At 39.5% G+C, this 108,555-nt stretch overlaps 2 protein-coding genes and 1 pseudogene across 5 annotated transcripts; 2 read left to right on the top strand and 1 right to left on the bottom strand.

Annotated features, from left to right (window-relative positions):
* Positions 1-27,333: 27,333 nt before the first annotated feature.
* LYC (lycopene cyclase) lies at positions 27,334-29,504 on the bottom strand. The gene has a single exon (XM_010274926.3). It carries the CDS (start codon positions 29,016-29,018, stop codon positions 27,504-27,506), a length of 1,515 nt encoding a protein of 504 aa, XP_010273228.1. The 5' UTR covers positions 29,019-29,504; the 3' UTR covers positions 27,334-27,503.
* An 8,948-nt stretch (positions 29,505-38,452) lies between these two features.
* On the top strand, positions 38,453-39,562 carry LOC148790169 (F-box/LRR-repeat protein At4g29420-like; annotated as a pseudogene).
* A 7,060-nt stretch (positions 39,563-46,622) lies between these two features.
* Positions 46,623-100,859, top strand: LOC104608836 (uncharacterized). 4 transcript variants are annotated; one of them, XM_010274932.3, is made up of 22 exons: positions 46,623-46,760; positions 46,855-46,953; positions 47,305-47,658; positions 50,613-50,797; positions 50,893-50,972; positions 51,782-52,187; positions 68,151-68,556; positions 68,668-68,739; positions 68,831-68,893; positions 70,165-70,377; positions 73,871-74,476; positions 74,599-75,354; positions 81,923-82,204; positions 85,471-85,626; positions 86,850-86,992; positions 87,754-88,234; positions 88,863-89,195; positions 91,238-92,024; positions 92,613-92,671; positions 97,680-98,168; positions 99,128-99,166; positions 100,579-100,859. In XM_010274932.3, exons 6-22 carry the CDS (start codon positions 51,805-51,807, stop codon positions 100,759-100,761), a joined length of 5,451 nt encoding a protein of 1,816 aa, XP_010273234.1. In that variant the 5' UTR covers positions 46,623-46,760; positions 46,855-46,953; positions 47,305-47,658; positions 50,613-50,797; positions 50,893-50,972; positions 51,782-51,804; the 3' UTR covers positions 100,762-100,859. The 4 variants fall into 4 exon arrangements, with proteins under 4 accessions (XP_010273234.1, XP_010273229.1, XP_088747957.1 ...); XM_010274927.3 differs by having other exon boundaries at positions 86,850-87,283; XM_088891831.1 differs by lacking the exon at positions 81,923-82,204 and having other exon boundaries at positions 86,850-87,283.
* The last annotated feature ends 7,696 nt before the right edge of the window (positions 100,860-108,555 follow it).

The raw sequence follows: 108,555 nt of genomic DNA, 5'->3' as shown, positions 1-108,555 counted from the left end.
TCCCTTCAATCTAACAGATGGAATGAAGGCTATCGTCCCTATCGAGATCGAAGTGTCGACCTTACGGTCTGAGGCATACGACAAAGAGACCAACGAGAACGAGTTGCGAACCAACCTCGACCTAGTAGAAGAAGTCTAGGACTTTACATATATTCGGACCGCGACCTACTAGCAGCGAGTAGCTCGGTACTATAATGCCCGAGTCAAGAGACGCCAATTCCAAGTCGGCAACCTAGTACTCCAGAAAGTTCTGCTACCTAAGCTCGGTGTTGGAAAGTTAGGACCGAACTAGGAAGATCCCTACCTACTTAGGGTAATCAGTGAATGAATGTACAAGCTCAAGACATTGGAGGGGAGGCAGGTACTGCGTGCATGGAACGTGGATAACTTAAGAAGATACTATGTCTGAGTTGAGGAGTTTGGTGTCCACAACTTCAAAAATTTCATTGTGTAAAAAAAAGAGACCACCCGCTTCAATGACTTGGTTGAGCCAATCTACATTATGGAATACGTCAACTAAACTATATCTAAAGGGGATGCCAAGTTGCTCTCAGTCTAAAGGCCCCCTATGCCGACCTTGCGATGATGTAGGCAATTCAATAACTTCGGCACCTAGGCACTTTCGGTCATTATCCCTTACTATGCTTAGTTGCTTTGACACCTAGGCACTTCGAGTTATAATCCCATACTTAGTCTACTTTTTGAAGTATATCTTTCAAAGAAGGTAGATGCAAGGTGTACAAAAATAAGTTTCATTAAAGATGAAAAAGAGTTACATCATCAAAAAAAAATTCAGGTCGAGCTTGGAGGCTTGGCACATTATATATATACTAGGGGGGTCCAAGAAAAGAGACAAGATACTTCAAACATCATAGGGCTCCTCGACCGCATCACCAACAACCTCAGTGGCATCAACATCGACCTCAATAGCTCTCTCACTAGTTGCAACTCCCTCGTCGACCCCATCTTTCTCATCCTCAGAGTCAAGCTCTAGATCGACTCGATCCATCATCTCATTCATGCAAACTGAGGACTTTATCTTGAAAAGGTCGACCTTGGGGTACATCGACCCCACCAGCATCCGACACCTCTTGAAGCCTTAGCGAAAAGTGCTGGTGTCAAACTCCTCCATTTCCTTCAGGAAGTCTGGTGAAGTCTTGAACTCCTCGACAACTAGAACCCTAGAAGCCTAGACCTCATCAAGAAGCTATGCCTTATGCTCGACGAAGAGAGCTTCCTTCTACTACAGTTCTTGGTTGAGCTTCTTGACATGAAGCTCCAACTCACCAATCTGGTTCCGCTTTGCGACCAACTTGTTTTTCATCTCGTTAATGAATGGAATGGTCCGTTCAACCCGAAACTGGTACTCATTCGTTGCCGCCTCGATAAATTTAACTCTCACTGGATGCCTTTCAGATTACCTGAATAAGGAGTGAGTCAAAGTGTTCGCCTACAAAAGAAAATAGAAGCTAAGTATGGAATACAAATCAAGAATAACACGACAAAGAGATTGGAAACTTACCATCATGAGGTAGCACATGGTTTTGTCGCCAAGCATGCTAGGATGTGCTTCACGAAGTTCAGCGACCTCCTCGAGGAATACAACCTCCTTGATTTTAATTAGGGGGGTCCAAAAATCCATGACAGTACGCCTCCCCTTGGAAACATCCTCCGCACCCAAACTTTTGATCACCACAGCCCTGGGTGGTAGATGACGTGCCTTGGATGTTTGGGCTGCCTCAGTCTCTAGTGAGGTCCTCTTTGGCTGATCTTCTCCAACCAGGTTGACCACCGGGACCACCTTGGTAGCACTCGATGTTGTAGACTCGGGATCTAGTACCCAAGGTGCTTCCTCAACGATTACCTTTCTCTTCTTCTTCCTCCTCATGTTTTGAAGCAACCCGAAAATTGGTAAGCTCGACATGTCTCCTACACGAGAAGCCTAAGAGCTAGTCAAACTAACTTAAAGTAAAGAAAGGGAACTCCCAAGCCTGAGACGATGACCTACCCGGAGGACTCAACCCGGCCTGGATCAACTTCTCCTCAAACAAGAAATCACTCAGCATCAATTGGTAGTCCACAAGGTTCCTCACTCTGGCCTACACCTGCTCGCATAAGGTCTCATCCCCGGAGTCTCTTGCCCCCTCTCTCTAGGACATCAAGAACGGCCATCCACCAAGTAGCTCAAGGAAGAAGTACTTCCTCTTCCTGGCTGGCACTTTGGAAGGGAAGCTGTGCAAAAGTTTGTACCTGGGTCGGTAAGACAAGTAGTAACTAACCTTACCCAAGGTGATGACAGGGTTCTGTTTAATTTGGAAGAGGCTGGCAAATGTCCTAACATCTAGGGGAAGGCCGATATGATGACAAAAGGAAATTGCACTGATTAGAGTACAAATTGAGTTCGGGTGCAACTAACATAGGCTAATATTGTAATAATTTAGGATCTCAGGGATAAATAGGTGAAGAGGAAACCAGAGACTTGCCTTTAGAGCCTCCTCGAAGATGGCGACTTCGTCCTCGTCATGCTCCCAAGGGAATGCCCCAAGAAGAAGGGAGTAGTTGAATTGTTCGGGGATCCTATACCGAGCCGCAAGTTCATAAATCTCATCGGCAGAAAGTCTAGTGGGACCAAAGTGGTCCGATACCTTGGCCCTAGATGGCCGATGGGAAGACGAAGCCCCATTATGGGAACCTCATCAGTCTTGGACCGAGGACCCCTCCTTAGCCTGATCGGGAAGCCCTCTCTCCTCTCCAGACTCACTACTAGACATAATGGAAAAAGCAAGGAAAGACGACTCACCTAAGGAACGAAATAACCGATCTCGCTGACTTGATCAAAGACTCCTACAACATCATGCTCTACGACCTCAATATGCACCGAAACTCAGTTGGGACAAAAGAAATGGGCCCCTAAGGTCCCTATTTATAACCATCTAAGCCAAGCGTGGATGGTCCAGATCGAACAAATCCAACGGTTCCTAGGGGTGGGACTGTTCGAATTCCGAGTCCGAGGCAAAAATAGTTGAGAACGTTTTCGACGTCCACGGACCTTAATGACTAGCATGACGTCCATGCGTACCTAAGATGCAACCTCGCCCCAAGGTCGAGCCAGTTAAGTCGGGCTCGGGAGTGAGGGGCAATTGATGAGGGATAATTTGGCCCATCAAATGATGTGACAACACGTGGAGTGAGAAAACTATATGGTGGCACCTCAGTGATCCTAGTCACCTCGCGCACCCCGGGTCACCCAGCTAAACCGAGGCTCGAATAGCTCAACTATGTGCACCGATCTGCTGAGGTGCCATGTAACCTCCATCCAGAAGCAAGCCAACTATCTCCAATCTCCTCGGGATGATGACACCACATCAATGGAATTCATCTTATCCCTGCCCGATTCAAATGGACCTAGATAAGCCTTATCAGCTTATGTGGAGTCAATCTTTAGGTGCGAAACCAACTCCGGACCAGACGAGCCGAGGATCTTCGACACGCATCGTGAGGCCTACGATAACTCGCCTATATAAAGACCTTGCCTTTAGCCATACAAGGCGTGTACGATTCATCTCTCTCAATACTCTAGCAACATAGATTTTAACTCTCAAAAACCTCCAATTCGCTAACTTAAGCATCGAAGTGCCCACACCGAATAAAGCATTCTGGACACTCTAACATCCTTTTCTTGCAGCTTGACTAGACGACCTCTCTAGCCCGACATCCAAGCTATCCTCCAGTAGGGAGCACAAAATGGCACCGCCTTGACCCCGAGTTATAGTAAGACACCACTCAAAGGTGTTGTCACCCGAGAAGGTGACAAGCAAGATATTCGAATGGTAGGAAAATGTGACAAGTCTTTATTCACTCAAATTCAAATGGAATTTATAGAGGTCTTGTCAGACCATTACAATTCAATCATTGATAATCATTACAAAATATTCGCTCAAGGGTAGTTGTAAGGCTAACATGCGTCGACAACTAACCCTGTCCTTCAGGAGACACATCAACGAAACCGCCCCTCCTGGTCTCTGTGCATGTTTGTACTCCATTAATGGTAGTGGTTCATATCATTCCCCCTCCATTAGGATCGTCCTTGTCCTCAAGGACAACATCTAGAAACTTACGATAGAGATCGTACCAGTACTCCCACATGGCAGTTGCTTTCGAAGTGCCTTCCCATAAGATTAAACATTCTGGGTCAGGCTTGTTCCCGTGTTCTACAATGCGCTGTTGCAGTATGGGCTTCAGGTGAGGAACAAGTGACCCATCGGATTGCACAGGTGGTAAAGTGGATTAAGCAGTTGGATCCCACATTCTTCTTTAGTTGGGACACACGGATCATCGGATGCAGTTTGCATCCCTCCGGAAGAGCGAGTCGGTAAGAAAAAGGATCTAACACTCGTATGGTCCGTAGTAACGAGCTAAGAGTTTCTAGGAACGACGAACAATCACTATGCCTTGCCTGTATGGTTGAAGGCGAAGTCCCCAACCTCAAATGTCCTTTCAAATCTGTGGGCCTCCGCATACTTCTTCATCCTATCCTGTGCTTCTTGGAGGTTCCTTTTTAACTATATCAAGGCCTTATCCTTGTCCCAGAGTTTTTCTTCCACCGCCTGCACTCGGGTGGTTCCAAGAATATATGAAAGCAGGTTAGGGGAGGTCTTCCATACACAGCCTTGTAGGGGTGGTCTTAATAGTTACACTCAGTTTAAAACCTTCGTCTGTTCATTAGTCTGGGGATAGTATGAGGAGCTTAGCCTTAGTGTAGTTACTTACAAACGAAAGAACTCCCTCCAAAAACTACTAGTATAAACAAGGTCCCTGTCACTTACTATTTCAGGGGGCATCCCGTGAAGCCTAAACACTCTGTTGTCTATGTACAAGGCAGCTACCTCCTTGGTAGTGTAAGGGTGTGAAAGAGCCAAAAAATGACCGTACATGGTAGTGTAAAGTCCATTGACACTTCTAACCATACCTCCTGTGGAATTGGAAGAGGTTGAAGTAACCCAAGTAGAGGTACATTTTCACTTTTATTACGTTGGCAGCCATCACTCTCGGACCTATCTCTTATATCTTTTCTCATCCCTCTCCAATAGCAGGAACTCCTAATCCTTTTCAAGGTATTGTGGATCCCAAATACCCACCACTAGGTGATGTGTGCAGTTCATCAAACATTTTTCTTTTGTGAACTGATGCCAACCCCAACATTAATCTTCCCTTTCTCCAAAGAAGTCCCCCCTAATACATGCTATACTCCTGGGTGCTTACCATCTTTTCAATGACAAGCTGCAATTCTGGGTCAATAGTTGTCTCCTGTTTGATCTCATCCAGCCAGACTGGTATGGGGCAAGAAAGGGCAAAACACTATTTATGGGGCTCTTGATAGAGAATCTACTACTATGTTTTCCTTCCCCTTCCTATACCTGATTTCATAATCGAATCCAATCAACTTGGTCAACAAGTGTTGTTGGACAGGAGTGGAAATCTTTTGATGTAGTAAATATTTTAAGCTTTGATGATCCGTCAAGATGGTGAACTTAGCTCCCAACAAATACTGTCATCATTTTTGAAACGCCATTACTACTGCAAGTAGCTCCTTCTTGTATGTAAAGAGAGACAAATTCCTACCTTGGAGGGCTTTTCTAAGGTAGGCTACGGGTCAACTATCTTGTGATAAACTGCCCCAATGCCACCCCCACTTGTGTCACATTCTATGGCAATTTCCTTTTAGAAATTGGGTAGAGCCAGAATTGGGGTCCTCATCATCGATTCCTTAAGAGAGTTGAATACCTACTCTGCTTTAGTATTCCACCCCATTCATCTTTCCTGAGCAATGACGGAGTGGTTTAGCAATGGTTCCATCCTTCACAAACCTCCTATAGTAGCCAGTGAGACCTAAGAACCCCTGAAGCTCTCTGATATTCTTCGGATGAGGCCAACTACTCACACCTTCCACCTTTGAGGGATCCATAACCACTCCTTCCCTACTAACTATATGGCCCAAATATTCAACTATAGTGGTGGAAAATCTGCATTTAGTCTTCTTGGAAAAGAGTTTGTGTGTTCTAAAGTAGACAAAACCTCCTTGAGGTGTCTAAGATGCTCCTCCATTGACTTGCTGTAGATCAGAATGTCATCAAAAAATACTAGCAAGAATTTTCTGAGGAAAGGCCTAAATACATCAGTCATCAAGGCCTGGAATGAGAAAGGAGCGTTGGTCAGCCCAAAGGGCATGACCACAAACTCATACTTCCCTTCATGGGTTCTGAAGCCAATTTTGTATATATCATATTCTTTAATTTGAATTTGATGATACCCAGAATGCAGGTCTAGTTTGGAGAATATATGTGATCCATGAAGCTCATCTAATAGTTCATCGATGAGAGGGATCGGATATTTATGTTTAATGGTTACTTGGTCAAGGGCTCTGTAGTCGATTCATAGTCTCCAGCTGCCATCCTTCTTCACTAACAAAATAGGGGAAGCAAACGGGCTGCTGCTAGACCCATTTTTCAACAACTCTCATACAAGTCTCTCGATCTCATTTTTCTAGGCATAAGGATATCTATACGGCCTTAGACACATTGGTTTGGCTCCTTCCATCAGTGTAGTCGTATGATCATGTGCTTGAGAGGGAGGCAGCTCTCGAGGCTCTTGAAAGATGTCCTGAAATTCAAGTATCACTTCTTAAACTTCTAGGTCAAGAGTCTGGGATCCCACCTAGGCATCCATTGTTCTTAACTGCAGAATGTATATCTGCCCTGGCTTGCCTACAACCTTATCAAGACCAACCATCTAAGGCTTGAATAGCTTAATTCCCCTTAAACATCTGACCACTTCTACACTTTGGTATTGTAGGCTCATATTGGAAAAATCCCAGGACCTAGAGTTCTAAGTCACTAGGCTCCTAGAATTGCATCATAATCAAGTAAATCCATTAAATAGAAATCTGCTATAATTACCTCGCACCTTAATAGGAACCTCCAAGCATTTTCCCGCACCACTCAACCGTTCTCCATTTGCCACCTTAACCTGGAACTGAGAACCTGATAGTGTGGTAAGCTTACACTTGTTGGCCACCTGCGGATCTAAAAAGTTGTGAGTTGACCTACTGTCAATGAGAATCAAGAGTGATTAATCATGGAGAGTGCCCTGAACCTTCATTATCAAAGGAGAATCCCCTCCGGCTATAGCATGGATAGAGATCTCAGGCGATCCTTTATTCACCTTTGTTTCCGTTGTAGGTGCCTCCACTGATTCTTCCTCTTCCTCCTACTCAGGACTGTGAACAATCCATAGCAGCTTTTGTTTCCTACATTTGTGTTGAGGCATATAAGGCTCATCACAGATGTAGCAGAGGCCCTTGGCCCTACGTTCTCAAGCCTCAACAGGGGTCAGCCTCTTTATCTCTGGTTGGTTGTGGAGAGGAGTGGTGTTTTGATTTGTCAAGGACGGTGGAAATCTGGATCTGGGTGGGTCACCTCTTGCCACTCTACGCCTAACTACTGCCTCCTCTTCTTCTAACAAGGCCAGTCATAGAGCTCTCGCCATAGTCATCGGCTCTAACTTTTCCACTCCAGCTTGATCCCCACTACAAAACATTCCACCAAATACTCTTCCGATAGCCCTTTCTCTCGGCTCGAAAGCCATTGAAACTTCTCTTGATAGTTGGTGACTGAACTGGTATGCATGAGTTTGGATAGGTGGCCAAAATGGGAAGTTCCTTGTGGCTTGTTAAATCTTGCATCTAGAGCCACAACATATTGTCGCCATGTCGGGGTTGGATGGTATTCACAGAACCACTGATACCATTCATCCGTGCTTCCTTCCAACCCCATGCTTGATACTGTCACCCACTCTTCCTCCAATAACCCGGTGAGAGTGAAATACTATCAAAGTAAAAGAAGCCACCCATCAAGCTGAGTGCCATTGAATCTGGGTAGGTGCAACTTGAACCTCCGTCCATGGGTTCCAGAACAAGGCTGGCCATCTGATTGAGCTTGTCCAGAATCTCGTTGCGCCGAGCGTGGAGAGCTTGTTGCCCCTTCTCCACCCCGCTCCACCTTTCTTCAACGTCCGCCATGTGAGTTGCCGAAGTAGACACCTGCTCTGATACCAAAATGTTATGGACCTCCTCCCGTTGCCAAGAAGAAAGCCCACTTTGACCTTGATCTATAATGAAACACTACTCAAAGGGGTTTGATGATGCACAATCCGGCCGGTCTTAGCTATCAATGATCTTGCCTCTGAACTGAGTGGCAGGGGACCTGAAACGGAGGGAGTGAAGAAACTCCGGGGAGAACCCGGCATAAGGGCTCTGAAGCTCAAGTTAGAGTTTTTTCAAAGGCAAGATAAGCCAGATAGCGCAAAAGTTAGCATACCTCGTTCTTGTGGGGTAGGAGCCTTTTATAACCACCTCGCGCACTCACTTCCAGGCTTCTGTTAGATCGGGCATGATTATTTCTGAGCTCCTGCCAGTTCGGATGTCATTTCCTCTGGCCGGACAGAACCGCCACTGCTCCTTTTGTTGGAGCCGTCTCTGCGGCTAGTAACGACGGTGGCAGGTGACGGTAGCAGGAGGCCGTTTGAAGTGCGGCTGTCAGGCGTCAGATCCCAAATCAGTCAGGTGCGCCGCCCTTGGATACGGACGTCCTTGGTGTTAGGTACGTTTGGTCAGCCTGGTGTTTCGGAAGCGAAGTGCTGGAGTGGCGAGCGAGATGTCTTGAGTTCGGTTTGGGGAGTGTTCCGAGCTGCCATGGGTCAGCTCGGGTCACAGCTTTGCGAGGCTTGGGACCCGAGGTAGTTCGTGCTCCTTGCAGGGAGCTCGGGTTCTCAGTAGGGATCTCAGGTTCTTAATAGGGAGCTCGGATTCTTAATAGGGAGCTCAGGCTCCTAGTAGGGAGCTCGGACTCTTGGTAGGGAGCTCGGGCTCCTAGTAGAGTCCGGTCTGGTGGAGTTCGGGCTCGGTAGTGAGCTTGGACTTCGTTACTTTCGGTGCTCGTTTTGGGCGCTCTACTGTCCCGAGTCATTTGCTTTTGCCACATGTCGGGTGATTGCGAGGTCGGGCCAAATTTCCCTTCATCAATTGCCCCCCACTCCTTGCGACAAGGGTCCTGTCTTGGCGCGGGGAGTTCGTAAGGTAGCAGGAGGGTTTTGGTCTGTACTGAGGGAGCTTGCTTTAGTTTGATTTTCAAAAAAGGGCGCGCGTTTGGGAGACGTGATGGTAGCCGTTCGGGAGTCGTGCTGCAGATGCTTTTATTGTGAGTAGATGTGCGCCGACACCCTGTCAGTTTCGAGAAGATGCGTGCTGACGCCCCGTCCTCTGACAGGACGTGCGCGACGCTTTGTCAGTTTCGGAAAGACGTGCGCTGGTTGGCTTCGGAAGACGTGCGGTTTAGCGCGGCTGTGGACCGTTGGATTGGCTTCGATCTGGGCCGTCGCTTTTCGGCCGCAGTGGATATAAATAGCGTGGGGGGGGGCGTCCTCGCTACTGTACCTCTTGAGCTCACGCCTAAGTTTCAGTTCGCGTCCAGGCTCTTCAGCTCGCGTCCCAGGTTCTTTGCTTGTTCGAGCTTTCGTGGTCTACTTCAGTTTTCTTCCCGGGTGAGTGCTCTTGGAATCCCGTTCCATTCCCTGATGTCTAGTTCGGAGGGTTCAGATAGTTCAAGCGGGTCTGATGCAGGTTCTACGAACCAATTTGCGTCCCCTGGTAGTTCAAGTGAGCCCGATGTAGGTCTTGAGGAAGGGGTTGAACCTACAGGCCGAGGTGCCTCGGGTAGGTCGGCGTCCACCTCCCGTCGTGGCCGAGCTTTAGATCAGTTCAGCCCTTCGACTATGACGCCTGAGGGACTTCAATCCCTCATAGACTACTACAACTTGCCCGAGGAGCACGCCTACTTCATCCTTACGGGTAGCTTCCCTTGGGAACACGGTCCTGATGAGATCGTGATTTTCCGGGAGCAGCTTGCTGCGGGGCTGTGACTGCCTTTTCATCCTCTTCTCGTCGAGGTTCTAAACCACTTCGGTGTGACGGTCGGCCAGCTTTACCCGAACTCCATTAGGAATTTAGTGGGGACGATCTCCTTATTCTGTGACGAGAACTTTCCTTTGGATCTGGAGATTTTCTCCTCTATTTTAATGCTGAAAAAGCAAGCGGGTCCCCTCCTGTGCAGGAGCCGGCGCGGAACCACCCCAGGGTGCGGAGCCCAAGGTGCCGGACTACCCGGCGGAGGATCAGCCTATGGAGCCCGAGATGGTCCCTCCTGTGCAGGAGCCGGCGGGGGCTCCTTATGCCGAAACCACTCACACAGGGGCTCCCGCTTACTCCGAGTCTGCCCATACGCGAGCTAGGCCGTCAGGTTCGGAGGCCCCGGGGGACTTCAGGAGTGTGCTGTCGCCTATTCACGCTCTTCAACGGAGTAAAGAGGCCATGTTTCCCGAGGAAGTCGCGGCGTGGACCGAGCTCCCTCTGCACCAAGTGGCCCGCCATGCCGTTACTCATGCCATGGTGGTAAGTGCTCCCTTTAGAGTTCTTTGGCCTTTATTCTTATATTCGTTCCTTTGATCCCTTGTTTCCCTTTGATAGGTGAACTCTTCTATTCACGCCTTGGCGAACCAGGTGGAGAGGTGCTCGAGGCAGGCGCGAGCTGCCGAGGAGGCTGCTCGCCTCGCGCGGTCTAGGCAGGCGAGGTCTCAGAGATGCTGAGGCCATGGGAGTGGTGGTGAAGCATATGGCGGAATTGAAGTTGGACCTGCAGCATCAGGTCGAGTATCTTCAGGAGGATATCAGGGAGAGGACTCAGATCTTCTCTCAAGGCATCGAGGACGCGAAGAAAAAAGCTGTCAGTGATTATATTGCTTCGCCGGATTTCGATGATCTGATGGTGGACTCCTACAGGAGGGGTTTCAAGCTAAGCCGGTGGATGATCCGGAATACGTACCCTGAGCTCGATACCAGCGCCATATCCACTTCGCGCATTACTCAAGAGATGGCCAATGCTGCGGATGCCGAACCGGACTCCGAGGGGGAGGCAGGACCTTCGGGTGTTGTCGAAGTGGCTTCTGATAATGATGAAGTAGCCCCCGACTTGTAAAAGATGAAGTGGCTTTTTTTTTTTGAATGTACACCTTTATTTGAAATGAAATGGCTTTTTTGTTTAAGTGCTAGTTGTCCTGTCTTCGAGCTGCGTTTTTTGCTGAACTGACCATTTCGGTCCTTTAGTTCGTTTTTTACCTCGGCTTCGGGGTACTTGCCTTTGTGGTTTATAGGTAGTATCTTCTTAAGTTGACGACGTTCCATGCTCGGGGTACTTGTTTTCCTTCTAGGGTTTCGAGCTCGTATGCCCCCCCACCGAGTGCTTTCTTTACTCTGTAGGGTCCTTCCCAGTTTGGTCCAAGTTTCCCTACGCCGGGTTCGGGCACCATGACCTTACGGAGAACTAGGTCGCCGATGCGGAAGTTCCTCTTCTTTACTCGCGCATTATAATACCGAGCTACCTTTTGCTGGTAGGCCGCAGTTCGGATGTGCGTGAGGTCCCTCACTTCGTCCAGTAGGTCGAGGTTGGTGCGTAACTCGCCCTCATTTGTCTGTTCGTCGTATGCTTCTAGTCGCAGCGTAGGTACTTCGATTTCCGCTGGGATCACCGCCTCGGTGCCATATGTGAGGTTAAAGGGGGTCTCTCCTGTGGCGGTCTTTTCCGTGGTTCGGTGAGCCCACAAGACACTTGGTAGCTCGTCCGCCCACAACCCTTTAGCTCGGTCTAGTCGTGCTTTCAGTCCGCGGATGATGGCTCTGTTCATTACTTCTGTTTGGCCATTTGCCTGGGGGTGTGCGAGCGACGTGAAGTTCTGACTAATTCCCATACTTTGGCACCATTCTTTGAACTTGATATCTTTGAACTGTTTGCCGTTGTCGGAGATCTGTACCCGAGGTAGCCCGAAGCGACATACAATGTTCTTCCAAAAGAAGTTTTGTATGTTTCGGGCTGTAACTATTGCTAGGGGTTCAGCTTCTATCCACTTTGTGAAGTAATCTACTGCCACCACTAGGAATTTTCTCCCGCCTGTTGCTGGTGGGAATGGCCCCAGGAGGTTGATGCCCCATTGGGCGAAGGGCCATGGGCTGGTGAGGTATTTGAAGTCGGCAGCGGGCTGATGGTGGATGTTGGCATGCTTCTGACACTTGTCACATTTTCTGACGAGCTCGATTGCCTCTGTCTTCATCGTTGGCCAGTAGTATCCTTGTCGAAGTGCTTTTTGGGCGAGGGCTCTGCCCCCCAGGTGTCCGCCGCACAAGCCTTCATGAGTGTCGCGGAGTACCAACCCGGCTTTGGCTGGGCGCAAGCATCGCAGGTAGGGGAGCATGTAGGATCGTCGGTACAACCGTCTGTCTATCATGACGTATTTGGCTGTCTGGCACTGCACCCTCTTGGCTGCGTTGCGGTCCGCGGGGAGGGTTCCGTCTAGCAGGAAGCTCGCGAGTGGGTCGATCCAGCTCGGCTCTGCTTCAGTGACGGGAGCGACCTCTTCTGCCCCACCGAGAATGCTGGGCCGAGGTAAGTCCTCTACGTACACGGTTCTCCTGGCGTTGTGGCTCGTGCTAGCTAGTCGGGACAGGGCGTCGGCCTCAGCGTTCTCTGACCTCAGGATTTGCTTGATGAAGTGTGACTGGAAGTTGAGCAAAGCCTCCTTTACTTTTGCCAAATATGCAATCATTGTGAGCTCGCGCGCTTCGTATTCGCCTGTAACTTGGTTGACCACGAGCTGGGAATCACTGCAGATAACCATGTGCTTTGCTCCAACCTTGCGCGCTAGGCTTAGCCCGGCTATCAGTGCCTCGTACTCCGCCTCGTTGTTGGATGCCGCGAACTCAAAGCGTAGTGCATATTCCAGCTTCGTTCCGCTCGGGCCGCGTAGCACTATTCCAGCCCCGCTGCCTTGTTGGTTCGAGGAGCCATCTACGTGAAGGATCTAGGGCTCCTCATCCCAGTTCGCGCTTGGTCTAACCAGGAGGGATGTTACACTGGCTGCTACTTCACGGGGTTCGGACTCGTTTGGCTTGGGAGCTCCGAGCTCACCCGAACTGGGGATCTCGGGCTCGACCGGCTCGGGGGCTTCGAGGCTAAACGTGCATTCTACGATAAAATCTGCCAAGGCTTGGGCCTTAATGGCAGTTCTTAGCTTGTACTGAAGATCGTACTCGCTGAGTTCGATGGCCCACTTAGTCAGTCGGCCGGAAACCTCGGGTTTGAGTAAAACTTGTTTCAGAGGTTTGTCGGTCAGGACGATGACAGTGTGAGCCTGGAAGTACGGGCGGAGTTTCCGTGCTGCTATCACCAGTGCATACGCTAGCTTTTCTATCTGCGGGTACCTTGTCTCTGCTCCCTGCAAGATTTTACTAACATAATATATGGGTCGTTGGACCCGGTTTGCTTCCTTTACTAGTACCGAACTGACCACCTCGTCGCTAGCCGAGAGGTACAGTTCTAAGACTTCGCCTTCCTCGGGCCGAGCTAAGGTCGGCACACTGGCGAGGTAACCTTTTAGCTTGTCAAACGCGAGCTGGCAGTCTTGGGTCCACTCGAACCCTTTGCCTTTGATTGCTTTGAAGAAGGGTAGGCAGCGATTTGCCGACTTGGACATGAAGCGGCTTAGAGCGGCTATGCGGCCGTTTAGCCTCTGAACTTCTTTTACTTTCCGAGGCGGTCTCATATCTAGGATGGCTTTTATCTTGTCCGGGTTGGCCTCGATACCGCGCCGATTGACAACGTAGCCTAGGAATTTGCCCGAGGTGACGCCAAAGTCACATTTGTTGGGGTTCAATTTCATGCTAAACTGACGCAGGATTTGGAAGACAGAGTCCAAGTCTTTTATTAGTTCTTGTGAAAACCGTGTCTTGACGACCATGTCGTCTACATAACACTCTATCTTCGTGCCAATCGGGGGCTGAAACAGCCTATTTACAAGTCTTTGGAAGGTCGCCCCGGCATTTTTTAACCCGAAGGGCATGACCTTGTAACAGTATAGACCGAACTCGGTTATAAAGCTGGTTTTTTCCTCGTCGGACTGGTCCATCCAGATTTGGTTGTAGCCTGAGTAGGCATCCAGGAAGCTTAGCAACTCATGTTCCAAGGTCGCGTCCACTAGGCGGTCGATCCTAGGGAGGGGGAAGCAGTCTTTCGGGCAAGCTCGGTTCAGGTCGGTGTAGTCGACGCACATGCGCCACTTGCCGTTCGCCTTTTTCACCAACACAGGGTTGGCCACCCAGCTCGGGTAATGGACTTCCCTTATGAAGTCTGCCGCGAGGAGCTTCTCGACTTCCTCATCGACCGCCTTCCAACACTCTGGGGCTAAGTTCCGTTTCTTCTGTCTAACGGGTCTGACTAAAGGGTCAGTGTTAAGTTTGTGAGTTATAAGGCCAGGGTCAATACCGGGCATATCGGCCGCGGACCATAGAAAAATATCTAAATTTTGAAGTAAAAAACTTATCAGTTCAGTCCGTAGGGGTTCTTTGACGGAAGCACCGATCTGGAGTGTGCGAGCTGGGTCCGTAGGCGAGGTTGGGATCGCGATTGTTTCCTCTGTGGGCGAGGCTCGTTCTTCGCCTTGTTCCGCGGGCCGCTCCAGATCGAGGTCACTGGCTGCGTTGGTCTTTTCCTTTAGGGCGGCAACGTAGCACTTGCGGGACTCGAGCTGGTCGCCCCGCGCTACCCCCACACCGAAGTCCGTAGGGAACTTCATGGCCAAATAGTAGGTGGAGACCACCGCCCGCAGGATATGCGTGATTGGCCGCCCTATTATGGCATTGTATGGGGAGGGGGTCGCGACCACCAGGAAGTTGTGGTTGAGTCTGACCACACAAGGCCACGTGCCGACTTCCACAGGTACCGTTATTTTTCCGAGGGGCCTGACTTCCTCCCCGCTGAAGCCCACCAGGGGAGTGTTTGCGGGCTTTAGTTCGCTCATCGGCAGCTGTAGCAGATCAAACGCTGATTTGAAGAGGATGTCCGCTGAGCTGCCCGAATCTACGAGTACGCGTCTAACCTCGAAGTCGTTGATCCTTAGTTTAATGACAAGCGCGTCATCGTGGGGGTAGCGAACTCCTCGCGCGTCGTCTTCCGTGAAGAGGATTGGCTCTTCGGTCTTTGGCCTTTTTGGAGGGTTCCGCTCCTCGAGGACCGTTTCGCGAACTGAAGTCCGGGCTGCCGCCGTTGTACACCCCGCTACCACCGAACCTCCCACAATTACATGGATGGTTCCTCGAATTGGCCTCTCTACCGGAGGTTGTCGCTGCAACGGTTCGGCAGGCCTGCTGCTAGATTCGGGGGCATCCTTTTCGTGCTCGCCTGGTCGATCCGCTTTATTGCTATTATTGTTGTGCTGTACAAAGTTTCTCAAGTATCCGCAACGGATGAGCCCCTCTATTTCGTCTCGGAGGTTATTGCATTGCTCGGTACTGTGACCATGGTCCCTATGGAAATTACAATACAAATTCTTATTTCTTTCGTTCGGATTTCCCTTTACGCGAGGTGGCCATTTCACGTACGGGGCATCCTTGATCGTCATTAAGATCTCGGTCCGCCTTGTGTTCAGTGGCGTGTAATCCGTCCGAACTGGTAGGGGAGCTCGGAACGACTGGTTCGGTTTTGGGTCCCGAGCCGGGCTTCTTCGGTCGGCTGAGTTAGAGGGCTCGCCATCCCTCTTTCTTTTCTCGTTTCCGCCCTCGGTTCGTTGGTTGATTTCCTCCTCCGTCCTCATGAACTTGTCCGCGAGCTTGAGAAACTCGGCCACGGTCGCGGGCTGGTTAGCTACCATGTGCCATTTGAACTCTTTGTGCGTCACCCCTCTTTTTGTTGCCGCGAGCTGCACCGCAGGGTCTAACCGCGGTATCTGTAAGCATGCTTCATTGAATCGTTTGATGTAGCCCCGTATGGGTTCTCCTTCCCTTTGGACTACCCCGAAGATGCTTTCCTCTGCTCTGGGGCACCGTTTGCTGGTGACAAAGTGTGTAGTGAAGACCTGCACGAACTGAGCCCAACACTTTATCGACCCGAGGGCCAGGTTCCTGTACCAAGTGCGGGCTACCCCCCTGAGGGTGGTGGTGAAAGCCACGCACATGCATGATTCGCTGGCTCTGGCGAGGTGCATTTGGGACTGGAAAGCGTCAACGTGGTCGTTGGGGTCGAAGGACCCGTCATACTTGTCTAGAGGTGGGAGCTTGAAATCTCTAGGCAAGGGGACTGCCAGGAGTTCTGACGCGAGGGGGGAAGGAACTGAGAGAATTGGGGCAATTCCTACCTCGTCCGAGCTCGTCTCGCCTTTGCCTCTGAGCTCTGACAGGACGCGGGTGGCGGTTCGTCGACCTCGACGGCGCCTTCGCTGCTGAGTGGGCCTTGTACTGGTGCTGCTGGCCTCCGTGTTGCCGAGCTCGATGGGCCCGGAGTGCTGGTAGTCCGCTGCTGCCAGTGCGCCGAATCGGTTTTCCACGAGTGGGAACTCCGGTTTGGAGCCCCAAGGTGCCGATCTCGCGGGCGAGGTTCCCGACCCGCCTGCGAACTGCGAGGCGGGGATGACTTTTCTCTCTCTCTAGCCTGGGGACGAGGCCTAGCTGTTTGGGGGGTTCTGGGGCCTGGAGGCCTTTCCTTGGTGGGGGCGCCCATCCTGCGGAGAGGCCTTCACCGGCTTCGAAGCAGGGTGGCGAGGTGGAAGTAGTGGTTGGTTCAGTGGCAGTTGGGGGAACTACTGTTGATAGTGATACTGGGAGAGGTTGTGCAACACTTGGTGCTGGTGAAGTTGGTGTTGCTGGAATTGTTGCATCTGGGCTTGCATTGCCCGCATGCACTGCATCAGGTCGTCCAACCGATTTTGGCTAGCTGCCAGGGGGACGGCGGTTGGTTCAGCGAAGGTAGTCTCGATGGGGAGAGGAAAGGGGATGTTTGTGGCAGGAAGGTTTATAGGCGCCACTGCTTGTGGCGTATTCAGATTGGGAATTCCGTCCACCGAGAGGGGGATGGTGAACTGCCCAACACACACCACGGGAACTTGAGGTTGTTCCCCGGTGGTGTTTGTCTCTGTGCCGCGTCCGGCGTTGCTGGAAGAGGCCATGAGTGTTGAGTTTTTCAAAGAAGAAGAAAGGGGTATGAAAGTTTGGAGGGAGGCCTTTTGAAGCGTTCCCACAGACGACGCCAATTGATGATGCACAATCCGGCCGGTCTTAGCTGTCAACGATCTTGCCTCTGAACTGAGTGGCAGGGGACCTGAAACGGAGGGAGTGAAGAAGCTCCGGGGAGAACCTGGCGTAAGGGCTCCGAAGCTCAAGTTAGAGTTTTTTCAAAGGCAAGATAAGCCAGATAGCGCAAAAGTTAGCATCCCTCGTTCTTGTGGGGTAGGAGCCTTTTATAACCACCTCGCGCACTCACTTCCAGGCTTCTATCAGATCGGGCATGATTATTTTTGAGCTCCTACCAGTTCGGATGTCATTTCCTCTGGCCGGACAGAACCGCCACTGCTCCTTTTGTTGGAGTCGTCTCTGCGGCTAGTAACGACGGTGACAGGTGGCGGTAGCAGGAGGCCGTTTGAAGTGCGACTGTCAGGCGTCAGATCCCAAATCAGTCAGGTGCGCCGCCCTTGGATACAGACGTCCTTGGTGTCAGGTACGTTTGGTCAGCCTGGTGTTTCGGAAGCGAAGTGCTGGAGTGGCGAGCGAGATGTCTTGAGTTCGGTTTGGGGAGTGTTCCGAGCTGCCATGGGTCAGCTCGGGTCACAGCTTTGCGAGGCTTGGGACCCGAGGTAGTTCGTGCTCCTTGCAGGGAGCTCGGGTTCTCAGTAGGGAGCTCGGGTTCTTAATAGGGAGCTCGGATTCTTAATAGGGAGCTCGGGCTCCCAGTAGGGAGATCGGACTCTTGGTAGGGAGCTCGGGCTCCTAGTAGAGTCCGGTCTGGTGGAGTTCGGGCTCGGTAGTGAGCTTGGACTTCGTTACTTTCGGTGCTCGTTTTGGGCGCTCTGCTGTCTCGAGTCGTTTGCTTTTGCCACGTGTGGGGTGATTGCGAGGTCGGGCCAAATTTCCCTTCATCAGGGTTGTTGCCCGAGAAGGTGACAAGAGAGATATTCGAATGGTAGGAAAATGTGACAAATCTTTATTTAGTCAAATGAAATTTATAGAGGTCTTGTTAGACTGCTACAACTCAATCATTGATAATCATTACAAAATATTCGTTCAAGGGTGGTTGTAACGGCTAACATGCGTCGAGAACTAACTCTGTCCTTTAGGAGACACGTTAGTGAAACCGCCTCTCTTGGCCTCTGTGCTCCATTAATGGCGGTGGTTCGTATCAGCCAGACGATGAGGAAGTTGAATAATGAATCTAGATTCCTTTCTATATTTATAATCCCCTTGCTCGATCATTGGATTTTATTATACCCTCCTGACCAATGATATATCACGATATTCTTTCAATACTAGCACCTGGTGCGAGGAGGGGGGAGCTCCCAGGCAATTTGTCACCTTCATAAACTCCTGATTCATGATTAATAAGCATATTTTCTTCTTTGTACCCGAAACAAAATGTTCTCTGAAATCTGAGAAAATTTTGCTCATTTTGCTACATGTGATCATGATATAATTGTTTTAAAAGGTCATTCTAGCGGCTTCTGGGTTAGTTGGACGAACCAGGTTCAAGTTTATGTGACTTTTAAAAGCTCTAATTTAGTTGTTTTTTCTCATTCATAATTTTCCTATTTACAAAGAGTGGTGGAATGGCCTGTACAATGCACAAGGTATTTGATATTAATGGTGATGTACGACTATACTTTTATATCTTAGGCATAGATAAAAGTTCACATAAAAGTCCCAAGACAATTATACAATACATAAAAAAGACTATCCTCACAAAATGCCAAGATCTTAATTTTATAATATGCATATAATGTTGGTTGCAAATGCATCAGATTGAAACATTAGTGCACCAAATCAATGATAAAATTACATTCAACAACATTATATACAAATACAGTTCATCCTATTGAAACACAAAATTTTTGGAGAATAGGAGATGCCACTCTTAACTAACCTCCTGTTTTGTAATAACGTAAAACCTATGAAAATAATTACTATTAATGGTTAGGAGTAAACAAAGCTATTATGTTAATTTACACAAGTAACCATTGAATAGAAGAATCCATTATCTAAGATGACTATTAAATGACTTACATTTAAGCTTAAAAACATTTTCTTCTTACTTTTTTAACTAAGAGGAGATAAAAAAATTAGTTGGAAGCAAAATTTATTAACCAACCACTAAAGTAATACGTATGCAAACACCTTCTAGGCATGTTGAGCACCTCCGCAATCAAACAATTCATAATGTGTCATAGTGTTGCATACAACCGAGGACATGAGTTGTATGCCTTACTAAACAACCACACACATGGATAACATATAGTCCTAGTGGCCAAATGCCCTTATAAGACCAGGGCCTAATTGACAAACATGTCCAGGGCCCATGGAATGAAATTTCTATATTTTCATTTTTCTTTAATTTATGGTTTTCTTTGTTTTTTGTATGTTTTGCTGTTTTTCATTAATTTTTATTATTTTCTACATTTTTTGTAATTTTTTTTGTGTATTTCTTTGTTTCCTTTTGTAATTTAGACTTTTTCTTCATTTTCTGTGTTTTTATAATTATTTTGTAATTTTTATTTTTTATTTAATTTATGTTATTTTCTACATTTTATATCTTTATTTATATATTATGTATTTTTATAGCTATATTTTTCTAGAATTTATGTATTATGTGAAAAATTAATGAGTTGGGTAGGTTGGGTTGGGTTATGGTAGGTTTGGGTTGAACCCAAAATGGGTCATTTGCAGGTTGATGGGTTAGGTGGGTTGGGTTGAAGCTCAACCCAAACCTAAGTACCTAACCCACCCAATTTCTTTTTAGAAAAGACAATGGTTTTTCTTTTTTTTTTTTTTTTGCCAACAACTATCATGCACCCTCATATAGAATTAGGATATGTCGAATTAACCAAAAAACTAAGAGGTAGAATTAGTATGAAAAATTAGGGTCTTTTGACCACACTAACAATCATTCTCATTTTTAGTAGATATAAATTTTTATTTTATTCTCCATTTTTTTCATTTTTCTATAATTTATGGTTTTTCTTTCTTTTTTGTAATTTATGTTTTTTCTTCAATTTTTATGATTTTCTATATTTTTTGTAAAATTTATCTCTATTTCTTTTCTTTTTGTAATTTATATTATTTTCTTCATTTTATGTGTTTTTTCATAATGATTTTGCAATGACATGTATACAATGGGAAAAAAATAGAAAGTTGTGGGTAAAGTTGGAAAGAAAAATCAAGGTGTTTTGACCAAACCAATTGCAACATTCTCATTTTTTAGTATGGTATATATATAGAAATTTTTATGATTTTCTATATTTTTTGTAAATTTTCTATGTACTTTTTTGTTTTTTTTGTAATTTATATTGTTTTCTTCATTTTATGTTTTTCATAATTATTTTGCAATGACAATATATACAAGGGGGAAAAATAGAAAGTTGAGGATAAAGGTGTGTAGAATAAGAGAGAACTGGGGTTTAAAGGAGAGAATTGGGGTTTTCTACTTCTTCCTTCCTACTGTAAAGTAGGGGGAATGGATAATATACACTATGCAAAGAAGGGTTTAAAGGAGAGAACTGGGGTTTTAGAATTCATATCTTCACTTCATGTGTGAATGATGACATTTGGCCTTTTGCCTCCTACCATTCTGCTCATAAATGGTTGCACCGTTATTTGCATATCTAACGGCTAGCATTAAGATATAGGTTGATCCTGATTCATTTATATTCAGATTCGAGTCGAACACACATTCAATTTATATAGGAGAGTTCGGATCTCTTGCCAACAAAATGCATTCCAAAATCCAAACCCCTATGACCCTACCAAGTACAACCTCTACGATACTATGTTGGTAAGGTGTTAGATTACCAAATTGGCCCGATGATATTCGAGAAAAAACACCGTAAAACGAATCAATATAATGAATCTAAGAGCATTTCTTGATCCAATACAACTTATTACGTTAACGAAGACAATTGAAAAAAATCAGGGAGAAAACAAAAAAAAATGCTTCATTTAATCATCTAATTGATTGTTCCATGATGAAAAGAGAGATGTTGAAAAAATCCATTCCTCTCTTCAATTCAATGTGTGGTTTGGGCAAACCATCCAATACTTGACACCTGTTGGCTTTAATCAATGAAGAGGTTTGTCAGGTAGGTGCTTCGGGACAAGATTAGATAAGGCGAAGAATAAGTTCCACAGTAGTCTTATTATTATTTTATTTGTTTTATCCAATTACAAGTGGTAGTCGTTAATTAAATAAAATTGGAAAAATAAAAAGCATAACAAAGGGTAAAAATGAAAAGTGAAAATTAGGCTTTTCGGTGAAACATTGTCACCATCCTCATTTTTATAAATGAGATACAGAGATTATCCAATTACAAGTGTCACCATCCTCATTTTAAATCAAGTTTTAAAATAAAAAACATGATAAAGGGTAAAAATGGAAAGTGAAAAATCAGGCTTTTTGATGAAACATTGTCACCATGCTCATTTTTATAAATTGTACAGAATGAATCCTCTTCTGTGTTTATAGCCACCCGTGTTCTTCACATAGGAACGAGCTCTGGTCTTATTTCCATTCCTCACAATCTGGGTTCTTGGACATGTTGAACTCTTGTGGTCTGATTGACTTGGACCTTCAAGATAAAGGCCCTTAGTTCACTTGGTCTAACTCACAGTTTTCTTAGGGATTAATTCGAGAATGCCTAGATCACTACCGCTGCTTGGCCACTTCGAAATAGCTCATGCTGTTTTCCAATGGGCACTGTGAAGCATCTACTAGCCCTCCATGGCGACCATTGCCCATTTTACTATCTTGTTATGGAAATTCTAGAGTCGTCCAACTCTACTTCGTTTCGAAGCAGCTTGGCTCAAAGAACTTGGTCTTTGTGATACAGTCCTTAGCTCTTGGGATACAGCAACTAGTGATTTCCAGATGAAGACGAGGAAAGTGTTGATGGATTTCTCAGCCTGGAGTAAACACACCATTGGTAACATTCCCAGTGACTGACTAATTTGGCTAAACAGATTGAAGCTATCCAATCAAGCACCAGCTCAGATGATGATATCATGTTGGAAAGACTTCTTAAGGCCATATCTCATTGTGATTGGTTAAAGGAGAGCAATTGAAATTCTCACTTATTCCATGTAACAGCTTCCAATAGAAGGCAGAATTCCATCACTGGCTCAATATCAATGGCACATAGACTGCTAATAAAGAACATATTCATTGTCACCTCAGGAACTCCTTCGAAGAGCTTTTCACCTCCTCTTCCCCAGATTTTTCTGGCATGCATCAACGTGGTCAATTCAGCTGAAGACGAGAATTCTAATCTTTGCAGGGTTTCCACCAAATGAAGAAATGACAAAATTCTAATCTATGTTGGAATCTGCCAGGATAGAGTAAGAGGGGAATGTGTGCGTGGAAGACTATCCCTGGTGCAGTAATTGAATCTATCTGGGCAGAGATGAACAACAGACTGTTATGTAATAGGAGGAATTCTGAAGATGTTATCAGATTTCTAGTGGGCAAATTGGGTCCTGGGTTTCTATAACGGAGTTTATTAATCAGAATATTTTTCTGCCGCCTAACTCCAGATATCTGTGGGATTTAGTGTTGCTCCCTGCCCAGGATGGGGTTTGTGTATGTGTCTTCCTGCCCTTGGGGCCTGTTGTGTTGTTCTTGTTTTCTTGCAATAAATTTATTACCTTACCTCATCTCAAAAAAAAAATACCATTAGACAAAGTAATGGCCCTATAAAATTGAAAAACTAAACATCACCAAAAAAAATATCTTAAGTATATCAAATAGAGATACAAGCTACTCTCTACCCAAAATTTTCAACTCAAAATGCACCATCAGCTACTGGGACAGCATGAAATAAATATCAGTCAATTAGAATAATGTTTATTTCTGTCCAAATGCCCCAATAGGTTACAAAAAGAATAGAAGTACAGCACTTCAGACAATCTTTGATTTCCTTTCACCAGCGAAGTAGGCTATATCAGATGTTTCCAAAGAGACAGCTAAGTAGGCTATATAATATTAAACTTGAGTCCCTTGGGTCTTCTATAAGTGCACATCTTGAAATCTTTGCATATGAATGAAAATTTCTAGATTTATGGTGAACGCTTATATCTTATCTGAGAGAAATCTTCTACAAATGCTCTATCTCAAGGCTGATATTGCTCAGAGATCCTGGAATAGGACGCGTGAAGCTTTAAAAAATTCTAAGAAAAATTTACTTAAAAGAACATTCCAAAAGCCAGATATTTAATTCTGAGAAATGCATTTGATTCATTTGCTTTACTGCTGCAACTTTTATTATCACCTCCAGATTTGTATAAATCTTCAGTTTTCCTAGATTGAAACAAATATCATTTAGGAGCTATTTCAAATTTTCATCATGATGTTGGCCTAGATATCTCTGGAACCTTTTCCACCCTTTTCTTTTGCATCTCTTCATCTCCATAAAATCCAGTATCATACTCTCCCCATGATCATAAAAACCCAGGTTTAGCAGTGTCAATTCCACACCAAGTACCAGTCATAGCCTTTGGTAAACTCTCACAGTATTTGTCCTCAATGTAAATGTATTAAGGTAGGTTGTAAATTAAAAACGAAAATTTCAATATCTGATTTACAGTCTCCATGGGACTTTTTTGTGGTTTACCTTTTGTTAGATATAGAAAAGTTGCCATTCCTGTCTGTCATTATCATCTAGAAGAAAGCTCCAACATCTACAACATTATGGTTTCTGTTAATATTTTGCCACTAAACAATTTTTTTCACTTTCTCAGAAAAATTCTGCATGAGCCTTGCATCATTGATCCAAACTATTTCATCAATCAAGTACAAACAAGTTTGGTCATAATCCGCAAATGTTCCATCTAACAAGGTATGCAACACAGGTTGGCCCGAGTTAACATTTTACACTGCCTCAGGCTGGGGCCTTTGGGTTGGACCCATTCATATTTTGACAAAGGCCCAATCCCAGCCCACCCAAATTGCACCCCTACATCTAATATGTGATCCTCTGGGAGTGCTGACCTTTTCTTGCTTTTCATTTCAACAGTGAGAAGTGACAATATTGGTAAAGAATTTTGGATAATGGCCCATCCATAAGGTAACTCAACAGGAAACCACCAAATGGTTAGGAGTTTATTAGCCATGTATAAAGACTTTCATCTGGCCTGTATATGATGCAGCTGACTGCATCTTATCTAATCTCCGTTTCATATATGTTTGGTGCAAGTACCATCTTTTAGAAAGAGGTTGTGCATAGTTCTAATCTTATTTCAATTTTTCACTTTAACTAAACTTGTTATTTAGGTCATGCAAGGAAAAAAAAATTCAGTTAGAGTGGCATAGCAGGTGAAACTTATTTACTGCTCTCACTTGGTCTCACCAGCTGGTTCGCTCTCCTCTTAAGAACTATGAATCCCAAGTGTGTCTCAAACATCACCAACCTAACTCAACCAAAGAAATCAATTCCAAGCAGATTCGGAAGTGAGATCCAAACAGACTTCAGAGTTGAGTCCAGCAGGTATCAAGATCCAAACAGCCACTCTACAAGTCACCAGTTGTAGAATAAGAAGAAAAAACCAACTTTAACAAGGGGTAGCATATCATAGGTGAAAGAAAATCTACCAAAATTCAAACCTCTCCAGAAATTCCCAACTCATGTTAATTCAATTCTCAAATATCATATAAATTGAATGTAATCAGTCAACATCATCATCTAAGCCTTGTCCCAACTATAGCCCCAGAAATCCTGTTTCGTCATTCCGTTCTGTTCAGTGCCATATCCATTGTTAAATTATAGGTGTTTGAATGTAATCAGTCACATTAAAAATAACTGATATCTGCATCTACCAACAGAGATGTCTACACTGGAGTTTTCTGTTTTTCCCACAGCAAATTCTAGAAAATCAGATGAAGGCATCAAACAAAATGCAAATCATCGCCATAAAATCCTATAAATTAATATCTACCAGGATTTAGGCTTCCCTTTCTCAGATATTATAGGCCATCTAGACCCCTTCAGAAATCATATGGACAGTTTGTGACATCAACACGCTCTTCTCTAAGTGAGGAGATCAGAAGAACCAACTTTGATCTTCTCTGGTATTACCAGGAAAATAGGGTTCAATCTTAGTGAAATAGAAGCAGATGAAGAAGAAAAGTGAAATATGATAAGAGAATAAAAGAGGAGAAGATAATATAGGTACATGAGAAGTGAATCTGTTGAATTGACTGAGCTTTCTATTAGAATATATATACCTTGCTAAATAGAAGGTACAACTGCAAAATTATCTCCAAACAATTATAACATAATATCTCTACAGTTCCTTTTTTTTCCTTTTGCAGACAACAAGAAGTTCAGTCAAAAAGAACTAAAACAAAACTCATACAAGAGGAAGACATGGAACATTACAAGGAAAGAAGAAGAAGAAAAAAAAAAAGAAAAGTGGACAAAACACTACAATCCCCCAAGAACAAAAACAAAGGATCTGACAGATCTGTATTATAAAAATTGTCTTTTTCACTTAGAAAAAAAGATCCAAAAGATTGGGCAACAATATTCGATAAAAATTATCAGAAGCATTGCCAATCTTCTATTGACTAACATTGAGCAACAATTTTGTCAAAATCTTACAATTTACGATTTGAATCATGAACCCCAAGGGTTTCGATTCGAATCTTATGTCTGAATCTTTTTCTGCAAAAATCTTACAATTTGATTCATAAATGTTATGATTTTTACGATTCAAATAAATTCAATTAAGAACTAGTTCTCTACTTGTTTTTTTTTTTTTTTTTTGGGGGGGGGGGGGGGGGGGGAGGGGGTATGTTTTAGTTTTGCCATGCGAGAATTTTTTAAAGGGCCATTATATGTAGATTTGTTTGATTTTCAAGTAAAACGTGATTATATCATCTTAGACTTCTATTGTATAAGTGGTAAATTATATTGTTTTAAGTACATATATGATAGATATAGATTAAGAATAGGGTAAAATCACTTTCCTATATATATTTAACCTTTTAATATATCTATATTTAATTTTTTGACAAGTTTGTAAAAATAGAAATAATCTTACAATTTATGATACGATTCATGATTCAATTCGATTCAATTTTCTCTATGATTTACAATATGATTACGATTTTCAAAACATTGCTTACATATGGATATATGTATATTACAATCAATGCAAGAACCCTATAACAACTAACAACCTGCTAACTTTTTCCTTTTTTTTCTTTTGATAAATCTAACTTTTCCCAAACTTCAGTTAGAAAGAAATAATTTCCACATTTGAAGCTCTGATGGTTATTTTCAGAGATGCTTAATAAGAGCTGTTCTGTGTCTAGAAGATATTTCAGGAAACAACAACATTTCTCCACCTTAAAAGGAAGCAAAATTCTAATGCTTGACTTATTTAAAAGTGACATTCAACTACTGAACAAAGTTCTAACAAGAAAGTGTTGGCACTCCTACAAGGGCTGAACTTGGCTAAACAACTGGGTTTTCAACATTTGGAAGTGGAGGGTGATTCGAAATTGGTAGCAGGCTGGATGCAAACTAACAGTTTGGGCATCTGGTCCCTTAGACAACCAGTAAGGGAAATTATGCACCTAACAATGGAGCTTGAAGTACACTTTAAATGGACTAGAAGGTCAGCCAATGCAAAGGCTGATACCTTAGCAAAGCAAGGAGTTAGTGGGGAAAACCTATTCTGGGCATGTTTGTAATCTATTTTATGTTGAGGGATCACCTTGCTTATGAAGGTGACAGTTGTACTAGTTTTCCTTAAAGTTTAATGAAAGGTACCATTTCCTATAAAAAAAAAGTGAGAAATGAGAAACGAGAAACTCAAACTAGCCATTGCTGATCAAAAGAAAAAAAAAAAAAAAAAAAAAAAAAAAAAAAAAGAAAGAAACTCAAACTAGTTATTAAGTGTATTCTACAACTATACCTGTAGATATGTGTACCATGAAAATTATTCTCTGCGGCAGAATAAAGATAAATTTCAAGATAAAATGACCAAAAAGCCAAACTTATCAGCATTTGGAAATCAAAAACCAACTTTAGTGAAATCACAACTGAGTATTATAGTTTAATCATATATAACCAATATAAAGGAGGTGCAAGGATAGTGGAATACAGAGGAAAAGAATCTTAGACTCATGCAGAAAATACATTGATTACTAATTCAACTCAATGGGGGAATGACGTCAATTTCTGATGTTCAGTAAGAAAATTGCATTACAGACTAGCTTGAGATAGTTGTAGTGGCATCTATTTGTGACAACAAAATAACCATTTTAGATACAAATACAATGCTGCATTTAACATACACCAAATGAATATCCATCATCTTAATCTCTATCCTGTACTAAGTTGCTTATCATGTTTACCAGAGGAAGAGTGCCCTTTGCCATAATCTCTATTCTACTAGTATTAGAGGCATGAGAGAACAATGAAAGTCCAAAGAATATAAGTTCAGGAAGAAACAATCTAGATGACAAGAAGCCATGCCAATAATGAGGTTCTAGATCAAAAAATGCATCAAAAAACCTCCTTGTGCTTTGTAAATCAAGCTTGAGTAGAATATCCATGCCAAAGCAGAAAAACTCTCTCTGTCTCCTCCTCTCTATGGGCCAAAGATCCTTCCAAACTTCTGCAGATAAATCGTTGCCCAAAATCCCTTGCTCAGAACCAATGTACTGAACTATTGATTTTGCAACTATTGGAGCTGCTGCAAGTGTCCTTGCCACCATGTACCCAGTTGAGGGGTGAACCATCCCTGCAGTACCACCAATTCCCACAACCCTCTGAGGGAGCACAGGAAGGGGACCACCCATTGGAATAACACATCTCTCATCTTCTTCAATGCTTTTCACCTTTATACCCAAGTGTTTCAATCTGGCCACCATCCTTTCCTGTATATCTTCCATGGCTACTCCAGGTCTAGCAACTAAGGACGTCTCTTCCAGAAAAATCCGTTTGGATGAGAAGGGCATTGCATACAAAAATGTGGGAACCTGGCTATTTTTCTCTTTCAGTTCCTTCTTGTCATTAAGGTGTGAATCTCTCCAATCCATGAAAACCATCTTATCCAAATCAAAGGGGTGTTCTTCTACTTCTGCCAAGATCCCATATGCCACTTGGTACCCAGGGTTATAGGGCTTATCATACTGAACAAGACACCTGGAAAAACCAGTAGCATCAAGGACTATGGTGGCCTGGATGATGACTCCGTCATTGCAAATTAAAAGAGACTTAGACTCCTCGTGTATAACTTTAATGACCTTTGCCTGATAAAACTTGACACCATTAGATATGCATTTCTGCATCATTTTCGACTTCAACTGCTTTCTATTAACCCTGCCATAAGGCCTATCAAGATACTTCCTTGATTGGTCATCGATGAAGACAACTGCCCCTGGCCAGGTTGTGTCAAGGCAATCGAGCAAGTCCATGGCTTCAAACTCATCCACCCAGACCCCATAATTGTTAGGCCAAATTACTCTTGGAGATGGATCAATAGAGCATACTGAGAGACCAGCCTCAGAGACCTGCTGTGCAACAGCAAGCCCTGCAGGACCTCCCCCAACAACTGCCAGGTCCACGACGACGCCTTTTGATGGGTCATACATCGGGAGCTCAAATTCAAGGTTCTCCTTCTTGGTTTCGGGGACGAGTTCCAAAAGGGCACTGTTGCTAGCCCTAATGCAACCATTCCTACACCATTTCCTATGAGCTCTTCTGGAACGAAGCTCAACATCCTGCCTTTGAAGCTTTGAAGAACTTAAAGGATTTTGCTTTTGTGCAACCCCATGAAGCGGGTGCAGATATTCAAGCTTATAGTGCGTTCGGAGCAGGGTACCCATGAAATTATGTGGTGGATTTTCGAAATTTATCAGAATCAAAAGCGTCTCAGGAAGATCAAAATATGAACAGTGTGTAAAGGATTCTCGACTTCCTGACCTGAATGCTTCGAGCTTCTGCAAAATCTAAAAAGGGATGCAAGCGAAGCTGGCCTTCACACAACTTCAAAAAAAAATCGTAGAATTGTGACAAGAACTACAGCAGAAAGAGCATACTGGAACACAAATATGCAACAATTCTAGTGGCCTTCAGAATTTATCAAGATTTTCTATTTTCATAGTGACTCATAATGGATAAGAAGAACTGAATCCAAGTGAAGCCTTTCCTCAATGCAAATTAAGAAAATAGATTGAGAAGACTTAACGACGAATACAGAAACGAGAGATGGACAGAACGACAAGAGTTAACATCTTAAGAGAGGTGGAGTGGGGTTGGGTGGAGTGTGGGTGACTGAGTGTGGTGAGTGGGGCCTACCCACCATACCACATCATGGCCCACGCATTTTTCCTCCTCCCTCCAATATAATTATAGAAATGCTCGGCAACAGAATGGCGGTGATCCTTGATATCAGTCCACTGGTTTGCACTTGGCAGTGTTTGTCTGGTTCTGCACAAGAAGGGCACAAAGAATTGTGTGGATTCAGAAGTTCAACCGACTAAAGCGGTAGCTGGTAGCCTAGAGTTGACCCACTACGTGTCTCGTGTTATAACTTATAAGCTAGTGATTTCTACAACCACCTCCTGATTCTACGATTAGCATTTCCACTTTGTAGAGCGCTGTACAGATTGATACGTGGTTGTGAATCCGCCTCGTCAACCAATAAAAAGATGAGCTCGGATCTGCTTCTACCCACCACCAGACACCGACACGATGGCAGAGATGTTTCCCATGTGCGGCTGTAGCATCTCGTGGGTTTTTTTTTTATTTTTGAGAAATGGTGACTGGTTAGATGAGATGAGACCGGATTCAGTCCTCACAAATATGCATAAATAGGAAGCACCTAATCGGAATTTAATTCAAATTGAACTCATTTTTTTGTGGGTTTTAGACTAAATGATCTTTTAATTTGTACCATTTGTTAGGGTTAGATTTTTAGAATCTAAACTCTTTATGCACATAAAACTACAAAACCCTTTTTCGATCCTATCCTCTTTTACATTTGAGTACGGGATGGATCGGACTAGTGGATTGAATCCAGAACTTCTTATTATATATAAGCAATAAATAAGAAAAATAATATAAATAAACATCAAAATTTTTAATTATATACATAGACACACATTTGAGGTCGGCTCAATTAGTAAATAAGACTATATTGGGATTGAACTTTATTTAAAGATCAATTTAAACTGAGTTGAATCAAACTTTTTATGAGTTGAGCTCGAATAGCTATCAATTTGTATCCACTTCATATAAACTATCAATTATCTTTTACATAAAATTCAAAATATTATTATATTCAATACCTAATAGGCTAATACATAAGTGCATATGCCTTCTAACAATATATGGGTCGGAGATGGTTGGGATTAGCCTAATATGAAACCTACCCATACCCATAAAAGGCCATGTAAGTTCTTAACAATTTGAGTGTGCTTTAGAATCCAAATAAACCTATTTTCTGTTAATAATGTATATTTTATTCTATGTTTAATTGTGTAGGTTTATGCTTATTTTAAATAGATTACCGTTGCCCTTTTTACCCCAACTTTCCAAGTTACCCCCATACTGAAATTACAAAATTACCCCTTTTGACCACCCCAAGTTGTCAAATGCTCCTCTCTCTCCAAATCCTAACTTACTAAAACCCCATTCACTTTGAGAATTTTTGAAACCACCCTTCCTTCCCATTATTATAAATAGAAGGCAACATTCCTTAGAAAGGGGGCTCGATTTGAAGAAGAAAGAGGGGGTTCTCTCGATTTTGAAAGGGGAAGAGTGTCTCCGAATCCGAGAGAAAAGAAAGAGAGGGAAATTTTCGAACTAAGAATAAAAGAGAAAAATAGAGAGAGAGAGAGCATAGAGGGGCTCTTGAATGAAATCAGCGAGAAAGGATCTTGTGACCAAGAACAAAGAGAGAGAGGGGGCTGTTGAGCTAAAAGAAGAGCGAGAGTGAAGAGAAAGAGAGGGGTGAAGAGTCTCTCAAATTTGGAGAAAGAGGGAGGAGATTGAGAGAGGATTATTGAGCGGGAAAGAGAGAGAGAGAGTAGAGATGTTGAGAGATGTGGAAGATATTAGCTAGAACGAAGGAAAGCTGAAAAGAGAGAAGCTCGAGTTCAGCCAAGAGAGATCAAGAAATCAAAGGGATGTGGGGTATACGATTCTTTCCCCTTTCCTCCTAGTCACCTAATACATCAGCCATCTCTGTTACCATCGCCATTTAACACCCATCACCACTGAAATACCGGTGCCACTATTCTCCCCTCGACCTGCCTCCCTCTTTATTATGAACTAAAAATCCTACTACATCAACCCAAGCTATTCAATGTCATTGACTTAGTCGAATCGTCTCAGTTAAATTCGCTCATAGTGTACACTTTTATTTGGATTTGTGTTTTCTCGTTTTCCATGTTTTGACAACAACATCCTTAATTTGTTCAAAGGCTATATAGAGGTAAATCTTTTACCTCACTCTCTTGGAAAGTTTTTTCCTTGTTTAATATCTGGTGATCTTTTTATTTGGTCCCGCTTTATTTTTGTGAGTATAAAAACCAATGTGTCCTCCCATATTTGAGAGGTTAGCATGCTCTTTCCACTCTACTGGAGAACCTCATTTCTCAGTTCACATCCAAAATAAAGAAGGAATTCAGCTTTACATTGACCGAAGAGAAGAGTGCCTAACCCCTTCCATCTCTCTCTTTCTCTCTCTCTACTTACCTAGATTGGCCTTGTCCTGGCTAAATGGTATGGTGTCGCCATTATTTCTCTCATCTTGATGGGTGGCAACTCCATCTACTCAGCCATGGAATGAACAACCAGTTTTTTTGCCTCATATCATTCCAACCCCAAACACATGTACTCAATTACTATCTCCACCAGGAACAAGGATCCCCAAATTTCCCTAACCATTCCTAGCCATGGTTTCATTCATTCATTTTGGATTCACTTTCTCCTACCTTTTTTATAAGTTAACATATTGAAACTTGACTAAGTTGTTCGTTTTTTTATAAATTCTTATAAAATCCTAATATCTTTACGTCTTAAAGGGTATATGATGATTTGGTTTATCAAGTAATATTTGATATATCAAGTCTCAAAAAATAGTATATATTATATTACAATATACATAATTTTTTAATCGAGGGGGTTTAGGGCTGGGCTTGGAGCAAGGTGGACAAATACCACCCTGCCCCATCCCTAGTCACTTGAGTTTTTGATTTTTCCAAAACCTGCCCCAACCCCAATCAAGAGTTGAAAAGACCACCCCAACCAAGGCAAGGTGTAGTGACACTCTCCCATTGTCTAAGGGTGTAGATTCTTTGTTAAACATTCACGAAACTATAGAATCCTTCACAGACACATAGACTAAAAGGACTTTGCATAAGAAATTAATGGATGCGCTACAATATTTCCTATGGGTTAAATAGTTATAAAGAAAAGTAACTATAGAAAAAATGTTTTATGATAAAAGTATAAATTCTATTATCAAGGAAACTCAAGGAAACAAGTACATCTGGCTTTAAATGAATACACGGAAATCCCATTTCCAACATGAATTTCTCATTTACACTGTATCTGAAGAACTTACAAAACCAAGATAAATGAACTTGTGCTACTAGAGCACATCTTTCTAGAAAAAAAAAAGAAAGAAAACAGAACAAAGATCTACTTGGTCTCTTTCAATCATTGATTAGTTTGAAATTTGGATAGCTATTTGTGGTAGAAAATAAAATAAACAAACTAAGCAATTTGCCTCCATCTTTCTTGTCCTTCATGCAAGTTTAAAATATTGCAACATCTCAATGTATATCGTATGATATGTATCGGATATTGATGAATTAAAAAAAAAAATCCAAATATTAGGATGTAGGAGGAAAAGCCATATTTTAATCATTAACACCCTTTCAGATAGCCTGCTTCAATCCTTGAAGTCTAAAACAATCTTGAAGCATGGATATCACCCTTTGCAATTAGATATTTTGATACTTTGGACCATATTTGCCTGAATGTGGATTTTTTTAACTTTACGGTGTGAACTTGGGGCTATTTAAACAATGAAAATAACCCATCCCACATGTGGAACAACTTTAACTATGTGAGAAGATAAATGCTTTATGTCAATGACATGACATTTTTCATATTTTTTACAAGATAAATAACACTTGAAAAGAAAAACAAAACCATCGCAACAAAAAAAATAAAGGAATGTAAAATATAGAGAACTACCCTTTACTTTGGGGGCACTAACACTTGGTTACTTGAACTTTCATTTGCAACAAATAGCTACCATGTACTTTCAAATTCAAACACTTTACCATTGTTCTACATCTTTCATCTCTCATTTTTTTCTCTCTTAAACAAATGAAAAGAAAAAAAAATGAAAGAAGATAGGAAAAGTTCAAAACATAGGTTTCTTAGATGTAATAAAAAAGAGGGCAAAATGGTCTCACTAAAGTGCACAATTGATGGAATACTAATGATAAGAGCAACGTGTTGGAACCTAAAAGTAGATGGTAGCTCTCTCTTGCAAATGGAAACTTGAACGCTTAAGTGTTACTACCCCAAAGTATACAGTAGTTTCTCATATTTTACGTGAGAAAAAAGACAACCCCCTAGAACCAAAAAGTCAAAAACAGAAAAAAAGAAATCCATCTTGCTTCCTTTCTTCTCTCTCTTTTATCTTTTCCATTGACGCTGCCTCTTTTTGGCAGTACCCTGTTGTTCGGACTACTTTCAGGTAGACCTGTTCATGGGCCGGGCCCGGCCAGGCTCGAGCCGGGCTTTTACTCATCATTAATGGAAATACGCTAGGCCTGAGCCTGAGCCCGAGCCCAGCCCTGATAAAAAGCCCGAAGCTTGAGCCTGAGCCCGATAAACACAGTTTTACATTCTTAAATCAAAAAATTTATTCAAATGGACATAATCACATAACTCATTTTAAGTCTAATTATAGGTCGAGCTGGGCTTTTTGGCCCGAGTTTAAGCCTGCAGGCCTATAAACATGTTCAAGCCCGTCCGGGGGCCGGGCCAGGCCGTCGGGCCACCCGGCCCATGAACAGGTCTACTTCCAGGTGGCCGACGACTTAGAGGGAGAAGTGGAGGATTTTTGTTGGATGAGGACTCGGATGCCTGGCTGAATAATCCCTACCTGGAATGTGGCTTGGATGCCTGGCTGAATGGTTCCTACCTGGAAGATGTCTTGGACGCCTACCTGAATGGTGACGAGCTAGAGAGGTGGCTCTGACGCATAACTGAATGGTGATGAGCTGGAGAGGTGGCTCTGATGCGACCTGCAAGGACATAGTGTCAGAGTCCCGGGTTGCTTTACCCGGGGTGGGCAATCCGATGCTTAAGTTAGTGAATCAGAGATTTTAAGATAGCTAAATGTGAGAGAGTTGGAGAGCTGCGAGAACTAAATTGTGTCTCTCCCCTCTAGGGTTGGAGGTAAGGCCTTTATATAAGCATTGTTTGGCGTGAGCATCACGCAACACGTCCGGGATCTCCGGGAGGACGTGCCTAACTGCTCCGAAGTCCTCGGAGGTAGTCGTGCATGTAGGCCAATCTTTGCTCCTTACTTGGTTTCTCACAAAACATTCGGTGTGAGAGTTGACTTCCGAGAGACTCGGGAGTGATGGGATGCATGCTGAAATCGACGGCAAGCACGTCTCATAGGTCACCAGGTCGGCGCTAGAGGCATGTCGCCAAGTCGTCAACAGGGGCAGATCGCCAGGTCGAAAATAGGGGCAGGTCGCCAGGTCGGCGCTAGAGGCAGGTCGTCAGGTCGGCACCAGAGGCAGATCGCCAGGTTGGCGCTAGAGGTAGGTTGCTAGGTCGGCACCAGAGGCAGGTCGCCATGTCGGCGCCAGAGGCAGGTCGCCAAGTCGGCACCAGAGGCAGATCACTAGGTTGGCGCCAAAGGTAGGTCGCCAGGTCGGCGACAATGCTAGGTCTTTAGCTGGGACTTCATCATTTTGGCTAAGGCAAGTTATCGCCTAGGTGGTTCTAGGTGTCACCCAGTTGTTCCGAGTTGCCATGTGTCATGATGTTAGTGGAGGGCCAAATCTACCCTCATCAACAACCATTAGGGGTGCAACTTAGGTGGGCCCAATCTGGCCTGACATGAGTTTTTGCACCAGTTGGCTTGGGTGGGTTGAGGTTTTGGGTAGCTTGAGCCCACTTGAACAAATACATAAATATGTCTATTATATTTATATAAAGTATCTTTTTTCTAATTATATATATATGCACAAAATATGTATATGTACATTAATAAATGAAATTTCTGTATATTTTCAATTAATTCTATTCTTAAATTATTAGGCCATAAAGTCTAAGTAAAAGATAACTATATAATATATGCATAAATTCTTTCAAATCTAACCAACCCACCCAAGCCCGACTAACTTGGTTAGGCCTAAGCCCAACCTGAGTTATGTTGGGTTAAACTAAAGGTGGGCCTAAGTTGATAAAATTAGGCTTAACCTCGGGGTGCGCTAAGCCCAAACCCGAGGTTTGCACCTCTAAGGATTGGGCTTAAGTTGACCTTCACTAGTTTCTTCCATCATTAAGAGAGGGAAATATAAAGTTATATAGGAGAGAGAGAGAGAGAGGGCTGCTTGGGCTAAGCTTTCCGGCCGGGAGGCTAAGATTACATGGTTGAAGATAGAGAAGGAAAACCTCAAGAAAGAGAAGTGTCCTGATTATAATTGCATCAAATGAAAATAACCAAAATGGAACTCTTGAAATCAGTAAAAATGTTGATGCTCAAGGTTTTCCAAAGTCAAAAAGTGAGGTTTACAATAGAAAGCAGAGGTGTTCCTTATGGTATAGACGGCCAAAACGGATCAAACTAAATTGAAGTGGCACCAAACTTAAGAATGATCTGGTTTGATTTGGAACAAAAAATCAGTTTACAATTTTGGTCCGATTTTCTAATAGAACTCAAACCAAATAGAATGGTCCAAATCGTATTAAAAATTGGCCCAAATTGGTATTAGAATTTGTCATACTACAATTTATTGGTTTAATTTGAGACTTTTCTCCAAACTAGATAGAATCGAGCCATGAGCACCCCTAAGAGAAAAGTATGGAGATGAATTTCCATGTATATTGACACCATCTATTCTTAACCGATAAGGAACCACATGATGCAACTAAGGGAAGAATTTGTATTTTGAAGTGCATTGATAGAGCACTTGCAATCTTTTAAGTAGTAGTCTAGGGCATCCCTTCTTTCTTTTTAATGTAACACACACACATTACATTAAAAAGAATAGGGAAATTTCCTAAAGTACCCCTAATGTTTAGGAAATTGACTAACTCTACCGTTACTCAAAACAAAACTCAACTAATGAGAAATTGGTAGAAGATGAAAGATATCAGGGCCATAAGCTACCCAAACCCCCAAGCTCCCATCTCCAACATATACACCTTCCCCCATTTGAGCATGCTAGCCCCAAGCCTCCATTGTTGTTCTTATTGCCACTACTACACCGTTGGTTGCGCTACAAGTAGAGGAATTCCAACTGTGTTACTTGTTCAGGCACAACTTAGGCTTGTTGGGAACCCATGATTGCCACTGTTGTTCTTATTGCCACGACTGCCATCATCACACACTCACACTTGGCCCATCGCCGGGAACCCATGATTGCAGCCTTCAATCCCCTACCTCTTTTCTCATGCTAATCACTTGCTTTTCTTTGCAAATTCAGTCATTTTAGATTCTAGGCCTCATGTTGATCAAATTCGAATATTCGATTTAATAATCGAATTCAAATTCAAATTGAAACATTCGATATCCATGGGATATTAAATCGAATTCGAATATTGTTTTTTATAATTGATTTCGAATTCAAATCTATCCTGAATCGATTCGAATTCGATTTGTTTACAAGCCTAGATATCATGACCACCTATTATTCCTCAAGTGCTTGCGCCACCAATGACTTATCCACCTACTCCTATGATATTATTTGATCTATCGATCACATGGCAACCTCGGTCAAGGTTTAATTTTGCTTGAAATTGAACTTAAATTGTAGGAAAGCTTACAGATTTGGGGGGAATATTTACAAATTTCTCTTATTGATATCTTTTTTTTTTTTTTAATTTCTAGTACTAATTTTCATTTTAGCAACAAATTTTCTACCCACATATAACCTACAAATCTATGAGGAACTGTTCAATGTTTACAATCAAGTAAAAACATGAATGAAAAAGCCAACATCAATGTTAAGCTTTCTTCCTAGTTTTGTAATATTTAAAACAACTTCATTGGCCGAGAGAATGCAAATGGCCCGAGGACCCTTGTGAGAAAATGAAAATATCTTTGCTGCAACATCCTTACTTGTATTTATAGTAACCACATAGTGTGAAGTTTCCTGCAGTTGTATTTGCAATCAACTCATCTAAAGAAGCAAGTATTTGCTAGAGGTGGAGCCAGTGGCCGCCCTCTATTTCGCTTGGGAGAGAAGTCAGAAGAAGATGAAGAATAGCCTGGTGAGAGTGCTATGACTATGCTCCCATCTGAACCATGCTTTCTTGGCCTCCCTTTCGTCTTTCTACCCATCTGAACCATACTCTATTTCATTTCGAGTCATTTATAGTGCCAAACAACTCTTTCCAATGGGATGAAGTTGCTTCTATTATGCGAAAGGACCAGATGTGAGGCTTGGTTCTCACACGAGTTTCTAGAATTTCAATAGCAAAAATCAGATATCATCGAAGCAGATATTGCTGGATAAGCCCACCTGAGAGCCGGAAGTGGAGGATATTTTCTCGGAGCACATGCATGGCATTTTCTCTCTCTTATTGATATCAATCATGCATATCTTTGTGTAGATAAGCCAATCAGCACTAAGCAAACCCTTAGGCTCTATTTGTTCATTGAGAAAGGGATGAGAAAAGGGAATATTCCTGAATGATTCTCCCTTTCTTATGTTTGTTTGTTGGTAAACAGTGTTTTGGGATGAGAAACAAGAGGGATGTGGGATCCCAAAATTAAGTGAGCGGGGTTGCACCAAAACAGTGCGACCCCGGTGAGAAAAGAAAACGCTAAGAAAATTGCTCGGGCTTTATTAGAGCAAGAAGTCGATCATCTCCTCTCTCTCTCTCTCCACCACTAACCATTTTCTTCCTGTTATCAACACCTCCATCACCGCCGCCGATCATCACCACATCCTCCTCCAGCATCCCAACCATAACCTCCTCTTTGTTCGCTCATTCGCCTACAAATCATACTTCAGAGTTCAGATGGTGTAGTTGTCACCTCAATTCCATGGACGAACTTCCTCCGGCTATTGTTCTCGAAATACTAAACCGACTGAATGATTCCGTCGATTTAGCTCGTTGCAGACTCGCTTCCAAGACCTTGAACGCCGTATCTTGTGATGTTCGATCTTTGAAAATTCTCTGCTCATTCGATCGATATCTGAAATCAAAGGTACCCACAACCAAAAGCTAGATTACTCCCTTCAAAACGATAGTTAAGAATCTTGTCTTGAATTAGAGAAATATTGAATTCATTACCATTGGCGTTGAAAAACCATTTTGGGGGATACCCGACGACGAATCCGACGATCTCTACCTTACGACGGTTAATTTCGTGTCTCAATGGTTGTCGGCTATCTCAAGACAATTGAAATCTCTAGCAATTTCGAATTTCTGGATCCAATCTTCCTGGTGACGATCCGATGTTCTGTCTCTGATTTCTTCATATTGTGAGTTAACCGAATTTCATTTCATCCCCCCCCCCCTTTTTCTTCTTGACTCTTTTTTGTCTCTATGGACTATATCTTTGCGCAATCAACAATCTCATGGAATTTATATTCTCTTTGTAAACCCACATTCTGATTCTAGACTATTTGAATAACCAATTTAAAGTTTTGGATTCCAAATGATCCAAATTATGATCACAATTGACAAAAATAGAGAATTAGGAATTTGTTAAGAAACAGAGAGGTGAAGAATTCTATTGTTAAGAAACAATTTCAGCAAGCTCTGGACTAATTTTTGTTTTCTTCGTAGGCCACTCCCTTCTCGAATTGGAGGTCAAGAACGCTTGGCTGTCGGTGGAGGGCTTGAAATCAATGCCGGTGCTCACAAGTTTAACACTAGAATTTATAAGACTGGATGATGAAGACCTAGACAAGGTGAATGAGTGCTTCCCCTCACTGCAAGTTCTTAATTTGATCAGCGTTGGAGGGCTTAGAAACCCTAGAGTTCATCTGCTGCAGTTGAAAAAATTTTCTTGCAAAACAAACACTAGAAAGTGGATTTTCTCACAAAAATTTTCTCAGCAAACAAACACATTATAACTAACTGAGAAAATAAAATTTCCTCTTCTCATTCCATCCTTTCTCAGTCCAATTTTCTTAGCAATCAAACATACCCTTAGTATCATGCTGATCTCTTTGCGAGGAAGATGACAAAATCACTAGATAACACGAAACTTCGAGTGGAATAGGTACATAGCTCTTTCACTGGAATAACCTTAGCCCATTGCAGCTAGAACAACCGTAGCTCCCCCTGCCTCCGCCACTGCCACAACAACATTAGGTTCTCATTCAATCACCGAATTCGGCAATGGGGTGGATTTAGAAGGATTCCACACATGGAGAATATCTCATCGTCTGCATAGTATTATGCAGGGGAGATGTTCCCAATTCATGGGGGGTAGTGTGTTGCGGGTAGACGTGGGCAGGGTTCTCGTGAATAGGAGATCTGGACTGATTTAGAAGTGGGTTTTCTTTGTCATTTATAGTTTGATACTAAAACTATAAAAAAGGTATGTTAGAAATTTTTAAAAATACATTAGTCATGTGTTGTCACATGTAAACGAAGTGTAACAGAAAGTTAACGATAAGGGTGGTTTTAGACAATTGTCAGAAAACTTAAGGGTACTTTTAAGACAATATGTAAAGAATAAAGATAGAGTTAGTCAATTTCCTAAATCATAGGGATACTTTAAGAATTTTTCCCAAAAGAATATGTATGTAATAAAAAATGGGAAAATTGGAGATTAATACCCTATACTTTGGGCCTATTTTCACTTTGATCACCAAATTTCAAAACATTCTAATCTAATACCTAAACTTCCAAGACGTGCCAATTTAATACCTAAACTTCCAAGACGTGCCAACTTTACCTATTGTTAACCAATCATCAGTAGGTGTGACATCATGTGCAACTTAAAACTTGAAAATGAAAAAATTACCCTTCAAAATAATTATTTTAGGGTGGCAAAACTACCAATTCATGTAACAGTGTTGTGTCCTCATCCCCTCTATGGACCTTTCCAAATCTACACCTAGGCGCCAATGCACCCGTGAAATTCCAACACTTAATGCCACATTCATGTCCTGCCCACAATTGAGTCTTGGTACACGTAATGGTCCTCAACTTCCCTCAAGTCCTTAATGGATGAGAATCATGAGACCTCAATTCCAAGATCGACAAATGACCCAGATGCACCCGCCCTCACTGGCACCTTAATGATCTCAGTCTCACTAGGTCACCATCGCTACCTATAAACTCCAGAAATCAAGGTTTTTAAAAACGAACGGAAACAGAATCAGTCAGGGACCGATTTTCGGTTAAGCGGTTCAACTGTTTGGGTTAAACGGTTCAACCTGTGATGTCATAAATAAATTAAAATAAAAAATATATTTATAAATAATAAAAAATAGTATAAAATTAAATAAAAAGGAAAAAATACAGAAAAAAACAAAAAAAATTATCTAAATACAAAAATAACAAAATATATAACAAATAGAAAATAAAAAAAAAAATACAGAATTTTCCTCTCTGTTCTCCCTTCTTCTTCTTCACTACGATAAAGAGTAGAGCCGATAGTCTCTATTCTAAAGAGAAAGTTTTAAAAACAATAAAATGAATAAATTAATAAAATAAAAGCAAGAGTATGAGGGAGAATGAGAACAAGAATCATGGAAAATAAATGGAGAGATGGAAAGGGGAGGAGGAGCAACGACATTGTTCTTGCTGCTCGCGAAGCAGAGTATATGTTCTCCTTCGAAAACAAAAGCAATAGTTTGAGAGAACTTATGTAAAATCGTTGGCCGCCACTACAAAATTTCCGGTTGCCGCTGTTCTTATTTCTCCTTGCTACTTACTGATAACAAGAAGAAGGAAATCCGTCGTTGCTCCTTGTTGCTCACCGCCATAGATGAAGCTCTTTTGAGGAAGGAAATCCGGATGACAATCGCCGGTTATCGTGATTCACCTTTGATCGACGTTGGTTGTGGCTGCCACAGGTCGTCGATCGCGCTGTCGGAGTATGAGAAGGAAGGCTAGAACTTGGAAGGGTTAGAAGTTAGAAGAAAAATCTAACTCGTAAGGGAGAATTTGGGATATGAATGGAATTTTTTTTTAAATCGGACAAAAATAAATTTTGCCTACCCACAAACCGCCAATGTTGTTAGGAATGGCAATGGGTAGTGTACCCATGCAAATTGTCCTATCCAAACGTTTTCTACTAAAAGAAAGTTTCTTAATGCTTATTATGTGATTTGAACCTAGGTCAATAATAATAACACCAAATCTCTTAACACTACTTTAAACCACTAAGCCATTTCCCTTTTTTGGTTATTTAAAGGAATAAAATAGATTTTATTAACTTTTGTGTTCATCAAAACAATCAATACATATATATGATTAACAATTCCAACTAAAAATTAAAAGAAATAATATTTAAAATTAGAATTTTATAACTAAATGAAATAAATAATCTATCAAATCCAAATTTACATCAAATGATAATTTTAATCCTAAAAAATTTATACAAATAAAATATTAATAATAGAATAATTATCTTAGTACTTAAAATTTATAAATTTGTACATGATATATAATATAATAGGTTGATATTTATGCATCACAGGTATGAGGTATTGGATACCTTAAAGTCAAAACCCAAACCCGTCTCAAACCCTATAAAATTTTAATAAACGGGTCCTATTAGGGTCGGGACGGGTCCGATACCAAAAAATTCCCGTGAAATTTCCATCTCAAAATGCCGCCACTAACATTCAAGACATTGCATTCATCGTCTGGCAACTCTAGCTCTAAACATCAATTGAAGTTCTTACTAATTTGTTCCTCGTCGAAACTGTGTTTACTCTAGATGTCCCGTGCTTAGAGTTACTATGGATTCTCCGTCGACGTCCTCGAATTTTTCATCCATGATCGTCAGAAGCTCTGAGCTTCGTTAAGTTGAACCAAGAGAGACAAAATAGAAGGGGAGAGAGAGATGGGGTTTATTTGTAATTAAATGAGTTAACTTTAAATTATCCTTTTACTGTATTTGATTGGGTTTAGCATTGAAGCATAGGTGAAGGAAAGTTAGTGCTAAGTCAATGGTTTTTATTTGTTTGTTAGCACGAAGGAGATGTGAATGCAACCAACCACACTGGACAGATGACGCTTCATTGGAGTGCGGTAAGGGGTGCAATCCAGGTTGCTGAGCTCTTACTCCATGAGAGTGCTCGAGTCAATGGTACTGATTTGATTTGTATGGTTATCAGGTTTGTAAAATTGGCAAACAAACTAAAAGTCTTTTGGAAGTATATTTATAGGGACTTGGAAATGTAGAGATTGGAGCTACTACAACACTTGTCTTGTCGGTGATGTTGAAGTTTGCCGGTGAAATTGCTCACTACCACAAACTGCCACTGTCATCACCACCGCCACCACCTCCACTTAAGGTCCAGCATTCACGTGACCTTTTCGCTCGCAGAAGCTACAAAAAACAAAAGCAATGAAAAATTTTCACCTATTAGTTTCCAAGCCAAGAGGACAGAATAGAATTAGTTCTCTATTCACCCTCCTAATTCCTCATTTATTTCTTTTAAATGAACGAGTTTTTCTCTGCACTGACATCTCATTAGGAGAGAGAGGAGGTTTTGGAGATGTCAGTGTCACCGATTCAGGTAGACATTGTGGTGTCCAAAGATGGAAATGGAACGTATAAGAAGATACCTGATGCGATTAAGGCTGTTCTTGGTTACAATAGTGTTGTGGCAAGAGTATAACCATTGCAAAGAATAGTTTTTTGGACATTTTTTCTGATGATATTTCCTTTTTCGAGTAACATTTATACATATTAGAATCGGTGCGAAGAACTGGTTAATAAAGAAAATCAGGTGGCATCTGAAGGGTATTCGTGTCCTTTTACATGCCACTTAATATTAAGTACTAAGTTGGTATGTTTTGAAAGTATAGGTAATTGGCACGTTTTGAAGTTGAGAGACCAAAGTACATAGTAATAAATGTGCAGTTTTCCCTAAAAAATATATAAACTCACATGAAATAAATTGTGTTTATATGCGTTATAAATTCCCTAAAAAATATATTTATATTTATATTTATATTTATATTCACCGCTTTGAGGCTATTTGACACTTAATCATCTCTCCTATGCCCTTGTTTTTTTTAAAGCTTGCAGAAAGAGTTTGGATATGCTCTTCACAGCGTGTGCCTCATACCGACCTCACAACATGTCCTACTGCACATCAGGAATACAAGGTGGGATGTGACTGTAAAGTCGGTGTGAGGCACACTCTGTTTTCATATAGGAGCATATCCCAATGCTTGTGGGAAAGGGATTCCTGCCATGAACCCACCTGTTTCCATTCATAGTATGTGTTTGGTACTGTTGGTGTTTCCTCAAGGGGCATTTATCGGATAAACACTCACTTTGAACGTGTTTCATTTGGTTGTCTGGTTGGGCCTATTTTGGGCATTTCAAGAAACAACCCATAAAACTACTTTACAACTCAACAGGATAAACGTTTTCTCATGGATTGGATGTTTCCTGTTTGATTGCACATTTCAAGAAACAACCATATGTGTGTCTTGGTGTGATACTTTCATTTGGATGTGTAGGAGCTATTAGTTAATCCAATGGTCCAAATTATCTATGCTTGCACATAATGACCGATTTTCAGATTCAACGATGGATTTATGATGCAAACCACATCTAATGGTCAAAAGAGGGAAACTTTAACTAAAGGTTGCTTGCAAGAAGAGAAGAAATATGAAAAACATAATTAGAAGGCTTATCATAAACACATGTGGCTAGTATTGTTGAATTAGAATTCCTCTCAAATTCAAGATGAATAGCCAAAAAGATAGGTTCTTCACCAAATGACTAGACTTGGAAATCCACTCCCCCAAGAAAAATGAATTAAATCAAGTTCAGCATTTCCCATGGTTTGTCAAAACAAACCATGATAGAAAGATTACACAAAGGTTTCTTCCTCCATGAACTTCAATTCATACTTGGTCGAGTATTGCATAAGACCAAAAGAGAAGAAAAAGAATGTACTCCAACATTACACAACTTGGTGCCCTATTTGGTGCATCTTTCCGCGTGGTCTTTTGACTGCTTACAAGCTTGGAAGACAAAAAATCGGTCTATTCTCATTTGGCACGTGGGATATCTGGCCATCAAAAAGATGCGGAAAGCCCATTTTAGGCTAATCTCATGTGGAAAGACCTGAAACGACACATGAAAAGATGCACGTCTACCAAATGGTCTTCGGGCTGCCCAGATTTTATGTCAAAAGCTCAATACGTCTATTGACTATTAGATCTACGAAAAGATCCTCTCAAAAAGACTTGCCAAACGAGCCTAGAATCATGTTTAATGATTATAAGATGCCTTAGTCAATGCGGATTTAGGCAAATGTCCATTAAAGAAGCAACAAGAACCAGCCCTAAAACGTAAGTCACATGGCAATCTTTTCTTAGCAAGGTTACCCATTAAAAATTTCTTGATTACATGAATACTAGAAAGTAGGAAAGACGTATGTTCTTTGGTTTAGTGTTCTTCATTCATAGCATAGAATTGCTTTGCTTAAAGGCCATATGATGGAGATTTTATGCAAGAAAATCACGATTGCCCTTGCCCTTATAGGAGATCACCATTTTAGAAATATAAGACAATTCAAACCCAAAGCAGCCAACAGCAGAACTATAAAGCAACTGGAAACCTCTCTATCAGCCAAACGGTAATTTGACACCTAGCCATAGCAGAAGGGGAAGAAATTACAATTAATATTTAGATTGGGTTTGGTTCTGACTTTTAAGGTGAAAAAAAAAAAAACACCAAGGACATTATACGAAGATTTCTGATCTGGTGCATCGAGGATTTACCATTTAAAAAAAAAAGATTATATATGATAAACTTTTGAGTCCTAATATCAATGAAAGTAATATTTTTAATAAAATTTTATAAATAGGTTAAAAATAATATTAATTAAGGCAAATATACTTTCATCTTCTTCCGGAAACCATTCATCGGCGCCGTCCCTGCAACCTTCGACAATGTTCATCGCCTCCGTCCAGCTCTGCAATGCCGCCACCTCCGCCCACCTTCGCTTCTGCTCCTGACAATATTGTCGGAGGTGGGCGGAGGTAGAGGTGGCGGCGGCGACGCTGGTGGATTTGAATGCCATTTCCATCCACCTGCCTGCCTCCGACACTGGTTGACTGTATTGTGTTACACTCTTACCTTCCATGACTAAATAAATAAATAGACAAACATTTCAATGATCCAATCCATTGACGCTTTCAACCTCCTTGACGCTCAGCTCCGCAATCATCGCTGTTTTAAATTGCGGGACATCAATTAACAAAAGACCGCATTCACTGTTACAGAGTACAAATTTGAAATTTCCTTCCTTTTAACAACTTCATTCAAACGCTTATAATCAAACACTCCTTCACAAACTCAAGCTAGGGACTGGGGAGCGTGGGGCAGTTGGTTACGTCTTCCTAGTGCCAAAACCCAATGAAATTATCCCACAAGAGTGCAACAATGGCGAATACAACTGACAAAACAATATGGCTTCCGTAATTGGACAGAGAGTGCAGTTTCTTCATGTGGACGGCGACTTTCATGCCACTGTAGCAGAATCCTTTGCCACTGATGAAGTAGTATGTCTTGGTGATATTGAGTGGAACCACATCCCTCCTTGCGTCAGTGGTCCAATTGTGAATCGGATGGTTCTCGTTGCATGTCTCATAGTTTGTCTTGTTCACTTCTAGCACATTCATCTGGTTCCTGTCGTATACAAAAACTGCGAGCAGGGGAAATGCAGAACTGGGTTAATTAATAACGCAATAACTCCAATCAAAATCATTGATAAATAGAAAGAAAATTTGCAAAAACTGCGAGCAGGGGAAGTGAAGAGCTGGTCAATGACTATCAGTCTATCACCAGTGCCGCCGCCGCCGCCGCCTCTGTCTCCGCCCACCTCCGGCAACGTTGTCGGAGGCGAAGGTGGGCGGAGGCGTTGCCAGAGGTGGCGGCACTGATGAATAGATGAAGATGAACAGTATTTTTAACCTTATTTAATATTTTTTTAAAAAATAATCTTTTTCTGAAATTTATTAAAATTATTACTTTTATTTATATTGCCTTAAAACCTATAATCCCAAAAAAAAGCATGGCCAAACCCTAACCACGAATTTGGGTATCGAACTGAGGATAGCCGCAGACGGTCGGATTTGCAGAGAGTTGCTTCTTCTCACGCCTTGACGCTGCTCGTAGGTTGTGGACGCCGGTAAATTTGCTGTCGACACCCCGTTAATCCCCGCCTTGATGCCGGCAAGGTGCTTCATACTGACAAATTGGCCATTTTCTTCTTTTTTTGGCAGCACTGTAACACCCGCAAGGTGCTGAATACGTCGACAAGGTGCTGAATACACCGTTAACCCCTTGCAAATTCGTTGCTATTTCTTTTGCCCATTTGAACGGTATGTCCCCCGCCCCCCTCCTCTGAACATTGATAAGCTTCCTTTTTATTGTGAATGTTTCAACGATACAACGGTGGAGTGAAGCTTCCCCCTTATCATTCTATGTTTCAAGTTTCAACCATAATTTTTAAAATCGGATCGGAAAACCGGTAACCGTTCAACCCTCGGATCCGATTATACTATAAACCGCTATTTTTTAATTAATCGTTGAAAAGATTAAAAACCGCTGATTCGGGCGATCGAACCGCTAAACCGTTCGATTCGGGCAGCGGTTCGCGGGTTGCGAAATTTAATTTCGTTCGCTTTATAAAAAAGAACAAAAAAAAATGGCATTCATGTCCCCGATTCCAGCCTTACGAGTTAGGGTTAGAACGAACTTCCAGCCTTCTGCCTTCCTTCCTCGTACCCCGACGGCGCGACCAACGACCTGCTGTAGCCACGACCGACGGCAGATCACGACGACCGGCGGCTACGGCGGATTTTCTTCCTCAGAAGGGCTTTATCTACTGCGACCGGCGACTACGGCCTTCCTTTCTCACAGAAAGGCTTTACCTACGGCGACCGGCGATTACAGCCTTCCTTCCTCACAGAAGGGCCTCATCTACGGCGACCGGCGACTACAGTCTTCCTTCCTCACAGAAGGACTTCATCTACAGCTGATTTCCTCTTGTAATCAGCAGCAACAAGGAGAAGCGGCGGCCACCGGTGAGTTTTGAATTTTTCGCTTAATTAATCTTGCTTAATTATTTATTTGCAATTTTATGTTTTATTTTTCTGTATTTATTTGCACTTTTCTGTTTATTTTTCTGTATTTATTTGCAATTTTGTGTTTTATTTTTCTGTATTTATTTGCACTTTTCTCTTTTATTTTTCAGTATTTTTTCTGTATTTATTTGCAATTTTCTTGTTTTTTTTTCTATTTTTTTTATAATTTTCTGTGTTTTTATGTACTTTTTTGGATTTTTTTGTATTTTCTGCACATGTATGAGTATGACTAAACACATCCTAATTTATCTTTATTTTTTCTGTACTTTTCCTGTATTTTTTTTGTGTTTTCTGTATTTTTTTTAGAATGTTTCTGTACTTTTTTTTTGTATTTTCTGTTTGTTATATGCTTTGTTATTTTTGTATTAATATAGTTTTATTTTTCTGTATTTTTTGATTTTTTTTAGAAATTTTCTGTAATTTTTGGAAATTTTCTGTATTTTATTTTTATATTTTCTGTGTTTTGTACTGTATTAGTTTTGTATTTAGATAATTTTATTTTCTGTATTTTATTTAATTTTATGCTATTTTTATTATTTATAAATATATTTTTTATTTTTAATTTATTTATGACATCATGGGTCAAACCGTTCGACCCGGATGGTTGAACCACTTAACCGGAAACTGGTCCCCTGACAGATTCTGTTTCTGGTTCGTTTTTAAAAACCTTGGTTTCAATGACACCTCCTCTGATGTTGACTGTCCTTGATTTATACATATGATGCTGAATGTTTTTGATTTACAATTTTTCTTCTCATGTTTTTGATTTACATGGTTGTTGTTGAATGTTTTTGATTTACAATTTTCTCATATTTTTGATTTACATCAACACAGTTGTTGTTGAACAGAAGCAAAGGGGTGGATGAAATTCTTTCACTCTAATTTGTAAATCAAGCGTAATGTGATTGGTGAACAAATAACGAGGGGAATATATGAAGAGAAAGCATACCAGGGAGATCAATGACAATAGTACATTTATCTTCCTCTGTCTTCCATCTGTGGCAGTGTTTATTAAAAAAATGTTAATGGAACCAAACCCGCTCCTAATTTCGTTCGTGTTCTAGGATAAAGAATAACAACAAAACGAGAAATGAGAGAGAGAACCGCCTGTCGTGGTGGAAGTCGATGGTGATTGATGGGGACTACTGACGGTGATTGACGTGAGAGAGGGCAGAGGGCGGAAGGCAGGGGAGAAAGGAGAGGGTTAGAGGGGAAGAAAAAATAAAACAAAATATAACAATTTATATAGGTGAATGGCCCTATTCGTGTAAATCTAGCATGTACTCATTTCATTGGCCCCACAGCCCGCTTAACAGCATTGGGGCATTCTTCAAATCCGAGCTCGTTCAACAGCCTAGAATTTAGCCCATCAAATGCATCAGACCCGGACTTGATTTCCCTGATTCTCAACGAACAGAAACTTCGGTATGAAAACTAGGTAAGTTCAATTCCACTACTATGCTGATAAACTATGGTTCTTCTTTTAGTTCTTTAGTACATGTTTTACTATAAAATCATCTTAGTTATTTTTTTTTTAAAGTTTGTTGTTGTCTGCCTTTGTGCTTTTCTCTTTTGCAATCAGAACTGAGTAAAATTTCATTCTTCCCATTCCTTTTCTTATTTACATCATGTCTCTCATAAAGCCTAATCCTCTGGCCATGTTACCTCTTTGCTTTGTTTGTTTTGTTCTTTAAGGAAGCTGGATTTAGGGAGGCTATCCAAGCGACAGAAGATCCCTCATAAAACTAGTTCTTTCTTATAATGTCTCATGCATCATACAGGGGACCTGGGATGACATCTGTTTTCATCCCTGAGTTTGTAATCGACAGTTAGTAACTGACCATTGCCTCAACCTCCCTGGGCTTCCTAACTGTCGATTGCAAGCTCAGGGATGAAGACGGATGCCATCCCAGGTCCCTTGTATGATATATGAGACATTATTAGAAAAAACTAATTTTATGAGGGATCTTCTGTCGCAAGATAGCTTCCTTAAAGAACAAAACAAAACAAAGGAAAGAGGTAACATGGCCAGAGGATTAGGTTTTATGAGAGACATGATCTGAATATGAAAAGGAATGGGAAGAATGAACTCAGTTCTGATTGTAAAAGAGAAAAGCACAAAGGCAGACAACAACAAACTAATAAAGAAAACTGAGATGATTTTATAGTAAAATGTGTACTAAAGAACTAAAAGAAGAACCATAGTTTATCAGCTTAGTGGTGGAATCGAACTCACCTAGTATTCATACTGACAGATTTTTGTTTGTTGAGAAGCAGGGAAATTGAGTCTAGGTCTGCTGCATTTGATGGGCTGGACTTTGGGCTGTTTAACGAGCTCGGATTTGATGAATGCCCCGATGCTGTTAAGCGGGCTGTGGGGCCAATGAAATGAGTACATGCTAGATTTACATGAATAGGGCCATTCGCCTGTGTGAATTGTTATATTTTGTTTTATTTTTTCTTCCCCTCTAACCCTCTCCTTTCTTCCCTGCCTCCGCCCTCTGCCCTCTCTCGCGTCGATCACCGTCAGTAGCCCCCGTCAATCACCATCATCTTCCACCACGACAGACGGTTCTCTCTCTCTTTCATTTCTCGTTTCTCGTTTTGTTGTTATTCTTTCGCCTAGAACACGGATGGAATTAGGAGCGTGTTTGGTTCCATTGACGTTTTTTCAATAAACGCTACCACCTCAGCACTACCTCGGTGTTTGGGTTGATAAACGTTTATTGGGTTTGAAATCAATGTTTGGTTCAATTGTTTATTGAGAAAACGATGGTAAACGTTTCTTCATCGATTTTTGTGAAAGGAGCCATTGTGGGAAGCATTAAATTCTTGTTTCCCCCAACGGCTAGATGTTTCATGAAATCCATGGCTGATGTGGCGCTGATGTGTAGTTTGATGTGGTGCTGATGGTTTCTGATCCGATGCATCGCGGATCTACCATTCCACAAGAAAAAAAAGCATGTCCAAACCCTAACCACGAATTAGGGTATCAAATTGAGGATAGCTGTAGACGGTCGGACTTGCAGAGAGTTGCTTATTCTCACGCCTTGACGCTGACTGGAGGTTGTGGATGCTGGTAAGTTCACTGTCGACACCCCATTAATCCCTTGCCTTGATGCCGGCAAGGTGCTTCATACTGACGAATCGGCCATTTTCTTCTTCTTTTGGCAGCCCTGTAACTCCCTGCAAGGTGCTTCATACACCATTAACCTCCTGTAAATTTGTTGCTATTTCTTTTGCCCATTTGAACGGTATGTCTGCTGTCCCCCTCTGAATATTGATAAGCTTCCTTTTTACTGTGAATGTTTCAATGACACATCAGTGGACTGAAGCTTCCCCCTTGTCATTTTTATGTTTCACAGTTTCAACAACAGCTCTGATGTTGACTGTCCTTGATTTTATACATATGCTGAATGTTTTTGATTTACAATTTTTCTTCTCATGTTTTTGATTTACATGGTTGTTGTTGAATGTTTTTGATTTACAATTTTCTCATGTTTTTGATTTACATCAACATGGTTGTTGTTGAACAGAAGCGAAGGGGTAGATGAAAATTCCTTTCCAGTTAGACCCACTGGATGGCTGGATAATAAACAATTTTCTCATGTTTCAAATTTCCTCAGTAACAGTCTCATATAAACAATCAATATAGAATGATGCAAATGCCTTTCCAGTTAGACCCCACTGGATGATTGGATAGTAAACTAAGAAAGTCTATGTAACATTGATCTCTAGACAAAGATTGGAGGGCTTATGTTAATTACGCCAACTATGGATCAAACATTCTAGTCTCTTGCTAGAATGTTTGAACCTCAACATTAAACTTCAATACAAATGTATTAAATATTTGCATTTTTGGTACTGGTGAATATTTGCATTGTATTCTTACTAGAATGTTATAACATCTACATGAAGCTTAAATTTTCTTTGGGCTTTCAGGTCAAACATGCTTTACCTGTGTTGCATCCTGACATTCATAGAAGCATCAGTATATTTTTATACTTCTTGATAGATAAGATTTTATAGATGTTATGCTCATTGCTTATAAACCATTGAACAGTTAAAATATTGTAGTCCATAACAATGGACTCAATCATCTCTGCTGCCTTGGAGGAGATTTGTGCCCAGGGAACTAATGGAATTTTGCTTTTGGATTTATGGCCAAAGCTACAAAATTCACTTTCTTCAGCAGGACTACATCTTTGCAACAATGTTAAAAGTGCCATCTGGACCAGAATCATCAGCATTCCAGGGCTTCATTTTGAAGCTGACAATTCACCCTCCACCTCTTATAGCTCTCAAGACCTTTCTAATCAATCATTTGAAGAATCTGAAAAGCTGAGGTTGAAGATTGTAGCTGCAGAGCATCTCAGGGATAGCTTTGCGGGGCTTTATGATCTCAAGGCTGCTGATTCTGGATTTTCCCCACTCCAAAGGCGTACACTTGAACGACTCGCCATTGCCAGGTTTATTCTGGTTGAGTTTTGTGTTATTTCCTTTTTTTTTGTAAAATTTTTGTGTTTCCTTTACATGTTTATTAGTTTTATTAGATGATTGCAGTGTGATTTTTTTTGTATTAAGTTGTTTCTTAATCATAACGGGGGACAAGAACATTATACTTAATAATAATATTCACAATTGTAATCTTATCAAGAATGGAATGAGTGAGGTAGGTGATTTGGATGATGGGTTATCAGAGGATTGCCTTGGGATGCCAGGTGGGGAATTTCCCTTTAATGTTTCACCTAATTGTGTATTCCAATCGGAGCAAATGCGTCGGCTGTGTCTATATGGCAAGTAGTGTTGGATAAAGTGGATAAGAGACTGGAGTCTTGGAAATATAGATATTTACCTTTGGGAGGTAGAATCATGCTTATTCAAAGTATGTTCTCAAGCTGTTTCTTTATATTCCTCATCTATTTTCAAGGTTCTGGAAAAGGAAGTTAAAGAGTACAAAAAGAACCGCATATTCCATGAAAATTTTCATTTAGTTAAATGTAGACAGGGTGGTTTGGGAATAAGGCGAATTTGAGAAATGAATAAAGCTTTGCAGTAAGTGGTCATGGAGATTTGGTATGGAGAGATGCTTTGTGGAGAAAGGTAGTTGCTTTTAAATATGGGGTGTCAAGATTTGGTAGGGAGTCCGAGGAAGTTACATCATCATCTGGGGTTAGAATATGGAGAAGAATAATGAAGTTCCAAGAGGAATTTGCTTCTCATTTAATGTTTTAAGTTGGAAAAGGAAGTAAGGATATGGTGAGGTTTTGGAAGAAGTCTGGTGTGGGGAGGAGAAATTTAGTGATATTTGTCCTAGACTCTACAAGTTGAGTTCCAAAAGTATTATGGTTAACCAATGCGTCGAAAGGAGAGATGATCAAATTGTACGAGTCCTATTGTATGATCTGCAAAAGAGATTCATTAGATTAAGATATTAAATAAGTTTAGTACAACATTGGAGCACTCCAACCAACCCAGGTATATAGCTTCACACTTTTTCCCAAAACAAAGTATGTCTGTTAACTCCATGTTTTGCTAAATGTCTGCCATCTCATTTGCAGCTCTTCTAATCCAACTAAGTTTGGTGTTGAGTTCTCTTGATAGGTAATCTATCTCCTTAAACGTATGCTTGTAACTCCAAGGTGCTGAAATTGATTGCCTTGTCCATGATATGACCAGTTTTGAGTCCCCTTCCACTTCTACATCTTTGAAGCCAAGTTGTTTTGCTAGCCTTAGTCCTAGAGATGGCAATTTGACCCATCTCTGCTAGGGCTCCGACCTGCCCTACTTCAGTTAGGGTGGGTTTCTTATCAGGTTTGGGGCAGGTTTCAGGGATGGTATTTGCCCACCCTGCCCTAACCCTGACCCCAAACCCACCCTAACTAAAAGTGCGTGTGAGTCTTTATATATACACACAACGTTTAATATATATTATGATAGTACATTACATAATATAATATAATATAGTTCTGGGTAGGTTTCAAAAAATAAAAAAAAAAGATTTTTGTGTAGGAAAGATTGGTACAAATTTGGGGATCCTTGTTCCCCACAAGGACCGGGATGGGGTTAAGATTTCTAGCCTTGTTGGAGTACGGGGTGGGGTATTTGAGTTTGGGGTTGGGGACAATGCTTGCAAAACCCAACCTGCCCTGCCCCGCCCCCGATGCCTTTCCCATTTAGTCCTTATACCAATGCCAAAATCTCAGTTCTATTTGAGTCACCAAAACCAATTGGTCCCAAATAAATAGCCACCACAACACCTAAATGGTTTCTAAATACTCCCCCTATGTCTGCCCTTCCCAGGTTTCTCATAGAACTATCGTCAAAATTTAGTTTCAATTTGTTTTCAATTGGGGCCTTCCAATCCATACTTACAATGTCTCTCCTTCTATTTGTTTGTGCCACTTTTGATTAAGATCTTACTATCTCATTAACTGAGAAACAACGAAAATTTGCTCTTACTTTTATACCCACTGTGTAGCTCTTACTTTTGTACCTTCTATAAGCTCCCCCTTAGACCTGCTATTATCGTTGAGAATTCTTTGGTTTCTTTCTTCCCACAAAGTCCACACAATTGCTACCTTTACTACTCTCCACATAACTCTTCTCTTTTTTGGTTGGCTCGAGAAATTGGGATTGAATAAGCTTACCATATCTTGGGGGAACCCACTTGCAACCAAAGAGAGAACAGAAATACTCCCAAACACAATGCACAAAAGGATAAGAGATCAGTAAATGGGGATGGTTTCACCACAAGCTTTGTATAGCACACACATATAAGGAGAGAGGCATATATTAGGCCTTCTTTTTTGCAGTATGTCACAGGTATTAATCTTTCCAAGGAACACTTCCCAGCATAAAGCTTGAACTTTTGGAGGGATGAGCTTACACCAAATTTTGTGGAAACAAAATGGATGAGTAGGTCAAAAAACCTGGCATAAAAAAAGAAGCCACAGGGTTGGGAGACCAAATTCTACTATCTTCCAAGTTAGGATCCAAAAGGACCAAATCCAGCTTGGCCAACAAATGGATGAAGGATTTGAAAGTATGAGAGTTTTATTAATTAAGTAAAAGAATGAATATGTATAGAATACTGAGCATCCCCAAGATATAAAGTGCCTAACACTGTTGAGGTTTTTTCTCACCCTGCAATTATTCTCTTACAACAAGTTGCCTCAAAACCTTTGTTCTGTGTTCACCCCTTGCCTAGCCATTGCATCAAAAGCTTGCATTCATTTAGTAGTTGTACAAGACTACAGAGACTCTTTAGGTTTTGAACAGAAAATAAAAGAGAAGGAGAAAAGGAGAAGAAGAGAGATAGAGAAGAAGCACTCGTGGGAGAAGCTTTGAAATAAGAGAATGGTTGGAGTGCTTAAAACAACTGCCCCAGTCCTTAATTTATTTACATGGTTTCCTAATTGTAAAAGAACTTTAATGCTTACATGGCAATAAAAGATAAGATTAAAATAGAACTAATCCTAGATAAGATAGAATAACTAATCCTAGATAAGATAGAATAAAACTTATCCATATCCTACTAGGAAAGCTGATCCTAATCAATTAAATCTAAGTACATCTTAGGGTGTCACACAAATACTCTCAATGTGGGGTCCACAGTTTCCTACACTCCCCCTCAAGTTGGGTAGTAGATATTTGTCATTCCCAACTTGCATAGATCTTCTAACTTCTTTCTTGAAACAACCTTGGTGAAAAGGTCTGCAAGTTGCATGTCGGGAAGGCATATTTCTTGAGATGTAACCCTTTTTCTGATAAAATGCTGGTCCACTTTCATATGCTTAGCTCTGCCGTGCTGTACTAGATTATGGGCTATATTGATGGCAGCCTGATTATCACAGTACAACATTAGGGGTTTCTCATAAACAATACCTAATTCCTCTAGTAATTACCTCAACCATAGAATCTCAGCCACACCATTTGCCATGGACCTATATTCAGCTTCAACACTTGAACGAGAAACAACACTTTGTTTCTTACTCTTTCAGGAGACCAGATTACCTCGAACAAAGGCACAAGAGGTAGATCTTCAGTCATCAACACACCCAGCCCAGCCCAATCAGCATTTTTCTTGAACAAAATGCCTCTGCCTGGGGACCTTTTCAAATATGCTAATATCCTTTCAACCGCAAGGAGGTGAGTAGTTCTAGGAGAGTGCATATACTGACTAACTACACTGACTACATAACTGATGTCAGGTCTTGTGAGGCAAAGATAGAGAAGCTTTCCAACTAACCGTTGAAACATAGCTTTATCTTCAATAGGCTCTCCACCCTCTGCACTAATCCTGTGGTTTTGTTCAATAGGTGTGTCCGCAGGCTCAACTCCCAACTTTCCTATTTCTTCTAATAGATCAAGAATATACTTTCGTTGAGAGACAAAAATCCCATGCTTGGATCTAACTACCTCAATGCCCAAGAAGTATCGTAGTTTCCCCATATCTTTTACCTCAAACTCTTGATGAAGGAGTTGCTTAAGAGACTCAATTTCACTAGTACCACTCCTGGTTACTACAATATTGTCCACATACATGGCAAGCAAGGTTACGGAGGAACCCACTCTCTTAATAAACAAGGTGTGGTCTGGCTGAGCCTGCACATATCCGAACCTATCGTCTGAATATGTCAAACCATGCTCTGGGGGACTGTTTTAGTCCATATAGAGCTTTGTTCAACCGACAAACCTTTCTTGTCTCCGTACCATAAAATCCTAGAGGCAACTGCATGTAAACTTCTTCCTGCAAGTCTCCATTGAGAAAGGCATTTTTAACATCCATCTGATACAACGACCAAGAGTAACTAGCTGAAAGAGATAATAGTACTATGATGGTGGTCATCTTTGCTACTGATGCAAAAGTTTCTAAGTAGTCAATACCATATGTCTGAGTAAATCCTTTTGCAACTAATCGGGCCTTATACCTTTCAACAGAACCATCAACATTGTGTTTCACAGTGAATAACCATCTACATCCAACCGGTTTCTTTCCTTTAGGTTGATCAATTATCTCCTAGGTATTGTTTCTGATGAGGGCATCCATTTCTACTTTTATTACATCTTTCCATTCTGGTACTTCCAATGCTTCCTGTAGTGTTCTGGGAATGGGAATATCAGCAATGGATGCGAGAAAAGACTTGTAGGAGGGAGACAAATGATCATAGGATAGGAACTGAGAAATGTAGTGAGCTGCGGTGCAACGACGTTTGCCTTTACGGATTGCTATGGGGAGATCAAGGTCACTGAATGAAGGTGAAGGCTCCATGGTTGAATGTCTCTCATCTGTAGTATCTATGGTACTTGGATATGGATTTGCACAAGGAATTGGGGTTACTGTGGTATTGGGATCTGGATCTGTAGTGGGGACTGGGACTGGCCTGCACTGTTGATGTCCAAAATCAACCTGTCTCCATCGTCTGTGATAGATTCTCACATCCTTGCACCTTTGACATCCTTCCCCATTACATCATTCTTCACTTAATGGGATTGGAAAAGGAACTTCCAATGAGCTACTCTCGGCTTCACTATTCTCCCTCTGAGGAGAAACCCTTGGATAATAGGGTTTATCCTCAAAGAAGGTGACATCCATTGAGACAAATCTTTTTCCAGAAGTCGGTTCATAACAACAATATTTCTTTTGAGTTTGGGCATAACCAAGGAAAATACATTTGGTGGCCTTGGGATCAAATTTGGAGATGAGGGCCTAGGATTTGAATGAAACAAATGCACCCAAAGGTTTTGAGGGGAATGGTAAATAATTCTTTATCAGGATATAAAAGGGTAAATGGAGTTTTCATGTTAAGAACCCGTGAGAGAATCTGATTGATGAGATAAACAACTGTAAGAACAACATCCCCCCAGAAACGTATAGGCACATTTGAGGTAAACATAATGCCTCTGGCTACCTCCAATATGTGTTTATTCTTTTTTTCAGCAACCCCATTCTGCTGTGGTGTATGTGGGCAGGTACTTTGATGGATAATCCCATGATCAAGCATGTAGGAGGCTAATGTGTTTGCAAAATATTCTTTTGCATTATTTGATCTAAAAATTTTAATTTTGACCCCAAATTGGGTTAAAACCATTTGATGAAAGATCCGGGTTAATGCTGGAACCTCATCTCGAGAACGCATAAGGTAAACCTAAGAAAATTGAGTGTAATCATCAACAAATAATAGGAAATATCTCTAACCCCCCATGGTAGTGGTATGATAGGGTCCCCAAACATCAGTATACACAATTTCAAAAGGAATATTGCTTCTGTTATTACTTAATGAATAGGTAGTCCTGCAATGTTTTGCAAGCTCACAACTTTCACATTTCAAACTAGTCATCTGGATAGATTCAAATATACTGGGAAACAAACTTTTCAAAGCCTAAAAGGATAAATGGCCCAATCTATTATGCCAAAGCATCACCTGATCAACAGACTAAGAAACAAATGATTTCTTAGTTTCACTATCTTTCTGATGAGCACTTCGTCCAAGTATGTAGATTCCATTTGTCTCACTGTTAGTCCCAATCACCTTCCTTGTTTCCAAATCTAAAAAACACATCGATCAGGAAAAAAGGTTATTGAACAATTCTGCCCTTTTGTAATGCAACTAACTGAGAGCAAGTTAGTATTAAGCTTAGGAACATGCAAGACAGAGGATAGGGAAATTGCATCAAACAACTCGATGTCTCCTTTGCTAGAAATAGGAACAAGAGATCCATCAACAATGGACACTTTGTCTTTACCAGAAGATAAATGATAGGTAGAAACTAGTGAAGGCAAGCTAGTCATATGATCAGATGCTCCTAGTTCTATTATCAAAGAATGTTCTGTATTACCTGGAGCTGAAGCATGATAAGTTGAGGCCCGATTACCTGATTGAGAAAAAGATGAGGTTGAAGGAGCTGATGATGGCTAAGAAGATGATACTGAATTACTGACTTCACTTTCTAATTGTGTCAGAGCAGCTTGGACAACAGATAGGGTATCAAGAGGGGTACCTCTTGAAGCCGTTGAAGCTGCACTATCAGTGTTGACAGCCATATTGGCATTACCCTTTTTGTTTCTGAGTTTTACTGGAACTAGATGTGGATGCAACTTCCAACAGGTGTCTTTGGTGTGTTTAGGTTTTTTGCAATGTTCACAAACTAGGTCCTTTTTAGCCTCTTTCTTCATATCCCTTTCCTTGTCTCCCCCTGGCTTGGGTTTAACTTCTGCTAGGGCAAATTTGAAAGGCTGCTGGTATAAAATGACCTTTCTCCTAGTCTCTTCACTGTGCACTAGGGAATAGGCTTGTGATAGAGTCACACTTTCTCTTGTCAATAGTTGCTATCTTACAATATCATATTTAGAATTTAGACCAGCCAATAACTCAAATACTCTATTAGTTTCAATCTGCTTTCTGTAAGTCTATGCATCTTTCTGACACTCCCATTCAATTGTCTCAAGGTGGTCAATCTCATGCCATAGGGATTTTAGGGTTGAGAAATAAACAGAGACTTGTTTCTCCCCTTGTTTGAGATTTTTGACCTTACATTTCAGCTCATAAGCCCTAGCAACATTAAGGGGCTGAGAGTAGGTTTCTTTCACAACATCCCAAATTTCTTTAGCTGTTTTTGCCCATAAGTAATTTCGGCTGATGTGTGGTTGCATAGAGTTGCATAGCCATGTCATCACCAAATAATTTTCCTGAATCCACTTAGCATAAGTGGGATCCTCCTTGGTTGGTTCCTTCACATCGGCCAACAAATAGTTCAGTTTTCCTCTTCCCCCAATGGCCATCATGGCTGATTGAGCCCACTCTAAGCAGTTTCAACCCATCAAACTTTACAGTTGTAATCTGGAAGGTGTTTTCAACCATGCTGCCTGAACCAACCCCCAAAACACCTTCCCCTTGGCTTTTAAACTCCATTAGAATGCTTCCTAATTACTGTACCAATCGGCCTACTGGGTCTGTAGTAGATAACTGGAGGGTTCTGATTCATAAACCCTAATTTTGTGACAGTTGGCCTATTGAGACTGAACTGTATCAGTCCTGTTAAAAGGAACTATTGGATCTTCCAAAGAGCAAAGAAAAATAAAGGGAGAGGAGACAAATCTGATTACCTCCCTAAAGCAATAACAACCCTGAAACTTGAGGGTTTTCTCTTAAACCCTAAAAAATGCAGAAAGGAAGGGTTTTTTTCTTAGCTGTACCTCTTATATCAAGAGACACTTGCTGCAGATTTCTGTTAAGGCTTGAAAACTTAACAGAAAATTCTAAGAAACTTTGATCTTGATAATTAGCTTCAGTCTTGAATAGCGGAAACCGATCTTGAACCAGAATTCTTCTGAAACTTTGATCACCACCTCTAGTCTTGATCAAGAACTGACTTGATCCTCTTCTCTTCCTCCGATTCTTCCTAGTTATCAAAGATCTGATCCAATCTTTGGACTATTGCTGTAGATACCCTCCAAGAATCAGCCGAAGGGAGTTTTCTCTATTCTTCCAGCTCTAGGCGGTTCTCATGTGGTCGGTTGGATCAAACTCACATGAGAAGCCCTAAATTTGGCTCTGATACCAAGTAGTCATACAAGACTACAGAGACTCTTTAGGTTTTGAACTGAAAATAAAAGAGAAGGAGAAAAGGAGAAGAAGAGAGATAGAGAAGAAGCACTCGTGGGAGAAGCTTTGAAAGAAGAGAATGGTTGGAGTGCTTAAAACAGCCGCCCCACTCCTTAATTTATATACATGGTTTCCTAATTGTAAAATAACTTTAATGCTTACATGGCAATAAAAGATAAGATTAAAATAAAACTAATCCTAGATAAGATAGAATAAAACTTATCCTTATCCTACTAGGAAAGCTGATCCTAATCAATTAAATCTAAGTACATCTCAGGGTGTCACACGAATACTCTCAATGTGGGGTCCACAGTTTCCTCTGAGCAAGGATCAAAATTTCGATATGATACGCCCCATATCGGGATGGTTCTGAGCTCCTTCAAGCAACACTAATGTTGCCGAGGACATTGTTTGTTTTGTTGTAGCCAATGCCCCACCTTTTAGTTTCCTCCCTTCACTAAATTCCTCAATTTTAGAGTCCTTGCTATTCTTAGATCTTGCAGTTGTGCTATCAACTCAATCTTGATTGAATTATCCTCCCCTATGGGTCTTGAGAGGGATGCCAAGTTGTTCTCCCATGTGGTCTCTAGAAACACCTCCTATTCCATATGTTCTACGGTTGTTCCTGCTACATCCTTCAAACTTTAATTTTACAACACCTTCTAATAGGTAGTGTGTAGATTCCCCACTTGCATAACACAGAACAAACATGAGGAGATAAGCACCAAAAGGGTATCCTTTTTTGTGGTATTTTACAAGTGTTCTTTTGGTTATGCACCTCCCAACTAAAATCCATAATCTTAGGTGGTATAGAGTGGTTCCCCTCCCCCGGCCCTTTATTAGTGTCATCTGTTGATATGTCTCTGAATTCCTCTTTGGTCTAGAACATAGTGGGCAACTTCAATAATAATAACATCTATCAATAGTGAGGGATAGGGACTATGGAGGAATAGTGATTCGTTGAACTCAATGGCAGGTGGATATGAAGTAGAGGTTTTTCAACAACAGCGAACTGGAGGAGAGAAGTGGATATCTCGAAGCTAAGAAATTATGTTTTGAAGAATGAAGAAACAATGGTAGGTGGGCGTTAAAGATCATAGAAGAAAAAAGAGCTACCATTTTTGTAGTTGAGGAGGTGATTAGTTGAAGGGTTTCATGGATGGGGCGATATTCTCCATTATAAAATAAGGTTGGAGTAGTGTAGTGGGAGTAGCTGGAAAAAGGTTCAAAGTTGAAATGAGGAGAAATGTTAAACATTGGTTTGTAGTGATCATGGAAATATTTGGTGATAACAGAAGACAAATGCTATGTGTGCTGGAGGGGAGAAAGAGAACAGGGTGGCAAGGTTCAAAATTTCGATATGTATCAGGCCGTATTCGCCGATACGTATTGTATCGGTGGCTTCCCGATACACCCCTACAGGGGGTGTTTTGGGGTCTGACATGGTTCAGAGGGTAGAAGGGCCTTAAACCAACCCTTCTGAACCAGTTGGAGAAGAAAACCTAAAAAAAAAATTAAAAGGGAGCCATGATACAGGCTGATACGCCCATACTGGCGTATCGGCTATATCAATATTTTGAACCTTGCAGGGTGGAGAATGTTTGCAGACTTATTACAAGAGTTTTTGTTGATATTGGAAGAAAGACAATTTCCAAAACAATGCAATGGCCCAGAGATCTGCGACGAGCAGAGCTAAGGGAGGAGATGAAGGAGGAAAAACAAAAAAAAAAGGAATTCCACAAGCTATTGTCTCTAGTGCTACCATAAGCCAGAGGATGCTCTTAGATGTGGAGAACGGTGTTTGGGAGAAAAACGTGATCTTCACAACAACAAAAAAAAATTACAGATTAGGGAAGGATTTTGGAGGCAGTTATGAGAGATTTAAGATAAAGGGTTTTGTGAACATTAAGCCCTTTGATGATTTGAAGGCTGTGTTATTTGGAGTTGACGATGACGTTTTGGAAAACCAGCTCTGTTGATCTCGAAAGTGGATTTCTCTATTGGTTTAGAGAGGTTGGAAGGGGGGGGAGGAGGAAGTTGGGGAAGGGTGTGCCATTGTTGGTGATGAGTTTGAGAATGAAGGTGAGATTGGAGGAAAGGGGGTTACAAGGGATGCCGGAGTCGCTGGGGGTTAGTATGAGAGCTACGTCAAGGATTTTTTGTATTTCGAGGAGGTGAAGGTTGGAAGGTTGGGTGTTGACTTGGGCCGAAGGAGCAAGTCTAAAGAGTATGAGGAACAGATTGACAGGGTGATTAGTAAGAAATCACGTAGTTTGAGAAGCCATAATGTCATGCCTGTGGCAAAGATCTTCTCTAGGCTAAAACTTGGTCTGGTAGGGGCAGGACCTACAAAAAACTACAAATGAGTTTATAGGAGGAAAAGAGCAAGAGGCAATGGGACATTTGGTACTGACCATGGGGGGGGGCGATGCAAGTTCAGCCATCGATCTCCCATTTGGGGAAGGAGCAACAGGAAAACAAGATGAGTGGTGTTGACTTTAATTCTAGTACGAGCTGGATGTTGCAAAATAACGATGTTAATGTTGGTGACTCAGTGTGTGTGACTCTCTAGAAATTAGTGGATAGAGAGGTCTTGATTGGTAAGAGCCTAGGTTTGTTTTTCTTGGGTGGTTAGGAGTTTGCTAGAAGGGCCTTTGAGGAGTTTAAAAGGAGGAGATGGTAAGAGAAGTTGAATAAAAGCTAGAAGGGCCTTTGAGGCCCCAAACCTTTCCACCACTGGGGTCTAAAAGCTAAGTGATCTAGGTTTGTCACCTAGAGGTAACCCTAAGTATTTAAGCAACCAATCCCCTTTCTCACATCACAAAGAGTCTGCCATATCCCTCAAAACGCCTTCGTCAAAATTGATGCCAGCCAATAAGCTTTTAGTCCAATTAATCTTCAAATTGGAGACCCTCTCAAAAAGATTCACTATCAACTTCAAGTTTTCCACTCCATCTCTACAATCCTCATTACAGAAGACAAAAATATCATTTGCAAATTGCAGGTAAGTTAGCAAAATTCTCTCTCCCAAATGCTCTTTGTGATGTTTGGGAGTTGATGAAAAAAAATGCTGTTAATGTGAGAGCTGGAGATTGAGAAGAATCATGGAGAAGTTTGTCCCGGCGAATAGGTGGAAGAAGGCTTTGGGTGTGGAGAAAAATTTTCTGTTTGAAGAACAGGAGGAGGTTCCACTTTCAAGATCAAAGAAGACAAAAGGGCTGTTGTGGTTCTAAATAGGGAGGTGGCAGGATGGCTCAAAAGTTTCATAGATGGTAACCTTTTTGCCATTACTGAGATAGGGTGGAAAGCTGAACTAAATTTGCTGCAGAAGAAGTTTCTGGTAGAAAAGAAGAAAAATGATAAAGGAGAATTTATCCAACTGATCGAGTTTTTTTGGTTTGGGTAAAGGGTAGGTCATTTGCTTTCTTGCTAGAAAAGGAAAACAGGGCTGGGTGAAGGTGGTGGAGACTTTGGACGATTATGAACAAAGACTCTGGGCAAAGGAAGGTCAGAATGTTTGGAGAGAAAAACCAGTGGAATACCCAGACATGGAATGATATTATGAAAATATCAGTCCTGTGGATAAGCTGCCAGAACTGGGAGGCATGAGCAGAAATACTATATGCTCAAAGATGGTGGCTGATGGTAGATTGGATGAGTGGAGAAGAAAGAAGGTGCTCAGGTTGAGCAAAACAGTAGTGGACTGGGAGAGAGTGCTACAGGACTTGGTTGAAGCTCTGCCGGTCATGGAAAAGACAACTCTTCATCCCTTTGGTGATATGGCAACAGTGTTGGATTTGCCAAATAATATTGAGAACTTAACTCATTTCAATACATGGGAAGGGTTAGAAGTGGTGGAGAACTGGAACCCTTCCTACAATGAGCTGGAGGTTGAAGGTGATAACATTGGCCTGAAACTTCTGGGACATCCCTTCAATTAGTGGGTAGAGGAGGTCTTCCTCCAGATTGCAGCACTATGCAGAGGAGTCCTACAGGAAGTGGACCTATCTGACCTCAAAGTTGCAAGAGTACGAATTCGTGGTTCCAAACCAGAGAAAATTCCAAAATCGATTGAATTCTTCTCCGTCGGAAGGTGGAGACAAGTTTGGGTTGCGTCGATTTGGGAGAGTGGGAGGCAAGTAGAAGATAATGACCTAGCAAGGCAAAGGTCATGTGGCACAGTAAGAAGGGGGGGGGTAGTTTCTTATGTGGACATTTTAAAGTGGGAGTCCAAAGGAAAAAAATTTTGGAACCGGGGTCGAACCAGATGGTCGGTTTGAGTTTTAAGGGGCAGTCATGTAACAACTTAAAAGTCATGTGTAGGTCTATTGGGAAATCGATGGGGGATGCTAGTTTGGGTGTATCGTCGTCCCCATTGATCCCTGACAGCAGCAGTAGAAAAAGAATGCCAAACTTTTAGTGGGAGAAACGTGCTTCTTCACAACAAGATAAGCCTAACCCTAGGTACACAAGATCGAAGGATGTACAGGGGGATTAAATTGATGATAGGCGGTGGATCAATTGTTAAGTTTCTGAAGAGGAGAGCATCTTAGACGATGACTCTAGCATTGGAAGTATCAATGGGACAGTCCAGGCGCGATTGGATGATGAAGAGGACATAAGTATTGAAGAGCTATTTGCGGTAGACAAAGTCAGTGATACCAAGAACACAGGAGTGTCTACTGTTAATGAACCTTTATAGAAGTTTCTTGAGGCCGAAGGAGGAAGAGAAAATTCCAGCTCTCAGGCGGCACTAAACCAGGTCCAGGATCAACAAGGATATTCATGCTCCCTTTCGGTGAGTAAACCCTCTCTTGTGAGTAGCAAAATCAGGGCGATCAAATGGTGTCTGTGCAGGGGATCCATAAAGCTTCGAAAGTGATACCTTTAAGGGATACACGTACAGGTTCTGATCAGTTCACAGTAGCCATGACTCAAAACCAAACAGAAAAGCTTGTTGTTTTGGAGAACAATATTGGTCCGAGTTGGGTGTTAAAGGTTCCGAAATCCCCCAGTCTATTGATGTGGTCCCTCCTGCGGATAATGGTAACCCCTGCAACCTTCGTGGATTTCCTTTTGCTATGGACTCCTTTTCTAGTTCTGTTGCAGATGGCCTAACCCCTGATCTCGCTGTGATTAAGCCCATGGACTTGAATAACAATGTTGAAGTTGTGGTGGGGGAATCTCCAAATGAAGATCCAAAACTTGATTGTGTGGGGAAAGCAGCATCTTTGGGGGAAAATGTGAGGCATGTTGAATATAGCGAGGAGGGGGAGAAGGGTAAAGAAAAAATGGGACCAGAGAAGGATAACCCTGATTTGGTGAGAGAAAAAGAAAAGAGTTGCAGGCATGAAGGAGAGTCTTTAGGGGGAAAGCAACAGGCAGAAGAGGATCAAGTAAAGAACCTAACTAATAGAATGGGGCTTAACCTAGGGAAATCTAAGGAGGTAACAACTCAAAAAATGATTTGGAAAACACGGGGTGGAATAAGGAAGAAAAAATTGATTGATGTGGAGAAACTAATCAATGATGTTGAAGGGGACAAAGAATTCAGTGCTGGGTGGGGGGAGAAGAAAAGGAGGTCTTTAGGAAAAGGGGGCATTGAGATTCTTTAAGTAAGCATAATGAAGATCATTAGCTGAAATATTAGGGGTCTAGGAAGTGCTATAAAAAGAAGGCTGATTAGGGAGTTGTTGAAGAAAGAAAAGCCAGATATAGTTATGATTCGGGAATATAAGGTGCAAGAGGTTGATAGGAAGTGGATTAGGAGCTTTTGGGGAGAAAGAAGTGTGCAGTGGAGTTTTGCACCAGCATGGGGTGCATCCGGAGGAGTAATAACAGCCTGGAAGGAAGACCTGTTCACTTGTTGTGAAGAGCTAGTGGCCTAGTGGGAGGATTTTCTGTCTTAGTAAAACTGAAAAACAATCAGGATGGGTTTGAGTGGGAAGAATTAGCAGACATTAGAGGTTTGTGGGATGGCCCATGGTACTTGGGAGGTGATTTTAATGTGATCAGATTTATGGGAGAATCAAGTGGAGGAAGACAGAGGGTCACTTAAAGTATGAGGAAATTTAACAATTTTATTGAGACTTTTGAGTTGAGAGTTCCCATAGGTCAATCTTGTTTTACTTGGTGCATTCTCCAGGCTAATCCTATTTTCTCCAGACTGGATAGGTTCTTAATGTCTCCTGATTGGGAAGAACATTGGGTGGGCTTTAGGGGGAAGTTTCTACCCAGAATCACATCAGACCATTGGCCAATCTGCTTGTTTCAGAGGTCTGGTGAGGGGGGACCTATTCCTTTCAGGTTTGAGAATATGTGGCTTACCCACCCAGGATTCAAGAAAAATGCTAAGGAATGGTGAGATTCCCAAAGCTTGCAACCTATTCCCAAAGCTTGTACAAGGAGGGATTGCGTTTCTGATCAGATATTGGACTGGCTGTCTATGTTTTCATGGGGATTTTTTTTGGGGGTTTTCTTTGGTCTTCGCTCAAAGTTGGTTGGGTGAATCCTAATGTTTGTAAGTTGTGTGGTTGTCGGGTTTTATTATGGGGTTATTGAGGTCTGGTTGATGATATAGACGATTGTTGGCTGCCATGCAAAATAAGAAATCAATGTAGGATTTAGTTTGTTTTTTCTTGTTACTTGCAAAACTCATCACATGGGAGATGTCTAGGCTGGCTGGAACCTAGACATCTAGTCATCTAGGCATTCCCTTCACATAGCTTCAAGTTGGTGCCTTAAACTATGCTAATCTATGGAGTCCACATATTTGTTCTTCACTTCTTTGCAGATAGAAGTTGTACGAAGCCATGCTTGTCATAATTCCTCCTCCTCCTCCTCCTCCTCATCTAAGTCTTATCCCAACTTTATGGGGTTAGTACCTGAATCCTGTTTTGCCATTCCATTCTGTGTTTTGCCATATCCATTCCTACTTTGACAGTTTGACCCATGTCTTTTTTGGTCTGCCCCTAGCCCTTCTAGCCCTTCAACTTGCAAGTTGCAACAAATTACTTCTTATAGGTGTTGTGGATGGTCTTCCTTGCACATGACTTAATCTTGTTAGTCTACTTTCTCTCATTTTATCACCTAGTGGGGAGCTACTCCTAGGTTCCTTTGAATTACCTCATTTCGGACCCTTTTCTAGTTTTTCCTCTCATCCATCTCAGTATACATTTCTGCCATACTCATTTTATGGACATTTGACTGCCCCAACACTCTGTTCCTTACAGCTGAGTTGGCCTTACAACTGTTTTACAGAAATTTCCTTTTAATAAGTGCTATTCACCTATCACATAAGACTTTGGATGCATCCCTCCATTTTGCCCATCCTGCTCTAATTCTATAGGCAACATCCTCCTCAATCTCTCCCTCATATTGATATTGAACCAAGGTACCGGAAAAGATCATATTGAGTTATTTCTATCCTTGTCATTTCTTACCCAGTCCTTGTTTTTGTTATTTCAATGAGCTCTAATTGTTGTATATAGTCAGTTGCCTTGAGAACTTTTACTTGCTATTTGGAGACAAACTGTCTGACATTTCCAATGTATCATAAAATGCAAGCTTATTTGCTGGTTTCACCATTTTTTATTTATAGAAGATAATCTATTTTAGCTATATCATGATGATTCTATGGTCATACATATGTTGTCCTCTTTTGTGATATAACATGTGTTGTCATTTATTTTGCATTTGGATCTGAAAATAAAAACTATATTGCTTAACATTTCATTGTCTTGAATGATTACCTTTTTTCTTGATCAGTTTCTCTTCGATTATTATCTTCATTATCTATAATTGATACATGTAACATATGTACAGAACGGATGGAATAACACAGAGTCAACTTGCCAAGGAATTTGGTTTGAAAGGAAACAAGATCTTTTATATAGTAAGGAGCCTTGAATGCCGGGGTTTGATTGTCAGACAGTCAACAATTGTGAGAACAAAAGAACATGCTACTGATGGTGAAGGAGATTGTGTGTTAAAAAATACCTCTGTTGTGAATACGAATTTGATCCATCTATATCGTTATGCAAAGCATTTGAGTTCTCACGAAAGACTGGAAATCACCAAAGAAGATGCAGTGGAGGGTCTTGGGAGTGCAAATGGAAGTACCACTGGTGTTGATGTTGCTGGAGAAAATGTAAGAGAAGATGTGCTCATAAAGGACTATTTACCTGCATTAAAAGCTGTTTGTGACAAACTTGAAGAAGCTGACGGCAAGGTCAATGACACCTGAAGCACTTTTTCCTTGCAAAGTCTTTGTATTCTGTGATATATGCTGATTTTTATTTTTCTTTCTTTTTTCCTTTGTGAATGCTATTCTTTGTCAAAGGTCCTTGTCGTCTCAGATATTAAACAAGCTCTTGGTTATCGGAAGACTCCAGGGCATCGCGCTTGGAGGCATGTAAGTTAATATTATCATCTACCTTTGCCCCAATTTTGGTTTGAGCAATTTCTGCCTCCTCATTGTATCTTTTTGTCTCATGTGTCAATAGATCTGTAACAGATTGAAAGATGCTCACCTTGTGGAAGAATTCCGTGCAGAGGTCAACAAGAAGGTGCTTTCTTCATTTTTATATTTGGGAAGAAGCTTTCTTTTGCAACTGTGAAATGTTGCTTGTACACTTCCGATTCATTTTTTAAATCATATTTAGTATGAGTTAACTACTACCATTGATTTTGAAATGGTTTCTGGTCCAATTTGATAGGGTCTGGTCATTTGTTGGTCCAATTGGAGTTGAGTAAGGTAATTGATAGAGATCTGAGATAGGGAAGGTGATGGGTGTATTCTATGTATGAGTAGAGCCAGCCAAAAGAATTGTATATTGAGGAAAGAGAAAGGAAGACATGAGAGATGGTAAAACAGAATAATAAGAAGGATTTTTGTGTAAGGTTGAATTAGTTGGTTGCAACAGTTGAGTAGGGGAGAGGGGGTAGAAAGAGCTAGAGAAGACAGTGATGAATGAGGAGGAGTCACAACAGTACTAGACATGCTTGATGTCTGTTTTGAGCACAGCTGTGGTGGTGGTAGGTGGATATGAGTAGCAGAATGAGAGAAACTTGGTTGTCTAACTTTTGTTATAACATTTCTTATTATTTGGTATGGAGTCACGATCATTGGTATATACAATTTTGTCTTTGATTTTGCTTCTGGGAGTGGTTATGGTGGGTATTGCTTGCTGATGGTGGGGAGTTTGAGAAACATGGCACTAATGTCAGCCTTTGTGAGTGGTTATGTATTACCTATTTTTGTACCTTTTCTTTTCCTTCAATGGTGGGGAGTTTGGAAATGGCAAATTCTTGCTATGATGCCTGGATACCTGTACCTGCCTAGCATACTGGTGTCAAACACGATGTATACCCAAAATATGACAATAGATACTGTATGGACACTTATAAATATACTCTATGGCATTAACTTACTCTTGTAAAAGGTTGTCAAGTAGTATTGTTTTATAAATCATACTACAAAGTTTTAGCAATTTCTATGTTACTGTACCTGAAACAAACTAACCAATCAATACCGATTGATTGGTTGTCAGTTAGGTACCACACCTTTTTCGATACCATATATATCTTTCAAGATGGAAGGAGCATTTCAAGTGGCATGCTTTGTATGCATCCTTGGTAAGAACAAGTTTTGCAAATATCCTGTTACTTTATAACCACCAAGACAATGCAAAAGGAATCAAATTCATCAAAATTATACCCTTGACTTTGAAGAGCATAAGATCATAATATTTGTTACTTGTAAGGGGTCATATGTATGTGTTTGTTTGTGAGCACAAAATGTTAAGTTCATAGTATGATAGTTGGGCACTTTTGGCAGGTTGTTACCTGTTTGCGTTTACTAAAAAGGTTTGATCCAAAGCACTTTCAAACAAAAGCTCTTGGATGTGGATATGATGATCATGACACAGATCAGATGGTAAAACATGGGAAGAGGGGCCAAGTTACTGACCAACTTGTAGAGCTTCCACTTGAGCATCAAATACATGATATGATTGATGCTTCTGGCTCAAAAGGACTGACTGTTACTGAGGTGTGTATGTATGTTTCTTGGTTGTTAGTTTGTAGCTTTTTATTGTTATTTTTTTTTCTAATTTTGAATATCTGACCTCCATAAATCATTTTTCCTTCTATTTAATTTTCTTTTGATGAGTAACAAGAAACAATTTTATTTGATTAGAAACACTAATCATTTTTTTTAAATTAGAAACAAAAATGTACAAAAGACAGGCATCCCTGAGATTGAGATAACCTTTTTTGATAAATAACTTCTTTTATTAGATGAGAAAGATGATCGAGTAAGATGCCATCCTATACTTGATGGCATTAAGATGAAGTTGTCTCCATTACAATTTCCAAAAAGAAATAACTTCTTTTTGATAAATAACTTCTTTTAATACTGCTAATACATCTGCACTTTTTGAACTACCATGATCTACTGGTCCAAATAATAACATGAAGTTGTCTCCATTACAATTTCCAAAAGCCCCTCCTATACTTGATGGCATTAAGATGCCATCCTCTAATAATGTCATCTTTGAAGTTAAATAACCCCACTGTTTTAAGCCAGCGTACAATTTCCATCGTGATGTTATTGTAATCTTATGTGTTTTGGAGACAAGATAGAAAGAATACAAAAAGAAAAAAAATAGAAGAACGAATGAGGAAGATTAAGATTTAAGAGAACCTTAGTGGGCCTAGTGGTGCCCAGTATATATATGTTAGTGTGACTTAAAAAAGAGAGAAAATATTATGGTATTGGCACTCTTTTTAAAAGACATCAGCAAGTTGCTCCTGAGAGTTAACAAATCAAGTACAAATTTCACTCTTTTCAAGTTTCTTTCTAATAAAATGCTTACCAACCTCAATGTGTTCAGTTCTGCCATACAGAACTCAATTGGGAGGTATGTTAATAACAGCCCTATTGTTACACTGAAGTGAAGTGGGATGATCCACAATGAATTCTAACGCTCAATATGTTTTTAATCTACAAAATCTCAGCTAACCCATGAGCCATAGCTTAGTACTTTGCCTTCGCATTGGATCTAGCAACTACAGCTTGTTTCTTACTTCTCGAAGTTATTAAGTTACCATCCTCGAAAGTATAATGGCTAGTAGTGGACCTCCTGTCATTAATTGACCCAACCTAATTGACATCAGTATACATCTCCACCTTTAAGCAGTTATCTTTTGAAAAAAGGTTTAAAGAAGAGAACAAATCACTCTATTATGAGTGATAATGGACTGGGTTCTATTTTGAGAATGGCCTTTTTTTGAGGTCGTCCTGGTTTGTTTTTGTACAGCTTCTCATTGTACAAAGGACCTTTTGATTACAGTTACACTTTACCTTTTTCTCAAAATAAACCACTCTTATCATGCGGAAAAAGGATAATGGACTGGGTTCATATACTTCCAGAATTTGAAGGGGTATCAAAGGAAGATTTTGGTGCTGGTTTTTGTACTCATCTTGAATTGGACAAAAGCGTGTTATTCTGTTTCTTTGTTTTCCTTATTTGATGTTTTGAGTTATATTAGAATTTTTCTAAGGGGATTTCTCATCACCCTAGCTGATGTACTCTTTTTTAATAAATCTTTCTTTTTTATTTATTACCAAAAAATATTTAGTAAATAACACACCACTTACAAAGTGCTTCTTCAAGTACCAAAGGATTTTCTCTATTGCTTGAAAGTGAGATATTTTGGGAGTATGCATTTTATAAGAACTCCCATTGCATGGGCAATATATGGCCATGTCCAAGGTTTAAAATTTTGGTGGTGGTCGTCCAAATATAAGAAACATGTCAGAAATGTCAAAAGTGTCATGGAAATATTGTAAAAATTATAGACATGGTGAAAACATTGTAAAATATGCAAATGATAGAATGATATTTTATGAAATGATAAAAGAAGCATAGGTACAATTTTTAAATTAGTATCTTGTTCCAAATCATTGAACAAAGCTAAGAAACTAAGATTATAGACAAAAGAATACTTTCTGAAGATGCCCTGTAAACCTTGAGATTCAACGCTTCACGATACAATGAGAGTTAAAGAAAATTTTAAACTCAAAATAAGTAAACGGTTGTAATATATCAACTGAATAATCTCATACACAAACAAAAACTAATATTTAACTAAATGTTTGAGATGAATTTTGAGATAGCTTAGAGTGGTACTCATGTATGTTAGGTAGGCAATAACATTGTTATTTCACATATCTACAATATTGTCAGCAACTTATCTTATAATCCTATCTTTTGTACATAGTGAGGGAGGGAGTTGGGGCAACGGTTGGGTTTCTCCATTGCAACTTGGGTGACCAGGGTTCAAATCTTGGAAATAGCCTCTCTGTATGTGCAGGAGGGTAAGACTACGTACATCTGTCCCTCCCCAGATCCCGCATTGATAGGAGCCTTGAGCGTTGGCCTGCCCTTTTTTCTTGTACTCCTAGTGCTGCTAGTCTTTTTTTGATAAGTAAAAATAAAATTCATTAAAAGGAAAACAGGATACAATCTATGTGAGTGATAAGATATTACCAAACACCAGCAACAAAAACATAAACTACGTACTTTCAAATATCCAAATTACAGATTTGAAATCCACCCCCTCACATAAGCTTTTGCCAGAGTCATCTTACCCGACCTGAGAAAACTCAGGGAAAAAAACACGACCAAACTGCAACATAAAAACCAGTAGTTACCATCAGCTTGTCCCACTTCCAATCCTTGACTTCAAGGTCTCTCTTCCTTTCCATCCAGATTAAAATAAACATGAAACGTATCCTTGAAGGCAAAATAGTTGAACCCACACCCCCATATCCTGAAACTTCTACTAAAGCTCTTAACCTTCTTCCCCTCATCTGCAGACACTACAACAACCTCCCATTACTCTTCATCCGCATGATCTTCTCTTCCTTCACCTTACTCCCAAACCTCACCCTTCCCCTCTTCCACGTACTCTTTTCCAGCTTTGTTCTCTTCACCTTCCATATACACTATCAAAACCGCAATTTTGTCCTGATTCCTCTTAACAAATAATATATGATAAGTCTACCATTGTCTGAACTGCACTTGCTGTACCATCTTATTATAAATGCTAAACCTAACCTTGGGAGATTGCTTCAGTCTATACAAAGATTTTTCAAGTGGCACACATTTTACTCACTACTCTTGACATGGAAGCCAGGAGGTAGGGTCATATATACTTCTTGAGATTGTAATTTTTGGTGAAAGAACCTTTTTTCATTCTAGTAGCTAGAACCATTTTCAGGACTTTGTAAAATCCGTGCAGTAAATATATAATTACTATTAACATGGGAGCTTTTGAAGTCTTTTTTTTTCATTGGTAGAGGTGTAGATATGAATATTAGATAAGTGGATGTTATGTTATTAGTAGAGAGGTGCCATTCTGAACTTTATTTTTTCCCCCTTTCCTCCATGTCTTTGAATTTCTTCCCCATGTTTTTATGCATTGTTATGAGCTCAAACTATTAATTTTCTACGTGTTATGGAAAATATGGTAATCAGGTCTGTAAGCGGCTTGGACTTAACAATAAGAGGAATTATACTCGGCTTCTTAATATGTTTTCAAGGTTTGGGATGCAATTGCAAGCAGAAAGTCATAACAGGGGTATGGCCTATCGGGTGTGGACAGCTCAAAACTTCAATCGTGGTGCATCGATTGCTTTTCCTAGTAGACATGAAGATACCCGTGATGGAAGTGAGCTTTCCTCACAAAGTGTGGGTGATCTGGTTCTCCATGAAAAATCAGCTCCGTCCATTGTGCACTTGGATTCTTCAGCTTCTGTAAATGAATCTTCAACTCCTGGAACAGTGAAAGAGGGAGGAATGAACTCAGAAACTTGTCTTGTCCTGTCTGGTGATGCTACAAGTAATCAGATGGTTGTTTATGGAAGCCAGCCAAAAGATTTGCCTCTTGAGATTGATTGTACAGTTCCTGATGCTGAACGTGATTTAGTGAATAAAGTAACTAAGTCAAATATTGTTCCACCAGGAACATCATCCCTGATTTTTTCAAAGCCCGCAAAGCTCCAATCTTGTCAAAGGTATCCGTGTCTTACTTTGGCTGCAATTAACACCCAAAGGGAGCGGAGGATACTTGAGCGGCTACAGGTCTTTCCACCCTCTTTCACTGTTTTCTGTTCTGTGTTGGTTCTAATTGTCATTTCTTTTATGTGCTATACTGTCTGATTTTGTCAATTGGATCTTGGTGTGCATTTGTTGGTTCTGTACAGGAGGAGAAATTTGTTCTAGCAGCTGAGCTCCATAGGTGGCTTGAGAGTCTTGAAAAGGAAAAGCCCACAACAATGGCTAGAAAGACTTTAAACCGCACATTAAACAAGCTTCAGCAAGAAGGACTGTGTAAATGTGTTCACATTAGTGTTCCTGTTGTCACTAATTGTGGCCGTAGCCGCACTACTGAGGTTGTTTTGCACCCGTCTGTTCAAAGTTTACCACCTGAACTGTTAAGCCAGATTCACGAGAAGATGAGATCTTTTGACATTCAAAGCCGTGGCCAAGGTTTAGCTCGACTGAAAAAAGATGAATCAGTTCCTGTGCTGAATGGTGTCCAAAGAACTCAGAACCATGTAGTTTCAGATGTCCAAGCTGCTAGATCAGAAGCTATGCGTGCTAATGGATTTGTTTTGGCAAAAATGGTTCGTGCAAAGCTGCTGCACAACTTTTTGTGGTGTTACCTCAGTAGTTCTTCTGACTGGGGTGATGCTTTATCTTCTGGGAAACATGGATATGACCTGAAGAACCCTCACAGCACTTGCAAATTGTTCTCAATGAATGCAGCAATAAAAGCAATGCCTCTTGAGCTGTTTCTACAAGTTGTAGGGTCCACACTGAAATTTGAGAACTTAATGGATAGTTGCAAGCGTGGTTTGCGTCTCTCTGACCTTCCAGTGCAGGAGTACAGGTGTCTGATGAGTACCCTAGCAACTGGACGACTCTCATGCACAGTTGATATTTTACGCCGGTTGAAGGTATAATCACCATATCATCAGCACCACTTTCTGCATTATCCATATAATTTCACATCCTGAAGATAACCAGTTAAAACATCTTAGGATTTTTTTTTGATGAATAACAAGTATTTCATTACTTAGTTGTAAATGATCTAAAAGAAGTGGATGGCAATGAAACCTCCAACTATAGTTTGAACATTATATAGTGATAAGAATTTCTTTTCTTTGAATTGGTAACATGAATTGTAACAAAATTATATCATTGTTTCACAACCTTATCATTGTTTTTTTGATAGGCAACAGAAAATATTTCATTATATAGATAATAATATACAGAAAGTGATACAACCAGGGAATGAGTACCCCTTAGATCATGTGTAACATTTAAGTCCTATACAATCATTCCCTGCCCATCCCTTACCTGCAGGATCAGATTAACATGTTCTCCTTTGTTAGAATCGACAATACAAGGGTAGTTTCTTCATTTGTCTATTTTATTAAGGTTGAGTTGTCTATTTTGTCTGGGTTTAAGTTGTGTGTCCCATACTTAATGAGGGACAAATTTGTCTTTTGTAATCTAATACAAAGAGTAGTGGGTCGGTTGAGAGGGATTGACTTTTCCTCTTCTCAGACCGAACCATTTCTTCTTCTTCTTTCCTTCATACTTATCTCAGACCTAGGACTGAACTAGTGTTAATCGAATCATTCACATGGTATTAGAGTGCTAGAGAATCTGTCTAGAACTCAGTTTTTTTCTTCTTTCTTCCTCCTAGGATCACCATATCAGAACTTCTTTTTGAAATAACTCCCAAACTAATTGGAGGATCGGTAAGGGACCAAAAAGGAGTGGTCAATTTTCCTTCTTGGAGGTAACTATGGTCTATGCCCCCAGTTGCTGTGGTGGTGGTCGTTATGGTGGTTCACTAGAAAACCTCTAATCAATGACTCGAAGTGGGTTGGTTGTGCACAGGTGTGACCAGACCAGAACTCTCTAGTCGGCTGATAGTGTAGTGTGTTCTCTCTCTTTTGGATTGGATTTCATCCATGTGGCAGTGTTGATTGATAGGTATGCGTATGGCCTGTTTTTCTCTCTGTTTATGTTTGAATATGTGTGGTAACAGTAGGGTTTTCTGGTGCTGAATCTATGACAGCAACAATGTCGTAAGAACAGTGTTTTATTGTGTGGTGTGTGGTTTATGGTGTAGTGCTGAATAGTGAAGGGTGACTTTTGTCTCTTGTAGTTGCACTCTTTTTTCTGGTGTGTGGTGATTTGGTTATAATGGCAACAACTAGAGAGGTTAGTGATAATAAGACTGTGTTATGATTTACCCCGATTACCTGAATGTTTAAATGACCTTTATCAAATTAAATGGTGAGAACTATGTCCCATGGGCTAAATCAATGGTAGTGTTCTTGAGAGCCAAGAAGAAGGTGAAACATGTGAGGGAGGAGAAACCCTCTTCTGACTCTCCAAGGTTTAGTGAGTGGGAACAGGAAGACACACAAATTATGACCTGGTTATGGAATAGCATGTAGCCTAAAATTAGTGTGAATTTTATGTTCTTGGGTACAACTACGGAGATCTGGGACCATTCTAAGAAAATTTATTTTGGCCAAAATAACACTACTAGAGTATACCAACTTTATCAGGAGCACTTTAACTTGAAGCAGGGAAACAAAGTCTAGAAGAGTACTATTCAAGCATGAGAAATCTTCGTAATGAGCTTAATGTATATCACCCTTTGACTCTGGATGTTAAAATTCAGCAACAACAATGAGAACAACTTGATTTATCAAAAAAAAAAAACAATGAGAACAACTTGATATGAAAAGTTTTTTAGTGTGTAAAATCTGAAATATGAACTTGTTCGAGCACAAATATTAGGCGGATTTGCTCTCCCTTCTCTTGAGTTGTTTGCTTGACTTAGGAGGATTTCTATCGAACCTATGGAGCCTTCCTCTCTCTCGAATAGGTCTGGTTTTGTGGTGGTGAGAGGGGGAGGTTGTGGAGGTGGTTGTGGGTTTCTAGGGACCCGAAGTGGTCATATGTTCAATCGTACTGGTGGTCGCAGTGGAGGTCGAGATTTAGGGGGAGATCGTGGTAGAGGACAAAGTACTAGTCCTAGGAGGTGCACATACTGTGGATTAGAGGGGCATATTGTTAACTTCTTATATAACTTACATGATCCACCCAACACTTGGGCCAATCATGCTGTGATTAGTGGTGGTGGTATAATTAGTGAGAACCAGCAGGCTGATTATACACCCTCCACATCTATAGGTGCTTTTGGGAAGGAAATGGTGAGTGTCCCACGTGAGGGGTATGAGAAGTTTCTTCAAACATCTTAGCAGAACACCGCTACACTTGCACATTCAGGTATGGCTTGCTTGGCATCCAAACCCTCACACTAGATTATTGACTCTAGAGTCTCTAATCATATAATTGGGACTCCAGGTGTGTTTTCTTCACTTTCTTAGTCTTCCACATCCCAAACAATTACCCTTGCTAATGGTTTTTCCTCTCCCATTTGTGGTGTTGGTGATGTTGATCTCACTTCTTTATCTTTATCCTCTGTCTTATGTGTACCCAAATTTCACGTTAACCTCGTGTTTATTAGTAGATAAATCAATTCACATAATTGTTCTACAACCTTTTATCCCTCTTCTTGTGTGTTTCAAGATCTCAAGACGGGGATGAAGATTGGCGGAGGGCATGAGGCAGGTGGATTGTATTACCTTGATGGTGGTGGTCCAAAAGTAACTCTTCAAGCCTCTCTTACTCCTCTCCAGTGGCATTGCAAACTTGGTCATCCCTTGCACAAGGTCATGAAGTTACTGGTTCTGTCTTTAAATCATCTTTCATCGTTGGGTTGTGAGTCATGTTAGCTTGGGTTACCATATAGTCTCTTTTAGTCCTGGAGTTGATAGTCATGTTTTGAGTCTGTTTTCTTTAGTTAATTTAGATGTTTGGGGTCCAAATAAAGTAGTGTCGTATAATGGCTACAAGTACTTTGTAATTTTTGTTGATGGTTTTTCAAGGATAATATGACTTTATCTTATGAAAGACAGAAGTGGATTGTTTTCTATTTTCCAAAAGTTTCATGCTGAAATTTATACCCAATTTGGTGTTCATATTAAAATTCTTCGCTCAGACAATGCAAAAGAATACACATCAACACCATTGTAGCAATTCTTAGAGCACCAAGGGGTAATTCACCAAACTTCTTGTTCTTATACCCCACAATAGAATGGTGTGGTTGAACGGAAGAACCAACACTTACTTGAAACTGCTCAATCTATTATGCTTGATATGAATGTTCCAAAGCGTTTTTGGAGTGATGCTGTACTTACATCATGTTTTCTCATCAATTGGATGCCCATGTCTATCCTTGGAAGTTAGTCCTCTTTCTCAGTCTTGTTTCCTACTCTTTCTCCGTTCCCTCTTACTCCCAAAGTCTTTGGTTGTGTTTGTTTTGTTCATAATTTAGGGCCTGGATTGGACAAGTTAAATGCATGTGGTACAAAATGCATCTTTCTTGGCTACTCCAGAATCTAGAAAGGATATAATTGTTACAACCCTAGCTCTCATCGGTCATTTGTTTGTTCTGATTTCACTTTCTTTGAGTCTGTTCCATTCTTTTTTAATTTTGGTGTTCCTCTTGCTCTTATATTTCCTCTTCCAGTTCTAGTTTAGGACCTCCTTCCTACGGTTCCTGTTGTGTCTCAATCGTTTTCTCCAATGTAGGTTAATATTGAAAGGCCACCAATCACACAAGTGTATATTCACAGAAGAGCACCAACCCCTCCTCCAGTTCAGCCCTCGTCATTAGATCCTATAGTTGTACCCTCTCCCTCTAATCTTGATCTTCCTATTGCATTGCGGAAAGGTAAATGTAGTTGCTCATCTCATGCTATTTCCCATTATGTCTATGTTGCTCACCTTTTTGCTTCCCATTTCGATAGTTTATATCTTTGTTATCATATGTTTCCATTCCTAAGAATGTTTAAGAAGCCATTAACTCTCAAGGGTTGTTGCAAGCAATGGAAGAGGAATTGTTTGCACTGGCATACAATCAACGTGGGAGCTTACCCCTCTCCCTCCTAGTAAGCATGTTTTGGATGTAAGTGGGTATACACAATAAAGTATCTTTTTAGATGGCAATATGGAACGATTGAAAGCCAGGTTAGTGGCCAAAGGCTATTCTTAGTTGTATAGTGTTGACTATACAAAGACATTTTCTCCTGTGGCTACGATTTGGTTCAGTTCGTGTGTTGATGTCTTTAGCAACAAGGTATGATCGGCCGCTCTTTCAACTTGACATAAAAAATGCCTTCTTACATGGTGATCTTGTTGAGGAGGTATACAACTGCCAAGGTTTGTTGCTCAGGAGGATGGTAAAGTTTGCAGACTTAACAAGGCGATTTATGGGCTGAAATCTCCATGTGCATGGTTTGGCAGATTCAGTGAAGTAGTGAGGGACTTTGCAATGAGACAGTGCAAGGTAGACCATTCTGTGTTCAGTTATGAATTAGAAGCTGAGAAGATTCATTTCGTGGTGTATGTGGATGATATTGTCATAATTAGTAGTGATAACAATGGTATTGATAGGTTGAAGAGCTTTCTACATGATCACTTCCAAACAAAAGATTTGGGTAAAGTGAAATATTTTTTGGGAATAGAAGTTGCAAGGTCAAGACATGGTATTAACTTGTGCCAAAGAAAGTGTGTCGTTGATTTATTTGAAGAAATAGGGTTGTTGGATGCCAAACCAGCTGAAACACCCATGGAACTAAATGTTGAGTATTTATGCATATGAAGAGTTTGATAATCCTGAAAGGTATAAGAGTTTGTTGTGTAAATTGAACTACGTAACTTTTACTTGGCTAGATATATCATTTGCAGTAAGTATGGTGAGTCAATAACATCATTGAGTTCCACATTGGGAGGTAGTTCTATGAATGGTTAGGTACTTGAAGGGAGCTCCAAGTCGTGGACTGTTATATAAGAGTGGAGGGACTTTTGAGATAGAGTGGTACACAGATGTTGATTGGGCCGGCTTTGTGTCTAACAGGAGATCTACTTTTGGGTATTATACCTTCCTTGGTGGCAATATGGTAACTTGGAAGAACAAGAAATAAATTGTGGTAGCAAAAAGCAGTGTTGAAGCTGAATTCAGGGCCATGGCTCATAGCCTCATACTATGAGGTTGTACTGTGATAATCAAGCTGCGGTCCACATTTCTTCTATTCTAGTCTTTTACGAGAGAACAAAGCATATTGAAGTTGACTGCCACTTTGTAAGAGAAAAGGTGACCAATGGAGTGATAAAGACAGCTCATGTGTGTTTAGGAAACCAATGGGCAGATTTGTTTACAAAAGGGTTGAGTCAGGGGAAAGTGGATTACATTTGTAACAAAGATGAAACTATATGATATATACGCTCCAGCTTGAGGGGGAGTTTTAGAATCGATAGTACAAGGGTAGTTTGGTCATATGTCTATTTATTTAAGGTTGAGTTATTATGTCTAGGTTTAAGTTCTGTGTCCCATACTTAATGAGGGACAGGTTTGTCTTTTGTAATCTAATACAAAGAGTATAAATATAAGGTGGGTCGGCTGAGAGGGATTGACTTTCCCTCTTCTCAGACTGGACCCTTTCTTCTTCTCCTCTCTTTTTTCTCTTCTTCTTCTTCTTTCCTTCTTATCTCAGACCTAGGACTGAACTAGTGTTAATCAAATCATTCACATCCTTAAAACAGCTGAAACCAAAATACTTGTTCCCTTACAACCCCTTGCCTTACAACCTTATCATAATTCTGTTGAAATCAATTTTTTTCATGTCCTTGAACTCTTTTTTTCACCAAATATGCTATTTATGTATAGACATGTATTAGATCAGTTAAATGATGTATAATCGTATTATACATGTAATATATGTATATATGTAGTTTATATAAGGTTTTATTTTTATTTCATTTTTTATTTTTTCATAAATAAAAAGATAAAAATTGAAATTTGAGGCCAAAAAAGGTTCTTTTTTGGCAAAAATAGTGGGCCAAAGCACCTTTTGGAATATCTAGAACTTGAAAAGTTGCCCAAAACGAAAAATGGATTATCCCAATCTGATAACCAAGTGCAAAGTTACCTCTGGAAGTTTCAATACATTTGAGTGTGCAATCACATCCTTTATTCTGTTATTGATTAAAAAAAGGTGCCAAAATAAGGCATTGAGGCATATTTTGGCACAAAAAATGGAGGCTGAAAGTAAAACAATGGGACTGTGTCTCATATGACATAATTCTTGATTTCAACACTTATTTGTCCATCAAACACTTTTGCATCTTGATGTTTCTCATTTCCATGATATCGTTTTGTGGAATTCATGGAACATTGAGTATTATTCTCATGAATGTTTCAGTTTATTATCTATTATAACAATGACAAATACTCCTTTTCCTTGCATACATTTTCTCCTTGGAAAATAGAGTAAAAGATCAGCCATTAAATCTTTTTGAGTGAACCAGATAACACACTTTTATTATTTTATCTTAACCTTGCCTTTGGCTTATTGTTGACTCTGACTTCAGTTGATTCGGCTAGTGACTGATGGGCGTGCAGAACAAGACACAATCCCTCATGCTGTTCTTACACATGCAATGGAACTTAAACCATACATTGAGGAACCTTTGTCAATAGTCCCGCCATCTTCAGGTGTTACTTCTATTGATCTACGACCAAGAGTCAGGCATGATTTTATCCTGTCAAACAAGGATGCTGTTGATGCCTACTGGAAGACCTTGGAATTTTGTTATGCTGCAGCTAATCCAACTGCTGCTTTACATGCATTCCCTGGATCTGCTGTTCATGAGGTGTGTTTCCTAGGTTGCTGGTTATTTTCTTTGGTGTTTCCTTTTGCTTCATACTTGATTTACATTAATGTACAATGGTCTCAAGGATGGTAACAAAGGGGCTCAGGCTCGGTTGGGGGGTATGGTCCCCCAGAACTTTTGAAGAACCTGGTCAGAGGTTTAGAAATTTCTGTATGACAAGAAAAGTTTTCTGGCTCTACCTCTGAATGCCCTAGTCTCCTATGACTGAAAAGATGTTTGGTCTCTTGAATACCATTTCTTGGCCCATCAGAGCATCAATGATGTTGGATGTTGAGTTGATGCCTCTTGTATGGCCATGGTCCAACAAAAAAAGGACTAGGAGTTCAACATCCACAAGAAAATAATTTATCAAGACGTTGAAAAAAACATTGGATGTTGTCCATCCAAGAGGTGTCCTAGTGATTGAGCTGTTAGATACACCATAAGTAGGATGTGTCTGTTATAAAACAAGGCCCACATGATTTGGGTCATTAATGATCTCATGTACATAAATCATTCTTGTTTTTTGGCTATTCATTTGTTGAGTGTTCATGGAAAGTGTTTCCTTATTAAATTTGTATGGCATGTTCCAAGTGATTTCAAATATGACATAATGTTGATGGTTGGAAATTGATGAAGAAGGGGAAGTGTTCCTCTATTTCTCATATGGTTGTCTGGTGGAGAATTTGAGCCTGAGGAACTGGAAGTAGTTGAGGTGGAAGGCTGGCTCTTCATATTCCAATCTGAGGTGCAGCACTGATTCTCCTAAAGTGTCGCTACTAGAGGTTAGGTGGGCTAGACTTTTTCACTTAATCTGTGAAATCCCCCCATGGTAGTATTGTGCAGGTTCTTCAACAGGAAACATTGATAGCTGGCCAGTATCTATTGGAATTCCTCCTTACTAAAGGTGTTTTGCCTCATTTAGAGCCATACGGCAAGGGTGTCGTGGGTTTGTAGATGTTCTTGTCAATGTCTAGAATTGGAGAAACTTGACAATGTGAGAATGTGGGAAAATATTCCTCAGAGTTTGATATTGGTGGGAGGAATTAAGTGTGTGGCTTGAATTATTGTTGAGGAAGATGATTTGAATAGGAATGGTTTTCAATATCAACCAACACTTTTATTGCCTTAAATTGATTCAGATGTGAAGTTAAGCTTTACTTGTAGGATCTTTCTGTTGGGGATTCCCTTTGAGGTCCCATAGGTTGAGGTCCATGGTGACGGATTTTGGTGGATTTGTTCTTCATAGGAGATATCTAGTAGCCAAAAGGACATGGCTGGTATTGCATCAGCTTTTGGGTATTGTGGAGCGAGGGACTTATTTTTCCGTTTGAAAGCCTAGGTCCTTAATGCTTTCATTGATCAATCCAAGCTATAGAGATCTTGATTCTAAGCTGTATGAAGCCCAGATAGGTACTTGCTATGGACGTCCAGATGAACTTTTTTCATATTATCTCTCTAGGAAATTTTCATATGCTTTCTCTAGATAAATGAACACCAGATGAAATACTGCTGCATACAAGGAGTAAGTTGTTAAATGTTTAGTCATACTTGGAAATTGCATCATAGGCGTTGACTGACTATTTATTGAGGCAGCAGCAGTTGGTAACTTGGTATTGTCCTTAATTGACCAGTTGACAATTAGGTTACATTGTTTCCTAAGTTGTATAGTATCGACTGAACTCTAGGAACATCACAAATCAGAAATGAGCCAATAGTGTGGTGTCTAGCATTCGCAAGAGCATAATTGAGTAGGGAGATTGATGGGTGTAGTATTTTTTTCAGCGAATTGGGGATTGCATGTATTTCAGTTTATTCTTAGGATGCATGGTTGTGGATTGAATATGCAAGCATTTTTCTGTCATATCCTTTTATAATGCATTAGTGACAAGTATCAGAAATGTACATGTAAGGATTGTTCTTAGGATCATTGTTGTGGATTGATGGGATTTGGGTTACCACAAGTGGATTAGCCAGGTTTAAAATGTTGGTTTCAGTGGACACACCAACCACTTAAAAATAAGAAATATGTGAAAATATCAGAAATATTGCATAGATTTGTTTAAAATCTTTATAACATTTTAAATGTTAATCAATTTTTAAAAGCACTTATTTGTTTAAGTATTTATATCATTATAAAGTGATAAAATTGTTGCTTTTAATGTGATTACACCATTTCAAGAAAGCCACCTCCTCCAGGGGTTTTTGATATGATTACCAGGTATAGGAAAGTGTAAGATATCATTTCAAGACAGCGACCTCCTCCAGGATTTTCAAGATAGCCACCATTTCAAGATATCATTAACAGGTGTTTGGGGTTTTTGATATTTCCTGGGGGTAGGCAAGTCTAAGACCAACCCCCTTGTGAATCAAAAAAAAAGTGAAGTGCATGATGCAAACATCCGATATTTGTGTATCAGGGTGTCTTGACACTTTGAACCTTGTTTAGAATAAATTTAAGGATTTAGGAAATTATTATATAGTACCACTTTTGATAAAATGGTGATTTTGTAGACATAAGCTGGTCATCTTGTATAGAAAGAATATTGTACAGTGACAACCATGCTAAAATCATGGTTTAAAATGTCTAAATGTTTCTTAATATTTTTATGATATATTTCTCTTTCCATTGGTACTGATAACAATGATGTTCAAATAAAATGTGCAATTCTCTAATGAATAAAATGTTGTCTAAGAGAATCTTTGCTTTCACACAAAACAAACAAGTTTTTTGTCCCCCTGAAAAATAGGATGAAAGAAAAAGGGCATGATTGCATCTTTAAGTTTTGAAAATTCTAAACCCATCTAATTTGACTCTTTAAACTTTTAATACCCTTTAAGGCAATTAAACCTACCCCTAAGTAATAAACTAGAAAATAAATTGGGAAAAGCTACTGAAAGAGCAAAGTCTAAATTACCCAAAGATTATGAAATTGCCACTAGTTCAAGAATATGGAGAAACTTGGTATCTTAAGTCATTTCTTTTGTTGCTTCCTTACCTGCATTAGTCTCATTCTGGTAGATACTTTTAATTTTTTTCTAAGGGGGTTATCTACACTTTGCTCCATTATTGAGCTTTTGTTTTCATTTTAATAAATCTTCTTTTTTTCCTACTTTCCTGTTGACTGAATGGACTTGTCATTGTCCCTAGAACATTTATGGTTTCGAACCCTTCTCTGCACTCTATTTTATTCATGCTCAATAGCTTCTCTCTATCTCACATGTTTTATAATGGTAGAGAATAACAGTAAATTTGTTTGGTATAGGTTTTCTTTTACCGGTCATGGGCATCTGTTCGGGTTATGACAGCTGAGCAGCGTGCTGAACTTCTCAAGCGTGTGGTAAAGGATGGTCCCAACAAAAAGCTTTCCTTTAGGGAATGTGAGAAAATTGCTAAGGACCTTAATCTTACACTACAACAGGTTAGTGTGTAAAGAGACTGGGCCGAATGGGTCCTAGTATCTTCTCTTGTAATATCTTTTCTTTTATTGTTGGCTAATGGGCTTCTCTTAATGGGCCTGTTATTTCTTTTTGTTTAATCTCTTTATGTTACTTCCTAGCTGGCTGCCCACTTGAGGGCATACTTGTCATTACTCTAACTTTAATTCTTAATAAAAAAAGGATTAGAGGAGAAAGGGAAGATAATTTGATTCTTCTTCTTCTTCCTTCTCTTTTCGCCATCTTCTTCTCTTGTGTTGCTGCTCTTACTTCTCTTCTTCCTTTTTCTTCTAATCTTCTAATTTACACCTAATATTTGAGGACTGATTTATATATTAGTGTTTCAATGTGTGTGTGTGTGTATGTTTTTTGCTTCATGGGGTTACACAACCGGGGGGTGGGGGGGTAACCCTTCGGTCCTAAGTCTCTGCTACAACCAGCCAGAGACCTTACAAACTGAGCTAGTTGGCACTACTTGTTTAATGAATCATCATCATCATCCATGGCTTATCCCAACTATATGGTGTCGGCTACATGAATCCTGTTCGGGTAATCCATTCTATTTTAAAGCCATATTATCTGTTTAATGAATACAAATTTTTTAATTGATGGGTGGATCACGATAGCAGTTTAGCACCTGACTTTGGATAAATAAAATTTATGAGCATTGGTAACTCTCTAAGATTGTTGTCCTTGGGTTGATCTTTATCTCAGATGTCATTTTGTTGGCCCTATGTTATATAAATTAATATATTTTATTTCTTTATGGTTCCAATTAGCTAGATCAAATGAGCACTTAGCAACCAAGTTGGCTAACTCTGATGCACATTATGCACTATGATACAAGTGGAGGAGTCCATGCAAAAGTTTTGACCCAGTTAAATGATTGTAATATAGATTCTTTGAATTTCCATAAAAGCATTAGAAGTACTATTCAATTTTGATCATCTTATACAGGATTATGTGCAATGTCACAGCAATTCTTCTTCTTCTTCCTTATACTTTTCTTCATTGTACAAGCTGGTATCAGTGCACTTGTAAAATGAAGAAAGTGTAAGGAAGAAGAAGAAGATTTCAAGTGAGGGGTGAGTTACTGTTCACACTCCAAAAGAACTATTTATGTTGAGATAAAAAATTACAAGAGATTCTATTTGTTGAGATAGTATTTTATTAGCCTTTTCAGTAAACAAAAGAATGCTGCTTGCAGGTTCTTCGAGTTTATTATGATAAGAGGCAACAACGTCTCAGCAGATTTCAGCGAGATTCAGAAACCAAAGGGCAGGAGTTTCAACCAGTAACAAGTAAATCTGGTTCAGCTTCCCGGAAAAGGAAGAAGCATACAGAAACAAGGTTGTCAAAGCACGTGAAAACATATTTAGTATCTGGAGAATTGGACAAGCAGATTGTACCCATTTCAAGTGATGGTCAAATGGAAGAAGAGCAACTTCTCTTAATAAATTCATCTGACCATGAAATTCAACTGCAAGCTTGTGATGATGATGTTCAATATGAAACTTCTGATGATCCATCAGAAGATGAAAATAATTCCAATAATAATTATGCATTTATTAGCCAGTGTGCTTTTTTAAGGCAGAAACCAACACGTCAAAGCAGGTTTTTTTGGTCACAAACATGTGATAGGTAAACAGAAGAAAATTTTCTTATATAATAGAAATAGAATAGATGATAGTGATGATAACTGTTGGTAAACAACATAGCTGCATTAGCAGTCATATACATAGTATTTGGACCCACCATTTGAATATATTCAATGTAGGATATTTCCTACACTATGAGACTGACCTGATTTCCAATCATTTATTTCAATCTTTTTGACAGGTAGAAAAAAGAGAGTAAAGGATTGAGTCTGTGTAACATTGTTGTCTGCAGCTATCTGTTGTGTTAATATTGATCCACATGATTTCCTATGTGAGATCAACTAAATTTTGCTATACCTATCTAGATTCCCAATGTTGTGCAATACTTGCCTTATGTTAAGTATAATTCTGATAGGACCTTGAAATTCTTTTCTACCTAGGTGGATGTTAATTTTTAGCTCTTAGTTTTCATATGTATATTTATATATATATTATATTTTTTTTTGCCTACAGGAAATTGGTGATGCAATATGTAAGGCACCGTGCAGCCCTTGGAGCCAAATTTAATCGCACTGATTGGGGTTCACTTCCTGACCTTCCAGCACCTCCAGATACATGCAGGAGGAGGATGGCATTACTTAATAGCAATCTGAATTTTAGAATAGAGCTAATGAAGCTCTGCAACTTGCTTGGAGAACGATATGCCAAGAATCTAAAAAATTCCCAGGGGAAAAAATCCTTCAGTCGTGATTATTGTGGACAGATGGTTCATGATTCTTCTTTAGATGCCTGTCGTAATTCCAATGATGTTGTAAATAACTTGGAAAACAATTTTGAGGTGCAAGCATGGGATGATTTTGAGGATGAAGCTATTAAGATGGCTCTTGATGAGGTGCTTCAATGCATCCGGATGCCCAAAATGGAGGCTTTGAGGAGAGTTAAGGAAGCACCTGAGAGGGAGTGGTCAGATCTAAATTTGGATGCAAAAGCTTGTGTAAGTTCTCATAATACTAAGTTTGTGGTTAAATACCCCATCCAGTTGTCACAATTCCCAGAAATTGATTCTTCAAAATTCTGAACAAGTCAATACAATTCATTTATATTGAGTATTTGGGGGAGGGGGTTTCTGGATTTTCAATCTAGTTTAAATGGGCAAATCGCTTGCTCAAATAGGCTATATTTTTAAGTGTTATTGACATTAAATTCGTTTTATTTATTTATTTTTTTGTTTTAGATTTTCCCCCTTTTCTAGGGCTACATTAAGAGAATGGCAATCAACTATAGAAACCCTCTTTATATATAGAATGTGTATACATCTATGGGCATATATACACAGTTTACTATTGATGTGCATGTATATACATGAATGCATGCTTTTTTTTATTATCAGCTATGATACCTCGACACTTGTACAAGGATGCTGTATCGTGTCAGATGCTTCAATTTTAGTGTTAATTTTATTACTGATACTGTATCCAGCCATGTCCTTTCTGTATCTGGAGTCTGGACAATATATGTTTTCAATATTTGTCATGATTTGATTCATATAATTTAGTATTTACGTTTCTGGAAATTGTTAGAAACTGATTTGCTGGTAATAATTAATTTTCCTTCATCCCCAGGATGCCCATGAAGATCCCCAATCAATTCCATCCTCAGCTGTGGATGAGGAAATTCAGAACCATGTTGGAAGGCGTCGAAAAGATTCTGGTCGAAGATCGGGCTGTCATCGCCTTCCTGGGAAGTTTCTTAAACTTTTAAATGAAGGCATAAATGTTAGTAGACGAGCCTATGAATCACTTGCAGTTTCCAATGCCGTGGAGCTCCTTAAGCTTGTATTTTTGAACTCCTCCACAGCACCTGAAGTTCCAAAGTTGCTGGCAGAGACTCTACGACGTTATTCTGAGCATGACCTTTTTTCAGCTTTTAACTACCTAAGAGAGAAGAAATTCATGGTAAATATTTGTTGCTGCCACAGCTTTCATGGAGGTTTTTTCTTTTTTTTTTTTTTTACTTGGGTATGAATATTGCCCAAGATTGGACTTTCTTAACCCAAACCTTTGGGTATTTGGACATGCTTTTACACTTGGTACTATATACACACATTTCAATACTACATTTTTTTATCATGAATCTTAGTTCACTTCTTTATAGACCCGGTATACTTCTTGTATGCCATATCATCCAAGAGTTAGACTAGACATTTTGGACTTTGTAGAGCGGATAGCAGTCCCATCTTGTCATTTCTGTAGCTAAACTGTGTGGTTATGTTACCTCTATAAGTACATTGTTTTAATGTTTGGAGTTCCATACTGCTCACTTTTGTTTTTGGTTATGATCCGAGTATTGCCTTAAATTTCTAATTACCATTTTTGTGCAGAAAATGGAAGAGCCTTAATGGAATCCTATGGAGATCCTTAAGGTTTAGTGAAGGGATTTTAGTGCTGTCAGTGATTAATTATATTTGCGAATTTTTACATTTTTCTTTATTTTCTATTTTTGTTTTTTCAGGATGGATGTTTTTTTGGCTTATTCACACTAATTCCATGTTGGTTCTATCTGTTGGAATATTCTTTTGGCCCTTCTTTATTTGCCTTTGAGTCCACTAGATATCATTTTTCGTCATAAATCTGTATAGGAAGATAAGAGATGAGAGAATGCAGCAAGAGAATAGAAACTTTTAGGAGAATCAATAGCGTGAGGCAGCACCCACAATCTTTATTTTATTGTAGTGTTTAAAGTGTATTATGTAGAAAATATCCCTGTGTCCATGAAACTATGATTGACAACATTCCCTCTCCAGTGGGGTATTCACAATGTTCAGCATGACATAGGCTAGTTTCACTCTTATTAAATATATCAGCCAACCACTCTTTACAACTTACAAATAGAGGACAAATTTCATCCTTTTCAACATTATCAAGAATAAAATATTTGTCCACTTTGTTGTCTTTTATTTTATCTTGCTAGATAGGGTTGTGAGATATAATAATTGCTGCCTTGTTATCATAGTACTCTGCTTGAATTAGAAACAGGGAGTCCAATTCAGTAAGCAATTTTTTAATCCACAGCACTTTTGCTGTCCCATGTGTCATTGCCTTGTATCTGCTTCATCACATCTTACTGTTACAGATTGTTGCATAACAAGAAACAATGCAAAAACAGCAATATCATTGTAGTAGCATTATTTCACGCCTTTCTCTTAATGATTTGATGTGGGAATTTACTACCCATCTTTCTTATTCCTTATAATTTCCTTCCATTTTAGATTGTTAAATTTGAAACTTCTCTCTTTTAAATTAAAACTTGTTTTGGTCGACTCCCATATTCATTCTCTATTGATGCAAGTCCCATTTGATACCAATCCTTTTGTAAAAGTCCCCTTTGTGTGAGAGCTTCTTAATTGGATGCAATGCAATTAAAACAAAAAATTTGATCGTTTTCTTTCTATGTTTATTTTTTTTTTGTTTCTTTTCTTTCCTTAGTTATTTTTGTGTTTTTCTTATTTGTCTTTTCCTGGTAAATTTAACCAAATCTAATTCTAGCTATTTTATGTTGAAAATTTTCACTATTGCTAAAATTTATCTTCTGTAGGATTCTGAGACCTTGGTGTTTTTCTTGGGTTCTACTTGAGCTTTAACTGGTATTCAGAAAATCTAGCTAATACAAAGCTTATTTTTCATTTAGATCAAATTTAGCAATCAATTGATGTATTTCTCTTAGAAATTTATCCCTGATAGTATGCTTATATTAATCGTTTGTTCACTTCACTTCTCATGACCACTGTACTTTGTAGGGTGTCTTCTGTGGTTGTTGGATTCTTTGGACAAGATAGCCTTTTAAGCCACAGAGATAGATGGCTAGACCAATTTAGACTTGTCTCTGATGGCTATGCTCTGGATTGAACAATCTATACCATTGTGCCACATCTAAGATTCTCTCTGAGACATAAATTTTGCTATCATTTTGTGTTTACTATCTTCTCCATTATGTGCAGGTTGGTGGTAATGATAGTCAACCTTTTGTTCTTTCTCAACAATTTTTGCATAGTGTTTCTTCTTCTCCATTTCCCACAAACACTGGAAAGAGAGCTGCAAAATTTTCTAGTTGGATCAACGAAAGAGAGAAAGGTCTAACAGAGGAAGGAGTTCATCTTGATCCAGACTTGCAGTGTGGTGATATTTTTCATTTGCTTGCTCTAGTTTATGCTGGAGAATTGTTTATTTCACCTTGTTTGCCTGATAAGGGCATTGGAGAAGCTGAGGAGCAGAGAGGTCTGAAACGGAAAAGTGATACAAAGGACCTATCCGGTGGTGACAAGGTTAAGAAACCCCGCTCTTTGATTACAAAAGATGGAGAGTTTACTTCACGCCGAGAGAAAGGTTTTCCTGGTATCATGGTGTCTGTAGGTCGTGTGGAAATTTCTAGAGTCGATGCTTTAGAATTGTTCAAGAATGAGGAAATGGGTGTCACCACATTATTACATAGTGAGCAAAACCAGGCCACATCTGTACTTGCAACAGCCACTGATTTATCTCTTTCTAACCATTTCATTCAAAGTCACAATTTTGGAAGTAATATTCCCATATCACATTCCCCCAATGAGTTTACATGGGAGTACGTTGCTAGCTATGCTGAACACTTGGTGTCAACGTTTCTTGATCAAGAGGAACAAATTGGTCCCTTCCATTCTGAACTTTTCAAGACTATTTATGCTGCCATTCGTAAGGCTGGTGACCAGGGATTAACCATGGAAGCAGTTTCCCAAGTCCTGGGCATGCATGGTATTTTATTTTTTCCTCTCTGTCTCTAATACACAAGCAAAAAGAGTAATACATTGAGGCATGTATGCCTCTTGTATTATGTGCAAATCCTGAGTTTTTAGATCACCTCCTCTTGCAGTGCAAGATGGTGGTTTATCAGTAAGGAATTTTTCAGGTTTCCTTTTGGATTGACATGTACTTGTTTGTCTCTTTGGCAGGAGACATGTCTTCCTGTCTTTTTTTTTTTGGGGGGGGGTGGTATGGTTTTGCTTCTTTTGGCTTCTTTTAGGGATTTGATTCCAGTTGCAATTTTTGGGACCTCTAAGAGAGGAATAAAAGGATTTGTAGTTCTTGTACTTTGACTAGGACTCCTCCGGATGTCACCAATTCCCCTTGTGAATTGTCAATCATACTAAGGATTTTCATGGGTATAATTAGTGGGAGACAGCATCAAGTTGGGATGGTCATTTTGGGTGAGAGGGTGGTCTTTTTGTAGCTATTTAGTATTTATATTTAATATAACAATCTTATATCATTTATTGTTAAAAAAAGTTCTTACATCAAGAAAAATGTACTGTATTGATGCATTTAAATGTTTTTTTTTTTCAGGAGAAAAGATGGTTGAACTTACTGTAGATGTGCTTCAAGTATTCGGACTTGCTCTAAAGGTAACATTAAATGATTTCATTAGTTGTGTCAATTCCTTGTTTTTTGAAATAAAGATCACTGGAACTGTCTAATGGTGGCAGTGTTGGTAATGTTTAATGTTGTGGTGGAACCCCATCATTCAACTGCACATTTCCAGAATCTCTTTACTGTTTCTTTTTCAATTTCTTCCATGCTTTCTACTTGTCTAAGTGGCTGTATTGTTCTTCTCATTAATCTTGCTGCACCAAAATGTGCTTTACCCAGCTCTGAGTTGTGGGACTTTGAACAAACAGGTAATAAGATTATGATTGATTTTCTGTTTGACAATTTTTAAAGAACAGTCGAAAGGGTCATTGTCTGTAGAATTAGAGTGTGGTGTGTACTAATTTGGAAGCATGATGAAAAGGGTATTCTAATAACTTTACCTATTTAGCATTGGGGAATAATTTTGTTGTTGTATTTTTTACAAAGCTAAGTATTCAGAGAACAACTTCTACACAAATGTACATATTAAAGACTGCTAGTGTGAGCCTATGAACAGTTCTCAAAACTCTCCCAACTGTTTCTCTTTTATCTATTCTATCTTATTCTAGTCTACTTTTCTATTTATTTTGTGTTTTAATTATTCCAAGCTGGTGTTAGAGCACTAGTTATTTCTTCTTCATGTACCAAACAGATAAACTTTGAAGTGGTCCTTGCCGATGTCACCGAGTGGGTTGGGACTTTTTTGTCTGCAGTGTCCTGTCCTTTGGATGCTTCTTTGCTTTATGTTTTTTTGTACTTCTTGAGACTTATACTTTATGGGTTATTGGTTTCTTCTTGAGTTGGATTTCATTTTTGTTGTGGATCCTTTATCCTTAATCTACAAGTATGTGTTCTTCTTGGGTGCAAAGTTCAAAGTATCAATTAACCTGATACACAGTTAAACACAAACTTGCTTATTGGGTGAAATGAATTCTTTTCTAAGTTTTCTTTATTCAAAATTTTATAGGGGTCGGTCTTAGGCCTAACTACCTCTTGAAACAAAAAACCAAAACCTTGAGTATTTAGTGTATTAGTGGTGTAGCCGGAATGATATGATGTGCTCAATACACTAATATTTTGTGAAATTTTGAACCTTGGGTTCAAATGATATTTAGACTTGTTCGAATATTTTGCTTGAGGGATTTCTTCTATACTTCTTGTATTGTTGTACATCCTCTCTTAATGGATTCTACAATTACAGGGAAGATTGTCAGAAATAAAGTTAAAAGTCAAGAAGCATCCTGATTAATCCATACATATTATTTGCTATATCAAGAAATTAAAAATGAATTGACTAAATTAAGAAAAAACATCACAAATATTGGAGCAATAGGGAAATGAGGTGGAAAATTGTCATTTTAAGTTGGTGAGAATGCTTGGGCAAGGGTGTTTTTGGTCCTTTTCATTTTTTTTTTTTTTTTTTTTTTGTATTTGGGCACCCAAATAATGGCTTTCCTGTAACTTTTCCCAAAAATATAAATATCAAGTTTGAGAATGTAAATAGTAACATATCTCTCATTTGGGAGTGTCATAGTTGAATCTTGAATGTGAAGTTTGTCATCTATCCAAACAATGTAGAACCATATGTTTTGTTAGTAATAGAAGTAATATTGCTTCCCATGTGGTACATACTGATGTTTAGGGCCCATATGTTATCCCTTGTATGGGTGGATATAAATACTTCATTCTTTCCATTGATGACTATAGTCGGTATACATGGATCTACTTGATGAAAAGCAGAGACGAGATTCCTATGATTGTTTAAAATTTAAGGGATATGGTTGAGACACAATTTGAGAAAGCTAAGATAATAAGATGTGGCAATGCTAAGGAATATTTTGAAAACCATTTGCATTGCTTTGTTGAAGATCGGGGAATTATTTATCAGAGTTCATGCAGTCATACTCCATAACAAAACGGGGTTGTTGAGAGGAAGAATAAACATGTGGTTGAAGTTGCTCGGGGTTTATTGTTCCAAACTCATGTTCCCATCGATTTCTAGGGTGGTGTTTTCTTCCCTGATTAACCTCTTTTTAATTTACCCCTTAGGATCTATGATTGTGTTTGTTTTGTTCGTGATATGAGTCCTTCCCGACATAAGTTTGATCATAAATCAATCAAGTGCATATTCCTTGGTTATTCTCTAGTCCAGAAAGGCTACAAATGTTTTGATTCTCACTCTAGAAAGAGATATATTTCAAAGTATGTTACCATTTTGGAGTCCTCTTTCTTTGTCCAGTCATTCCATCATTCTCTTTAAGGGGAGAATGCAAGTGAAGATCAGATTCTCTTCTGTCTTCCTATTCCTGTCCCTGTTCTTCCTCTTACTATCACCCTTGTAACAATGGTATTCCTTCTCCTTTTCTTGTGTATCGGTCTCAGTCCTAGCTACAGTTCTTCATCAGGAGCAATAAGAGGGTTGCTGCTAAAGTTGAATGCCCATTACAATCTAATCTCCTAGACTTAGGTAATCTTGAACCCCCAAATAATTCTATTACTAATCTTGACCTTGATCTTCCTATTGTCATCCGGAAGAGAAAGAGGACATGTAAAAAGTATCCCATTACTATGTATCTTATGATACTCTCTCTCCTCTTGGGCAAGTATTCATGGCATGATGTCAAGGATGTTGTTTTGGCTACAAGAGTCACTTTAGCTTCCTCGGTTTCCTATATTCCTGTCATCAAAATTGAGTTTGATGGAATCTTCTTCAGGAGATGCCCATACTGAGACAACCCTTTGTTAGATGAAATTTTTGCTATAGCTTCCCGATTTCTCCAAATATTGATGGTTTTGTCCAATGTATAACCCTAGATCCCAACTTATACAACTGATGAAGAGAAAGAAGCCAACTTTTGAATAGGTTCCTCTTTAAATAGTGAAAGGAAATACAAAGAGGGAAAGTGATCCTTAAGAGCCAGAGTAACCAACCCAAATATCTTCCCAAAAGAGTATTTTATCTCTAGTACATGCATCATACTGGACATGGCTTAGAAACCGAGGGAGTATCCCATGAATTGCTTTCCAAGGTGAATTAAAAGTAATCTGTTAAGATACGTCAGCATCCCATTTATTGTCAGCCCGCCCATGTATACTTTCCACTACCTTGTGCCACAATCTCTTCCTTTCTAGAGTCCAATCTCCACAACCATTTTCTCAAGTCCAAGCCACCTTTTTTTTTAACACTATTAGGGGTGGATTTGAATTGAATCAAACCGAATATTGGTTACTTGAGCTCATCTTGGCAGAAAAGCATGAGGCTTTAGTTCAGGCTTGAGCTCTCGATTTGTGCTAGAAACATGATCTCAAATTTGGCTCCACTTAAATGCTCGTATATTTGAGCTCGGCTCAGCTAAAGCTCGATAGTGAAGCAAGCTTCGTATAAAAAATAAAAAAAAATGTATATGTAAAAATTGTACATATAAAAAGTTAAAAATAATATGAATATAAGCTTGATTAGGCTTACAAGCATTATGAACTGAGCTTCATTGGCCTTAATTTTGACTTCAGATTGAACCAAATTGAGCTTTTCACAAGCCAATCTTGAATAGCTTGTAAGAAGCTTGGTTTCTATTTACCCCTACACACTATTCCCCACTTCACCAAATGATCTTTATGACTTCCACCTAATTCCCACAAAAAAATCCCTCATAACATTCTCTAATTTCACCACCTCCCTAACTAGGACCTTGAAAACTGAGAGGTAATAGATAGCCAAGTTTGTTAAGGTAGATTTTATCAAAGTTATCCTACTCCCTAGAGAGATATAATTTCTCTTCCAACCAGCCAACCCCTTTTGCACATCCTTTTACAATTGGGCTCCAAAATTGACTCTCCTGAGGGTTATCACCTAAAGGCAAATCTAAATATTTCATAGGCCAAGAGATTATGGTACAATCCAATGAACTGCTATCAAGTTGAATTCTTCCTTTGCCAAATTTATTCCAGCCACACAACTTTTCTCAATTCTCAAAGTTAATATTTAACATGGACAACTGCTCAAAGTTAATATTCCAGCCAAGAGGTTGTGGGATCATTTCCCTCAAAAAATTGTTGTATCATCAACAAATTGCAAATGTGTTACTAGGCATGATTTCCAATCCTAAAACCTCTAAAAATATCCATTGTACTAGCTCTCAATATTTATCTACTAACACATATGCTATCAAGGTAAATAGGAAGGGTGAAAGCGGATCATATGGAGGTGAAGATGTACTATTTGTAGGAGGGTTAAACCTTGTAACTGTATGGGTTGGGGGTGTCCCGGCCCTGTAAGAAAGCCAGTTGTGTATTCTGTTCATATTCAATAAAGTGTCTTTTACTTGTATATAAATGGAATAACAAGTCTCTTAAGTGTAAAACCAACACTCTTGAAGATTCTCTCAAAGATTCAAATTATATTTGACAGAAATTGGAGAAAATCCAGCCACTCTAGAAAAAGTCCTTATTTGATGTGCCATACCACATAGGAAGCTCTATCAACTCAAGTAGTTCCACCTTAGAAACTTGAGAGGTGTCTACTTGACCAAGGCCTATTCCCAAGAATTCAAAGCTCACTGCCCTTATCTATGCTATAGTTTACTAAGACCTGTTCAGCAGCTTATTTGGGGGTCCTTTTATAAAAATCCAAATTTTATCTTTTGACTAAACCTTACCATAAACTTCTTGGCTGCTCAACTATGATATCTTAGTACCTGTAATGTCGTGTTTGATACTAATTTTTAGTGCAAGTTTTATATCTGATACCGTAAACAGCCATGTCCTTGCCATATGCAGGTAACTTGGCTGCTGAAAGCTCTTGATCCTTTTAATTTATCTGCTGTGAAGCTAGGGACTTGTGTATTCTTTAAAATCTGTTGGTGTAAATATTAATGATGATTGTGTCCTGAATTTCAAGTTTCAGTCCTTGAAACCAGGAACTTTTTGATGTCAAACAGCTTTATGCAAGTGCCTAGTATACCAATTGAGGCTGCACTTTCTAATATTCAAGTGCTTTTATTGCAGGTCAATGCTTATGATTCTGTCCATGTTGTTGATGCCTTATATCGTTCCAAGTATTTCTTAAGTTCAGTGGCTGGTCACTATCAAGATCTCAATCCTACTCCATCCATGAACTCTTCAGAGATGAATGATAATGGTTCTTTGATCCTCCTGCCAGAAAATCATGATGTTGGCACTTCAGGGAAGCAAATGAGCATTAATATTGATGACATACACAAAGTAACTATTCTCAATCTGCCAGAGGAGGTTTCTCAACCCTCCAACGAAATCCAATCTAGGAATGGTTTTGAAGATCATATGCAGGTGAAAGTTGCTTCCTCAGAAGGGATTCACAAGAATGAGACTTTCAAATGTGCAAGATCTCGTGACTGCCATTCATTTTGGCCAATATTGCCATGGATAAATGGCGATGGGACCACCAACCTTATTGTGTACAAGGGACTTGCACGCCGAGTTCTTGGTACCGTGATGCAGAATCCTGGCATATTGCAGGTATCTATTGGACCGGTTGTTCATATTTTCATTAGAAAGAGGTGGTATGGTAATTACCATTACTGCAGTGAACTGGCATGGACATAATTCTGGGCATTCCATCTGATTTGCCGCCTATTGGATTAATGGATTGATATAGTTGAAATTAGCATGGTTGGATGATCCTGACCTTTATATGGACCTCTACTTGGTGCACCCAATAAACAGCCCCACAAAGCATTTTTTATTTAACTTATGCTTGCAATTGATCATTTGATTGGGAAACCATGCTTTTACCACTTCAGAGTTCAAATCATCTTAGTGACTCTCCCTTATCTTGTAACTAATTGGGCCTACTCCTAAGTTGCCTCTAATGTGTGTGCCCACTCCTGAAGCCCAAATGCATGTAAGTCCTATGCAAAAGCTTAGATTGTTCCTGGATGGTTTGGGTGGTGCCCACCAAGTTGCACACCCATTCACTGAGGAATTTATATAACTTCTCGAGAAAGATAATTTAACGAGTAACTTCTTTTAAAGAATCTCTGTTTTTTCAAAAGAAAAACCGATGAATGAAAAAGAAGACTAAATTTTTACTAGAAACCTTCTGGGGCATTTTTGAAATCTCATTATCATTCCATAATGCAGTATATTGAAAAATGTTTAAATCTTGATGTAAGGTTTTGCTCACTTTGTACTTATTTGGCTGCTACTTGACCTGGGTTAGCTTATTGTTAATTAACAAAATGATGTTTTTTATCAAAAAATTCCCATTGTCATTCTTTTTCCAATCATCGTTCACTTGTAGACATTGCACCTAAACTAATCATTGAAATGTCTAACAGTAATATGTAACCCATTTTGAAGAATCTCTTTAACATAGCTTGAATGTCTTTCTTGGCATTCTTGATGGGTGGAAAAAATGCTTTGTTATTTATTTATAGTCTGCTCTGACATTTTCTTTGTTGTTGTTGTTGTTGTAGGATGATCTTGTACGCCGCATGGATGTATTGAATCCTCAGGTATGTTTTCAGTTTAAAATTAAGTTGTTAAAAAATAAAACCAGTATCCTTCTGTTTATACTGGCTAGAACAACATATTATTAGCCAAATATGGAGAACCAAATGGCAAAAGGAGGTCAACCATTTTTTTGTGTTTTGGTGGTTGGCTTGATAAGTCTAGGTCACATATGAAAGATGCTCATATTTTGGCCCAGAAATCAATTTATTTATTTATTATTTTTTTTTATGACGTGTGTTATTCGTAGAATAGTCATGGTTGGAACAGTATCCTTGTAAGCTTTTTTGTTTAATTAATGAAATTTCCCTTATCAAAAGGTAAAAATAACGGCAGAAGGAGGTAAACCAACAAAACTATCAATCTTAGTTGAGCCACATGCATAAATGCAAACCAAAAATTGAGATTAGTGCTATTGAAAACCTGTGGTGCCTTAAAGAACTCCTCAAAACTATCAATCTTTGTTTGGGTGATGCTACACTTATGCCATCTGCAAACCAACCAAATGGTAAAGAGAATTATGAAATTTGTGTTGCACCCTGAATCAAAAACTGCTTCCCAAGTTACAATTTTCATACTACAACCTCACATGTCAATATGCATTTTACTTTTCTCAATATTCATGTACTACTTGTATATGCATCTAAAAAAAGTATTTACTTGCCCTCCTTTTTGAATTTTAATACAATTTCTATATCATTTATCAAAAAGAAGAAAAGTATATATTTAACAGTTTATGGCAATAAGTGATCTTAGTTGACCATCTATCACTGTCAACGGATCAGTTCATGATCTGGCTCAAATCCAGTTAACCAGAATATGGATGTAATGTGGCGTTTATGACAAAAAATATATATTTAACACAGTTTGATTAATTAAGATCCAACACTTTATACATGATATGCAATTTTGTAGTTTCTACTGAAGTTTGACTTTGTACTATGGTTTATGCTTTTTAACTAAAAATTGTTAGACTGAACATTAATTATTTGGAAGGAAGACATTTTAAGCTGATTTTCTTAATGATATCTAATACCCAATCTCATAGAAGGTATTAGTTCATTTTATTAGAGAAATTTAATACCTGAGTCTGCTTTGAATCTAATTGGTGAGGATAATTTTATTCCCAATATTTATCTGACCAAACTCAGTTCTAGGTATATCTGCTCTGAGTCTGATACATTGACAGTTTATGGCCATCCATCAATTCATGTTGTTCATATCAGGGGCCCAAAAGGATCTGACTTTTCTGTTATTTAAGACTTATGACCCCTTTTTGAATGTTCTTGTGTATGGGTGTGTCTCTATTTGTGTATTATTTTGTTTCAAACTTCTGATTTACTCTTGTACGATCTACTATTACTCCTTAAGTTCCAAATGTCAATATTTGCTAATTTATTGACTTGAACTTATCCAGAGCTGTAAAAGACTTCTGGAGCTGATGGTTCTGGATAGCCACCTTATTGTAAGGAAGATGTATCAAACAATTTCCAGTGGCCCTCCTGCTTTATTGGGGAACTTCCTTGGAAATCTCAGAAGTACAGAATCCATTTGTCGTGAGCATTACTTTGCCAATCCCATGAGTACTTCATTACTTTAGGTATAGAGTAAGTCTTGGAAAGTGTTTATGACTAATTTATCTTTTTGTAAATTATATAATGCTTTTTAGTTAATGAAAAATCTCTTGGCTGGATAAAAGACTTTTCTCCTTATTAGTCGTAATCTTAATTATCTGCAGTGTACTTTTATATATATAAGCAAGGTTTAAATACAGGCTGATACTTACTGGTTATGAGGGTTATTGGCATGCTGCATGGGTGGAATGGCTGTAATTTTGTTCCATTCCACCCATATCTCATGTCAGGCGATGCAGACCAGATACTGTGGGCATATCAAATCAATATGGTGGACTTTTTATTCTATTAAAATCAAACAATTCACATTATTAATTGCTGTTATCTCTCATCAACTCCTATTAACGCTCATTTTCTCTCATCCAACTTCTATGTCTAAAGCATTCATATTTAAATTCTAATTTGATTGTGTCATTGACTTTTATTATAATATGAGTTGTAGATACCTCATCTACAGTCATCCAAGTCATATATAATGTTATTACTGCATCGTTTGGGAATTTATTTGAGTTCTCTTAGCATATTTATGCATATCTTAATTTTTTTCCACTGTATTCAGTCGATTCCAAAACATATTTTAAATTGATTTTTTGATATTATCGTACTTTAAACCTTGTTATTGAGTATGTTAACCTATTTTCCGTTTTAATAAATTGGTTTGGAAGATGGTCCTACAACGTCCATTACTTGATTAGCATGTAAATCAGTTCAGAAAACTATTCTGTTTTAATTCAATGATTAATCAGTAAATGCTCCTCTTTGTCAAGGTACTGGTAAGTGGTAACTACTTTACGTATTTAATGTAGATTCTGTACCGAAACAATGGTTTCTATTTTGGGATAAACCATTGTTACTAGTAGCCCGGTAGCCCCCCTATAAACCGCATCCTGTCTGTGGATTTGGCATCAATCTAAGGTCAGGATTCAGTCTATCCCTAGAAATCTTAGCACCACCAAAGGGGTGGACCGAACTATAAAAACCCCTTCTATACTTGAATCTGATATTGTCCAAATATAAATTGTTAATGTGGTATTATTGCGAATTCCAGCCATCTTGAATCAAATATGCTTGCTTGAACATTCGTTATTCATCAACTGAATTTTGAAATGAGGAAAGCCAAATTAATCTTAAAAAATATATGAATTACAATAAATCTATAGTTTTAATGATCATAAAACAAAATATAAATAGACGAATATATTTCAAGAGTTTATGTGAAGTTAACTTAAAAATCCAATTTAAATCTCATGCTCAAAATTATAAATTTCAATAACCATTTCTGTAATTCTTTTAACTAATAAGCAATGAGAAAAAGTTACAATAAGACAAGAAAATTAGTTATCGTATGGTAATGACTGACGAGTAGAGGTGTAACCCGGCCCAGCTTGGCTCGATTTTGAGCTGGCCCAGCAGCATGATGGTCCATGGGCTGTGTCGGGCTTTGGGTTTCAGGTCTGCGGGCTGGGATGGCACAGTACAACCGAGCGGGCTTTGCTGCCCGTGGCCCGTGTGCCGGCCCCCCCCATTCTGTGGCCTGGCCCAGCATGCTCAAATATATATTTTATATATTTATATATAATATATAATATATTAATAAAATAAACAATTGTATTCAATTTTATTATACTGTTTTATTTCATTATTGTATATATAAACAATTATATACATTAAAATTCATATAAAATAAAAATTTTAAGAATTTTTTTCAATTTTTTTAAATAAACCATTCATATCTTTGGCCCGGTCCATGGCCTGACCTGGCCTAAGGTTTGGCTCATGAACCAGCCCGGCCTGTGGCTCCGGCCGTGGGCCATGCCAGGCTGATCCCCCAAAATATCCCAGGCGAGGGATGCATGGCCTGGGTCGTTTCATGCCGGCCCAGCATGGCCCGTTCTACAACTCTACTGACAAGGTTTGATCCTTTTCAAGTTCAACTAAGAAACTTGGGGTAGGTAATAACATTAATGAGCAAGGAGAACCGCCTTAAATCTGGAAGTTAATAGGAGGTTTAGTGGATTCATAATAATAGGAACTAGTGAGAAGTTAATTTTGAATATAGGAATTAATAGGAGGCAAGCAATTTTCCTCGTCCCCGAGGGTACCCGGGCTCCCCGACCTGATGGGGTCGTGGATGAGAGGTACCTTGGCGGGGTCGGGGATGGGGCTACCCATGAATCCCCAATCGGAGATGGGGATGAAGACGGGGAATGCAATCCCCGCCCCGACCCGTCCTTAATTAATATTATATATTATATAAGTATAATAATTAATAATTTATTTATAAAACAATAAAAACTAAAAGTCAAACATAATTCAAAGAAATCAAGAAAACTTGAAAAGTTGGAAAAACCTTAACCCTCGACTAAACCAGTTATCAGTCTTCATTCTTTTTTTTTTCAATAGAGAAGACTCGAGAGAGGCGATTGGACCATAAAACCAGTAAACCCTAGCTTCGTCTTCGTCGTTGATTCACCAACCGCCGTCGCTGATTGTTGTCACTGCCCACTTGCCCGTCGGACATCAAACAGAGGAGAGGCCAGAGAACTGAGGAAGAGACTTCATCTTCATCGCCGATTCGCAGACCACCGACCGTCGTCCCCGTCACTGTCACCCTTCGGACTCTCTCATCAATCACCATCGACATAAACTCTCCCAAGTCCCAACGGTCCTCTCTCTCTCTCTTAGTTTCGGGGATTTGGGTCTCCAATGGGGAATTCATCCCCGTCGGAGTCAAGGATGGAGGGGGGATTCCTTTCCCCGTCAGGGATTGGGGACGAGGATGGGAGTGATTTGGGGGTCAGGGTCGGGGATGAGGAATGTACTCCCCGCCCCGTTGCCATTCCTAATCGGGTTAAAAACTTAAATTAAAATACGGTATAATAGAACTTATATATTTTTACATTTAATTACAATGTGATATGATGTAAAATTATATATTGATGCTTGTTAAAATTATAAAATGTATATGGAAATGTCTTAAACAATGTTTTGTAGGCTTATCACTTGCATGCATACAATATTATTAATTACCTTGAAGCCTTTAATGATTTTTATTACTCGTGTATTTATAAGAACTAGCACTTAACACCGTGCAATGCATGGGAATAGAATCATAAATATGAAAATATGAATTTGAAAGAAATACCCCTATTTTTGAATTCAATCTCTCTCTAGTTGCGAGGATAAAAAATGTCATCTATACTTCCCTTTCGTTAAGTCTTATATTTAAGGTATTAATTTCCATTCTTTTACACTAAATCCTATATTTAACATATTTTTTCTTTAGAATATTTTTTATTAATTATATTTATATCCAATATTTGTATCAATATAAAACCCATGTTTTCAACCATTTGTACATATTTCCAATATTTTATGTTTATCATGTTAAAGAAAAATATGTGATAAACAATAGTAGTTTTTAGGGCAAATTGTAGATTAGTATCCTGCACTTTGGGATTAGTCTCACTTTGGTACCTGGATTTCAAAATATGCCAAACCAATACTTGAACTTCCAAAACGGCCCATTTAAGTCCCTACTCCCGTCAGTTATTTATATCACATAATGACATGTGTGACTTAAAATTTTTGAAAATATCAAAATTACCCTTCGATGGTTGGATGGTTGATACTGGAAGGGCATTTGCATCCTCTGGATTTGGGTTTGGACTGGATTTGGATTTGGATTTGGACATTTGGACTGGATTTGCATTTGCATCCTTTCACATGTCATTTAACAACAATTAACCTGGGATGTTTTGAAAGTTTGTATACTGGATTGGCACATTTTCGAGTTCAGTACCAAAGTGAGATACTAGGCTCAAACTAAAGAGTACTAATATGTAATTTACCCTAGTTTTTGTTAATAAATTTAATAAACTACAATGTTTATAACCAACTTAAAAATGAAACTTTTTTTCTTGTTTGGTGGCGAGTCAACAATTCAACCTTTTGTGTTAAATACATAAGCCCTTGATGTAATTAAATAAAAAATATTATATTAAAAAGATAAAAGCAAAAAATTGAAAAATAAAGTTTTGTAGAAAACATTGGGCACATTTTTTATACTATATATTCATTATACTAAATACAAATGTGTAATAGTAAAATAATTCTAACATAGATATAATACTGAAAAAAATTTTGGATAGGCATTATTATTATCATTATCATCATTTTCATTTGGAATGTTTGCATGTAAATTTGCTAGTTTGATAAAAAATGCGGATGCATCAAATAAGAAAGATATCATTACTTAAAATGAATTTTGGAATAAATCTTTTCTACAGTGTGTATAAAAGAGTTTATACTAGGATATGAGAATTTATATTATAGCAGGAGTAATGAAACTATAAATTTTATTATTATGAAATATAAAGTAATGTTTGAAATTTTAATTATTATGTTACTGTAGAGTATAGCCACATCATGTCATAAGCTCCCAAGAGTTTGTGGTTAATTCAAACACTCCATCTGCTACTTATCTAGTGTATTTCTGTTGTATTATTATTTTTTGTATCTGTATTTATCTCTTTTGTTACACTAATTATCCAAAACCAACTCGTCTTGGCTCATGTATGTATATTCATACAATTAAAGCCAATAAGATACATAGAGTACAATTTCATAACCTTTCGGTTTAATTTAAAGGTTGTTGTGTTTGGTACCATTGCTACTTCTATTTGTAACATTTTGTGTTAGTCAATACAAATTTTTAAGAAATTATATTGTCACATCATACCAGATAACCACTTCCACTTAAAAAGTATAGGCAATGATATCCAATGTTGCATGATATTTCAAAACATTTATGGTTAGAAAAAATATATTCTTATAAAATTTGTATTGACCAACTAAAAAACGTTGTATGTAGAAGTGGCATGATACCAAACACAACCTAAGTTATCAAATTAGTAAATTGTAAAAGTCTCCCTTGAAGTTGTTGATAATTGCAATCATCTCCCATAAACTTTTTGACATAGTTACAATTAGTCCCCCTCTGTCAGAATCGTCTAAGAGGCATGAAAACGTCTAAAATACCTATATAGTTACTTTGACCAAAATACTTATTTTCCAAATCTTGTTTTCATATCAACTGCTACCTCAAGCCTTTCCGATCCTTTTTTCCAAACTGATTTATTTTTCAAATTTGCCTTTAATATCAATTGCTCAAAGGTAAACTGCAATCTTAAACTCTTTCTTTTTTTTTTTTTTGTTGTTCATAAAGTTTGTATTGTTTTTACTGTAGAAACCAGTTTCAATAATCATTGCATAGACATTTTGGACATTTCTGTGTTTCTTGTTAAAGGATTTTAATAAAGGAAATCTACTTACAACTATGTCAGAAAGTTTAGAGGAGGTGATTACAATTACCAAACTTAAGGGATGGTTTAGCAATGGTGAAAAACTCCAGGGGAGGTTTCAACCAAGGTTCTAAATATCGATACGCCTGATACGCCGATAGGGGCATATTGGGCAGTATCGGTCCTTTTTTATATTTTTTCAAAACCGCCGGTTCAGGGGGGGCGGTTTAAGGCTCCTCCAATTTTCAATTAAAAAAAGGAAGAATGAATGAACATTGATCTAACTTGCACCAAATTCAACGTCAATATAGTGACATTGAAAAGTTGTCAACATAGCATTCGTTAATAAGAAGAGTGAAATTGTGCACATATGAGAAAGAGTAAAGGAGAATTTAGTTAGAGAATATCTTTTTTTCGACTTTATAAAATGATTATTTTCATTTTTTCATTGGAGAGAGAGAGAGAAGCATTTTAGGGGGAGAGATTTTAATGGTAATTAACTACGTGGATTGTGGAAAGAGAGAAAGCTAATCAGTAAGGAAATGTGTGAAAGAAAGTTAGGAATAAATCATTTTAGGAGATCTAAAAGTGTCCTATGTAAATATTTAAAAAGTTAATAAAAAGAATTTTTCCTTTTCAATAATAAATTAATTTAAAAATAAATAACAGACATGTGAATCCAGGCTCCTCACTCTCTCTCTCTCTCTATTAAATACACACATGCATATGGTAATTATATCTCCATGTTTAATCCCTAGCTCCAATAGCTGAAAAAATTCAGCATTTAGTGACCATGGGGCTAGGGGTGCAGGTTGGGGTGGGTTGGGCCATGTTTAAGTTATATAGCCGTTCTCTAAGGGGACATGATTTGAAAGAAGGGTATTCAAGAGTAACATAATTCATAAACTACCAAAAGGGTTATGTAAGTTACATAATAATAAATAATCAACCTATGATAGAAATTAACTAAAACATTCAAAAAGGTATGGATTTATCAACTATCGAAACATTTAGATATGTTCATCAAACCTGAAATGAATTGAACGTTGCTTGTTGGAGTTGAGAAAAGAGATGAAGACCAATATTTATATAGGTTCGGCCCTTTCCAAACCTGCATCCTATCTTGAACACAACCCCTTTGAGAGTTTCAATCCATTACTTAATTGGACTTCACAATGCCAACAATACCATGTACATTAAATCAAATGAAGTTCACAAAAGACTTGACACCACACCTTTGCCTTCAAACCTATGACTTTATGCTACCAGCAAAAACACATCTTGTTTTGGTTCTCCCTTAAAACTTTGTTGACTGTTGATGCAAATTCACAAATACATGGGATATCTCTTTTAGATAGAATATGCCAATACAGCTCAAACTATTTAGCTCTATGCGAAGATAGAATTTCATTGCTTACATTATGGGGATCACCTTAGCAAGGAATCTATTTTAGTTCAGAAAGATGCCTTCATGAGATGCCAATTTCGAATTTACTCTTATCTTCTAAAATTCTTCACTTTCTCCCTTTGTTCAAAAGAAGAGGGTTCTAATGTCTCTTAGACTCACGAGTTGCCTTTTTTTTTTGAAACAAACAATCTTACTTTTGTGCTTTTCACACTTTCACAAATGATGAATCTTCTTACATAAAGGATTTGCCTTTGTCTCTTTCACAAAACTAGAAAGAACCACAAACCAAGAGCATTAAATACTAATTTAAATGTTGGAAGTTAAACCCTTGGTTTGACCATTCCAGCTAGGATGTGAAGGATGCCTCAATACCACTTTGTGTCATCTCTTGTATATGTCAAATTTTCAAGTTTCATGAGCTCCACGACTGGGATGCTGGGCATGTCCCCCATAACTAGTCTGAAGATGTTCCTTACGGTGGATTTAATCTAAACCAAGAAAGAGTTCAAACCATTCTAATATTTTTGGTTCAAGTAGGAATAGTGAAACCACTAAACCACCCAAGGTCCATTCTCATCCAAATGCAAACAAGTTCTATTTCACTGATGCCGATTATATGATAAGCCTAAGACACCATAATTAAACTGACTTGGAGTAGACTTGATCGTCTTGCTTTCTTTGTATCTTTCAAATTGATCCTTTGAAGCCAAGATAGTTTCTTCAATTTCTCACAACATCCATGATTTCCAACAATGTAAACTACTGCAAGACTGAAAACATGGGGTTAGGGCATTCATAGCTTTAGTGTAATTGCTATCACCAAAAACACTATATATATAGCCGGATCAGGCTCAGGTTCGGGTAAGGTAGGATTGGGCTTACACTGGATTCGATTTTACCTAAGTGCTACTTAGTGCAAAAAGTAAAAAAATACCAAATAAACTTTAGACCTAGGCCCAGCCTGAGTACCAAATATCCAAACCCAGCGCATTTACAATTGAGGCTGGGTTAGTCCGGGCTTAGATTGGGCCTGCCCAAGTTGCACCATA

Source organism: Nelumbo nucifera, chromosome 7, assembly GCF_055504915.1.
Source record: "Nelumbo nucifera cultivar China Antique chromosome 7, China Antique-T2T, whole genome shotgun sequence".
NCBI classification, from domain to species: Eukaryota; Viridiplantae; Streptophyta; class Magnoliopsida; order Proteales; family Nelumbonaceae; genus Nelumbo; species Nelumbo nucifera.
Note: the sequence above shows the minus strand (reverse complement) of the source record. Positions and strands in the feature narration are given on the sequence as shown.

What these genes read in the sequence shown, in the direction of transcription:
- LYC (XM_010274926.3), bottom strand. Translation starts at nt 29,018, where the DNA reads ATGGGTACCCTGCTCCGAACGCACTATAAGCTTGAATATCTGCACCCG.
- LOC104608836 (XM_010274927.3), top strand. Translation starts at nt 51,805, where the DNA reads ATGGACTCAATCATCTCTGCTGCCTTGGAGGAGATTTGTGCCCAGGGA. An exon ending in GGCATCGCGCTTGGAGGCAT is followed by an intron (nt 68,740 to 68,830) that starts GTAAGTTAATAT and finishes ATGTGTCAATAG; the next exon opens with ATCTGTAACAGATTGAAAGA. An exon ending in GTGCAGAGGTCAACAAGAAG is followed by an intron (nt 68,894 to 70,164) that starts GTGCTTTCTTCA and finishes CACTTTTGGCAG; the next exon opens with GTTGTTACCTGTTTGCGTTT.